At 48.8% G+C, this 141,439-nt stretch overlaps 1 protein-coding gene across 5 annotated transcripts; it reads right to left on the reverse strand.

Annotated features, from left to right (window-relative positions):
• Positions 1 to 32,968: 32,968 nt before the first annotated feature.
• COL6A3 (collagen type VI alpha 3 chain) lies at positions 32,969 to 107,497 on the reverse strand. 5 transcript variants are annotated; one of them, XM_059703643.1, is made up of 44 exons: positions 107,290 to 107,497; positions 94,952 to 95,069; positions 92,886 to 93,503; positions 87,535 to 88,137; positions 82,791 to 83,375; positions 80,395 to 80,994; positions 78,095 to 78,655; positions 75,759 to 76,367; positions 73,245 to 73,850; positions 71,251 to 71,865; positions 69,752 to 70,351; positions 68,808 to 69,145; positions 68,115 to 68,193; positions 67,033 to 67,178; positions 65,601 to 65,693; positions 65,131 to 65,184; positions 64,207 to 64,278; positions 63,400 to 63,426; positions 63,248 to 63,292; positions 63,078 to 63,131; positions 62,577 to 62,639; positions 61,918 to 61,983; positions 61,453 to 61,506; positions 58,903 to 58,938; positions 58,399 to 58,461; positions 57,605 to 57,667; positions 56,292 to 56,354; positions 55,345 to 55,407; positions 53,669 to 53,719; positions 53,452 to 53,487; positions 52,944 to 53,006; positions 51,845 to 51,907; positions 50,637 to 50,669; positions 50,517 to 50,553; positions 50,405 to 50,416; positions 49,817 to 50,310; positions 48,231 to 48,327; positions 46,758 to 47,456; positions 44,858 to 44,960; positions 41,782 to 42,308; positions 40,068 to 40,331; positions 38,992 to 39,090; positions 34,505 to 34,669; positions 32,969 to 33,760 (listed from the first exon to the last, which is right to left on the reverse strand). In XM_059703643.1, exons 2-44 carry the CDS (start codon positions 95,037 to 95,039, stop codon positions 33,720 to 33,722), a joined length of 9,648 nt encoding a protein of 3,215 aa, XP_059559626.1. In that variant the 5' UTR covers positions 95,040 to 95,069; positions 107,290 to 107,497; the 3' UTR covers positions 32,969 to 33,719. The 5 variants fall into 5 exon arrangements, with proteins under 5 accessions (XP_059559626.1, XP_059559627.1, XP_059559628.1 ...); XM_059703644.1 differs by lacking the exon at positions 80,395 to 80,994 and having other exon boundaries at positions 107,290 to 107,496; XM_059703645.1 differs by lacking the exon at positions 92,886 to 93,503 and having other exon boundaries at positions 107,290 to 107,495.
• Between the last annotated feature and the right edge of the window lie 33,942 nt (positions 107,498 to 141,439).

Consider the following 141,439-nt stretch of genomic DNA (forward strand, 5'->3'; position numbering starts at 1 on the left):
ATTTAGGTAAGGGGACCCTAGAGCTCATGCTGCGGATGGAATGATGGGAAGAACATGCTGATGGTGTAGGAGAGAGAGACACCTGTAGGATCCAGGTTCGCAGAAGGAAGAGAGGAAATGACTCAGAACTCTGATGGGAGGGAAGCCGCTGCCAGGTAAGGGTGGGCACAGGTCTGCCAGGGTGCGGGCAGGGGGACCATGAGGGCGTGAGTCCTGAGGCGGCACCGTAAGAAGGGCCTCTCACTTCAGGTGCCGGCTTTAGTCAGAGATGGCTGTAGACTCATTCATGTGATCTGAGCCAGAAACCTAACCTCACATGAAGTGAGAACAGGAAGTGCTTTTGTCACTGAGATGTCATTGTCCTCGCTCACTGGTGGCTCCAGAGCAGTGGTTCTCAACCTTCTGGCCCTTTAAATACAGTTCCTCATGTTGTGACCCAACCATAAAATTATTTTCTTTGCTACGTCATAACTGTAATGTTGCTTCTGTTATGAATCGTCATGTAAATATCTGATATGCAGGATGGTCTTAGGCGACCCCTGTGAAAGGGTCGTTGGACCGCCAGAGGGGTTGCGACCCACAGGTTGAGAACCGCTGCTCCAGAGGAAGCTCTTCACGAGGTCCCGTCCGCATTTCTCCTGGCCTCTCACATCGAAGCTGGGCATGTGGCAGCACCAGCAGCCCAGCACTGGGGAGAGTTAGTGCAGGCTTCCGGACGCCACTCCAGTCCACTCACTGTATGGAGTAGGAGAGAGAAAAGTGAGCCCAAACAGACTAGAATATGTAAATGTCTGCCCTTGAGTTAAAACCTGACATGGGTTTCCGTACATGTTCGCCATCAGAGGACACTGGACAACTAGCATTGGTCATGTGGGGGCTGAGCTAGCTGGGAAGACCCAGTACACCCTCCTCCCTCCCTGTGTCTGGTTAAAGTGTCCCATGAACAGAGGGAAATGTCTTCAGCAGCACCGATACGAACCATGAGAATTGCCCCCCAGCTGTGTCCCGCAGGAGATCCTGTGGTCACCCACACCAAGGGCTGAGATTAAAAATTGGTCCTAACGAGCCAGCTGACCCACAGCCTCTGGGTGAGGTCTCTCCCACAGGCCCAAGCCGGGAGGAACTCCCTCTGGACGAGCTACATTCTGTGCACTCGATGACCGAGATTTCTTATTTCGGCAACATAATCTAGGTCGTTCTTTCAATGATTTTTCATCTCAATTTCATTTTTAAACCCTCATAGCAGATAGAACAGGGTCTCCACACAAGACTACTCAAAGCTATGTGTCTACCCCACCATATAATAAGACCAATAATTCCTGTATTGCCGACCGGATCAGGTTACCAGAAGGCATGGGGGAAATTACTACCAAGAGGCTTAGCAAATGTGTTAGTCCTCCAGTATTTAGCCCTTTGTGATGGCCTGTGTAATGCCTCCATTAACTAGAATTCATTGTGATTGGGTTTCTGGTTCATTTAATTGGGGGGTTATTCAAATAATTTGTTTCTTTCAACCTATGCTTTAAAATATCCTATATAATAAAGATGAAATATGCAAATGGTCATTACGTAACGACTGACTGCATAACCACCAGATCACGGATTAGCAGGAGGGTGGGGCAAGGAGCTACAAGTGAGTGGCAGAGAGCTACGAGGGGGCAGGGCAGCAAGCTGGGGGAGGGCGCGGAGGGAGCTACAGGAGGGCGGGGCAGCAGGCAGAGAGCTACTGGAACACAGACGTACGCAGGGCTATTAGTCTATAGTGTTTGTGCACTTTCAATCATTGGCGACACCATCTTTGGGCAGCTCTCGCTGGGTGGAGGGACATGGGACACAGGGCCAGGTGTGAATGGTTGGAGGTGAGCTGGAAGGATGTTGGCATCATGGAGATGAGTGCCATGGAGACAGGAACCTTAGTGCAATGCGACTTCCCTTCAGTAGCCACACAAAATAAGTATCTGTTACATGAAGCCGCTCCTGATGTTAATCTTGTTTTTATTTTTTTTTTCCTTCTAAAATAGAGAATAATTAGTAATGTTGATATTCTAATAAGTTGAAATAATTTAGGTTCTTACCATCTTCAGGAATTAATACTTTTCAAATGGAAAATCAGAATATTCAGAAGATGATTACCATCGATTACCCTGTCCACAGAAATCAAAGGGTAAAGTGAATTAAGACCGTTTAAATCAATAAATCCTAATATCTGGCATTATGGCAGCAAAACCCAGAGGTTCTCCTGGGCCTGGGGCAGGAGTCAGGGTCTGAGTGGAAATGTGGGCATGAAGTTGGACATCAACAATGGGCCAGGTTAATGATGAAGATGAGAAAAGTCCAGGCAGAAAGAGTCCCCAGGAAAGCCATTCTAGAGGAAATTTGAGGGGCCTGAAGAAAATTGTCTGCATCTTCTAATATCATATAGTCAGCATCATAATGAAATTACCGTAACTTTGAAACAATGGAACCAAGCAACAAAAGCCTTGCCCTAAGTGTACATGAGAAAGGGCCTGCCTTGGCGTCAGGGTCACTGAAATGTCCGTTTACTAATAAGGGTTCAATGTAAAATGCAAGTCATTTTGCTTCCAGAATGGTCTCAGGCACCGAGAGCGTAAGCAAAGACAAATGGTAAGACTGTGGCTGGGTCCTTGGCACCTTCCCCGAGGAGCCCCCATGACCACAGCTCAGTCAGGAGCTCGGCCACTGCTGCAGGGTAGGGTTTCTCAAAGACAGGCAGGCTTGGAGGTGAGCCCAGGCAATTCATGTCCAAGTTCCTTGACCTCAATTTGGAAATCACTCATGTCTCATCTTACAGACAAAGAAGCCCACACACAGGGCACTGGATTATAGGATCTAGGCATCCAACCACCATTTAAATGCCAGAAAGCTCACTAGATTGGCAGTTTCAGATATGTCCACATGGGTAATAACATGCTAACTTGTGAGCCATGCACACAGTTTCGGCTATATCTACACGGGTAATAACATACTAACTCGTGAGCCGTGTGCACAGCTTCAGCTATGTCTACATGGGTAATAGCACATTAACTTGTGAGCAGTGCACACAGTTTAAGCTGTGCCTACACGGGTAATAGCACATTAATTTGTGAGCCGTGCGCGCAGTTTCGGCTATGTCTACACGGGTAATAGCACACTAACTCATGAGCCGTGCACGCAGTTTCAGCTATGTCTAGAATAAAATTATGGGACACCTCAATGCTTAGGGTTTTATTATTGTGGTTTTTTAAAGGAAAAGGGGGATAATATAGGGATCATAAAGATTTACTTTCAGTTCCTTTACACCCTGCACATTTACGTCCAACACTTCGCACTGAGCCTTTCTACATTAAGGAGCAATAAAGGCGATGGGCAAGAATCTGTTCCGAGACCACGGCTCTGCCTCTGAATGGCTAGTTGACTTTGGAAATGCTACTTTGCCTCTGAGTCTGTTCCCTCAGCCTCACAAGGTCATTATGAGCATTAACTGTGATAATTCAGGGGAAGTGCTTAGCTCAATGCCTAACACAATAAACACCCACCAATTTTAGTTGCGATTGGATAAATATTGTTTTTGTTTATTACACTATTATTCTCATCATTATTGCATCAGAATCACTTGCGTCTAAGCAAGCATATAATCAGGTAACTGCCTGTCTTTGTGTGCCTTATTCTTCGGTTCTGTCCAAAGCCCAAGGCACATTCCCTGGTGACGTTCAGGCCCCGTTGCTCATTGCCGTTTACGAGGATTGAGAGGTGAGAGCCAGCTCTGCACTTGGAGCCGGCACAGCTCTGCACAGATCTGGACAGTGTGTGCTTTCTCTGCGACCCCAGAGAGAACCTCTCCATCCTGCCTCTCAGCAGCCTGCGCTGCCTGTCAGCCTGGCCCAGCTTTGAGGACAAAGCACAGTGCATTAGCATGAGTGGCACAAATGAACTTTCACCCCACCGCGCTCTCTGGGTCTGTAAAAGGATTTCTAAGAACCGTTTCATTTGTAGCCGTCATTATCACGCTGGCCGATGACACATGCTAGCTTCCCTTGCCATGGCGCACATTCCAGACCCAGACCCAGGATGAGTCAACTTTCCTACAGAGGATGAGATAGTAACTATGTGGGGCTTTGCCGGCTACACACAGTCCTGTTTCACCATCTTCTTTGCTTTTTCCCCACAGCCCTTTAAAGATATACAACCGGTGGACTGCACGTCAACAGTCTCTGGGCCAAAACTGGCCCACAGGCGACAGTCCCCGACCCCGGTTCCCGATCCCGGTTTTCTTTGTATCAGACAGCTTGGCCCTGGAGGAGACGACACACTGAAGCTCTTCTCTTTGCCAGATCACACTGAAAGGCCGTCTCCTTGCAGCGGCAGGAAACGGGGCCTTTCAGAGATTTAATCAGAAGAAAAGAGGCATTTCGTTGCAGTGCATTCTGAAGCACACGGTGTATCTTCACACGCGCTCGCGCACATATGGTCTCCGTCTTCCACGTGAGTAGAAACATCTGACCTTTTCCAGCTCGTTTCCCTGGGAACAAACGTTAAAACACAATGTATATTCTCAACGAGCTCCAGGCTCCTGGCTGATGCAACGTTTTACGAGTGGACCCTGGAGGGTGTTTCATTTCCATTAGTGCCTGCCTGGCCGGCTGTCTCCCCCACCCCGTCCTCTCTCTGTGTGTCCCCTCGGTCACATGTGCTCTTCCTGTCTCCCCCCTCCATGTACTCCCTCCTCTCACCGCCTCTTTGTGCGGCTCACTCTGCGGCCTCAGAGCCGAAGGGCCCACATCTGGTTTCCATCCACCGCGCTGTTTCACTGAAGCCGGGCCGACCCAGGTTTCCTGTTCATAAATCATTACTCATCTGGAACGCACTCGGGACCACTTTGGGGACTGTTTACTCAGCGCAGCTCCTTTTTTAGAAGAAGTTTCCCTTCCCCAGCGTTTCAAGTTGGCTGCCATCTTCTCCGTTGATAATTTTCTCAATTTATAGTTTTGAAAAGTGAACAAAAGGGGAATTCACTTGGATAAGGCGTTTGAACAAATTGCATAAAAATTAGAGTTGGGTAAAACGTAGGAGTTTATAATACTAAAAGTGGTGAAAAAACTGGAAGTACACATACTATACTGAGGAGATGTGATATTTGATATTTTAAATAAACTTTTCGGAAGTGGAGGTCATTAACACAATCATAGCTTTGTGCCAGGTCATGCTTGAACTCATTGAATTCTTTCAAGAACCCTACCAAATAGGCACGATCAACCTTACTTTACAGATGAGGAAACTGAGGCACAGAAAAAGTAAGTAGCTTGCCCATGCCGCTGGCATGTGGTAGTCCTGTGGCAGGTCCCAGACAACCTGGCACCAGAGCCCATGATCTCAAGTGCCTGATGTGGTTTCTTCAACTATATGGCTCAAAATTCGGTATTGTCTCTATCCTGATCTTTATTTCTTCAGTCTCTCTCTTGCTCTGAAAATACCTTTTTTTTTTAATTGGTTTGATTTCTTTAATATAATTTTTGCCACTTTTACTGTGTTAAGTGGGGTGCATAAATCATGGTGAAGGATGTATACGTAGAATAAAAGAAGAAAATTATCTTCTATTTATTTTTACAGACAGTATCCAGATGGTATTTAGTCTCTAGTCTCATAAGCCAACTTAAGAATCATCAAAAATTCCTCTATTGCTTAGTGATTTCTGTTATTCATAAGCAAAATATTTATAACTAAGAAAAATCAGAAATTCGTTATCAGTAACTGATTCTAACATAGGGAATTGGCTCAATAGAGGTGGGGTGATAGTCCTGCAGGTCTCTCCATCCGGGAAGGAGAGCTGGCAGCTGCTGTGATCCCCCTAAGGCTCGGATGGCTTGCCTCCTGAGCCTGGGACTTCATAGTACATGATAGCAAATCGTGCTTTCCTGCTATCCATGCACTGGGTCATATTAGGAGCCGGTAAGTAAGTTCTTGACCCAAACCGGGCAGCTGGACCACTTCATCATTCCTCAGAAACTGGCGCGAGGGAGTCCCGTAGCCGTGGATCTGCATCCCAGTGGTGATTTTCGGATGCAGGTAAAACAAGCCATGTGTTAAGAGGTTCCACAAGATGGAGGAGGAGGACACTGATGACTATTGCGGGATTTTGTGATGGCTGGGGCAAACTCACCCATTGAGCCTGTTTTTCATAATAATGATTGATGGTGACTGTCTTTTTGCTGAACACACACAATGTGTCAAGTGGGGTACTAGATACTTCACTTGCAAGAATTCTAGAAATAGATATTACTATTTCCACTTTATACATGAAAAATAACTGACTCAGAGAGGCCACACTGACCCAAGTGGATTAATTTTATATCGATGCTGTAACAAGTACCACAGAGGTAGTGGCTTCAAGCAATGTATTATTTCACAGCCCAGGAGGTCAGAAATTCCAAATGGTCTCACGGTGAAGATTAAGGTGTGGCAGGAGCCGAGTCCCTTCCCGAGGGCCCCAGGAGAGATTCTGTTCCCTTGCCCTTTTCTTCTCTAGAGGCCGCCAGCATTCCTGGGCTCATGGCCACCTGCTCCCCCTTCAAAGCCATAGCACTCTCTGCCTGGCTCCCGTTATGATACCTCACTGACTGACTCAGTCTTCTGTCTCCTTCTGCCTCTTTGAAGGACCCTTGTGATTGCATTGTGTCCACCCGGATCATCCAAGATAATGTAGCGAACGTAACTCCCTTTTGCTATATAATGTAACATGCTCACGGGTTCTGGGGATTAGGACATGGACCTCTTTGGGAGGCCCTCATTCTATCTACAACTTCGAGGTTGCATAGCTAGCACCTGGCAGAGATTACAGTCAAACACGGAGCCTGACTACAAAACTCATATTCAAAACCATCCCGTTCTCCAGCCTCTCATCTGGTTTCCACGCTGCTCCTTCTGCCCCTTGAGTGACTTCCTGAGACCCTGGAGCATCCCTGCATCCACAGCCTCCTCACTCCTTAAAGTTCCAGGTGACTCTCATCTCTGCTGTGGAGCCTCTCCTGAGTAAACTCTCCCACAGAGCGTCCGAGTCCTGCAGTCAAACCCCCATCTGCAGTCTTCCAAGTGTTTGTAGACTCTGGAATAAAGGACTGGTTGGTCTCTGTGCTGCACACCTCATCTTCTGCCATCTAGTCATCTGGCTTTATGACTTAGAGATAAAGAGAACACAAGTAATCTTTCTTCTGCCAGAAAGCTTTTCACATCTATGAAGGTAATGACCAATGACCTCTCACCCCTCATCTTCTCATGGCCACGTGGAAAAGCTCTGGTTCTTTCAGCCGTCCGCAAGGCCAGGACACATTCCCCTGCACACACTACAGTTTACCAGTGGCCCCTTACAGAGCGACAATTCCTTAGGTCGGTATAATCAGACCTCCACTTAGATACCACATTTCTATAAGCCATGTGAGGGCAAACTATCATGGTCTATCGCGGTGTTTACTCAAATTTAACTGATACTAACATGAATTAGAAGCATTAAGATATTTGCAACATGCTACCACTACAATACTATTTTTTATCTTATATTGGGAGGTAGTTTATTTGTGGGATTTGGGTGTGCAGACCCAAATAAAAAGACCTTACATTTATGCCTAGTAAACTGTATTTTTACAGAGTCAGCCCCTTTCCACCAACATCTGATCGCTCCCCCTCCCAGTTTCACGCCATTTATAAATATGAAAATCATGACTTATGTGTTTCTGTCCATGAACAGTTTGGAATTGGGTCAGAGCTCTATAACAGAAAGATCAAAAACCTTTGGGTTACTGAGTCAACAATTCCATTGGACCATCAGCCAGTTAGTAATTCACCTCATTCTACCAGCCTCCACCTCATATTTCTCCAGCGTGTCCACAAGTAGATCATGAGAAGCTTGTCAAATGCCTTGATGAAGAACAGATGGTGCCCTGTGTCAACCACATTCCCAGCTAAACTTCTGTGAAAGAAGGAAATGAGATCTCTGGGTAGTGGCAGCTGGAATTAGAGGAGTTATTTCCCCCAAATCTTCCACAAAGTGAAATGCACTGATAGGAATGACTGCCAACCTTACACAAAATGACAATTATAACCTTTAATATTATGGAAACATATAGAATCAACGAGCAAAGTCATATAACCAGCTCTGCTTCCTATGCCTGTGGACATGTCCCAGAACATCTTCGGTGTCCTATCAATGAAATAAACACAGTCAGCTCTTCCTGTCTCTCTGGGTTGTGGCATCACTTTAGCTGAGATAATGAACATTCGCTATAAAAACCACAGACATGCCCTCCAGCTCTGTGTATTTGAAGCAATCTTGACATCATCCAAGCACACCTTCCCTATCATCAACCAGCTCAGGAATGCCACACATCTGGCTGCAAACCTCAAGGACGTTCTAGATGCAATAACTTTCTTCAAAATGCACTTACTACTTAGGGACAGTTTGGAGGTGAAGAACAAATCATATAGCTGCAAGAACAATTCATACAGCTGAAAACAAATAGAATAGCACTATTCCCAAGAGAAAGCTAATGTCACTTTATTTTAATAGAACAACTTTCACACTTCACAACCCAATTTGTATTTGTGACATAGCTCTGGCATCTTTGGAATGGTTCATCCAAAGAAAGACATTAGCCAGTCACATTGAAAGGACACTTCTCAGGTATGTTCTGTCACACCTGGTAGTTAGTGCCATTCAATAACCAAAGAGATGATAAGCACAGAGGATGAGAATGTGTTTTCTCCCCTTTCATTTGAACACACAGAGCAGTTAACTGGAGGCGTGTGAAATGTGGTGAAGCAAGGATCATAGGCAAAAGACCAGCATTCTTCACTCATCTCTTTACGCCTTTGAGATAAAGAGAACACCTGGCCACTCCAAGTCTCAAAACTTAATTTCCTCATCTGTAAAATGGGTTCTTTGTATCTTCTTTACCATGCCAGCTTCTTCTTCATAGTACCTTCTTCATCATTCCACATTCTTTACCTTTGTACTTCTTCGCCATCTGCCTTCTCTAACATCTTAAGGAAAGCATTTGTTGCTGTGTTAGTCATGGAAAGTCCTGTGGTCTAGCCTGGCTTTAATTCCCTTACCCCTCACAACACTACTGTACCTTCTCCAACTTATACCTTCTCCACCATCATACTTCTCAACACTACTGTACTTCTCCACCATTCTACATTCTCCACCATCGTACCTTCTCAACACTCTGTACCTTCTCCACAATTCTACCTTCTCCGTCATTCTACCTTTTCCCCCATTGTACCTTGTCCACTATTGTACCTTCTCTACCATTCTACCTTCTTCATCATTCTACCTTCTCAACACTACTGTACCTTCTCAAAACCATTCTACCTTCTCCACCGTTGTACCTTGTCCACTATTGTATCTTTTTCACTACTGCACTTCTTTATGGAACTGTTGTGAGGAGTAAGTGAAATAATGTATATAAAATTACCAACTCTAAAGCCAGGCTAGACCACAGGACTTTCCATGACTAACACAGACACAAATGTTTTCCTTAAGATGAATCATAGATAATTCATACAAGACCAGCTTCTGTGGATGAGTGAGTATTGCCTTTGATCCCAAGCTCACCATTTGTCAGGCTGTCTGAGCTTTCAGTCATTATATCACAATCCCAAGCACATTGACTTGCAGTTAAAATAGAACCTTCTATGATGTATAAGCACTGCAGAATAAACTGAGCATGTTTGTATTTCCAATAACAAAATTCCAAACTTAAGTAATTTGCAACAACATGGGTAGATCTGAAGGGTATTATGCTGAATGAAATAAGTCAGACAGAGATAGACAAATACCATATGATTTCACTTATATGCAGAAACTATAAAACAAAATAAACAAACAAGACAAAAATAAACTCACAGATACAGGAACAAATTGATGATCGCCAGATGGGAGGGTGGTTGGCAGGATGGGTGAAAAAGTGGAAAGGATTAAGAAATACATATTTCCAGTTATAAAATCAGTCATAGGGATATAAACTACAGTATAGGGAATTTAGTCAATAGTATTTCAATAACTATGTATAGTATCAGGGGTACTAAACTTATCAGGGAGTCACTTCATAAGTCATTTAAATGTCTAATCACTATGTTGTCCACCTGAAACTAATACAATGTTGACTGTCAACTGTAATTAAAAGATAAGAAATTATTTTTTAAAAAAAGTAGAGTGCAGTGAGACCATTCACTCTTACCTTACATTAACATACCTTAGTTATTGATAATGAGGAAAAAATAGTATTATATAATAGTAAAATATTTAAAGTGAAAATTATACCGAACTGTACAATATAAAGAACATTCCACAGACCTTAGCTCAATGAACAGCTTTTGCAGCTGGGAAGACTGAAGCTTAGAGAGGTTGGGAAGCTTCCTCGGGGCCACAGAGAACTTCAGAGCCAACCTGGGGATTCAAACCCAATCTGTCCTGCTCTGAAGCCCTGGCCTTTCTGCTCTGAGCCCGGACTCCTCCCAGTACAACAGCTGCCTCCAACTCTAACTCACCTCTCCCCTGTTCCTTAAATGCCTACCTGAATCCACACCGCTATTGTCTCCCTTTCTGGTTTTTACCAAGAGGACTCGGGCACCAGGCTAGCTGGAGGTTAGGATATTAGCTACATTGAGACATGGCTGGAGGAAGCCAAGAAGACCTTGCCCAGTGTCCAAATGGGAGAAGTGTTTTCAGACGTATCCAAGCAGATTACACCATCCAAGGATGAGCTGTCAGGTTGGTCCAGAAGTAGATGGGCCTCCTCCCCGAACAAGTGGAGTTGGTGCTCCTCACCCACCTGGCTCAGGTAATCTGCAGACAGAGACTGGAGCAGAGGAACCAAGGCCCCCATTGTCCTAGAGAGAGCAGGAGTCAGGCAGGAACTGGGACCAGGGCCAGGAGATGGTGGTTGGGGCTGAGCTCTGGAATCAGGTGAATGGCAGCCCCAGACAAGAAAATAAGAAAGTGCTGTCACACCACATAGTCTCACTAGAGGCTGGAGAAGCAGGAATTGGACATCAGTCAGAAGAATAATTCAGGAACCTGTGGTGATCGGCCAAGGATGCTAACATGTCGCCTGCCCTGGTCAAAACTGGCACAGGAAGAGTGAGAACTGGCCCACCCAAGGAAGGAGTCAAGGTGAGTACAGCTAGGACAGGTTGATAAAGGAGGGGCTCAGTGCTCATCCTGCCCCCGTGACCCTCTTCAGCTCTGCCCAATGAACACTGTTTTATTATTATTATATTGAATTATATGTTCGTTTATCAACCAAGAGCCATTGAGTTCCTACAATAGGCCAGGTGGGATTATACGATGTAGCTGAAGCAGACATGATCATGTGGTTTTTGGTTTTCTAATTAATAGACTTTATTTTTTAAATATATTTTTTATTGATTTTTTATAGAGGGAAAGAGAGAAAAACATCAATGATGAGAGAATATCATTGATTGGTTGCCTCCTACACATCTCCTACTGGATATTGAACCCACGACCCGGACATGTGCTTTTGACTGTAATCGATCCTGGGACCCTTCAGTCTGCAGGCCGATGCTCTATCCACTGAGCCAAACCAGCTAAGGCTAGACTTTATATTTTAGAGCAGCTTTAGTTTTGTGAGAAAACTGACCAGAAAGTATAGTTCCTGTGTATCTCCCTTACTCAGATTCCCTATGTTAACATCTTGCATCAGTGTGATACGTTTGTTACAGTTGATGAACTTGGTTGGTTGAAGTTCCTAGCAAAGGAGGAGCCTTTTCCTCCATCAGTGAGGAGTCTGAGCCCTTGGTGGTCCCACCTCCATGTAACTGTGCTCAATCCCTGCTCCTGGTGATCCAGGAGGCACCACGGGGAATCCTGAGGGCTGCATCCGCACTCCTCTGCACCCAGGTTGGGGAACATCTGGTTTGAGACTGGTACCCTAACTGACATGGCTACCTGTCACCCACTAGTATGACAGCAGCTGTTTCCAAAGGAGAGTCCTTATGTGCTCAACGGGGTGCGGATGGGCTCCCAAATCACGGGAACACTGCTGTGACTCATCAGTCCAGGCTTGTCACAGCTCCTCGAGGCTCGCTCACACCCACAGTTGAAGCAGAAAGCTGTGCTGGATCAAAGAGACCCAGCACGGCCTCCCAGCTGGTCCCCATCTGCCACCTCCATGTGTCTGTCGTATGATCAACCAAAAAGTCTTTAAAGAAAATAAGCTAATAGCTGTACAAATAAATTTAAAGAGACAAGCCCTGAAGTTCACAAAACGATTTTCAAAGAAATAAAAAGAAGTAAACAATGTAAAAAGTGTTTCAATTTAGAAAGGCAAAATGAAGTAGCATAGACTGAGGTTATGAACCTCCAAGACACCACTGGAAAGGGTGAAGAAGTTGCCCAGGTGATGCTTTGAAATGACTCAGAGGATAAAATAAGAGTAATGTGAAGGCTAAGGGTTATGGAACACTGCTTAAAGAACAAAGAGACAGTAGTCCAATAAGATGGCAGGTCTAACGCCAATGCTTTACTTGATAAAGTAACGGTCCCCATGACCCCTCTGACCTCTGGCTTAGTGAGGGGCCCAGGCACAACCCTCAAGTTTGGGTCAAATCAGATACTTGGCTTCCTGCCTCACCAAGGAAGGATTTGGAAGCCAACAGCCTTTGTAGTTGAGGCAAGTATGCCCTCAGAAGCACTGTGTCACACACCCCAAGTGTCCCCAGAGAGGTCCCTATGGCCTTCAGCACCTAGAAGCCAGCGTGCACTCATTCGCTCACCGTTCTGTGGCTGTGCGCTGAGCGTGAGGCTCTGTGGGTCTGTGAAGGACATGCACAGGGAGACTAATCCACGCCCTGGCTCCCAGAAAACCGGGAATAACAAGAAAAACCTCATATATGAAAACTACCGAAACCCAAGTGTTTTTACCCACTGGCCTTCAACCTGGATCTGTTCCCATCAGCAGCGTGTTACTTTGGTTCCGCACCAACTTCGAAGTAGTCAATGTTATCGAGTTACTTAATTTTACTCCAAACCCATGGGCTCATAGGGGGCGATCCATTCATTGGAGCATGTCACTGGCGCAGTCCACTCCTGACACCTTTGCACCAGAGCTCCCGGCCAGTGGGTGTGTCCTTACACCACAGGTCAGGCGCACAGACCCGCGATCTGAGATGGAATCTGCATCAGAAAGGCCCTGGGGTGTGCTGGGGGGAGCAGTGCTGCCATCTTCAAGGATGGTCACAGGTATTGGGGAGACTGCGGCGAGGGAAATAGCAAAGAGGTGGGCAAGTGACAGCCATCAAGTGGAAGAGAGTGGTTTCCATGAGGTTGGGGTAGGGCCGAGGCTCTGGGAGGTGGTGATGGGGAGAAGGTGGCAAGCCCCTCCTCCGGGCGGCGTAGCTGAGATTCTGCGGCTGGAAGAGGTACTCGGAAGGCACAGCAGAGAGGAAGGAGGAAGTGGGCGCAGAGGCTAATTAGGAGACTCGCCCGGTGATGGTTGATGCTCCTGGCCCCTAATAAAAGGGAAAGAAACCTAAGCTCTGGGGTGTGGGAATCAAGAAACAAAAGACACAAGTGGCACCAATGGCACCTTCCCATGTCCCCACCAAGGATGTGCTCTCGGTCTGGGCGTCCTGCCAGCGGGGCTGAGGCTGGGGCAGATGCTCTGCTGTGCCGTGTCTGCTTCCGACCCTGTTTTTCGGCACTAGCTGGCCATTGAGAGCTGAGGTTGGCATAGAGACTGTGGTGCCCCGGATGACCTGAGATGCTGAGACACCTGAGCCTCAGTTCACAGCACCAGGGATTTCCCTGGGACAGGACCTTGGGGAGCTGCCTCGCAGCTTCAGCTGTGGTACCCGTGGTGTCTGAGCCAGGGCCTGTGACCGCTGAGTCAGCCACACTACATACGCCCCAACTGCCTAATGTGACAACCAAAATTCACTTCGCTTCCGGTGATTAGCTGACCCTTTTGCCCTTTGTTGCTCTTTTGTCCCTGCTGTGGTTTCCTGAGTAAGACAGGCCCCCTGACACCGGGAGGTGGGGCCTCAGGTAGGTGTCAGAGAAAGGCCCTGGACAGGAGCAGATGTTCCAACAGCAACTACTGCACTGTTTTTGGGCAGGAGTGAGGGAGGGCATTTGTGAGCGTGGCAGCAGAGAGGAAGTGTGTAAGGGGAAGAGCAACAGTAGATATGAGTTCAGCAAAACGTAAAGCCACATAAATAAAAGGAAAATTGCTGCCCTGACCGGGTGGTTCGGTTCCTTGAAGTGTTGTCCCGTGCACCAAAGGGTTGCAAGTTTGATTCCCAGTCAGGGCGCATATGGGAGGCAACCAATCAATGATGTTTCTCTCTCACATGGATGTTTCTGTCTCTCTCTTCCTCTCTCTCTAAAAATAAATAGAAGCATATTATCAGGGAGGATTTTTAAAAAGAGAAAAAGAAAGTTAAGTATTTAAAAAATGTACATTATCTATGAAAGTCATTCAATAAGTACAGAAATCTTTAAAACAGAAAAATAAATACGTCCAAAAGAAAACTAGCACACTGGCAAGACAGACGCTCAGACTGTGTTGAGTTTGTCCATTTAGCAACTGTGACAGACTGCTCTGAGCCCCGCTGGCCTTTCTGCAACGCGAGCGGGAAGCAGCGTGCGGGGCGGGGGAGCGCCCCGTGGGCCAGGCCTGGAGAGCAGCCTCTGGCCTGGAAAAGCCAGCGCGTGTGTTCCTGTTAGACTTTTGCAGCTGTTTGGGACACATTCAGTTTGCTTCAAATTTGGACTTCACTGGCAATTTAAATAATTGAGAATAATGCAATATAAATCCTCATATATGTAATTTATGTATGCAGCAAAAATGTAATAAAATGAGCACATCCCTAGCAGACATTTCAAAGAGGAGACATTTCAAAGAATGTTGGTTGGAATGCAAATTGGTGTGACTTTTCTGGTAGGCAATTTGCTGACGCAGATCAGCAGAAGCTGTATCATTTTACCATATATCCTATTCTTCTCATTTGTGCTACAGTAACAGTTAACCGTGTTAACATCTGCACAAGAGGTTGCTTATCACTGTGTTCTTTCCAATAGCAGAAAAGTGGGAACAGAGTAGGTCTACTCGCCACCCAGGCCAGCCCTCAGTCCCTCACTCTGTCCCTCATGGCTCCCAGCCCTCACTCCTCCCGCTGCAGTGGCCCAGCCCAGATCAGGGCCTTTCCCTCCTCCTGCTACACTGTTCATAGCCTCCTCTCTGCCTCCCTGGCCCCATCTACATAAGCCTGACAGTTCATGACAACAGTCAGTGGGGAGTAGATTGCCCTGCTTTACCGAAATTAAATGTTTACTCAATATCCTCTGACTTTGTTGTCTTAAACATGAACCCTTTTGCGTGATGAGTGGGGCCCTTCAAGACCAACCTTGTCTCTGTCGTCTCAGGAAGGGCCCACAGTAACGAAGTTCGCATTCCCTGAATACTTCCTCCCCCAAAGCCTCAAGCAGTTGCCATGCTCAGTCCACACTGAGCAGGGACACCCCTTCCTTCAAGACCCCATCTGTCTCCCCTGAACCCCGGGGTGATTCAAATATGCTCTCCTCAACTCCCACTCTTCTTAGTCTCACCTCTGTAGGAACAAATGTTACCTCATGTTTGCTTGCCTGTTTATCTGCCTCTAAATGCTGGTTAAGAGCAAGGGCGAAGATGTTCCATGTAGTCATCCCTACCGGCTTTCCCAGGGCCTGGTGGTAGAGGGCCTCCCGGGGGTGCGCGTGCCTTTAGCAGAGCTCAGCCTGTTGCATTGGCCTGTGTACGAGGCTGGACAAAGACTATCATTCCGTCGTCGTCCACGCAGAGTCGGCAGAGCGACACCCTGGTGGAAGCACTCACACACACCAGCATAGTCTTAGACGTTAAAACTCACGTATGTCCCCGCCTTCTAGCGTGGCTGTTCTGCAATCTGCTTGGCTTATGGAATGGACAGATGTGCTGAAGGCCAGTTTGAGAAGGAGGACCTGGTCTGGACGTCACCCCCAGAAGCATCTTCCTCCAGGGGCTGCATCGATGACAACGCTGTGGGCACTGGGCCCACGTTTTAGGTCGGTCTCCTCTTCCCTTGTGGCCCTGGCTGCCCAGCACACCCGGGACGCTCGCTGCATTGCACCAGGTGCTGTTTGTTCTCTATTAAAACAGTGGTGCTGAGCACAGTGACTCCCCTACAGCGCGGGCAACTCTCACAGTCAGGCCTGTGTTCGCAGTGAGACCTCTAGACCTCGATCTGCTCCTCCTGAGGTAGGGTGAACGCGCCCCAAAAGACCACAGGCGGGGGGGAGTTGGAAGACGTTCCGCCCCCCCAGGAGGGATGGATATGCCCCTCAGAGGGATGGATATGCCCCTCGCGGAAAGCAGGTCGCTCCTGCTAGCTAGTTTGGTATAAGGCCATTGTCTAGCTTTCGGGTTTGGCTTCCATGGAATTGGAAGCCTGTATTTTCGGGCCCTGTTCAGTGTTCTGTGTTTGTACTGGATGGATGTTATGGGATGGACTCAGACTGCACCTTTGCGTATTGTGATTGATCATTTCAAGGAGACTGGGGGAGGCTTTAGAGCTCCCTCAGGGGTTGGGAAGTTGTTAGGAATTGAATGGATTGTTTGTCTGGTGAAGGTATGCGAGTGTGGAGGGAGGGGGACTGCCCTCCCCCCTCCTTTGTGTGGCAGTCAGCGGCTGCCTGAGTGAAGGTCTGTGGAAACAGGTCACCCCCTCCCCAGGTGTAAATGTGTCTGGGATTTCTGTGCACGTGTAGGGAGAAAAGCTGGCTTAAAACCAATGTGCGCACCGTCCGATTTTGGATAGGGTTTTGAGCTAGCGTCTCCCTTCAAAAGTGCAGGATAAATCCCAAGACTAATCCATAATAGAGAACAGTTTTTCCGGGGGGGGGGGGGGGGGGAAACTGGTCCTTTGTTAATTAAGAAAGCTTTTCTTAATGGAGGGAGGAGATAGTCGCCTCCTGCCTGCAGCAAAATCTTAAAGAATGTGGTCAATTTACATCTGAAAAGACCAGGGAGGCCAAAAACCTGTCTTGCAAGGCTCCAATGTGGTTCTCCAGAGCCACTTGAAAGTAAAAAAGTAATTTGCCTCATGAAAAATCTAGAAGACAGAATTAAATCTGTTGGTTAAGTATTGAGAAATGAAATCTAGAAAACACTGCTTTCCTTAAACTAAGGACAATTAAAGGTTATGTCAAAGTCTTTCAGGTAGAAACTGTGGTTTCACACTGATCTTAAAGGGCTCCAGTTACCTTGCCAACTCAGTATTTGGGAGACCCAGGATATGCCTAAGTTTAACCTAGGTTCTAGATAATGTGTTTACTTAAATATGTATCTTTGTTGTTTAAAATTGTTTAACTAGTGCTAATCACCTAAAAATTAAGGCTAAAAGTTCTAGCTACCTGGAAAGCATGGCCTTGGTGTGATAGGAGGAAAAAAAGAAATGTTAAATGGATGGTAGACCAGTGAGCTGGGACTGGTCACTAATGGTGGATTGTGAGAAGGGCTGGTCGTGGCCTAACTTCTCCTTCCTTGGTACCCCTGAAACGTCAGAGGGTACTTCTGGCCTTGGTTTTCCAATGTGTTTAATCTGTCAATTTTGTTGTTTCGCCGAAATCCTCTTGAGTGACATTGAATGATTCTTTCCTTCCTCTTTAACTTTTGGGGGACTGTGTAAATGGATTAATAGCTTCTAGATGGTATTCACCATCTCTGAGACTTCCAGAGAGAAGTCAAAACTCAGACTGGCTACACAACTGAAAGTGATTTGTTGGTATTTTGTGGTATAAATGTGGACCGTTTCTATCTGGATGAGACATAGGTCAAAAGTCCTGTCCTAGGATGTGAGAAAGGGAGGCCTCCACATCTGTTCCTGTCTGCTCAAGATCCCAAGACTGTAAAGGTAGACGGCGTCACAACCTGGATCCATCACACTCACGTGCGGTCAGCGGATCCATCCATGACCCGGAAAGACTTCATCACCAAATGGAGCATCGATCGAGATCAATGCAACCCGCTCAAGCTCAAGCTACGGTGTGCTCGACCTGCCTGATGCCGGTAACATGGCTCGCGATCACTCCTGTCACCAGGAGCCCCCACAATACTGTGTAATACACTTAGATAATGCCTGCATCTTCATGGACAAGGCTCCAAAGAGACAAGGACAATTTATGGGGTCACATGTTTTTCATTATATTGATATGTTATATTAACCATTGATTCTTTTGCAGGTTTTGAATGTATGTTGGCTGTCCTGGAAGGGAGCTGTGTGGGGTGACCCCCAAAAGTAAAGGGTGTCTAGCTGGCAAGGGGGCAGGTGCCCAACTAGGCAGGAAAGGGTGCCCATCAGGTTTTGGACTCTGTTGAGAGACAGCTAACAGTTGGCAGCTTGTATACTGCCTTGCAGGCCTGAGTCACCATGCCCATGTCAGGGGTAGTAAAGCTGGGGAAAAAAAGCCTGTTTAGAATAGAAGGTCTGGGGCATAGTTATGCCTTGGTAGAAGGTTTTATGCCAACAGTTACTGTTTTGTTTCAAATCCATGAAAAGGAAGTAGCAAGGAAAGTCAGAAAATCTTAGAGTAGATCAGTATGTTTTTCTCCTTATGTAATTCCTCCGAAATCTGGCAATGCTAAATAAGTACGTTTCTTTGCATAGATCCAATGAGATTGGTTCCTAATAATGGTTTTATTAACGGAAAACTTTGACTGGAGTATCATGTTTTAAAGAGCCCTGTCTGAGCTCTAAAGACTTGAAGCCACTAAGAATGCCACGAAGAAAGCCTGGTATCCTGCTTGGGAGCCCTGAAGATGGCTGGCGCTGGAGCGTCAGGCCCATGCCCTACCATCACTGGCGGTTGGTAAGAGTAGAAGGGGAGCAGTAAAGATGCCTCTGCATCCCTGCGGAACCCCCACACACTCTGGGCCGCAACGAGTAGGAGGGCTACTGAGATGGGCCTCAAAGCCTGGAGCGTGGGCTCAGGTGGAGTTGCTACAGGTGAGGGATTCACCTAACTCAGCAGATACTGCAGGCAGGCCTGATGGCATCTGGATGGCTTGGCTTCCTGGCCCTACGGGGCACATTAAGGTTCAACCATGAAATTCCAGCAAAGGTAATCAGTTACCATTCTTGTTGTGTTTATGCAAACATCAGGAATCTTGATTTGGTTTTTTATGATAACCATGGAGGAATTCTAAGAAGAAAGATCCTATTTCAATAGAAGTTATTAAATCTAAAATGGTTTCTTTCACTTCCACCGGACCATTTGTTAGCCTTATAGGGATAGTTCAGTTGATAGTTTTGGTGGAATAGAATTGCAGTCCGTCTCATGATTGAGCCGGAAGTTCCAAGACAAGGGGGGAATGAAAGGCGCACTGCCTCTCCGGGCGGTGCGGGGGGAGGAGTCTGACCGCCCGGCTCTGAGATCCCTCCGCGCCCGCAGTAGGGCCTGGCCTCCCCGGAGCGGGTCCGAGTCTCCGGACCGGCTGCGTGGTGGCCGGCGGGGGGCCGAGGGGTGGGGGCCTGGTGGCGACCGACCACGGGGGAGGTCATGGGAGCGGAAGGCCTCACCGCCTCGCTCTTCCCTCCCTTCCCCCGTGGTCGGCTTCCCGCTTGCCCGCGCTGGGGCCGAGCGTCCGTGCAGCCCTCGGGGCCCGGTCGGGGGGGGACCGGGGCCTGCGTGGGCCGGCTGCCGGGCCCCATGTGGGGGGCATTGGCTCCCCAGCCCACAGCGGGAGCCCAGCGTGGGCTGCCCCCACCCCCGGACCGGGCCCAGTGCAGCAGCGGCGGCAGCGGAGTGGGGCGCGTGCCCTGGCTCGGGGAGGCCGCCATGCTGCGGTGTGCCGGCTCCATGGGCCGGGCCTGCTCCGAGCAGATGCCGCTCCCCCAGAGCTGGGCCGCTCCACCGGCCGCACCCCGTTTGCTGGGCCTGTGCCGCCCAGATGCGCTGGAGTCCCGGTCTGCCCGCAGGCCAGCTGCGGGTGCTGTGCGGGAGGGCCATCCTGCCTTGTGGCGAGTTCGAGCGGCAGCAGCAGGAGCCGGACAAGGACTGCGCCCTCCATCTTGCCTTGGGTCCTCCATTTTGGGATGGGGCCATGTGCTTCCTCACGGGAAGAAGCCGCTGCTAGCCACACCCAGGATTTCTCTGGATTAACCAATGGTGATCAAGGGAAGTGCACGCCATCACTATGACCACATCCTGTACCGACTCGCGCCTGGCCAATCAGCCGGGCCCACAGTGCCCTCTCCTGCCCTCACTCCACCCCCCTTTAAAACCCCCTGTCCCATCAGGCCTCGCTCTCTCTGCCACTGGACTTTCCACTGTGTCGGTGGGTCTGGTGAACGGGGAGCGCAGGCCGGCTTGCATAATAAAGGACTCTTTGCTTTTGCATCGGACTGACTGGCTCCCTGGGGGTCTTGGGAACTTTGAAATCTGGGCACAACAAGGGGATTGGGGGGGGGGGGGGCGGTGTTTGGGGGAGGCCTACTTTCAAGCTAAAGCTTCAAGGTTTTGCACAGTTGTATACAGCCGACCAGACACTGCAACCATGGCTTTTAACCCCGTGCCTCTAAATCAGAGGTGGCAGACTGGTGCCCAAGGGCCAGATGGGCCTAGAGGACACATATTTGCATCAGTGTGTTATGTTGAAATCTTCAAACCTGAATGCCTGCAATGTGGACATTTCCCCTGTAAGCCTCAAGTCCCAGCAGTGCCCCCTCTGGCCTTACTTATCTATGAATCTGTGTGCCCTTGATGGCATTGTGTCTGTGTCCCCCTCTAAACCAAACCTCCTAACTAAGCTCCACTCACAAAGGGCTGAGCCCACGGTGGCCTCTGAGGTGTGGCCACAGTGGCTGATCCGGCTGCGGATCCCAGGTGCTCGGCGCTGTCCCATCCTGCCCTCTTCGGAAGCCGTAGTGAGGCAGGTGGGGGCCCGAGGCCCAGGAGCCTAAGGAAGCGTGAGCTTCACTTTTGGGGCCATAACAGTGGGGAGTGGCCTGGGGGCGCCCAGCTAGTGGAGCACCTCTCTGAAAACCAAAAATTAATTTGGGGTGGGGTTTGAGTAAGAAATTCTGCCCAACAAGGAAGGACAGCGTCCCAGTGAGACCCAGCCAACAGCTCCTATATTTTCTCAGCTGATGGAAACGGTGGCCACGGCAGAGCCTGGAGAACTCTGCCCACTATTTTTAGCTCCTCCCTGCCACGCTGGCAGAGGCTGCCTGTTCACTCGATGGCAGGCGATGGGTTCCATGTGTGCGAGCTGGAATGGGGCTGCTGCGCCCCACAGCCCAGCGTCTTCCTTAAAAGGCAGGAGAAAGTCCAGTGGGAGGCTACAGGGACCAACCAGCGCGTGGCCTGGGCGGAGGAGGCACTTCCATCCTCCAGAGCCCTCACTCCACACTGAACTCTCGGCGTGTGAGCATCTTCAAGTGCAAATGCATCTTTATTTTGAAACTCAAATAAGGACAGGGATCTGAGCTGACAGATATGTGCAGCCTGGTCCCCTGAGGAAAGACGATGCCTGCGTGAGTCATAGAACACTGTCTAAATTCCCTTCAGACATTTACATTACAAATCAAAGCTGCTGAGCCACTGGGTTGGAGTGTGAGGCTAAACAGACCTAGTACTCAGCTCGAGCCTTTCCCAGGGCAATCTCACAGAAGGAGACAGTTTTCTGAATGTAGTCCAAGATGGATAGAATACAATAGGAAGGACAGAATACAATAGAACAGAATCTATAATAACAAAAGCATAATATGCTAATTAGACTGGACCGCTGAACGTCCTTCCAGAGGTCCTTCCAGACAAAGCCGCGGCAGCTGCGAGGGCTGAGGGTAGGCAGCCACGGTGGCCAGCAGTGATGGGGTTATGGGGGCAGTGCCTTCCCCTGATCGGCCTGGTCGCCTCCCACAGAGGGAGGCCAGACTGCTCCCTGGGGGAGCGAGCCTAGGCCGTCAGTAGGACATCCCCTGAAGGTTCCTGGACTGTGAGAGGGGGCAGGCCGGGCTGAGGGACCGCCCCCCCCCCCACCCAGTGCACGAATTTTTGTGCACCAGGCCTCTAGTTAGTATATAGTCTAATTTGGGAGCTTAAGTCTGAATCGTGTAAAATGTGTGTAAGCTTTTATTTCTGGAAATGTTAATATTTACTTTTTGTTCTCTTGAAGCTGTGTCTTATCCTTAGTAGCCTCAAGCCCCTTGATGAGTTGGGAAGTCCAACAAACTCTTTATCGAGAGAAACTAAGGGCCACACACTCCATTGCCAGTTCCCTCTTTTGCCCACTGAAGTAAAGACCAACAATATGGAGACATTTTTGAAGTCTTCCCACACAGCCCTAAACACAAACTCAATCATTATACTGTTTTCCAAGACGTTGTCCTAGGTCACAGCATTAGCTCTGGCCCCGGGATTAGGGATGTCCATCAGAAAGTCAAGAGGGTGGGGAATGAAGTGTGGGCTGGAGTGTTGGGCACAGACCACTATTGTGAAAATCAAGAGCAGCAGAAAGAGGTGCCTCACGGAAATAGCTGAGTTGATGGTCACGTCAGGGCTGTATTCTTGGCCCACAGACCACACTAGGCTGGACATGTCAATAAGTCCCATTATTCCAAGGGCTCCTCTTTGGCAGAAGCTATCGAGTTTGCTCCTGTTGTTCTGGTTTTATTCTTTGGAAAATACCATGAGAGGTCATTGGTACGAAAAAAAGCTTACACCATCCAGTGGGCTACACACAGCTTGTTAAATGTCACGCACATACACACCGACACCCCCAGCCACAGACACGGTCAGCACACATCCTCCAGAGCAGACCCCACTGATCCTCAGAAGGGAGATGGGCTTGTTTGTCAGTCCTCTTGCCAGTGGTTGGCATAAGGAGGCCTGGGAGCTGAACCTGACCCATGGAGTGCTGGGGGCTGTGCTGGAGCCATTAGGAGACACTTTCTCGGTCCTGAGGCAGCCACAGACAGTGGTCTTCCTTCTCCATTAAATATTGCCGTGTCCACATGAGACCATCTTGTTACCATCCTGCGGATGGAGCCCACCCTGAAAATAGTAAAGAGAGATGGAAGGAATCTGAGTCCTTGACGACATCATTCTGCCATCTAACTCAGCGGTCACCAACCGGTGGTCCCTGAGGTCTGAAAGGTTGGCGACCGCTGATCTAACTGATCAATCCCACTGCCCACACTCCGGACGTCCTGAGAGCTGGGGATAAAAAATGTCCCTACCGGCCAGGCCAATTCCAGACTCCAGAGAGGGGTTCATTTCCTGGCCGCTGAGAGCATCTAATCCCCCGCCGACCCCACACGGATTCTCTCTAGACTCCCCTGCCCTGGTCTCGGCAGCTTTCAACACAGTGGAGCACTATTTTCTTGAGGCAGTTTCCTTTCCTGCCCTCGGTGACACCTTCTCTCCTGGTTGTCCCTATTGCTGCCGCTGCTCCGTCTCAGCCCCTGCTGCTGTCACTGAGACCAGAGCCCTCTCCCGACTCCCTTCCTCTTCTTCACCCACAAGAGACAAGGCTCCCATCTGCTCTCACAGCCTAAAATTGGATAAATTGCCAAACTGCCGAATTCCTACCCCCAACCCCTACCCTTCTCCTGACCTTCCACTGCCTTCCCATCTCACCAGGTGAAAGTTCACGGGCCACCCAAATCAAAAAGCACAGGAGAGATTCTTGATGACCCCACCCACCTCTAAAAATAAGCAAATGGCACGCCAAAATGCCATTCCTTCCCCATTTTTCCTCATCACACTGGAAATCATCAACCATTTAACTATATTGCTTACCCCCCTGTCCAATTCAGAAGCAAGGCTTATTGTCTTTACTTCCAAAGTAAGTTTAAGGTCATCCTCTTTTCTCCCTCCACATGGCCAGCACCTGGTCTAATCCCGCATCTTCTCTCATCAGTGTTGTATTTCCTAACCCCCGCCCCGTTTGCCTGGCCACACCAGTCATGCTGCCCTTTTGCCATTGTCCCAGACTCCACACAACAGGCTCAGAAAAGCCTTGGACCCTGTGCTTCTCTCAGCCTGGAGTCCCCTCCCTTCAGGTCATCCCATGGCTGGTTTCCCTGGCTTTTTGGGTTTGAGGATCTGGTGAGCATATTAACCACCCAGGAGCTCAAAAGATCCTCTCCGCCCCCCAAAGCGTCCTTGGTCATTGTGTGTTTGACACCCATCTCCCTTGCCACTGAGGTCCATGAGGTCAGGGAGTGTGCCCTGTTCACCCTGCAGACCAGCGCCTCATACCTCACTGGGAGCAGGTGAGGTGCTCAACAGATGTTTGTTGGGTGAGTGACTGAAAAACTTAATGTGTTCCAGTCAAGGTTCTAGGTTACAAATGATCAAAATGGCTCTGGTTAACAAGGACAGGATGTTATTTTATTGGAAGGATATTTAGTATCTTAGAGCAACAATGGGAAAACTAGAAAACCAGATTCAGTTCCAAAAATGGACAGGAACCAGGGAGCTGAGCAGTCAGAGCCACAGCCAAAATTCACACCACAGACACTATGGCTCTCTCTGCACCCTTGGACTGCTGGACATCAGGGGGTCCTTTACAAAAAGTTTGCTGAACTCCCCCCCGTCCCCCCCCCCCCCCCCCCCAGCTGATGGAGCGGTAGGCCTACAGCAGGCCATGGCAGAGCTCAGAATATCTTCTCAGTCCGTGAATCTCCATTTCTCCCCACCAGAGTAACGAGGAGTGTAGTGTCTATTATAGACTCCCCTCTCTCAGGATCTCAATCTTGTGTCTCTGCTTCAATTCTGTGGGTTCATGTCCAAAGGCTGGAAGGCAGTGCTGCCTGTGCCGTGCTCCTCAACCCACCTCAGAGTTCACCTGTGGCCACAGCGGAAGTTCCAGGTGTGCAACAGCTCTCTACCTCACGGGCCCATGTCTCCCTGCTTCTTGGCCTAAGGACCTTCTCTAGCAACAGTCTGGGCAGGGAGTCCGAAAGGGTGAGGACTTAACACCCCGGGAAACCCCCGCAAGAAGATCAGAGTCAAAAGGTAAGCACCCAGGGTCCCTCTCCTCGTCACACTACCTCCCATTCCACCCGTCCCCAGCAGGATGGGTTGGCCGCCACCACTGCTGTTCAACATTAATGATCTTCTGTTAGCTTCTCTCTGTCTTGCTTCTCAATTCCCTCTTTTGTGCTTCCCACATTTCTTCCTAAACAAACTATCTGCAACCAAAACTCAGTCGGCACCTGGTGTTAGGGAACCCACATGAAGGCGGGGTCAAAAATGACCGGGAACTCCTGGCACCAGATCCCTATCAGACACACTGGACTCATTTGAGTCTTTCAAAACAGAGATACTGTTTCTCAGGGATATACTAGTAGGCTCCACCAGTTTGTGTGTGTGTGTGTGTGTGTGTGTGTGTGTGTGTGTGTGTGTGGTGCTATTTCTGTTTCTAACATCTCCTGGAAAATGTGTGAACACTGCATTCAGCATTCCTCTGGAATGCAGACACTCACGGCTGCTGTCCTGTGCCAAAGCCCACGTCCCTTCCACTGGAGGACTTTTGCAACAGCGGCTTGAAGGTCTTCACAGACATCTCCAATGAAAGACAGGAAAACTGTACCTGTTGTCCAGGTTGAGTGTCACTTGGCAGGTGTTCCCACTATGCACAGAGGCCTTTTCTTTCTCGATGTCTCCCATCAGCCACAGCCAAACGTCTTTGGGCTCTAAGGACTGGATTTTAAAATACTCCTTCTTTGGAGTTTTACTTTTTGGCAATTTTATGCCTAGTGTGTGGGTCCCAGAATCAGGAATGATGTGGAAAGGGGTCCTCAAACTGGCTCCAGGCTGAGCCTCAGGGCCTCTGAAGCAGAGCCCAGCTCTGGAGTCCTGGTTCCCAACAAACAGGAAGACCTCCAGGGCCCCGATGGGGCTCAGAGCAGCTCACCACCAGCACTTTGACTCCAAGGGAAGGCGGGAGGCACAGGCAGAGGCAAGCTCAGACCAGGAACTAAAGTCAGAGAAGGAGAAGACCCTGGGGCAGACCCTGGGGCAGACCCTGGGCGTGGCCCAGCGGCCTGGCCCCACCAGCAGTGCCAGCGTCTCCGGAAGCTGCGCTCAGATGAGTGAACCAGAGAACCTGGCTCCTGAGGAGCAGCCAGGCTCAGCTGGAAAACCGACAGCAGGGAACTCTGAACTAATCCCTAAAAATGAGTCACTGTGGGGGAGGGAGTTTAAAACTGACCTTGAGGGATCAGGATATTGGCTTCCATCCACGTTCACTCTGACTTTTTATGTAGAAAGTTGTAAAGGGTGGTGGGGAGGGGAGGAGAGTAGAAGACCCTATGTTCACGAATCCAGCAAAGATGACAATGATAGGACTGAAATGTGCTAATGGTTGAGTCCTAACAGATGTCCCTATGACTTGACCCAAGCAGGCCGCCCTCTGCAAGCCCTACACATGAGCCAGGACATTGGCTTCTCCTTCAGATAAAGGCAAGGGGGCAAACTGGAAGGGGCAGGACAGAGGGACTCTCTGTCCCGAGAGGAACAGAAGGAGTTGGGTACATGCTGGGCAGGGCACCCTTTGTGCTGAGAGGAGACAGAGCCATAACTCACATCTGACTTCCAGGGAAACAGTGCGAGGGCCCTGGGAAATGTCAGTGAGGGTCCCGCAGGAGCTAACCCATGTTGGGAGCTCTGGGACAGCCTCTGGGTCATGGTGATTTGCCCAGATACAGCCTCCAGTAGGTCATAGCTGGATGAACTGGACACTCTGACCCTCTGTTTCATCATCTGTGAAGCTAGAATCATGACCGCTACCAGACAGCACTGCCTGACATGGAGCGTGTGAGTCACCTAATGCATCTCCTGACACACAACCACTATTGGACAAAGGTGAAGTGTGTTAACTGAGGTCACACTTGCTGCTACAACAGCCCAAAACCTCAGGGTCTTACCCCAGGAGAAGTTGAATACTTGTTCACAAAATCCAAAACGGGTGTTCTTTACTGGCAAGCCACCCTCCACACCAGCCAGGCTGGGAGTTCTCTGAGTCTTCCCCAGAAAGAACCGGGTGGACACTGGGGCCAGGGGCATGCCAGTGTTCGAGAAGGATTCGGATTCCCTGGCGTGGTCTGGCAAAGGCAGTTGGAGAGTTTTCAAGGCAGAAGTCCACGTTTCGCTGAACACAGAGTCAGGACAGCTGACTCGGGGTTTGCTTTTAGTTTCTTTGTGGGAGTAAATGTGGAAAGCTGAACAGGACACAAAAATGATATCAGTTCTTGCGTATTTTGGATCAAAACATACCCAGAGCACACACTTCATTCCTCTGCTATTGCTCCGGTCTTGGCCGCTGCCACCTCTCACCTAAATTTCTGCCACCGCCTCATCGCGGTGTCATCGCCTCGCTGCTCTGGCATCTGGCGCACGCACGGCAGCCAGGGATCCTTCCACACTCACAGAAGATCACGTCAGTCATCTGGAGCAAGCCGCTGAAGGATGGCTTGCCTACCCGGCCACCAACGACCCCTCTGGCCCCGCCCTCCATCTTTAGAGCTCCTCCTCCATTGGGGGCACACTCCTGCTCCCTGCTCTTGGGGTCCTGTCTGACCACAGCTCTCCCCTCAGCTCTCCACTTGGCTGCCTCCCTCACTGTCTTCATGTGTTTCTCCAAAGTTGCCTTCTCAACAACAAGGATGGTCATGCTATCAAAATTTGATGGCCGCTGACCACAGCACTGTCAGCCTCACCTTCCCTGTCCCACAGCCGTTGTCATCACCCAGAGCAACACGTCATTTGCTTCTTCATCACATTCCTTACCCTTCAGCTGCCTCCCACCATGAGAATGTAAGACCCTCTGGTTTACTCGCTAATTTACCCCAAAAGCCGAGTAGCACATACCATGTGCTCCGTATCTGTCAAGTGAATTAATATCGCCAACTGTGTCTATTGAACAAACAGACCCACGTGGAAATGGGACCTTCATGTAAAATTGGAAATCTGGGGTAGCTGAACCCATTGGTCACTCCTCCAGTCCATTGTGTAACCAACACTGGGGTGAAAGCAGCTTTATAAAGGTCTAGAAAGGGGGGTGAAAGCCCTGTAGCTGCCAGGGAAGCAGCGGTGGGCGTGTCCTTGTGGCTGAGTGGGGTTCTGACAACAGCCACCTTCCTTCCAGCAGTCCCCTGCCCTGCATATCCTGGGTGAGCGTGTGAGGTGCGGCCACAGGTGGCATGTGTGCCCCAGAGCTCTCCTGAAGTCCAGGCTTCCTCTTGCTTGGGAGCTCCACCTGCTCACTGTGTAAGGCAATGGGAAAGGCGGACATGCTACAGCTCCTCTCTCCTAACATTCACACATGTATTGGTGTTGTCCTGTTCCCCCACCTACCTCAGTTCCAGGAGGGCTGCATTTCCAGTGCCCAGACCTGTGTCTAGCACATTACATAGTCAACAAACATGCAGACAAAGGAATGAGTGAATGAATGAATGAGTGAACGAGTGGGTGAATTAATGGTTAAGTTCATTCATACAACACAGACTAAAACACAATTTTAGTTTATAAGTACTGCAATTCGTGTATGAAAATATTGTCACGTTTAAAATAACTGATAGAGGTAACATGTTTAGTTTTGAAAAAAATTAAGTGTGGGAACATTTAAAGAACATTTAAATCACCTCACCAGAAATAGTCACAGCTTGAATTTTGTTGTATTTCCTTGCGGTATTTGTCTTTGCAAAAGAGAAACATTATTTGTGTGTGCATGTACATACATATGAATGAAATTTTCATATTAAATATATAGATTTGTATTTTTTAACATTCTATCATAAACATTGACTGGTTATAGTAGTCTCTTGTTGTCCAGGATTTCCCTTTCCACAGTTTCAGTTATCTGTGGTCAACTGTGGTCCAAAAACATGACATGGAAAATTTTAGAAATAAACAGTTCTTGAGGTTTGAAGTTGCACATGGTTCTGAGTACCTCACTTCATCTCATCATCATGTAGGCACTGTATCATCTCACATCTCCACAAGAAGAGTGCTTTCAGCACAATAAGATATTTTCAAAAAGAAAGACCACATTTACATAACATTTTTACAGTTCTATCTTACAGTCATTGTTGTAAATCTCTTACTGTGCCCAATTTATAAATTAAACTTTGTCATAGGTATGCAGTAAAGGAAAAAACATTTAGTATATATAGGATTTGGTATTCTCCATGGTTTTAGGCATCTGCTGGGGATCTTGGAGTGTGTCTCTGTGGGTAGGGGACCACAGTAATTACATGAACCGTTTACCAACTTATGGGGTAAACAATGGCTACCCATCTTTTTCTTTTGTTGGTGAAGCATGATGTATTTAAAAATCCTCCTCTTGTTGGCCATTTTGATAATCTCTAATTCTCTTTGTCATTGCAACTAATGACAGATTAAATATCCTTGAACATAAATCTTCATACATCTCTGGTTATTTCTTTGAGATAAATTTCTACATGTAATGCACTGAGGAGAAAAGCTATGAAAACATTCAATGCTCTTTACACACATTGCCAGATGGGTTGTCAGAGATGTTTCACGTCATGAGTGGTGAGGGTTACAAGACATTCATTTGTCAAAATTTATCAAACAGTACACATAAGCAGATGCACTTTATTGTACGTAAAGCTAATTATGTTAATGGGGGTGGTGAATAGATTTTATGTGAACTGGGCAGGAAGCAAGACACCCACCGTGCTGCCATCTCCTGGGCTTTTGTTTTCCTGGTTGAAGCGCCCACGCCCGCCCAGGGATGGCCTGGGCAGCTGTGAGGATGGAGGGGATTTTAGGCAGCTGCTGTGGGGAAGAGGAGGAGGAGGAGATGTGAGCAGCTGTGGGGCTGAGACAGTTTGTTAAAGGGCATTTGTATGAAGTCAGTCCTTCCCTGCTGTCCCCTCAAGGACTCTTCAATAAGACACCCACTTCTCACTAATGTATGGTGAAGGCAGATTCACATGCACTATTGAGGTGCCTTGGGGATGCAGTTTTCCTTCTGGGAGAATTAGGGGCATGGAGTGCAGTGTTGAGCCCATCGATAGGGGATTGGGGCCCGGAGCTCTCTGATTATTAAGTTCCTGCACAAGGCTGGTTGTGGGTGCCTGCTGGGTCCTGTCTGCCCAGAGGTGATCACCGAGGGCCCTGCTCCAAGCACACTGCACTGAGCACACACAGTCACCACTGCAATAGAAGAGAATCAGAACAAGGTCACAGCGACCTTCAGAAGGCAACGCAGCATCTGTGAGGCGGCCACCCTCTTCTCTCCCCTCCCGTGGGGAAGGCAAGGAACTCACTGCCAGTGGCAGCAGCAAGGGGCACTCAACTGGCCCTTCCTTGAAGACAAAACCCTCAGAGAAGCACTCCAAGTTGGGGGAGTGGTCACCACCACCACCAAGGCAGTGGCTGAGACCAGCTGACCATGTGCCTGACCACTGGACCTGTGGGAGGAGCTCAATGGTTGAATGGGGAGACCAGTTGATGTGGCAAGGTCATGAGTTTCCTGTGGATTAAGTGATGCAAGAGGGTGGCTGGACTTGAGCCGACTTGATTACATTGTCCCCCAACAGGGTGATCTACTGGATAAAGACACCCAGCACCAAAAGCCTATGAGGAGGGATTCCCCCAACAGGGAGCTCCAAAGAGGGGAGGAGGAGGTTCACAAGCCAGATTGCCCAAGCGAGTCCCCACAGATGCGGCTAGGGAATCAATATATGCCTGAGAGAGGCAGCATGGGGCCCTGCTGCAGAAGGGAGCCCAGGGCAGGCAGGGTGAGAGAGCAGCACCCGCCAACAGAAGGTCAACCCCAGCTTTGCCCCAGGTGTCCAGTTAGGAGCTCCAATGCAGCACTCTACCAGCCTGGAGGACACAGAGGCCTGCAGGAGAGAAGCGCGGGCCTTCTCCACTCAAACCCCCTCCACAGCCACGAGGCCAGCCTGCGCTGCAGGCAAGGAAAAGGCTTTGTAGAATATTTAGGATTGAAGTTTGAAAATGAACAGGACCCCTCAAGGTCCAGTAGGGATGCTTTTAATAACAAGCATGACTGAGAAGTGACAGAATTCAGCTGAAGGGTCTTCACTGGAGCTGCTGTCAAGCTGTCAGCAGTGTGCCCACATACCAGAGTCGGGAGCAGGTACTGGAAATGCAGAGACTCTGCTGGGGGTTGAATTGTGTCCCCCAATAAAAACATGCGCTGAAGTTCTAGCCCCTAGCACCTCAAGATGTGACCTTATTTGGAAATACATGGCAGATAGAATTAGTTAAGGTGAGGTCACACTGGAATAGGGTGGGTCCCTCATCCAATGTAAGAAGACGGCCTTGTAAAGGCAAAGACACAGGAAGAAGCCACGTGAAGACACAGGCAGAGATGGGAGGCTTGTGGCGGCAACCCAAGAAATTACCAAAAGGTAGGAAGAGGCAAGGAGAAGTTCCCCTGCAGATTTTAGGGTAGCTCGGCCCTGCCAACACCTTGATTTTGGACTTCCAGCCTCCAGAACTGTGAGAGAGGAAATGTCTGTTGTTTGATGCTACCCAGTTTGTAGTAGTTGGTTGTGGAGCCCGAGCAAACAGATAGACTCTTTCCTGCTATGCCCCACCACCCCCCCACCCGCACCCCAGTGCACCAGGGACACTCCTTTCCCTAGCCCCTCTACAAGTGTGTCCTTGCTCCAACGGGATGGACTTGGGTGAGCCCGAGGGGAGGCGCACATGCACATTCAGGTGGAAGGGGCTGTTCCCATGGGGCTGGAGAATTTGGGTGGCTGTCGCTGAGAAGATCCCAGAACGCAGGCTTCCCACCCAGGGTCAGTATCCATCTGAAGGGAATTCATGACCCCACTGGGCTCTTTGTCGGTCTCATGCTACAAAGGAGGCCCTTCGAAGGTTAGGAGGGTTGGCCTTATCTAGAGGACAGAAGTGGTCCAGGCCCTCCTGACTGTGGGTGCTTCTAAGGAGTCCCCAGAACTTTGCATTTCCCCTGAAACTGCCCTGATGTCCAACCAGGCCATCTCAGTCGCCATGGGATGCTGGTAAAATCAAATCCCTGATGTCATGGACTGTGGACTCCTGAGTGCTCCCCCAGGTTCCTGCAATTCCCAGCAGAGGTGTCCTTCTTCCATTGGTCAATGCTCTTTGACTCTCTCCCACACGGACTGGGGCAGAGAGCTCCGCTTTCCACCAGTCCTGTGCAGGTGCGCTCACCTGGAGGGCACTGTGAGAACTTAGGAACCTGGGTGGCAATTGCAGGGAGTGGTGTCTGTGGTCCCCGGTCTTCTCTCCTGTCCCCAGCTTGACACACTCCTCCCAGCTCCCTTCTCAATAGAATAACTGACAGATTCACTCGGATCTCACATACAGCAGCTCTGCCCACACCCAGGTCCTGGGAGCTCTGTCTACCAGGGGAGACATGGTCTCAAACAAATCCCGTCTCCTTTCTCCTTGGAATACAGTGACCACCTAACAATGCATTTGTTTGCTTCTTGTGTTATGTCTGAAGACAGGAGGAGACAAAGGTCTCTAAGGAAGAAATTGAAAGACATTCTGCTTTCTCTTTGAGACTCCAGAAAAGGGATGGGGTGCCCTGGGCCACCTGCACATCACCTCTCAGCTACTCATGGGGGATTAAAAGGGGAGCAAACCAACCAAAAGAGGCCAAGAGGGGGGCCAAGGCTCTGGGGCCCCACCAGAAGTTAGAGGAGAGCATGAAAGCCAGCCTGATTCTTAAGACCAGAAAGACTGCAGGAGTCCTAAGCCAGGAATGTGGCCCAGGTGGTCGCGGGGTGCTGGAGCCCTGGGCCGGGCCCAGCTGGTCTCCTACACTGTCTCAGAGAGCTCTCTAGCCCCCTCCACTGGAAACAGAAGGGTGGTACTCAGGACCACCAGCCTGGCCTCGGGTGATTCTAGAAACAAGACAGCGAATAACACCAAACCCAAGACACTTTCCATATACTTTATTAAAAAGTTTCTTTGTATAAATTTCCTAAAAACTTTAAAATTAAAATTAGACCCCACCCACCCCTGCACCAAAAAATAAACAAAAAAACACAACATTAGAGGAATGCCAAAAATATTCTCTATTATGACTTTCTTTTCACTCTTTAATGAAGGCATTGGTCCCTTAGCAGTGCACAGAGATTAAGAGATTCTGCTTTCTTCCAACCAGATAGTTTGTTAGAGGCTTTAGAAAAAGAAAGTTCTCTTGGACTCTAATCCAGGATTTGGGGAGAAAAATGGAAACATTGGGTAGTTGTTTATTCGCCAGAACAGGCTATCCATCTAAAGTCATGCTTAACTGGGAGGGGAAGAGACGAACCAAGCGGAAGGATAGAGAGTAGCTGTGAAGTTGGGGGCTATTTTCTAGACCTTATGTCTGCCTGGAACAGGCAGAACATGAAACTGCAGAGGGGATTTGAATGTTTAGACATGTTCACATAGACACCAGCAGTGGCTATTACACACGTTCAAAGTATACGTGGTCACTGCCTGGGGACCAGAGCGTGGGCCCACAGGCACACTAGCACCATGTTGATAGGTCGTGCGGCAGACGGCTCCCCAAGTTCGAGTGTAAATCAAAGCATGAAATGGTACGGTGCCAGGGAATCAATACCCGGAGCTTCTATGAAGACGGCTTGGACATGGCTGACTCCTTCTTCTTCAAGAGGTACGTGTCCCTGGTCGGCCATGCTTAGGTCCCGATCACAGCCATGACTTTGGGGTTGACAAGCCCTGAGCATCGACAGAGGGGGCGGGCAGACAGAGAGGAGGAAAAGCCATATTACTGACATGAAATGATCTCACAGCCTCTGGTTTTCATCACCCACCGCTCACTGTCCTGCTCAAAGCCTTCCCTGGCTCCCCAGGGCTTCTAGGCCTGGGGGTGGGGGCTCTCCTTCAAGCCAAGCCTTCTCTTGCCTACACCCCTGGCCAAGCCTTCATGCAAACTGAACACCCACCCCTGCCAACTTTGGGACATGGGCCCAGGCTCTGGGTGAAGATGGCCTGTTTTATTACCAGTCGAATCACCCATCGTAATAGTGATTTCGGGGGGCCCCAAGATCAATATTGCTTAGAGGAAGCACAATTACTTAAAGATGAGTAGATGGGATTAGTTATCGTTGGTGTTATCTACAATTGTTCGTTATACTATTTCCCTAATAATCATGTTTATTACAATATTTTATGAATAACAGGGACTTCATAACATTTCCAGTAGTGTGGAGTAATTGGCCATGTGTTTCTTCATTGACAAAAATACGAGGATATGAGGAAGTATTTAAGAAATATTAATCATTCAGAAAGTTCCTTTCATGTGCTTTATTTTAATATCTCCCTCATCTAAAGATACAATCTATTTTTTGCTTCATATCCACCATAATTACTGCAATTCAAATATCTTTAATAAAGGTGAATTACTGCCCTGGGTCTCTTATCTTATTTAGAACACCACAAACACAGAAGGAAGTCACTTACCAGGAGAGCAAACCTTCTCGCATTCTTCCTGTGAATCGAATCTGTTCTCGTTTCCACCGCACCCTCTATACCAGAACCTCCCACAGGTCTTGGTCTGCGCGTTGTGGTACCATTTCAACACAAAATTTCTGCACGTTCCTTCTTCTTTGGGAAGCTTACAGATATCTTTAACAACGAGAGGAGAAAACACATCATTAGAGCCCGTGGGTGACTATCCCCAGTGCCAGGGGCTGAAGGTCTCATCACAAGGCTGCTGGAGGGAGAAAGAGAAGAGTGAGGGGGAAACTCCCCACAGCTTCCCAAGCCTCAGTTTCCCCTCTGTCAAATGAGCTTTGTAAACACTCAGAGCTTCGTAAGCAACAAATACAATCGTACCGGCTAAAGGACTCAATGAACTGCACTCAGAATCCTAATGTCAGCTCTCCTTCATTACTGGATAATTTAAGGCAGTGGTTCTCAACCTGGGCTGCACATTAGAATCACCTGGGAATCTTTTTAAAATCCTGATTTCTGGGCCTCATCCTCAGGAAATTCTGTTTCTTTGTTACTAATGTTGTGGCCTCACCCCATAACAAAAAAAAACAAACACAGAATTTCCGGAGGATGAGGCCCAGAAATTGGGATTTTAAAAAGATTTCCAGGTGATTCTAACGTGCAGCCAAGGTTGAGAACCACTGATTTAAGGTAAAATGAGCTGTGTTTCCCTTTCCAACCCTTGGGTCAGCCACTCTCCAATTCCCTCACCGCTGAATCCTCAGAGAAGAAACCGAGTTTTCCAACCTTGGAATGTTCCACTCCCTGGCAAAATAACAACTAATACTGTCAGAATATAGTTCAAAAATAAGGCTGTCCATTTCACTACAAGCCAACTAGATTGAAAATAAAAATTAAAGTGAAAAACTTATGAGTGTCTGTATGTACGTACATGAGAGTCTGTGTGTGTGTATGTATGTGTCTGTGTGTGTATGTATGCGTGTGTGCATGTGTGTATGTGTGTGTGTGCCTGTAGCCCAGTGCCTTTGTGACCGGCCAAATTAAACAAGTAAGGAAAAAGATGTGTTGACACTGATGTAAAATTCACAACAGCAAAAACGCCGCAGAGCCAAGCGGCTCTGAAGGCAGGGGCATTCTTTGTCCAGTTAAGGAAGCTGATTTTGAGTGCACACGCCTGATGCGGCCCAGCTGCCCGCTGAAGCCGCGCTCGCAGAGCCTGGGAGGACCTCCCGCTCACACTCAGGAAAACGTCTGTTTACAGACTTCCTGGCAAACTGCAGGTCCCTGCTGGGAAAGAGAGGCACTAATGTCAACTGTTATCTGAGAGTCTGGAAAACGTAAACCTTTCCACAAAGATCCCTGGCGTGGACGGTGCCACATGTTTCTGTGAGTGGCTAACTGCCTGACTCACCAGCCCTCCCCACGCAGGGCTTTTACCCACAGCTGCGCGGGCCGCCCCCAGCAGAGGTGGTCAGCATGCACAGTCCTGACAGATATTAAGAAAGAAAAATGGAGCCTTAGGGAGAGACCCAAAGCTGGGTCTACTGCATGATGGACCAGACTCCAAGGTACACAGGACTGAGGCTCAGAATCCCGTGAGGATCAGTCCCACGAGGCCCCGATCTGAAGCAAACCCAGGAACTTGTGTCTTCACGCTGGTGGGAATCACTTGGTGGGAAGCCCACCATGTGAGATGGTGAAGGGACATTCAGGTCCTGGGTTTGACCATTATGGCTCATCAGAACGCAGGACAGAGGTTTAGATTCATCCAAACAGACTCCTGGGAGCCTTGACAGCCACACAACCTGCAATTTCAAAAATTCTTTTCTCTCTATCACAGGGAGAGAGGAGACCTAAGGGACAAATGTCTGGATTGAAAACACCCTCTTATTTCTGAATCTGTGTCTCAGTCTTTTAAAAAAAAAAAAAGAAAGAAAGAAAGAAAAATGAAAATGACCAGCCCAGCCAGATTCTTGTTTAAAGATTGTGCTGTTTATATTAACTAAACACTGTTTATATATTCTTGGCCCTTCTAGACCACACATAAGAGAGCCAAAAACATCCCCCAAATTGCTGCGTAGTTTACACCCAGTCATTTTCTCTCACTGAAGCACAGAATTTGCTAGAAATTTTGCATTTCACATACTCTTTAAGGAGTAAACTTATCAATGGGTGAGAAACAATATACACAGATGTCGGTGACTCTGACGTTATCATCCCATCTGTCCTGACCCGTGTCTTTGGGGGATTTCTATAAGCTCTTTGTGGCATCTCTCAGCTCAAGCAGCTTGTGGGGAAGCCTCATGGAGGTCCCTCGGAAGGGGAGCTGGAGTGGCTAGCAGCTCAGGTGCCCAGTGCAGGGGACACAGGCTTCCCCAGGTCCCTTGATGCAGGACTCAGAAAACTGCTTATGAGCAGAAATCAAAGGGTTGAAACTTAAGTTTTCTTCTCCAACCCATCCTCAATTCCACATTCCTACTTCCACTATTTTCCATTTGAGTTGAAAATCATAACATTAAAAGTTTTTATAAAATCTGCCCTGAACTCCTGAATCATTCCCATACATTTGCATCCAGAGGATGCAATTTCTTGTTTTTCAATCCATTTTTCCATTAGAAAGATTTGAGGAGCTTGAAAAACGTGGCTGTCCCTAACACAGGCCAATTTCTAAACTTGTTTTCAGAGGCAAACTATTCTAAAAATTTTTTCAGTCCTCTAAGTAGTTCATTTATTTCCCTTATTATACATATATGTGCATAACAGTTTCACAGTTCCTGTACTGACTCAGTTACCTTCTTTCTTATAATGACTGAGGCTACATGTCATTATGGATTGTGGCTATATGAATCGATGATAGATGATGGAGAGAGAGAGAGAGAGAGAGAGAGAGAGAGAGAGAGAGAGAGAGAGGAACAATGTAGATGTATACATGTAAATGTAAATAGAGATATAGATTATAGATATAGACACATATCCACGGACATAGGGAAAGTCCATTGATGGAATAATGTATTCTAGCAACAGAGAAGGTTTTCACTAGAAAAAAAAGTAAAGAATCAAGAAGCCTCTACTCCCAAGTATGGAGTCAGAAACCACCCAATTTTATTTGAACACAGACGAGACAGGGTGCAGACCCTACAGAAATGGTAAAATGGAGAAACAAATAGCACCTTAAAAACTTACAGTGGAAAGAGTAAAATGAGGAATCCTGGTAGATAACTGAAAAAAATGATGTGCTGTTGCTGCTGACGATGCAAGACATATGGAGAAAGCACAGCTGCTTTCAAGTCCAGCACGGGACAGAGCAGCTGGGCCCCAGCAAACGCCCTTTATCATAGTCAGGTACAGAGATAAACACCAGAAAGAGCTATGCCTTCCTCCTCCTGACTGTGGCCAACACACTGAAAAATAATGAACTGTCCCCACTCTTAGGAAAACCTTGTGCTCTGGGGCCTATAAAAAATGGACTTTGGACTTTGGATATTAGTAGCAACATCTTTTAGGAGAACACTCGAAAGCAAGCATGTCGACTATGTCAGTCATCGGTTCCTCGAGGGTGAATGACTAGAGCTTGTGCTCTGCTCAGCGAGGGATTACAGGTCTGAGAGAGTCCCACTGGCCAGGAAATGAAGCAAGGAACAGTGGCCAGTCCAGGAACATGCCCAGCTGGTCCCTGGTTAAACGTCAAACGTGCACTCACTTGTCTCGGGCACACAGAGAGTGGTATGAGAGACCGAGCCAGGTATGTGCTTAGGAAATTGGGACCAGAACACAAATCCCATGGGACATTTCCAAACCCTGTCTGCCATGGGCCCTCATCTGCATGTCTTGTGTCTCTCTGAGCAGTTTGTTGTTGTTGTTGGTCCTCACCCAAGGATATTTTTCCATTGATTTTTAGGGAGAGTTGATTTTCACAAAAGAGAGGGAAAGATAGAGAGAAACATCGATGTGAGGGAAACACATCGGTTGGTTGCCTCCTGCATGAGCCCTGACCAGGACCCAGGCTGGGGAGGAGTCTGCAACCAAGGTGCATACCCTTGACCGGAATCAAACCTGGGACCCTATGGTCTGCAGGCCGACACTCTATTCACTGAGCCAAATTGGCTAGGGCCTGAGCACTTTTTATTAGATTGGATCACTGAATGGGTGACACTCTACTCATTGTAGCATCATAGACCACACAAATCCACACTAGTCCCAATATGATAAACAATACATGGATTCCTAGCTGCAGCGCCCAAAGCAACTCCCATCCAATTTTCTCCAAGAGCCTGGGGATGGGCAAGGTAAGTTTCCAGGGATCGCTTGGAATATGCAGAATGAGCCCATGCTGGGCCACGCCAAGGGGATATGGAACTTTCCCCGTAGAAGTCATCCTGCTCTGAGAGTTAGAACCTCAGCAGGTGACAGAGTATCCAAAATGCAAGGGCTGTAACTGTTTGGGAGAAGGCCACACTGGTGCTACTAATGGACCGAATGTTCTCACAACTCACCTATTTCATTCTCAGCCAGCGGCTCTGTGCTCACCATGAGATTGAAGGTTGAACTAGAGGCCGGCCTTGCTGGTTGTGGAGGTGGAGGCTGAGTTTCCCCTATAAAAGAAAAACACATGCAACTCATAGGTAACTCAGACACTGAAGGACCAGGGAATCCTTAGGGATGAGGCAAGCTTGCCTCTCTGGATTAAGATAAGGGTGGGCCGCTGAAACACAGGGACCCAAGAAATCCATACACAGAGTCCTGATGTCTGCTGTCTGCTAGTTCAATTCATCTCAACAAGCAAACAGAGCAAATCTCTGTTTGAACAAATCTTCTCATTTTCCAATGTAAACTCTTCTGTTTCTAGCCGAGAAAACAGATCCCTGGGGTGGAAGGGCCTTTGGACTCTTTATCTTCGTGGATTACATGATGGCTGGTGGGAATCCCCTTCCCTCGAGCACAGTTCTTTGATCTGAATAGCACTGGCCGGAAGAGGAAGAAGGTGAGCCTCCCCCTCCACACCCCAGAGAAGCCAGGGTCAGGAAGAAAGTGGGGGACAAGAAGAACTTAGAGAGGAGGTGGGGCATGAGTAATTTAGAGGCTGGAGAAGCTGCAGGGCCGGGCCTTGGGGCTGTGGAAGAGCCAGGGCAGAGCTGGAGTATGGGGGGTAGGGGAGGGAAACTCTGAGGTCCTTTCTGCGGTGGCCAAGGATGCCTGTGGCCCCCCAGCTGGTTACTCCCTAAGGAGCCAGGGACCTTTGGTGGTGTTTTCTGTTCACTGAACATGGAAATGTGCTTCTGAAACACAGAGGTGATGGGCATCGAGCCCAGCCAGGTTACATGGGCATATTTCTTTCTCGCAGGGGAAGGGCGGCACCCAGGCCAAATGGATCTGGTTTCTTCCAGGACCCTGAAGGCAGGGCAAGAGGTCACAAGGTACCCCATCTTCCATTCATTTGTTCATAAAGGATTTTGTTTTAACCTTGTTATTTCAGAACAGATTCAATGAATATGAACTGTTCCCTGTATGTCCTGTCGACATTCATGGACAAGTCAGGTACCAACTTTTCTTAAATGGACCCCGTACTCACTTGTACTGAAACTTCCACGGTAGACGGCCTTCACCTGAGACCTCAGGTAGCAGACCACCACCACATGGTACGTGTGCCCGGCGTGCAGGCCCCCAATGGCGCGGTCCGTGACCGTGAGGTTCTGCTTCAGAACCAGGGACTGGTCGTGGGCCGAGGTAACGGTGAGGTCGTAAAAGTAAGGGCTGGGGGGCTCCGGCCTCTCCCAGTGGAGTTTGGCGCTGTTCTCGGTGATCTCCAGCACCTGGACCTCTCGGGCAGCCTTGACTAGAAAAGACCAAACACAGTGTGGGGACAGATAAATAAAACCCCAGGTGACGGAGACAGGCAGGCAAGAGACGAAAGCTGAGAGATGTGTATCAGTAGACAGTTGACCAGAAAGCGAGATGAGGCAGGGAACCAGTTTCTCGTTCATGTTCCCGGGAAATATTGGTCTTCTACCATGTAGATGAGATGTGAAATGATTCATAGTAATTAAAACTTGCATTATCCATCAGCAAGGTACAAAACTCCCCCTTTTTCCTTCTGACAATCTCTCTTATTAAAGGATACTATGAAAATTCATGGTCCCGTGTGCTATCTGAAATGTGCTCACTATGGCGTGAACCCCAGGATTTTAAATATATTGAGTCATGAAACCTTAGGGCATGACATGAAATTCTTCTAAAGGAATCTCTGCTTTCTGTTCATAACATGAAGACTATGTCCATGACCTTGTTAGGAGCTCATGCATTCTGCCTTCACCTTTCTGTACAGCTTGTGATACTCTATAGCAGCACTTCTCAACCTGTGGGTCGCGAACAATGAAAATACATCCTGCATATCAGATATTTACATTATGATTCATAACAGTAGCAACACTACAGTTATGAAGTAGCAACGAAAATAATTTTATGGTTGGGTCACAACATGAGGAACTGTATTTAAAGGGCCAGAAGGTTGAGAACCACTGCTCTATAGTATCTTCTAACATCTTTTTTAAGGAAAAAATAAAATAACTCCCTCTGGGCCTCATGGCTCCCCTCCCCTCGATTTCTCCTTCAGGCTGGAGCCTGCTTTTCCCATGGACAGGCCTGGCACAAGGCTCAGCCTGTGGGGTGGCTGACTGTCCAGGTTGCTGAGCTAACCACCAGGCAGCGAGGGGCCTCTTTTCTATGGGTATGTGCTTCGCAGCAGGACAGAGTCCGCAATCACAAAACTCTTTGCAGATCTCCTGGAGTCGTATCATATGGGAGGCAGGCCTGGCTCCAGAATCCAAGCACAGCCCATGGCTCAAGAGCTGACAACAGGCTTTTTCTTTCACTCTCACTCCCTAAATGGGGCCCCAAACTCTACTTCTGCTTAGAACTCATCCCTTTTGCTTAAGATCTGGGTTTCCAGGAGAGAGGGGTCATGCCCGCCTGTGAACTTCCCAGAGAGAATGAACAGGTGTGGGCTCGGGTGGGAGTGGGGGAAGCCGGAGAGCCCTTTTGCCTGTTCTGCATGGAGCTCACCAGCCTCACATGTAGTGAGAGATCTCTTTCTAATATAGAAAACAGGCCATGTTTTGACAATTCCCTGCTCTGACCAGCACCTTTTAGATGTACAAATCACCTAGATGTATAAAACCCTGATCAGTGACTGTATTTCAATGGCTTTGTAAACAGGCTTTGAGGGACCTGCCTTGGACACAGTACAGGTGGGTGTCAGGGGGCAGCCCTCCCAGCAGCTTGCTTACCTGCGGGCTTCACAGTGGCTGGCTTGGTGGTGGCTGGCCTGGCTGCCTGGGACTTGGGGGCCTCAGGCTTTGCTGCCACTGGTTTGGTAACGGCAGGGGGTCTTGCAGCTGCTGGCTTTGCTGCTGCCACTGGCTTTGCTGCTGCCACCGGCTTTGCTGTTTCTGCTACCGGTTTTGCTGCTGCCACCGGCTTTGTTGTTTCTGCCACCGGTTTTGCTGCTGCCACCGGCTTTGCTGCTGCCACTGGCTTTGCTGTTGCTGCCACCGGCTTTGCTGCTGCCACTGGCTTTGCTGTTGCTGCCACCGGTTTTGCTCCTGCTACAGGTTTTGCTCCTGCCACTGGTTTTGCTGCTGCCACGGGCTTTGCAGCCACTGCAGGTCTGACTGTGGCCACCTTTGAGGCCTCAGGCTTGGCAGGCACAGGTCTTGCAGCTGCAGGTCTTGAGGCAGCCGGCTTTGAGGCCGGCAGGTTGACCACGGCCACTGGTTTGGATGTAGGACTTGAAGTAACATTATTCGGTGTGTTTCTGTTAAAACAAATTAAATTTTGCTTCAACCCATCTATAGTTTTGCCCGCTATCTAAAATGGACAGGGACATGCCTTAGTGAGCTATGCAAAGCATGCTGTTGTATTAAATGCATGCAGTCGTTTTATGTATTACATATAGGCCTGCATATCTCAAATCCCTTCTCTATAGAATCTGTGCCACAGAGAACATACTGAACAGCATGGAAAGTAATAATCACTAAAAATGAAGCATCTATTGTACTATAAATACATCTGACATCTCTTCAATTTATCAAATAAAAGCAGGGTGAGAATAAAGAAACAATAAATATTGAAAGGATGGTAATTATTCTTATTGCTAACAATAATAATCAGTTAATAGCTGCCCTCATTATAAAAAAGTGTCCACTCAGCAAAATGCTGTGTTGAGCTGGAAAATTATAAAGTCGGTGTATGCTTTCACCCCCAGGCTCATTGTGCATTTCAGTTTGTATTAAGTTTTGTATGTGTGATTTTGTTTTGATTTTTTTTTATAATTTTTTGTTCTATTTGAGTCACCAAAGAAAACAGCAACATAATTAAACACAATGGCACAGACCCACCCCTTGATCATTTCTTGCCCTGACATGAACATTTGTTATTTTATAGATATATCACACTACATGTCATATGCAGTATATTTTCAAATTGTTATCATACAAATTCAGATATTAGATTTGTTTATTTTGTTTTCCTGGATAAGGTTGATCCAACTTTTGGGAATGTTCTAGAGCAGTGGTTCTCAACCTGTGGGTCGCGACCCCTTTGGGGGTCAAACGACCCTTTCACAGGGGTTGCTTAAGACCATCGGAAAACACATATATAATTACATATTGTTTTTGTGATTCATCACTATGCTTTAATTATGTTCAATTTTTAACAATGAAATTGGGGGTCACCACAACATGAGGAACTGTATTAAAGGGTCGCAGCATTAGGAAGGTTGAGAACCACTGTTCTAGAGGAATTATAAAGGTAATTAAGGCTAGAAAAAGAGAACCTATGGACCAAGATCAACAGGGTAGTACCATAGCACCAGAAAAGGGCCATGGCTGCTTTAGTAATGATTCTCAACTAATGAGACTGAGATCTGAAGCATCCCCTCTGGGTACAAAAGCAAGAGCTGAGGGACGTAAGGGGTGATGGAGAGAAGGGCGTGTAGGAGGAAGAGGTGGGCTCTCTCTCCCCACCCTGGAGGTCAGCGGGAGTAAGACATTCCTATTTCAAACATAATCCGAATCCACACATCACCTGGATGCCATAGTCAGAACCCCCTCCTCCCCCAGAGCATGGCACACTGTTGCATTCTCTTTAAGGGTACCAATCGATGGCACATTGCTGCGCTCGGTCCTGCCACCACATTCCCCTCACCAGGCTCTCTGTCACACAGCCACACTGCTCTCCTGTCTGCTCCTGGAGTTGGCACCACAGATGGAGCTGGGCATACAGTCACTGAGCATGTGCCAGGTGGCCAGCATCACTGTGGGTACCACAGTCCCTCTCATCTCCCAACCTTCTCATTAGCCTTCGTGGTGGAGCATGCACGTTGCCTCCACTTGCTACCACCATCAGCTGTGTGATTACAGCATTAATCATTTTAAGAAGATCTGGAGTCCATTCTTTCCTGAAGGTATCCAATCCTTCCACGGGAAATCATTTCACACCCGAGATGGTTGATCGCTTGGACACAGGGCCTTAACTGCCCACCCTCTCTGTACCCAATGTGATGTGGCAGGCCCTCCCACCAAGTCCAGCTCCCACCCTCAAGTCTAGCAAGGCTGGCCTCTGGACATGCTTTGACCAAAAGAATGTGGCAGAGGTAACAGTGAGCCAATCTTAGCCCAAGCCCCAAGAGGTCTTGCACATTTCCGCCTTCTCTCATGACCCTTCCCTGTCACCTGTGGACAAATCCAGGCTTCCCCACAGAGAATGAGAGACCTTGTGGAGCAGAGATGAGCCATCCAGCTGAGACCACCCTAGACCACCAGTCCACAGCTGATGAGTAGCTGACCACAAGCATATAAGTGAGCCCCATAGATGCCAGAAGAGCTGCCCAGCTGATCCCAGGCAAAAATTGCTAACCCACAGAATTGCAAATTAGAAAATATTGTTGTTTTAAGCCACTAAGTTTGGGGTCATTTGTTATGCAGCAAAAGCTAACAGATACAACAGATTCTTCTAAAACGGGGGTGGGAAACCCTTTTTCTGCCAAGTGTCAGTTAGATATTTATAACATCATTCTTGAGCCATACAAAATTATCCACTTAAAAATCATGCCGCTATGACAAAAGCTCCGAGATGTGTTGAATTTCAAGTTCCACCTGCAATCTCCTTGGCAGGACCAGACCAAGTGATATGGCCCAAGGGCCGGACATTCCCAGCCCCTGTTCTAAAAGAATGTCATACGTGACCTTAGGGAAGTCACATTTTCTGAAGTTTTATGTCCTCCCCCCATAATGATAGTCCTTGGAGGACCTCGGCATTTCCCCTAGCACTGTAATTTGTGGGACAATTATTATAATCACTTACACTTGTTTGTGACCAAATTTCACAAGAGTCTTTGCCGGTTGGTCCCCTTGGAACCAACTGCACTGTTTTCTGATATCAGGGGACAAGTAAAAAGCATTTTCACCTAGAGAGAAATAGAAAAAAAAATATTTTAAGTGTATGCAAATACCTTGCAAATTAAAATTAATATGCTAATGAGTTCAATGAATCAGATAGTATTCAGTCCATAAATATTTGTGGACTTAATTAATTCTTCCAGACAAGTTAAGTCCAGTGATTTTTGAACATTAAGTATAATGGTACTTGATCCATAACACATATTAAGCCAATATCTTCTATTTAGCAATATTTGGGTGATTTGGTTAAAGATTATATTTACTCAATGTGATTAGGAAGACAGGAATAAGAGAAAACTCAAGTGCAGAACTTAACAGTTCCAAACCCTCAATCATCAAACTATAACCAAGTTACTTTGAATATTTTCTCAATGCTGTGTTTAACAAGATTTTTGTTTGTTTTTCCCGTCTTCTGAGGTTAGTGACAATGGCCTGGGTGAACTTGCTGCCTTACCTTTGTTTCAGATGTTCTCCCCTGAAACTTTTGGGGCACAGGCTTCACAAAAGTGAATGCTGTTTTCAGGGACTAGACTTTACCTTAAATAATAAACTCTCCGTATATGCATGTTTATTCATACTTTATACATCTCTCTCATATGTTAAATACAGTGTACCTTCCTGTGACAATTCTGGGCCCAGCACTGTGCCAGGCTCAAGGGAACACAGTGAATGAAACACTTTCTCACCCTAGCCTTTTGGTTCGGTGGGATAGAGCGTCTGCCTGAGGACTAAAGGGTCCCAGGTTCGATTCCGGTCAAGGGCAAATGCCCAGGTTGCGGGCTCAATCCCCAGTGGGGGGCATGCTGGAGGCAGTCGATTAATGATTCTCTCTCATCATTGATGTTTCTATATCTCTCTCCCTCTTCCTTCCTCTCTGAAATAAATAAAAATATATATTTTTTTAAAAGAAACACTTTCTCCAGGACCATGCAGTCCTCTGTGATCATAAACCCATCAATGGATGACCAATGGGCCATGCGATAGATGCAGTAAGTGTGGCATCCAGATTAACAACAAGTAAGCCTTGGGAGTGAGGTGCATCCATGGTGAGCAGGGGCAACTGGAGGTGAGTTTGGAAGATGAATGTGGAACTGCTGCTGAAGCAGAGGTGGAGAGCACTCTGGGGGAGCCACATCAGCAAAGACCCAGAGGTTTCCAAGGGCGGGGTTGGTGGCAAGTTCTTCTAGAAGCTTCCATGAGCCTGATCAAGATATACTTCTCACCCTGACCGGTTTGGCTCAGTGGATAGAGCGTCGGCCTGCGGACTGAAGGGTCCCAGGTTCGATTCCAGTCAAGGGCATGTACCTTGGTTGCAGGCACATCCCTGGTTGGGGGTGTGCCGGAGGCAGCTGATCGATGCTTCTCTCTCATCAATGTTTCTAACTCTCTATCCTTCTCCCTTCCTCTCTGTAAAAAAATCAATAAAATATATTTTTTTAAAAAAAAGATATACTTCTCTGTGACATGCCATGATATTACATCATGCATAATAAATGTGCACTTGACCCATCTGCCATCTAGACTATAAACTCTCAGGGACACTGTCTATGGTTGGGAGGTGCTCAATGGAACTTGGTTGAATAAACAAGTGAACAAGGACAGGGTCTCTGTCTGTGTGCTCACTGCCAACCCTGGCAAGTTAAAGTGTTTTGGGACTTGTGGGTGTTGATACCTACCTGTTGAACGAATGAAAAAGTAAACATCATTACACTAGTTGTCTTTCCCATGCCCGTGCCCCTCCCCCCCATTGCCCAAGGGTGTGGGCTGGCAGAAAGCTTGGCCCACGATGCTGACTCAGGACTTACTGCTGACAAAGGACGGCAACAGCCTCCCAAAGCGCATGAGAGGCTCCTCGTTGAGCTCAGTGGACTTGTCCACAAGCTTGAAGAAGACATCACTTGGCTCGCTGGCAAAGCTGTATACCTCCTTGACGTTGACCTTCCTGCCAATGCCCAGAATCACAAAGAAGTACCCCTTGCATTTGGCCTGCAGGATGGCTCTCTGGGCCTCCTCCAGCTGTTGCTTCTGTACCTCCCCTGTCAGCATCAGAACCACAATTTTCAGGTCCCGTGGGTTGGGTGCACTTTCAAAGACATGATCTACGGTATAGTCAATGGCACGGCCTAAGGCCCTGGTCCCCTGCAGCTGTGCCATCCTGCTGCCCAGGGCATCCATTAGCTTCTCCTTGGAGCCATAGTCCGTCAGGGAGAATTCCACCTTTACAGGTGGCACACTGGCATTGCCCATGGACTCATAGGGTGCATGCTGCACCACGGCCACTCGGGCAAAGTGTTGGGAAGCCTTGGGGTCAGGGCTCAGGTCCAGCTGTCTGACCAGGTATCCTATGTACTTCTTCATCTCATTGAATTGGAACAGGGTGGTGGACTCAGAGCTGTCTAAGATGAAAGCCATGTCGATGTCCACATCGCTGCCTGCTGCTCGCCGGTCCCTAAAAGAAGGCCTCCAGCTGCCGAATCCACAGGATGGGTCAATGTTGCAGATGTCTAGAAAGAAGCATGGCAGCCGTTATATTGGGACTCCGCAGCGAGATCTGACCAATCAATCTGCTGGGAGCCCGGACAGCTGAAACTGTCACAGGACGTAGAAATCTAGTTATATCTGGTCAATATTGTTGTGGTCAGATTCCCATTTTCATCATAGAATGCTTACTAAATAAAACAAGTTAAATTTTGTTGGTATTCTGTGGCATTGGCATTAAAAAGGAAGGGAGAGAGGGAGGGAGGAGGGAAAGGATGGGGAAAGGAGAGGAGAAGGGAGGGGAGGGGAGGGAAAGGAGAGGGGAGGGAAAGGAGAGGGGAGGAGAGGAAGGAGGAGGGGAGGGAAAGGAGAGGGGAGGGGAGGGGATGGGAAGGGATGGGGAGGGAGGGAAAGGAAAGGGAGGGAAAGTATAGGGAGGGGAGGGAAAGAAAGGAACCTTACTTTTTTTGCCACTGTTTGAAGAAATGTACTCTAGAAAGTCCCAAAGCCAGATAATTAAAATCTAGGCTCCAAGGTCAAAAATTGAAGTAGAACCCATGTTCTCCTTCATTACCTATAAAACGAATCATTTTCCATCTAAGGGAAGCTCTGTTTTGAGGCTCTACTTTAAACATGTAAACTACCATGTAGTGTCTACATGGTAAGTAACAGGCTCCATGAATCTTCACTTAACTCCAGCCCTTTACCCGGATGACAGTGATGTGCTCAAATGTCCCTCCATGGAGTGTATGTTCTGCAGTTGCAACTGGACAGATGTGCCCGTTGGAGAAGCACCTTACCCAAGCAAATGTGACAAGTCAAGACGTTCTTCAGGAAGTCCGTGAGGTCCCTCCTGGCGGGCAGGACCAGTGCGTGCCCCACAGCCGTGTTATTGATCTGGTAAAAAAAAAAAAAAAAAAAAAAAAGGAAACACTCAGTAGGAATGTTCAAAATCAGTAACTATTGCAAAATATAGCTGAACAATAAATTAGAGTCACATCAATAAAACAAACTTCCCAGAGGCTCAGTATCTTTTCACTGTTTTAGAGGGGAGGTTAGAAGAGTCACTGCGTTTAGTAGAAAAACACAGGTTTTCTTCTGCTGAAATGAGCTGGAGTTTGAATTCCACTCCTGCACTTTCTGCTGAACCTGAAGCAAGATTATTTAGCCTCTCCGGGGTTCAGTTTCCTTGGCTATAAAATGGGATGACAGTAAATTCTCAACAGAATTATTTGAGGGATTAAGTTTGGTAATGTGTGTAAAATGCCTGGTCTAGCCTCTATCGAATAGGGGGCCTTAAATCATATCATCACTTTCTGCAATAATAATAACTGGGAAGCACTAGCTTTGTTGCTTCATCTCTCTCCCAGGTCTCAAAAGGGATTTAATGACAAGGCAGTGATTAAATCATTTCCAGAGGATTCACAATTCCCGCCCACCACAGCACACCATCACTAGTTGTTTATTTAATGAATAATTAAGTTCAATTAATGAATAATTCATTTTTCGAACTTGCTGAAACTATGTTGTTAAACACATGTGTGGTTCTGGGTCCCTCGGCCCACACAGCACGCCCCTTACAAGAGCACATGGCTGGTGGCCCATGCAGGATCCCACGCCCAGTGCTCTGTGCCCCAACTGGCCTGCGGTTTGGAGAATAAACCTTGAGAAATGTTGGCAATGACCCAGCTGCCTCTCGCTGACACAGGCAATGAGAAAACCATAGACTGTCCAGGTTGAAAGTACAAATCTTGGAGCCCGTCTCAACGTGCCTCAGCTTCTACAGGTAAGTAATCTAAGCCATGGAGAGGTGAAATGACGTGACCACGTTACTGTAAGAGACCTAAAGCGAGGTGCTGAGTAGACTGATAACAGAGCCAGGGCCTCCTCACTCCTGGTCCAGCTCTCCCTTCGTGCCCGCCATCCACCCCCTTGAACAAGAAGCCCAGAATTTACAATGAGAAAATAATCATTGATTAAGTGTAACAAACAAGTTATTGAAGCAAATGACAAGGTTGCCCGTTTCCATGTCACAAGCGGATCCTTGGGTGCCAGCCCAGCTGAAGAATGGTTTGAGCAGCGGTACACCCTGGGGAGCTGGACTCACCAATGTCTGGGGACCTCACTAGGAAATGGAAGACCTCCAGGGTCACCCTGGGAGATTTCCCTCCAACACATGAGGAGGGAGCCTAGGACCTGGTGACGGAGCCAGATGCTGTCCTGGAAACCCGACTAGAGAAGTTCTCAGCATATCAGTGTCCTCCAGGACCTTCTAGAAACTGTGGGTCATGGATACACCATTGGGGGGGGGGGAGGCCATGCCTGAGAACCTTCCCAGAACCCAAGAAGGACACCAGGAGGTGTCACAGAGCAGCCGGGCACAGACCTGCAGGGCGTTGATCAGCTGCCGGTCCTCCTGGCTGGTGAGGAACAAGGGCGTGATCCCGGCATCCGACAGCTTCAGCACAGCCTCCCTGAGCTGTGGGGATGCCCTCGTGGGCTTATTGCTGAAGAAAACAGCCACTTTCCTCATCAGGAATCCATTCCTCACTCGCTTGAACGTGTTTCTGGCCACAAAGGACATGGCAGTCTCCAGGCTCTGCTGCTTGGACGTCAGAGCCACCTGAAGGTTCTTGATCCTGTCCAGGAGGACGGACTTCTTCTTGGAGTCGGCAAACCGGATCTCCGTGGTCACCTCGTTGTTATAGGTGACCACCGCCACGCGGGCCCCCCTTGGGCAGTTGCTCTCGGCAATGGTCAAGTCGCCCACGATTTTCAAGAGCACGTCCCTCATTCGGCTAAAGGTATCTTGGGTGACCCCCTCAGAGGTGTCCAAAGCAAAGGCCAGTTCCGTGGGGAACACGGGGCACTCCAGGGGCCCTGGAAAGGGGGAGGGGTTTCAAAGACAAACTTTACTTACTGGAAGAGGGGTCTTCTTTCCTCGAAGGAAGTCACACCACTGAAATGAACTTACCATAGCAGCAAGCTACAAAGGAACAGAGAGAGGGAAAGTCACTCCACCGTATGAGAACTTCATTATGTCAAAATAAAAGCGTGCCCCTGACAGCCGGAAACCATGTACTTACGACATTTATCTTTGATGCTCTGAACGAGGGCACATTGCTTTAAAAGGAAGAAAAGAAGGTGTAAGGACAGCAGACAAAAGACTTACAGACAATGACTTGTGCTGCATGCATGCAACTTACATCGATCGAGTCGCCTCTGTTGCCTTTGTGACCCTGAAAAACAAGGAAGGACAGGCTGACATGGGGGACGTAGGATGAAGGGAACAGTCTTCGATTCACAGAAACATGACAGAGGAAGCAGAGGTGGGACCTGGCTCATTCTCAGACTCCCTGTACACTAGACTTCACGGCTCAAAGGACAAAGGGGAGAAGACTAGGCGGACAAAGAGTGTCCCCCTGGTGAAGGGAGTAGCTCCACAAATTCACATAGACAACACATATGAGCTTGAGTCCACCATCTCTCTGAGAGAAGGGCTTCTTTCCACCTGCTAGCCCAGTCCACCCTGTCCATAGGAGGACAGTGGGGAGCCTCCTACCTGCCCATCACTCCAGGTCTAAAGCACCTGCTGATTCCACTCAGGCAGGGACCCTCTGCTGCCCTCGTCATCACGTCCCAGCATGTGTCCCCCTGATGGCCAAGCAGTCGCCTCGTGGGCCACTTGGGCATCTCTCCAAGAGGCTGTTCCTACCGGCTCGTCCCCACAGTAACTGGCATATTGATCTCCCATTGAATGCTTTATTCACTGAACACCCAACTCAACCTTCTTCTCCTGGGTTCACCCAGGGTAATCCCTTAACCTTCTTCTAGGAGTGACTTTCCATTCCTGAGTTATTGGTTCATTCTTCTTTGAACTTCATCAATGTCAATGTAAGGAGACAGGAGAGGGGGAATTCAAGGAAGGAAACAAGGAGATTGGTAATGAAGAGATTTTATGGAGGGGCCACAGAGGGACACCTCCTGGCTCCAGGCGGCCAGGTGACAAACGGGTTCCAACTGCTGAATCGGTAGCTCACTTGGGGGTTTTACAGACCAAAGGAAGTATTCCCTAAATCAAGGTCTGACATAATTATGTCCTCCCACAAGCTGCAATCAAGAGCTAAAATGGTGTGTTCTTTCTTTTGTTCCCTACACAAGCCTCAGACAAGGAAACTACACCAGGGAATCGTAGAGGCAAACCGCAAGTAGGCCCTGGATTGCAGAGTGCCACGTGCTCAAGAGCTCTTTTCCTCATTGTGGTGTCAGATGGGAAGTGGTTAAAAGGAAACAACAATAACAACAAAGATGCAGCACATCGTCTTTGTGAGAAGGAGATAGTGGAAAGTTTTCAGGGACCACACACAAGGCATCCACCCCACGGGCAGCTTCATGGGAACCGGCAGGTACTTACAGATGGTCCCGGGTAGCCAGGGTCTCCCTTCTGTCCCACTGTCCCTGGAGGCCCTGAATTTCCCTGCAAGGGGCAGACAAGCACCATTCAGCTGTGGCAAAGGAAGGAACATTCGCAGCTCCCACCGTTGGAAAGGGGGGTGAAGATGATCTAACCCGACGCCCCCCATCACCACAGGGAAGCTCTCATTTTCAGGATTCCTGTGTCTCCAAGATTCAAATGTAAGGACAAGAGACTCTCACAAAACTCATGTGCATCTCTCACAACTGTGCACTCTGGGAGGTTAGGGAAGGCAGGTGCTTCCCTATGAACCATGAATGAGGCTGCCCAGGAATGCACAAGAAATCAGTAGCTGATAATTAATTAGGTCGCTGTTGGTGCAGACAACCAATTTAATGTTTACAAACCCCACCTTCATTTAAGCAGTAACTGATCTAATTTGACTGTATTCACTGAGCAAATGAACAGGACAATTATGGTGAGTTTAATTACATTTTAGGCTAAAAATAACTATTAGAAACTTTTACCTGTATCTAGGCCACAATTTGTTCATTCAAGACACAGTGCAATTTTAAGGGGGTGAGTAAACATCCCCTGAAGAGAGGAATGCCGAACCAAACGCAGCTTAAGGAAGAGGAGTTCTATCATGATGGGAGGCGGGAGCACAGGGTCCTAGCCTGGCTTGCCTCTGAGCCTGGGGCCCGCATAAACACAGCACGCACCCCCTGACACCCTGTTGCTTCCCCATCTGGTGGATAAGACCAAATGTGGGCACATGGACTCTGACATTACTCGTTTTGACACCTGAGTCCCCCTGGTGCCATGCAGGGAGAGAACCATGGACTTGTGACCCTTGAAATGTGTTACAAGAAGGGGCTCTCGGGGTCTCCCCAGAAGGGGGAAAACACAGCCATAGCCACAGGTGGTCCTGAAAACATGGGCCTTTGGCTTAGGATTCCTTTGCTCCCACCCCATGCTATCACTGGCCAGGTTGCAGGTGACAAAGGAGAACTTTCTCAGAAGTGGTGGAGGCGTCAGGTTTGGGCCAGCCTCCCACACATTCTCATTCCTGTGGCAGCCACGGTCCAGGCAAACTTACCCTTCGACCTCTGATGCCTTTGGGTCCTGGTGCTCCCCCTGTTCCTGGGTCGCCGGGGGTACCCTGAGAAGAGAGCCAGGAGGCGGTACATTAGCTCTAGAATGGAAGGTGTAGCCGAGGGTTCCTGGGGCATCTGGACCACACTTCCCGGAGCAGCCAAATGGCTGACTTTGGTTACTTTCCCACTGGGTTACTAGTGCATGTGTGTCTTGCAGGTTTAGCCTTAGCTTGTTGAATCAGTAATAATAACATCATGAAGATACATCATTTTAAGGTCTACAAAGTATTTTATTGCATTTTCATTTAATCCTCAGGAGTACCATGACAAGTGCATACTGTCATCTCCATTGGACAGATGAGGGACTTAGAGAGTGGTCCTTCCCAAGGTCACTCAGTCCGTAAGTGGCTGACCCAAGACTAGAACCAAGATGTTCTGCTTTGCCGCCCATGGACACACTAGACGCATCCTAAAACCATGGCAATGTGTAACCACCAGGGGAATATTTACCTTTGGACCTGGGTAGCCAGGAAATCCTCTTTCTCCCTATAAAAGATAAATAAACGACTCAATATTTGGTCTCAATTTAAATTTATCTAAAATAAATTATTCCTGAGAAGAAAAAAATACATATATTTATAGAGTCATCAAGAGAAAAAATTCACTATATCACAATAAAATTTTGAGAAAGGGTTCTGTAAAAATACAATATGTCGGACGTATATACCTTTTTGCCTTTGCGTCCTTCACTGCCAATCCCATCTCGACCATCATCTCCCTAATTGTGGAAAGACAGCATTACTGCAGGTTACCATGTTGGGCATGCCATACCCACCTCTGTCTAAAGCCCTGAGCAGGGTCCTTGAGTCCCTGAAAAGTTCCCAGATTGAGGTATAGCTTAAGGCATTGTTCCTGTTCCTACACCATCTTCCAGGTGTGAACAAGGCCTTATCTGTAAGAGGGTGGGCTTAAAGCACTCCTGTGGCAAATGGTACTGGTGGGCCCACCTATTTACAGATCCACTATGGTTGTTGGTAAAGATACTGCTTGCAGGTGGAATCAAAGACTCATTGAACCTAGGAATCTTAGAGTTAAAAGGACTCTTGAAGGTCACCTTGACTCTGTGTATCTATGAATCTTTAATTCGACTTCAAAGCAAAAACACGGGACTGACTCTCCCATACCCTCCTGAGTGGTCTGTGCTCAGACCTTTTCCCCCCGCCCTGTGTCCCTCCCCTGCATAGATCATCCCACTAGACCAGTGGTCGGCAAACTGCGGCTGGGCAAACCACGGCTCGCAAGACACATGTGGCTCTTTGGCCCCTTCAGTGTGGCTCTTCCACAAAATACCTACTTCCGCGCATGGGCCATGAAGTTTCAATCGCACTGTCCGTGTGCGCCCGCACATGGTATTTTGTGGAAGAGCCACACTGAAGGGGCCAAAGAGCCGCATGTGGCTCACGAGCCGCAGTTTGCCGACCACGGCACTAGACTATCTTCTTTCCGAACACCTCCTCCCGGACTCTCACATCTGTCCCTGTCACCTTCTCATAGTGGCTTTTAGGACTGCACACAATTACTTCAATCAGAAGTTATATGAAACATGCATCAATATCTCTAAAACATGCGTGGAACTTGCTAATTAATTTACAGTTTCAAATGGACATCAACAGTGGAAGAGCCATTGCCCTCAAATTTATAGAAACAGAATCAGAAAGAGATTTTCTTTGATAGTTTGAATGGATTTTAAGTTTGACTTTTTTCCCTCTGCTTCTGAAACTAAGAGTAATGGAAATGGATTTTTTTAAACTTCAGTTCACTGTAGAGAAGTTACATTCACAAGGAAAATATTTTAAAGCTTTAGGGATCATAAGACAGATCAACCTGGTCAGTTCCTCTGGTTTTTATGTATACTGGCTTATTTTAGGAAAAATTACCAACATTCTGCAGATTTCTTTTTCTTGCATAGAAATATATCCTACAAGATCATTTTAAATAACAATTTTTAAATGCGTTATCAAGGTAGCGATTTCTATTCCTGGGATGTCTCATTCAAAGGGAACTGTTTCAAGCTGGCTTGAGACCTTATCAAACCCAATTCCATTTGAACCCAAGGACGTGTATTTCTTTGCAGAAAAGCTCCATGTGGAAGTGCTCACAAAGCATTCATAAGCCCGAAGATGAGGCGGTCAAACCTTATTTGACATTTATTTGCTGGTTATAAGCAGCAGGTTTCACTATTTTCAATCACATCCCCAATGACAAGAGAAGCAACTACTGAGTTACCTCTGTTTGGAAAGAAACTAATTTGCATTGGCAAAGGCTAGCCTGGCACAAGCCCCACCTCCCGCTTCCTGGGCATTTCAGCAAAGAGTTAGCGACAACAGCGTATATTGATCTTACCGTCTCCCCACGGGGACCCCGGTTCCCGATTCCTCCCTTTGGTCCTGGATCTCCGGGCTCGCCCTGCACACAAGAGAGAAAGCTGAGACACCTGAGGGCCCAGGCCCATTTGAAATGAGAGTCCAGCCCTATCGTTCTAGGTGATGCTACTGCCAACTTCAACTTTTGAATTTTGATAAAAATGATCTCTTCAGTGACAACGTTCATGAGTCGACTCCTGGAGAAGAATCGGGGAGGTAGGTGTGTGGCCTCTTCATAAACATGGCATGGGGACATGCTGACAGGGAGAGAGAGAGAGAGAGAGAGAGAGAGAGAGAGAAAGAAGAAGAAGGAGGAGGAGGAGGAGGAGAAGATGATACAGGGAAACCCAACACCAACAAGAGGCAGAAAAAAATAATTCTGGACTCCCAGGAACACATTTCTTTTGCTGAGAAAATGCTGTCCTTTCAGACTGGTTATGTTAAATTGTGGTTTTTCTCAAGGTTTGTAGAAAGGAGGTTCTCAGATAGTCAGGGCTCTTAGATAAGCTCAACGTGGTCAGCAGAGCAGCAGTGTGGACCACTAATATTCAAACAAAGTGTGTTCAGCAAGTCTGGTGCTGTGCTATGTGCCGCAACCCCCCCCCCTGCCCTGCCCCCCAACACACACACACCCGTTTTGATTGCCCCGAGATGCTGAACTGTGGCCATGGTTCATAGGAGCAGATCAGACAACTACAGCTGTTGGCAAGTCCCGGCTACTAGAAAGCCAACCCACTGAACATGAGCCATGTGTTCCCTGGTGGTCAAGCGGCTCTCAACAGGGAGGCTGGGTGGGAAAGACCAGAGGGGAGGCGAAGGGATGTGCAAATGAAGCAGGTAGACAGGCTGGCAAACGAGGGAGAGGCTGCCTGGGGGGCTGGCTGGGCCTGACCTCCAGAAACCAGCTCCACCTTTGTCCAGACAAACCTTTCTTCCCAGCGGCCCGGTTCTGCCACGTTCTCCCGGAGGGCCTGCGGTCCCTCCGCTCCCCTGCAGTGGGAGAAGAGGAGTGTCAGTGAAAATTCGCCTTCCAAGCCTAAGGGTCTGAATCCCGCCTCTCCCCCAGTCCCCGGGGGTCAGAGCCCCAGTACTTAGTGCCACCCACGGTGCTGGAGACACAACTGCAAACACACATGGCTTGTGCAACTCACAGTGTTAGTGTGACCCTAGGCCAGTTTGCACAACGGTGCAGTTTCCCACGTACATCCATATCCCATGTCCCTGACGGGAGGACAAGCACCCAGATTTGATGTGTCTTTTGTCCTGCCTGTGGTTATACAGGTGTGGAGACCTGTGCGCCCTTATCCGTTGAGTGAAGGAATGAATCGGTGTCCTGCATGTGGCAAGCCTAGTGAGCACAGGAATGACCCCACGAATATGGCAGAAACCAGCTCTCCGTTATCAGTAATTATTGCAAGAGCTCTGCCTCATCCATATTCCGTCTCAGATTCTTGATTAATAAGAGCTAAAATAAATATTGGCAAAAAAAACTAACGGCTTTAAAAATAGGTAAATATCAGGTTTCGAAGTTGGGAGGCGTAAGGACACAACGGCTCTCGCCGAGTTCCTGCTTCCACGGGGAGGCAAAGCACATCTGTGCCCTTAGGGAGCAGCAGGCCGGTGCGTTGCCAGCTTTCAGTCACTGCTCTTTTCTGCAACAGATGGGAGGGTGGCTCCCACAGTATCCTATCGCACACCAGGGACAGCAGGTGTGTAGGACACCTGGTCCCAGCTCGGCTGTAGCCACATGTCCGCCCATCATCACTAACAGCTGAGATGTTGAATTCTGCAGTCACAGCAGATTTAAGGAACATCTTCTGTGCTGAACTGGAGGATGGAGAATTCCATCCACAAAAGAGCGAACCTCAGAGCCAATCTCCAGAGGCGATTATGAAACCATTTGTCATAATCTGAGCATTTCGGTGGACTGGGTTACATTTATGCCGTTTCACGCTGAGACCTCGGGGACAGGCACATCCTGCCGCGCTGAGCCCAGCTGGCCCATGTTGGGAAGGAGCAGCATTGGGGCCTAGACGCGCCTGGGGCACCAAGGAAACAGGGTTCTTCCTTCCGCACATACACTGGCTGTGAGGACTGAGGTCAACCCAGGGTCAGTGTCACCAAAGAGTCAGACAAAAAGGAAGGTCTGCCCTCAGCAATACCCCCCACGCAACCCCAGCCTGCGCGGGCCCCGCGTGGTCCACTTAGCCACACAGAGGGGTGAGCTGAGATGCACTTACCCGAGGGCCAGGAATGCCTTGTTCTCCGATCAGGCCTGGAGGGCCGGTGGGACCAGCTGGACCCTGAAAGAGGAAAGGGCCAAGGTCAGTGCTGTGTTGAGGAGACACTCCAGGAGGAAGCTCAGATGACCTCTGCACTTTCCACAGAGCCCAGAGCCTCACTCCCACTGCCAGCGAGGTCCCCAGAGATTACACTTTATCTCCACTGGAGGAATAGCAGCCCCAGCCCAGAACAAGAATGGGGAAGCTAGTTTTAAAAAACACAAATGTGTACACGATGTTCACGGCAGCAATATTCACAGTCTCCAAAAGGTGGAAACTACCCATGTCCATCAACCAATGCACAGAGAAGTAAGCTGTGGTCTATCCATGCAGTGGAATATTACTCGGCCATGAAAAGGAGTGAAGCCCTGTCCCATTCTATAACATGGAGAACCTAAAAAACATTATGCTCAGTGAGAGAAGCTGATTCCATGTACATGAGATGTCAAGAATAGGCAAATTCATAGAGACAGAAAAGAAACCTGAGCTGGGGATGGGGAGATGAGGGGAGACGAGGGGTGACTACGTAACGGGTACTATGAGGGTCTCCTTTGGGGGTGATGAAAATGCTTTGAAACTAGACCAGAGGTGATGCTTGTACAACATTGTGAATGTACTAAACCCCCCTGAATTGTTCACTGTAAATGATGAATTTTGTGTTCAATTTTGTAAAATTTTCACCTTGATTTTTAAAAAAATACAAGAGCATCTGGGGAAATAGCAAAGGGCATGCAATCTCCCTGGGTACCAACCTGTGCACCTCTGGTCCCCTGCTCTCCTGCAGAGCCCGGCTGGCCTGGACCACCCCTGTTGCCCTTGAAAGAAGAAAGAGAAGTTGCAGGGTGGGGTCAGGATAGTTTATACCAATGTCAGCTCTCTGTTCCAAAGTCCCATCTGGGTGAGGGAACAGGGCCATAATCCCAACTCTACGAGCGACTTCAAAGCTAATGACTGGATAAGTGGGCATGTTGTGAACGAGATGCCCAGGAACTTCCTCCTCCATCTGTCTTTTTCCCTTCATCGCCCCCCCCCCGACCGTGCCCCCACTGTCAATCATTGTCACAAGTTCATTAGAAGAGGCCAAATTTAAGGAGCTAGGAAAAGGTGGTAGCTGCTGATTGAGCTACAAGCCTTGATGGCGAAGGACAGAGGAAGTTTTAGCTGGTGGGTGGGAGGTGGACAGGAGGACAGTCCATTAGAGCACATGGTGAGTTACGTTGTGCTGACAGAGAAGAGGCGCCAGCTCCGAGGCTTACCTTAGCTCCTGCCGGTCCCCTTCGGCCATAGCCGCCCTGCAGGAGAAGTCACACACACCATTAGGGGAGACGGGACCAAGCCCAGACTTTGCCCGACTTAACCCACACATTCATCTGCCACCCACTGTGTGCCAGGCCCTGTCAGCCCCAAGGAAACTCCTTCCTGCCTCATCTCAGTCAAGCTTTGCCTCCACGCTGCCCTGTTAGTCACCCAAGTGGAAGTTTTGAGAATTACTTCAGACCTGCCAAGCAAAATAATGACTCCTGGCTGCGTAGTCTCAGCCAATTTCAAATAAGGAATGTGAAAGGGGAATGTCAAGCTGTCTATTTTTCTACCATTTTTTCTGACTGTCGGGAGAAGTCATCATAATACGTTAATTATCATGGAAGGGAGTCCCAGACTCTCCACGCCCTGCTGGCCAAGTATAACAGATCCTCTGGTAGGTGAGCAGCCAAGGGCACATGCGTGAACCTGTGAGCCCAGGGGTGCTTAGTTTGGGCTCATGTCTTGGCAACATCTGCATCTATGCTCTAGGGGTGACCCTCAGTCCAAATAGATGTGGGCTCGCTGAGTAAGTTATCTGCTAATTCCCCCATTGTGATTACTTCCTCTGTGGTGGGGAGGTTTGGGATGGGAACATGGGAACGTCCTGGATAAATCTTTGCAAGGTTAGGAGTTGTGTTCTGGAGACTGTAACAACCAGCGGTTACTGGGCTTGACCGATTGCTGTATCACCCAAAGACCACAGTCTCCACTCCCAACAGACCAGCCTGGGATCTTCTGGGACAACAGCTTTTGCTATTAATCACTGTTGTGGCAGCTTCTTTAATGGAAGACTTGGGCCTCTTTCCATGGACAACATATGGACAAGTCGGGGAGGGGTGGGACCAGGTCAATCCTCCAGGATAGCAATCTGGCTGGCCCCTCCCAAAGGGGACAGCCTAGAGTATGTCCAGAGGCCACTAGTGCTCAATGACTCATTGCTCAGGCCAGAGGCAGCCTGTAGAAGCCCTAAGGGGCCGTGTGAGGAGCGAGGTAGCCCCACAGAAGGATGCGCTTTGTCTGGACCTGGGCCTGACACAGTGAGGTCCCAGGGAAGGACGAGGCCACACCTCTGGGCCTCATCCTGATGCTAAGGAGGCAACTGAGTCCACAAGAGCCCTTGACTGTATTGAATCCAAACCCAAGTGTCACCTGTGCACAGAATGAAAACGAATTGCATGCATGACTGTCTGTCACGAAAACCAGATTTGGCCCTCCTCACAAACAGGTACATGGCACATTATAACAATTGGGTGGCTCCCCGTTGCTTTTTCATTATATAGCTCAGCAGCATTATTCAAAAATAATACTCAGAACTATTAAGAAAGCATTTTCAAATATTAAGTCTTCTTCTGAATTTTAAAAACGAAATTATGCCCACAGCATGTCATCTGACTATGGATGTAGAGTCATTTCTTCTGAAAGCCCTCATGTCACATGCTCTCCCCAATCGTCCCACGGTTCAGCCCTTAAAACATCGTTACCACCGGGAACCAGCTGCATAGCCCCAGCCAGTCTCTGAGCAGAGACATGGCTGGGCATCCACCAGCGTCCTGAACTGGCCCCTGAGGATTACAAATTCGAAGCACTCTTCCGCATACAGGGACCATCTCCTCCCACCTCAGGCTCTGAGTACCTCTGGGCCCTAGAAGTTTCCAACTACTTTGTGTCCCTTTGGCTTTAGGTATGAACTCATCAACAAGAACAAAGATTAGGCATGCGGTGAGCTGCTGCAGCTCATATTTCTGATGTGTCTTAAGAAGCCACTGAGAGCCTGGCCAGTGTGGTTCAGTGATTGAGCATCAACCTACGAACCAGGAGGTCACACAGTTCAATTCCCAATCAGGCACATGCCCAGGTTTCAGGCTCCCTCCCCAATGTGGTGCATGCAGGAGGTAGCTGATCAATGATTCTCTCTCATTATTGACGTTTCTATTTCTCCCTCTCCCTTCCTCTCTGAAATCAATAAAATATATGTATTTTTAAAAGCCACTGTGAGATGCAATTCTCTAGAAAACAGAGTCTAATTTCATTGCTTGGGTTCCAGCAGAACACACAAACACACACACACACCATCACACACACCATCATACACACCATCACACACAAACAGTTATAAAACCAACAAGCATATGACTCCGTCAGCCTTCCTGCCCTCATTCCCTCACTCCTCCCAGATTCATGCTTCATTTGGATCTTTTAAATATTTAGTGGGATAAAATCTGGCCAAATTTCCTAGAGCAGTAAAGATAATATTTTTAAAGCGTCTGTTCAGTGTGTTTTCTGGGATGGGAAGGAAGCAGGTCTGGGGGAGGGAGAAGAGACGGAGCATAGAACAAAAGATAAGAATGGGAGATTTCTCTAAGCAGCACGATTTGGGTGACAATAGTTTCAGAAATTTCTTAATAAGAAGTAGCTGAGTAGCTCTGCCCCAGGCAGGGTTTGGGGGTTTAGGATCTAGGTGGCACCCTAATATCAGGGAGCCCACAGCCCTCAGAGGCACTCACGTCCTTGCCGGGATCGCCAGGCCTTCCAGGCACGCCGTCTCTCCCAGGGAGGCCCTGGTGTGGGAGAGAAAACGTGTGAGATTCTCCTCTGCAGAGAAGAGCATCTAATGCGGCAATATTGCCCAAGACACCACGGGAGATGGGACTGATACACAGAGGGGGTCACCCAAATAACCTTGTGGGTGCATCATGCTCAGGCGCATTCCCACAGCACAAGCCTCTGGCTTGACAAGCGCTTTCTGTGAACACCCGGGGGTTGGAGGGCCCCTTGGAAGGGTTGCTCCATTCCCCGGCGGAGACTTCCTTCACAGGGATGCACATGGGCTTCGGGGACCCTCTGTTCCCGACCTCTTAGGTCTACAGCCTGAAAGGCCACTTCCATGGCCTCTAGGCTGGGGACGGGCCCACGTGGGTTTTGTGTCTTGGCCCTCAGCACAGGGAGGCGAGGAACGTAGAGCATCGTACCATGGGCCCAATGTCTCCGGTTTCTCCTTTGGGTCCTCTCTGCTGGCTGTCCCGTCCTGAGTCACCCTGAAAACAACACAGGTCAGGGAATGAGCCTCATGGGCAGGAAAAGACACCCTAAGTTTGCTTTAGGAAAAGAAAGGTGTTTGTAGCTTTTCTCGTCTTTGATTCTGTAAGTGCAAGCAAATGACCATCCCTGAGCCAGGCTTCTATCCTCCTAGACAGGACAAGGCAAGAGGGCCCGGGGCACCGTCCTCCCTGGGGCTAAGAATGATTGGCCGACGCACAGTCAGGGCCAGGGAGGGTGGGATAGATGCTGTCTGAATGGGATCTGTCCAGTGGGACTGGTACAGAGCCTTGTATTCATGTCCTCACTCATGTTTTTCCTGACCACCCGGTCCAGCTGGATTAAGAGTCCTGAGACCGCATTTTAGGGAAATCCTCATGTCTTCCCAGGACAGGCCTTGCAAACACTTCTCTCCACAGCCACACAGCAAACACGTCCCCAGCAACCCCAAAGTTAGGGGAAAGGACAAACCACATCTTTTATCAACAAGTTTTAAAGCAGAATCAAAAGTAAAATTCCCCCTTTCAGCCCTCTGTTCCCACAGCCCTCTTCCCCAGACTCGGGTCTCAAATTGTCCATGAGGAATTCTTACCGGGTCCCCTCGAATTCCAGCGTCTCCTCGTTCTCCTCTGTCCCCTTTAGGTCCTTTGTCACCCTAACAAAAAACACATGTGGAGCCTAACCATTAAATAGAACTACACATTTTTGTCTCATTCTTAAAATCCCATTCTTCAACTCACAAATCTAAATAGACCAATGTCAAGCATTTTCTCATTGGCCATGAAGGTAAAATGACTTCCAAATATTTACAATTTGTTCAGGTAATCCGCAAATATTTATTAGGGATCCTCTCTGTGCAGACACTGGGATTTATTTACAACAAAACAAACTCAGTCCCTGCCCTGTGAGATAGTCTCCAAACAAGACAATATAATGTAATCTGTCACAGCTGCCAGGGACAGAGGGATGCAGCCCAGAGGAGGTCAGGGGAGGTCTCAGAGGAAGTGGTCTTAACATACATCAGTGAGAGACCTAGTCCCTCAGTGACATGTTGACAGTTCCTCCGTCCCAGCAGCAGTGGAAATGCACCTACCCTTCTCCCGGGATTCCCTTTCTCTCCGGAAGAACCAGGCACGCCTTTGTCTCCCTGCCAAAGACAACGACAACACGTCATTCCTGGCACAGCGGCTCCCAGAGGCTGAGTACAGTCCCTGGAATCTTCAGGACCAAAGCTGCTAGGACTTAGAGCACAAAGTCACTTACATCTTCCCCGTTGAGACCATCCAGTCCAATTTCCCCCAATTCACCCTGCGAGGGGACAAGACACACAGGTGAGTGTAGATGGCTTTCAGACAAAGAAGAAATGAGAAACGCTGGGAAAGTTTTCAATAGAAAAAGGAAAACAAGCTGAGTACCTTCTCTCCTGGGAATCCTCGAGAGCCCTGGAAAGTAAGGGAAAGAGGACACATTAGCTCCTTTTGGAGGCTGGTCCCTGAGCCACAGGATAGCGCTGCCCCAACCCCAGTGAAGGCCATCTTGGCTGAAAATTTAATATTGGAGATTGATTTGTTTGGGTTGTCCTCTCACCATCGCATGGAGGTCATAAAACTAATTTTCCTGGACCTGGGCACTGGGTAGTTTGGCTCCCTGGCCAGGAGGGTGGTCCCTGAGAGCCAGGGACCGGGCCCCAAGGCCCCTCTGTGACTTTGCAGTCTGGTGGCCTTCCCTTCACCACCGGCTCTCAAACTTCAGCAAATGAAGGAGAAAGTTCATCAGCCCTTGAATCCAAGTATTTCATGCAAAGGACCGGCAAGTGCAGTGGTCTCTCCCTTTCTTTTGCTGCCCTATCTCCTTGGCTTCTACTGGGGCTGAAGCCACGGGCACTGGCCTTCTCCCCGCCCTGGCCCACGTCCTGTCTGTCCTCGTGATGGTTTCCTGGCGGCTGCCTGTTTCCATAGGAAACTATTTCTGCATTCCCAGGCTCCCTTCCCAGTGCAGCCTGCGCTCTGAACCCACCAGACTATGGGCTGCCTTCCCAGGACAGGCCCCAGCAGCTGGATGCTGAGAGCAGAGAGACCCAAGCCCCATCCTCCCCCAGGCACTTGGAGAAACTGTCCACTTCTGCACATGCTGCTGACCCTTCCCTTCCCAGATGGGCTGATGCTGTGGTCCCCACACGTGTCCCCCCGCCCACTATACACACACATACACACACACTGTACCTTTATTCCTCTCTGGCCGGGGCAGCCCTGGAAACCTTGAGTGCCATTCACACCAGGAGGCCCACGTTCGCCCTGTCAGGGGAGACATAGGTTTCTGGTCATTACGTCTCCACTGGATCCACAGCACGGTGAAAGCTCTGCCTTCGAAGCAGATTTGCTGCCAGGAATGCTGCCTGAGCTGAGGGACCCCAGCATCCCTGTCCCCCAGGCCCGGTGCACAGCTTCCCTGGAGGAAGGGGGCCGCCAGGCACCAGTTCTGGGTGGGACCTGGGCCCCCTTAGAAATGCTTGGTCCAACCACCCTTCTGTGTGGCCCTGGCTCCTGGCTCTCCAATGAGGCTGTTCCCAGCCCTGACGCTGGCACTGGGATCTGAGACCCCATGACCTCACCTGCTCCCTGTGGGGCCCTTTACTTCCAGGGCTGGGCCTTCTTCCAGGGTCTCAAAGCCTCTCAGACCATGTCTGTCCCTGGTACCGTTTCCCAAAGGCTCTGTAGATCCTCAACTGGGCCCTGAGACTATGGACCATCCAAACCTTCTCTGGAAGACTTCCCCTAAAGGGCATCACCCCAATTATAGCCTGATCAGGGTTCTCCTGTCCCCCGCTCCCACCCATTCCCATCTCTGCTTGAGTATCGGAGCTTAGCAGACACTGAATATGCCGGAAACAGTGGCCCTCTGCCTCCGAGGCACTAACCCTGCCCTGAGGAACGGAAGGAGTGGAAGCCGCATTCCGTAGCCACTCCTGTCACACTTGGGGCATCACACTATTTCCATCACGTAGAAATCTGTGTAAAGATGCTGAGGAAGTCATAAATTAATGTCTTCTCAGTGGGATAACCAAACAGATTGTGAACACTGAAATCCAACCCCAACAAAGGACAAGGAGGGAATAACAATTTCAGGAATAAAACAACTTCACTTACGGGTCCACCCTCGTCACCAGGATAACCTCGGTAGCCATCTTCTCCAGAAATACCCTACAACAAAATAAATCGGTTCCTGGGTTAAATCCATGGGTTTTGAAAGGGTCTGTTCTATATGTAAGCATCTCCCTGATCCCCCCCTCTCCCTCCCCGCAGTAGAGTAGTGTTAAAATTCAGCATGACTTTAGGTGCTCCACTGAACTTAACAGTTTTCTATGCATTATTTCAATGAAATTATTCTTTCTAGCAGGATCTTTAAGGCTCCTGATCTACCCAGAAATCCTGTCCATTTCCTGTAACTGAGGCAGATGCTGAGCATCCCAGCTGACCATCCACAGTGAGTCTGCTCATCGGATCTTCTGTCCTATAACCTGGGGCCCACCCCCCTCCCCTTCCCCATCTCTAGCCAAGGTCAGGACGGACTTCTGAAATCCAGCCTCAGGTATAAGAAAAGGACAAAGCTGCCACACCTTTGGCCCGATGCTGCCGATGGGTCCTCGGTCTCCCCTTTGTCCAGAGCATTTGCAGGGTACCCCACAGCAAGCTTTCTCAGCGATGTTGTCCTGCCAAAAAGTAACGAAAAAGTTCAAGTCTTAATAAGCCTCCAAAAAAACATATATGTGCCCTAAAGGTCAAGATCTAATGTGGATTCCATGGTGAAATGCAGGCACCTCCACACAACATTCACTCACAGACCAGCTTAGTGGCTTAACCATCAAGATGGGGGAGGGAAGTTACTAGTAGGAGACAAAAGAGCAACCAAAGTAGAATAAACCTTATTCACAATGTCACCTCAGGCTGGGCCTTATTTCTAGAAGATTCCAACTTACATAGTCAAGTTTCAAATGGCAAGTATAACTTGTGTATTTTTAAGCTCCAAGGAGCAAAACAAAGGAATTGCAGATGGTCAGGTCAGAAGGTGGTTCCAAAATGAAGATCCATATGCTCTACCTCAGAACCACGGTCAGAGTCATGGACTATGGCGCCAGCCTGGAGGAGGCCTGGGGGCAGTCTGGTGTGGGCAGACACAGGCAGTCCTGCCTCTAGCCACAAGCACGCGACTCTGGGTCACCAGTGCCTCTATGGCCCATCACACACCCTGGATGCCCCTTCCCACCCCAAGCCTGGACTTCGCATGGTGAAGCGCAGACCCAAAATCCATGCCCATCTACTAAACCCATGGAGGTCAAATGTGCTTCTGACAATGAGCTTCCTAGTTTTCACTGTCTCCCACATCCCAGACTCATCCCCTAACTCAACGTCCTCCCACCAGTTTTCAAAAATCCTAATTCCTGTGCTGGGAAGAAGACAGAGAGAGGGAGGGCAGAGTCCATTCGTCCCACGCCCCACTGCTGCCACCCCCAAAGGACCTCAGGGTCAACCACTCAGCCCACATCTCCCAGGGGCCCCACCCACACTCCCAAATCTCCAGCTGAGAGAGGCTGAGGAGCCCCAATGGCGCCTTCATTTGCTCCACAGGAAATTGGAAGGGACGACAATCAAAGCACTTCTCTGCCCAAAAGTGATCCTCCTTTCCTGCACATTCTTGTTTCATCGTGCAAGCTTCCTGAGGACACTCTCTGTTTGGGAACAGGCAATCTCAACCCTTTGCCTTCTCAACAATTAGGCATGAAAACATTCAGGAAAGGGAGCCGAGGAAATGCCAAGGCGGCAACATCGCACGCCTGGGCAACCGGGGCCCAGCTCGTGGCCGCTCCAGCTCCCAAGTATCTCCAGTTCGAGGACTCATACTTGTTATGGCAACAAGGCAGGTCCCAAGCGTATTTAATGGGTTAAATCACCCACCCAGAAGCCCCTCTCCCATCTCCCTGACTTCATTGTCTTGAGAAGCCAAACGCTGTGGCATCTGCACTGATGTGTGTGTGGAGACGTAAACCTCACCAGCTGCTCCGCAAGCTCGTAGTCCAGGTCCAGCAAGTTGAGCCTCAGAGGCCTGTTGTACGTGAACCCTCGCCCAAACTCCAGCTGCATCAGCTGCTCCAGGTTGGCCACGCGCTCCAGTCCCACCAAGATCAGGGCTCGGACACCTGCAAGGATGGGCGTGTTTCCAAGGGCTTCCTTAGGCCCTGAGAGCCACAACGTCTTTTGGGGTGTTTTGGTGTTTTTTTAAGAAAACTTTAGTATATAATTTGCCCTGTAACTGAACCATGTTTAATCAAGCTAGTCAACTACTCTGAAGTGCTTGGAACTCCTCAGAGCAATGGTCTCAGATGTGTCAGTAAGTCAACTGGTTAATAAAAATACAGGAAGCGACACCATGAAGTGTATGCATAAACTCTCAAACTCTGGTCCTACCTCACACAGATATAATGTGGAAAAAATTAAAAGTACCACATCCCCCAAATCAGTTCGGAGCGTTCTTATCTCCATGGCTCAGGGAAAAAACGAGCAATACACAGAATGTTCTTATGATAATGTATGCTTTATAAGTCCTTCTTAACCCCCTGGTGTGGACATCTACTTTTTGGTAGTCAGAGCTACCAAATTCCAAAGTCATGGACAGACAAATATTACATCCGGTAATAGGCACCGCAGCTTAACCAGTCACCCTAATTTGGAAAGTATGCTGTTATTTACTTTCTATTAAAGTATGTGTTTACTTCATGCTGTAGTCTTGTTGAGCTGTGATAACTGCAAACTGCTACAAAATTAATCCCTAGTTTATGGGATGTGGCTAAATGAAGCAAATCTTCATGTTCTTTTGCAATAGCACCATGCTTTCTAGATGTTGCACCACCTGAATGAGTCTAAGAACCTGCGGGGCCCGTGCTAGGACTTAGTCTGTGGTATGTATGGCATCCTTGGTAGCCCCTTCCCATAGCCCCAGGCAGGCAACTGAGAGCCAAGATGCCAAGGAGGAGCTCGCCCCAAGGACTCGGTAAGCAATTCCTGTCTCCCCAGCAGAATAGTGTGTCTGCCTCCCCCACGTCTCCACTTCCCATTTAGAAAGCCCCGGAATCTACCTTCTTGTCGAAGTTCCTCCGACGCCTTTTGTAAATCAGCCAGATCTCCGTCCACCCCATCAGTAAAATGAATGACCACCTGAAATTAAAGGGTGGGGGTGTCAAACTCCAGCCGAAATTAAAAAGAAGCATCACAGAGCCTGGTAAGGGAACTTAGCCAGTTCAAACCCCTCATCTTACAGTTGAGAAAACTGAGGGCCAACCACCCCATGTTCGTAGCTCTCTGCTCTTGTGCAGTTAGTCAGGTGGAAAGTGAAGGGATTGCAGTGGTTGATTTATTCAAAAATACAAGCAGCGATGAAAATAAGAACAGTTATCTCATTCTCCTAGTTATGTGATGTCATTTCTAGAAATCGTGTGTATGTGTGTATGTGCACATAATAAATACATATGTATATACACACAGGGAGAGAAATATGTATAGAGAACAGAACTATTTAATGGGTAGGACTATAAATATAAATTAATCACAAATTAAAGTTATTCAAACTTAATTTCTGATTATGAGGATTTTTTTAGAGCTTAAGTAAAATTATAAAAACAAGGGAGAAATTACACTTCGAAATGTCATGAGTTGAATACAGGCATGAGCAACCCATCAAATGTGAAGAGTGTTTAGGGGACAACAAGGTGTTCCTCCTGACGAGGCAAGTCCAAATATGGCACAAGAACCTGAACATGGGCCCTGCTCACCTTCACACTGTCGGGCGAGGACTGCCTGAACTTGCTCTGATAGGCCTTCAGCGTGTCCGCAGTGAGGACGTAGGGGTGCTGGCTGCGCATGTTCCGGAACTTCTCAAACAGCTCTGGCTGGTACTCGGCAAAGTCGAAGGCCTCCACAGGGCCCGAGGGCGTGTTGGCCACCACAGACACCCGCACGGTGGGCATCTGGCCGCCGCTGCAGCTGAGTCTTTGCATCTGGCTGATTCTATTCAGGATGATGTCCACCTTAGACTCAAGGCCTTTCTGAGTCACAAAGACATTCTGATCTCTTGAACCATCAAACCCCAGAATCACATCCAGATTACAGGCTATAAAGGGAGAAAGCAGGCAATGAGCTCTGAGAGGGGCTGCACAGGTGAGTTCAAAGTACAGGCACAACCCCAGGACATGAGCCAGATGTCATGCTCAAGGGCAAAATGAGATCTTCTATGGATGAGCTTTGAGAAGAAATTAGACCAGCCTCTCTCACAGGGAACACCGGTGCTGACTGTTAGGAACCAGAACAGTAGGCCATTTTAATCTGTTGCTCTTTTCATGATATTAATCAATTTTGGCATGACATATAGATGCTGTTTACATGCCTCCCAAGTTCCTGAACATGAGAACTCAAATACTCTGGTCTCACATAATTCATATAATAAGGCTACAAACAGAAACAAGGACCATCTGAATTATTTGGGGGATTAGAGAATAGGGAGAAAGGTAAATCTTATAAGGGCATGAAAGGCAAGCTTCCACTCTTTGAAGAACATCCGAGACCTGGCGAGGTGCCCACTAGGACCCCACCCTCAGTGAGATGAGGAAATGCCTGAAGTGAGCAATGCTTAAGGAAGCCACAGGCCAGCGCCAGGGACCTAGGTCACTAAGTCACATCAACAAGACTGGATGGGAAACGTGCTCAGGAAAAGGATTACCTTTGGAAACATCCGTCACCCCCGGACACAAGATCTCATTCATGGCATCGTCCAGAGTTTCCAACACCTGCTCCTTCAACTCCGACAGCTCCTGTATGTTCCCCACACGGAAGGCCGTGGCGCTGTTGGACGCAATCTTCCCGACCTCCACGGAGTCGATGTTTCCCAGGCCCACCGCAAACACTTTGACACCTCTCTGGGTGAGTGCCAGGCTCGCCTCCTGAGCGTCCTCCATGGACTTCCCACCGGTGATCACAAACGCGATCTGAGGGACCCGCTGATCCAGGCGGCTGCCTGCCTCCGGCACGAAGTGATTCAGCCGCAGGTGCTCGATGCCCACCTTGGTGTTCGCGTGCCTCCCCCCTTTGTAGACCACCTTGTTGATGGCGTCGATAATCTGCTGCTTGGTGGAGAAGTCCTTCAGGAAGAACTCGTCGGTGGGGTCAGAGTTGTACTGGACCAGCCCCACCTGGATGGAGTCGCCCTGTCCATAAACCGTGTCCACGATCTCAGACACGAAGTGGAGCACCTCCTGGAAGTTGCTCCTCTGGAAGTTGATGGAGCCATCCAATAGGAACACAATGTCTGCTTTCTTTTTATCTAAGAGGGGCCAGAATGAAAAGGAGGAGAACTTTGGTTTCCATAGTCACGCATTAATAAGCAAACTATAAATTAAAATAATTGGCATAAGACATTCCTGTAACTCATTCACATTGAACACCTTAGCTCAATCCCATGCCTCTACGGCTTCTGAATTCACAGCCCTCAACATGTTATGCTAAAGACAAGAAGATAAAATGATAAATCACTGAAACAAAAAGGAAAGGACTCAAGAACTCATGAAACTGAGTCCCCATTATCCCTTACCAAATGGTACTCTACTATGGATTCAGTGGTCCATGGCCTCAGGTGTTTTAGGAAATACCATCGAACACTTTCCTCTGGTCAAAAACAAAAGATGATGTCTGACAGGAGTCAGGGGACATGTGCTAGAGGCAGAGCAAGGAAAGGCTTCAGATACAAATTGGAAAATGGGAAGCAGACCCCATGCCTTTGGAGGATGGCCTGCCAGTATGCTGAGAGCTTCGTGGGACCCTGCTGAAAATCAGTGGCATTTGGGGTAATTTCCCAATTATATCAAGTGGTCAAGATCAGAGTAGAGAAGGTCATAGATTGGCCAATTTCAATGATGTTGTCCTATTCTGAGAGCCAACAAGCCTGTGGTTACCCCTCAATGCACCTTCATAGAACCTTTCAGTGGGGCTACATTAGCCTCACGGAAGCTCATGGAAATCTCATGGAAGAATCAGTGACCATATGCTTTCTGGGATGTTTCCTTCTACAATTTCAACTGTTTATTATTCTGGTATTTACTTTCTAATACTATCTGCAGCAACAACCCTATGAGATGAAAATTATTCAAATAAATGCTATTTACATTTCTCAGTTGAAAAACAATTGATGTCATACTCTACAGTCATGGGTTCCACAGTTCATACCTGTCCGAGGGGGGGAGGGTATGTCCACTCCCGGTGGTGCAGGTGTGACCCCCGAGGGTCCAAATGAGTTCATGATCCTCTCTTCTACACTGGGGAGATCTCTGAACTCTCGCACTGTGAAGACCAGTCTGGGGTTGCCGGTGATAGCCTGCAGCTCCGATCTGTCAATTTTTCGGTCTCCGACCCCTAAACTCACAATCCCTGAGTTGCGTATCACACTTGAAAACTCAGAAACATCATCCTGGGATTTTCCACCCAGAAACAGAACCAGGTGTTGGGGCACCCCGTCTTCTATCCGGCTCCCAGCAGACTTGATAAAGAGATTTTTTGCCACGTATTCCAGAGCTCTGCCGGTGTTCAGTGGAGACCCGCCTTTGAACCTCAGGCGGCGGAGGGCATCGAGCACAGTGGCCTGGGACTTATGGGTCTTCAGTTGGAATTCCGGGAAGACATCATTGCTGAACTGCACAACCCCAATTCTCACTTTATTGGGGCCAACGTTGAGCCTTCGGACAATCCTGATGATAAAGTCTCGGATGTGTGCAATGCCTTCAGACGTCACACCGTCGGAGCTGTCAATGAGGAAGACAATGTCGGCAGCATCGCTCTCGGCAGCTGGGGAGAAAAGAAGAGGAAAACTCAGTGTGTGGCTGGCACCCATCTGTCTTGATTTCTGCCTTTGTTTCTGAGGTTTGTATTGTATTCTGGACTTGGCGTGGTGTTGCACCATAATATTAACATTAAAACTATCACCCGAGTCATCAGTGTTTATTTCTTGGACTTCTTTAAATTAATCATTAAAACTGGGCCTTTTTCACCTAAACAATATCCACTTCTTGATATATTTTATGTCTCCAAGACTTTCTGAGTTTATTTGATTTTAATCTTGGCTTTGGGGTCTGGGTTACAACTAATTTCTAAAATAAAAGCAATATTTAGAAACAAATTCTGGAAGCCATAATCTACAGAGTCATGAACTGTTACCACCATAAGGAACTGAGATCATCCAGACCAACATTCTTGTTGTACAAGAAGAGAGAGGCAGCTGAGGTCAAAGGTCCTCTCCTCATCCATGGTCTCCACTCAGCTGCTGACCACCCAGGTAACCCCAACTGTTCCCCAGAGGGCCACTACAGCTCCCCAGGTGTTACAGTCATAGTATTTCTTTTTGTTCACATTTCTCTAAGGTTTATAGAAAATTTTTATTTTCAATATTACTGTTCCCACTTCTTTACATGAGTCCATATTTAACTATAAAACCAATCAGAAAAACGCTGTTTTCCTCTTAGTTAGAATTCTAGGTACTTCATGGATGTTATGTATTAAACTACTCATATGTTTCCACTCTACAAATTCAACCTGTCTTTTGCTTCATAAATCACTGGGCTACTTATAGTGGAAACAGCACAGCAAAAGGTGAGCAAGTCATGGAATTGAAACGTTTATACTAAAAAAGAGGAAATCTCTCCTGGCACACACAGCCAGGCCACATCAACACCAGGGAAAGCCACACTGTGGCCACCATGGAGCAAGATAAAAATGAGGTCATGCTGGAATCCTATGTGAACACTGACAAAAAAGAAGACAAAAATAACCAAACACCCCTCTATCCTGGCTCATAGGAATGACCACTGCTTCTTTACCGATTACAACTTTAGCCATAAGATTTAGCAAGACACCCAATCACAGAAGTACTTTAATTTCTTGACAACATCTGATCCTGGAAAAGTCCCACTTCCTTAAGCTTTCCACAGACTCACCTACCATAAGCCTGAGACCTATCATAAGTCCTTTCTAACACTGAGCTATCCCGTGGTTCACCATCCTGTGCATCTTTCCTTCTGGCCACAAGCAATAGGCCCAAGTGGCTCAATCACAGGTGTGCCTTTATTTTAATTTAACTCGTCCTGAGGACCATGGATCTTTGAGCCTGTTATTGTTGTTATATATTGAAAACACTCAGAGAGAAGCAACAACAATACTTTCAAACCCACCGGGAGGAGGGTAGGGAGTGCGGGCCAGCATCTGCTGAATCTGCTCTAAGGTCAGGGTCGTGATGGGCGTCAGCAGCCTCTGCTCCAGGCTGGGCAGCTCCCGGAAGGTGCTCACTGAGAACACGTACTCAGGGCTCAGGGAAATCTTAACCAGCTCCTCCTGGTCCACACTCTTGGTGATGGTAAATGGTGCCACGCCATTCCTCTTGAGCTCTGCTGCCGCGTCGTCCACCTCATCCCCGGATTTTCCAGACGAAATGAGGACCAGGAACTGAGGAACGCCCTCTTCAATCCGGCTCCCCAGTGGCCTCTTGAAGATATTTTTTGACACATACTCCAGGGCATTCCCAACGTTGATCTGCCGCCCGCCCTTGGGCCGCAGCCGCCTCACCGCGTTCTGCACCTCCTCCTTGCTGGAGTATTCATTGAGCAAGAACTCCACATTGGTGTCCTCACTGAACTGGATGACTGCCACCCGGGTCGTGTCAAAGCCCACGTCCAGCGAGTCCACCAGCCTTTCAATGAGGGTGCGGATGTACTGAAACTCAGGGCTAGCACGTAGGGACCCATCAATGAGAAAGACCACATCCTTCTTGCTGCCTGCACCTGCGAATCAAACCGAATCAAACCATGGGTTTCACCTTCGTTGGCACCTAATTCTCAGAATTAACAAACCACCTCCCAGGTTGTCATGGAATCACCACAGGCAAAATACCCTAATTCTGAGTCCTAGCACAGCAATGACAAGTCAAGGAGGAGAAGAGGAACCAGCAAAGGATAAGGAAGGGTAACTGAGGGAGGCAGAGACTAGGCACACAAGACACATGTGTAGACGAAGTGGGGATGGTGTTTTGGGAAGGAGGGGGCCTCAGCAGTGACAGCAAAATGTCACTTGTGAATTGCCCATGGGTGGAGAGGCCTTGAGAAGAACGCTCTGGGTGAAGTGGCGAGAGTGAGGGGCAGAGAGGTGGGTTCAGAGCGGAGTTGTAGGGAGTATAGGAACTCACCTAAGAGGAGACTAAGGCGCTGCTGGAGGGGATGCAGGGCACCGGGAGAGAGTGTTTGACAGAGAGAAAGCAACAGGTTTGAGCATGAAGGAAACCACCCTTCCCATCCTCAGTGGAGACCTGGTGATGCAGGAGAGAGAAGAAGCAGATGAGCAGGCGACAGGAGAGCCAGGGAGCAGAGGTGGGTCACCACAGCACAGGAGGGAAGCTGAGATGGGGATACGGTGCTGGGATGACCACATGGTGCTTCTGGAAGTTCTTTCCAATTTACTTATATTTCTCAGTGAAATTGGATTTCAGCCACCATCTCAGACTAAGCTGAGGGAGAAGAGCATAGAAGAAGTGGGTGGGGAGAAAAGAGGAGGAAGGATATAGTCACTTGAAAGAGAGGGAATGTGGGTGGGCAGGAATCCTGTTATTATAGAAATATGGGCTGCGCTTCTGGTAAAGGAGCCACATGTTCCCAGTGCTGACATTTCCAAAGGGCGCTCTCAGGAACACTGGTACTGCAGCCGCGCTGTGCCAAAGGCTCTGGCCCCACTGCGCTGGAGGCACCACGCACATCGGTTAGGGGGGGGAGCTCTTTCCCTTTGTTTACCTCACTGATGCCTACATTCATCTGGTGTCAAACCCTTTAGACGCCAGCAAGGAGAAGCTGACACCCACTCCCTCGCACTGTGTCCATCACCCTCGCCTCCCTCGTCCACCCAAAGGCATGTATCCTGCATCCCACTTTTCTCACTGGCTTTTTCTCCTCCCTTCCTTCCCCCTTTCTATGCCATGAGGCCATGGATGGTGTCCTGTAGAACAGGAGCCACAGGGAGAAGCCATGGCTGTCTCTCTACCGCTGTGACCAGCCCCGCCTAGGGGCCCAGGGAGGACAGGCCCCTGCTGGGTATTTTTGGAGGGGGTGGCCACATCTCAGTCCCCTTCCTCCTTAGCAGCCAGGCTCCCATCGTTTCTAGTTTATTTAACCAGGCCTAGGAAAACAGATAGGAAGGAGGGTATAGGGCAAATGCCGTCACGCAGCCCGGTGGCCTTCCTGCCAGCTAAGACACTTCTCAGTACCAAGCAAATTCAAAAGCAATCCTCACACTTCGGCTCTAGAAACACCAACATCTCAGAGGCTGTGTTCCAGCTTGACGAAGAGCCTGTGGTCTAACCCCCTCCCTGGTCATGGAAGGCTGGACCTCCTCTGGTCAGTTCAGAACCACACTGAACTGCTGTTGTCAGTGAGGTGGCTCCACCCTTTGGATACCTACACAACAGCCTTCATGCAGAGTCAGAGCACCTGCACTGTCAGCGAGGCACATGCCCTTCCTCAGACTTTGGCCAAAAACATGAATCTTAGCATCTCCCCAAGTCTCTACCATGTCTGAGACCAAACAAGGTTCCTAATTCTTCATGGAATTAGGTATAAATAGAGGAAACAAAATGTGCAGGCCACAGTCCAAACAAGTAGCCCCAGATGTTTCAAGGAACGATGATCCAAGAGTCCCCTCCTTACCTGGCCTCGATGGAAGAATCAACTCTGGCTTCAACGTGCTCAGCTCCTGGCTGGTGAGCTGGGTCACCCTCTGGGAGATGTCCTGCTGGACGTTCTCCAGCTGCCCAAAGGTGGGAACGGCCACGGCGAAGCCTGGGATGTAGGAGATGGTCTGCATCTCCGTGATGTCGGCGTTTCCGATGCCGATGCCGATGGGCACAGCCCCGCCCCTCTTCAGGACCACCGAGGGGCCTCTCACGTCATCCCCGGACCTGTCTGCTGTGAGGACGATCAGGAGCTGGGGGACGCCGTCTGCTATCCTGCTTCCGGCAGAGCTAATCAGGATATTCCTCAGGACAAAGTCCAGGGCGGCCCCGGTGTTGGGGGTCGGCCCTCCCAGCAGTGCCAGCCTTCGAATGGCATTGACCACACTCTGTTGATCCATGTATGAATTCAGGTAGAACTCGGGCCTGGTCCGGTCACTGTACTGCACCACGGCCACACGGACTCGGTCTGGGCCCACATCCAGGCTCTCCACAACTCTCTGGACAAAATCCTTCAACAGAGAGAAGCCGCTCCTGACACCGTCAGAGCCGTCGAGCAGAAACACCACATCCTTTTCAGCTGAAACTGGAAGGAAGACAGCCCCAATGACTCACACAGGACATGAGAGGGACAGTTTCCTACTGATGGTGGTGGGCTGAAGAATGTCTGATTCAGAATCCCCAGAACTTGACTTTGGGGATGTCCTTATAGGTGAGAGACAAGAGGATCAGGCTTAGAGGAAACAGAGGTCAGAGAAGAGAGAAGGTACTATGCTATGGTTTTGAAGCTGGAGGAAGGAACCGCAAGCCAAGGAATGCAAGCTGCCTCTAGGAGCAGGAAAAGGCCAGGGACCTCCAAGAGGGACACACTCTTGCTGACACCTTGATTTCAGCCCAGTGGAACTGGTTTTGCATTTCTGACCTCTAAAACTGTCAGAGGATTAATTCCTTTTGTTTTAAGCCACTCCAATTGTTACAGGAGGAAACAAACTCACCAGTTTATATAGATAGCCCTTTCATTTTAGAATTGTCCAAGGCTTGAGCAATAAACTTTCAAAGGTGTACTCAAGAAAAACACTGAGGGCTAGAGAGATCTGGCTGGAAGAGCCTGCATAACCAATAACATTTTATACATGGACAGTTTCAAATAAATTGCTGCAAGTCACAGTGGATCAATAGGGAAAAAATGTAATCCAGATGTCCAGGTTATAATCCAAAACCAACAGTGTGTGGGAGCAATAGTCAATGTAGAAACTCTAGATTCTCAGCTTTTAATCAAAAGGATTGTAGATGAAATTAATTACTCTTTTCATTGCATTTGTATCAGCAAATGGAAAGTGGTTATAAACACAAAGGCATGGTACTGTAGATGAAACAGTTTCATGCAGTGTATGTAGTGGGAATGTATCTGTCTCTCATCATGCCTTATGTCCTTAGTGTAGGGAATGAATTCTAACACAGGGACACCCACTTAAAATATGATGGGGGGGAAGGAGCAGGATATGAAGATGAAGACTGGCTTAACTACATTATAACAAAGTCATGTGGCTTTTATTATGCATATAGTAAATAAAAATCCTTGAAAGGATTTTTAACCACTAATATGTCTAAATTTTTATCATGTATCTTATTGTGAAACTAGAGGCCCAATACATGAAAATTTGTGTACTCAAGGGGCGGAGGAAGAGGTTCCCCTCAGTCCAGCCTGCGCCCTCTCGCAGTCCGGAACCCCTTGGGGGATGTCCACCTGCCGGCTTAGGCCTGCTCCCCAGGGGATTGAACCTAAGCTGGCAGTCAGACATCCCTCTGGCAGCCCAGGAGTCCTCAGGGGATGTGTCGGACATCCTTAGCACTGCCGAGGAGGTGGGAGAGGCTCCTGCCACCATCGCTGTGCTCACAGCCATCAGCTCAGCTTGTCGCTGAGCGGAGCTCCCCCTGTGGAAGCACACTGACCACCAGGGGGCAGCTCCTGCATTAAGCGTCTGCCCCCGGTTGGTCAGTGCACGTCATAGTGACTGATCATTCTGCCGTTAGGGTAAATTTGCATATTACCCTTTTATTATATAGGATACTCTCATGTCCTTCAAAATAATCACCCTGATTCTCCTGTTTTGCCCTAAACAGCAGTTACAGAGTCCAAGTGAGGAAGAAAAAGTCATATTTCATTGTTCCTACAGAAATCATCGTTAGTCTTCCACCTTCCCTGGAAACCCAAGGACAGCTTCGATCTCAGGACCTGGAGCCAGCAGCCCACCATCAACCCACACCCTGGAGAGCTAAGCTGCAGGCCCAACCAGAATTCCTATGCCATACCTGGTGAAGGCACTGTTTTCAAGAGATTCACAATCTGTGGTTGAAGTTCTCCAATCTTGGGAAGTGACTCTGCAGCCAAGATAAAGGCGGGGGATGGTACTACCAGCTCTAACTGGGCAGGGTCTGCATTCTTGGCCTGTAACACGAAAGGCACCACCCCCCTCTCCTTCAGCAGGCGTGCCGGCCCTTCCATACTATCAAACGAGCGTCCCGCCACCAGCAGCACCAGGAACTGGGGTACTCCATCCTCCATCCGGCTCCCGGCAGACTTCACATAAATGGATCTGAGTGCATAGTCCAGGGCATAGCCCACATTGAGGGTTTTGCCAGTCTTGATTTTCATTCTCTTCACGAGATTCAGGATTTCAGGCTTGTTCTGGTGCTGATTAAAATGAGACTCAACCCTGACATTGTCGCTGTACTGAGCCACTGCAATTCTGGTCCCATCTGGCTTCACATCAAGCTCATCGATCACCTTGTAGAGAAAGTCACGGACGACATGGAACTGGCCCACAAGATTGGCTGAGCCATCAAAGAGGAATAGAATGTCTCGCTTGCTTTCTACAAGAAAAAGGAGGTTAGGACACCATGAGGTTCAAGAATTTAACAGGCACCAAACTGACGTCAGCCCAGCACCACCAGCATTTGGTAACAGGAGTTCACGCAATTCATCAGACGATCACTGTACCAACAAGGGAGGCAGAACCCTCACCGACTGTCAGTAAAATGTCTGTTTCGGCCTGGCTGGTGTGGCTCAGCATCGACCCTTGAACCAAGAGGTCATGGTTTGATTCCGTTTGGGGCACACGCCCGGGTTGCAGGCTCTATCTACAGTAGGGGCGTGCAGGAGGCAGCTGATCAGTGATTCTCTCTCATCATTGATGTTTCTATCTCTCTCTCTCTCCCTCTCCCTTCCTCCCTGAAATCAATAAAAAACATTTTTAAATGTCCGTTTCAAAGCAGTGCATACTTGCAAAGGACCAGAACAATAAGCCGGTCCACCCAATCGGAAAGCTTCTCAACAGAGCGAGACAAGGACAAGCCCATGGGGTTCTATTCTTGCACCAGGGGGCCATCACTCTAGGACAGTGATGGAGAACCTTTTGAGCTCAGTGTGTCAGCATTTTGAAAAACCCTAACTTAACTCTGGTGCCGTGTCACATATAGAAATTTTTTGATATTTGCAACCATAGTAAAACAAAGATTTATAGTTTTGATATTTATTTTATATATTTAAATGCCATTTAACAAAGAAAAATCAACCAAAAAAATGAGTTCGTGTGTCACCTGACACGCGTGTCATAGGTTCGCCATCACTGCTCTAGGAGAACAGACAGTGTTTTAAAACTATAAACTAAACTATCAAACATGTGATCCTTATTGTCCTTTTGCCTAAAAATTGACCTATCTCTAGTGACAAAGGCTGATGTGGGTTAATTACACAAGGATAACTGAGTTGACACATTATCAGCTGAGTCGGTGATCAGCTCTAACTGGATTATCTTTTCATTAAATTGGAGGTTATGGATGAGGACCAAAATGGCGTCTGTCATTGCTCTGTGGTCAGGCAGGCTGTCTGTCACTGCTTTCCAAGCTGCTGTATTTAGACAAGAAAGGATGACCGCCCATATGGGGCTACAATGGGTAACATGAACATGATTTTCAGTTCACACAATGGGAATTCATTTGATTAGGTTTCGGTTGTCTCAGTCTTGCTACCTGTCCGTGTGATGTCAGCTGCAAGATCCAGTACTCCATATCTCACCACCAAATTAATTTGCAATAAGAACAACTATCCAGACTTCCTCTGGAAATCATGTTACCATCACATAAAGTGGCAGGCTTTGTTGGGTTTACAACAAATAATTGTCTAGATACAGCAGATTTTGAACATAACCAAAAAAAGTCATATAAAGAAAAGAACTGTGATTTCTAACTGACGCCAAGGCACCTTCATGGGTGACAGGAAACCCACCTCTATCTATCTATACCCCCTCACTTCCACCTGGATTTGCACCCCAGAATCTTCACAGGCATTGGGGGTGAAGGAGACAGCTTTTGAATAAACGGTGGGATAAGATACAAGGAATGTAAGCTGAATTTCCTAGACTCGCTTTCATCAATGAACACCCTTTAGATAGAGAATGTAAACTTGCCGGTACAGTGTCTCAGACCCCCCCAATCAAAATATTCCAACCAAAGGGAGTCAGTCGAGTTTCTAGGGTTCACCATGCTCTTGAGTTCGGGTTGGGCCACCTGCCTGCCAGGGGAGGGAGCCCCGTGCAGTGGGGGAGTTTTACCTGGCTGGGTGAGTTGCACCTCCTCCACACCTCCACTAACATATGTGGTTAGGGGCTGAATCAGCTGCTGCGGCAAAGCTGACAGGGAGCTGAAATCATCCATGAGATACACCAGGCTCGGGTTAAAAGCAATCTGCTCAAGCTCGGCCTTATCCGCCTGGTTGGCTCCCACACAAAAGGTCAGGACGCCCTCTCGGGCTAGTGCATTGGCGGCTTGCAAATAGGAGTCCTCAGACCGCCCTGCCGTGAGCAGGAGCAGGAGCTGTGGGACGTGTTCGCGGATCCTGCTGCCGCCAGCTTCGATGAAGTGGTTGGCATGGACATAGCGCAGGGCCGAGCCCGTGTTCAGGCCTGACCCACCCTGGAGCTGCAGCTGTCTCAGGTGAGCAAGCAAATCTGACTTTGTCTGGTACGTGTTTAGGGAGAACTCCGTGACCGGAGTGTCACTAAATTGCACTAAACCCACACGAATACTGTCGCTTCCAACATCAAGGCTGTTAACTACGTTCATTACAAAGTCCCGCACATAGGGGAAGTTGGTCTTTCCAACGTTGAGCGATCCATCCAAAAGAAAGATGATATCCCTTGGGTTTACGTGAACTGCAGTGAAGCACAGAAAACAAAGTGAGACACACACACTCATGTGTGCCCGCAACTGGTGCACACATGCCAACACATAAGACACAAGACATCAGTGAGGCAAAGCGCATCCATCTGGTAAAATATGGCAGAGGGGCACATATTTTTCTCCATGGTGACTGGTGCTGCGAGGTATGTCCATAGCCAAGTTTATGAGACCAAGTTGGCTCACAGAGAAACACAGCGCCAGAGGCAGACTGCTTTCAAACAACAAAAAGGATTGAATCCTTGAACCAGAACATCCTTCCTAGGGAATGAATTCTGCAAGAGTGCTGTCAAATTCTATCTCACTCATGTCTCTGAACCAGGTTCACAGCCAAGTTCACCTGGGTCCTTGGGGGTTCACCTCTACACATTCACAGAGATTTCCCTTACAGATAGGTTAGAAGCCTTAACCCAAGTTAACCTGAGAACATGAGTTCCTTATGACTAATAATCTCAATACTGTTAGTCTGTTCTCATCATGAAGGATTCCTAGGGGCACCCATTTGTCATTTCCTACTGTTCTCTTTTCCTAACAGGGCATCACAGGATTGCCAGATGTTAATCCAAAAGGGTACCTATGGGAATCCCTCTGGGTGAGATCACAGAATCCTGGAAACATGTGAAAATACAGAGTCTACTTGCTATGCTTGGCTGAGGCTGTACACATGAAGAATCAAAAGTATAATTCTCAAATTAGAGTTTTTTTCCAACACATTTAGTACATGTCCTTTGAAAAAATTAATTCCCATCTCTTCCCTGGTGTCTCACTGAAATTTAAAAATAACAACTAATTTTATCCTACGTTCTATCAAATTCTACTTTGGCTATGAGAGGGTGGGTTAGAATTTTTAAGAAAATAAAAGAGAGGGAGAGAGACAGGCAGGCAGGCAAAGACAGAGAGAGAGAGAGAGAGAGAGAGAGAGGCTTTTAGAAGACCAGAGAGCATGAAGAGAAAGCATGCACTCATGCAACATGGGTCATGCAACATGGGTCATACAACATGCAACATGGGTCAGGCAAGATGGGTTGTGCACCGAACACCCTTCCAGTGGTAAAGCTTGTGAGGTGGAAAAGCTTGTTTCCATAATATTAATCGTCATTGAGGACGGCGAATTATACTTATTCAATTCATGAGGTCATAGACTGCTAGAATGTGTTTTAAAATAACTTCCCACTGACAATCATATTAAATGAGAGATTGAAACAACCACTGGGTTTTTCTCTTCATGCCCATTCCTTCACTATATTTTGCACTTAAGGAAATCCCTTAAAGAGAGAGGAGAGAGGGTTAATGTTCTACGCTGGTCGGGTTCGAATCACTTAGAAGTGGACTGTCAGCTCAGGAGAGGAAGATCCAGGCTACATGTTGGTGGTGGGAAAAGGAGGCCAGACAGGTGTCACCAGGAGAAACTGAACACTGAGACCTCACGAGGGACAGGAACTGAGAAGTGACCTCCTCAACTAGAAGCTTCAAAGACAGGTGGCCCTGATCTTATAATTCGAGTCAGATGGTTCTTATGACATTTGAAGGCGTACAATTCTCGTGTGACATCTTAAGACATGCAGTTGTGTCATAGTGCATCCAAGTCCTACAATTCCCTGCTCAGGGTAAACGGAAACCTGAAATAAAACTCATGCGTGGCTCTTGCTTCCGCCATTTCAGAGTTGTCTCCTAACTGAACACAAGCAAAACTTCCTTTTGTTTTGTTTCTCAAAGGCTCCGCCTGGAGGCCACCCTGTGGTGTGTCTGACACCTCCCACCCCAGCCGTACCTTCCGTGGTTCCGGTGAGGGTCCTGAGAGGCGCCAGCAAGCTGGGCAGCATGCCCTGCAAAGGGGCAGCTTGGAACTCAGCCGGGGTGAACACCAGCGACGAATCAAAGGCCATGTCCGCCAACTCCGCCTGGTCGGCAGCCTTGCTCCCAACCGCAAAGCACAGGATGCTGCTCCTCCTCAGCTCCTGGGCCGGCTGGCTGACTTCATCCAGGGCCTTACCGCCTGTAATCAGCACCAGGAGCCTGGGGACCCCCTCGGCCGCCCGGTGCCCTGCCGCACTAGTGAACAGGTTGTTCCGAACGAAGTCCAGAGCGGCGCCCGTGTTCAGGGCCGAGCCTCCCATGGGCTTCATTCTCCGCACGGCGGTAATGACCTCCTTCTTGCTGGGGTAGCTACTGAAATAAAACTCTGGCCTCACAGTGTTTGCGTACTGAGCCACTGCCACCTGGATGAGATCCTGTCCAATTTCCAGCCTCTGGATGACCTTGATAATGAAATCACGGATGGCATTGAAGTTGGACAGGTCCAGTGCTGATGAGCCATCCACCAGGAAAAGTATGTCCCGCTTGTTGACTTCAATGACTGTAGGTAGCAATATGAGAAGGTGAGTGGCGCAGTCTTTCCGACCACGTTCAACTATGACTCTACACAGTTCATTCTGTTCAAAGAACTTCCCCATTAGCTCTGGCTAAGGTGACGTCGGGGGCGGGCAGGATCTTGTCATTACACACACAGGAGAGTGAGAGCAGTGTCCTTCCCTATGGGGTAGCACATCCCCCACGCACTCGGCACTTCTGTACAAAATTATAGCCCAAAAACAGATTTCGTTTCAGGAGCCACCTGATTAACATGTTGTCACTAAAAAAGTCAGGAAGCTCTTTCCTGCCACAAATCTAAGGCTTGGGTTTGCGAGGCCAGAATGAGGCCAGAGCCCGGGTGATGGAGGAAGTGATCAGTGGGGCTCAGAGGCCACCGTGGCATGATCGGGAGTTCATGAGCACCTACTGCCAAGTGCAAATGCTGAGAGCGCAAATGCCCGTTCCTTCCGCTCTAGTCTCCATGCCTTGGTTTTCCAGGCAGAGGGGGAAGTAACATACCAATTACTTGGCATCATAAAACTTACAAAAAGGAAACTGGTGTCAAAACCAGTCAATGGCACAGAGCATTTTCTGTCGGAGCCCTGTGCTGTGAAGGCACTAAGTCTCATGGTCACTGTGTGATTACTTCAAGACAAACCACGAAGCAAGGACACCCGGACAAGGCCTCTGTGCCCTGCGTGTCACCGCGTGGGCAGTGCCTGAGCCACAGGACCGAAGACTTGAACAGCCCACCACACCACACCCAGAAACCGGCAGGGTGTCCGGACTTACAGGAACACCAGTGCTGACAGATGAGGCTGGAGGCCTCCACTAATTCAGTCATTATCTGGCCGCAAGGAGCCCCTGTCACTCGAGTGGTCAGATCAATAATATGAAGCACTCTCACCTACTTGACATGTGACTACACTGACAGTTATCAGCCCACACTCTCCTCTTTCAGAGAAAACACGGAAATGCACACCGACACCAAGCATTAGGGGCAGGCACACGGAGACCATGGCTTTGGGGCCAAGTTGTGGCATAAACAATACATTTCAAGTCCCTAGCTCTCCTGGAGACCTTGCAGATGCCTGGGGTTCTCATGGTACCTGCTGCTGAAACACAGGAGTATCCCATGCCCGCCTTCTCCTTCTCCCCCTCCATTACTCTGTGGAGGACATGTATGAGCCATACAAACAGCCGTGTGCCTGCTTTCACACACAGATAAGGACAGCGAGCACACCTGGGTCCATATGCACTCACACACGCCCGCCCCCTTATAACCACAGACAGAGGAGCCAATGCTGATACCCTGTGAGCAGTTTCCTGTGCTCAGCGAGAGGTGTGCACTGTATGTGATGGGTGATTAGAAAGACCAATCAGCATCCCCCCCACCCCGTCCCAGCCCACTCCCGGCATCTGCTGGAGTGGCAGCCCCTTCCTCATGAGATGCCTACCCAAGCGGAGCCTCTTGCTCTTGCACCCGGTTCTGCTGGGGCTGGGTTTGCAGTACCCTCGCTGGGAGGTGAGCCTGAGGTTCCACTAATCTGTTGGCTTCAGCCCTCACCTCCCTGTTGACCGACACCAGCACGTCCCCCAAAACGCGGCTTCCCGGCAGCCCTGACAGCCCAGGACGGGCGACTGTCCCCGCACTGTTTCCAAGCAAATTCTCTTCAACTGTCCAGACCCCCGCCCCCTTTCTCAGGGCTGTCTCCTCTCCACCCTACTATTAGAATGACTTAGGGCTACTCTTAGGCTGCTCTTCTCAGTGACTCGGGGACCCTGACTTCTAATAAAGCACGTCCTCCTGTCCCCAGTGCCGTGTCCAGGGCCACAGGTGGTCAAGTCTTCAGGAATGGCTCTGAAATCTCTCACTCACCGCCCCCTCCTGGCCTCATCCCTCCAGCTCCCTCAGGCTCCACCCTCCAGCCACACCTGAAGCCCCAAATCTGCTCACCCTGACTCCCAGTTGGCCCCTTGCTCACTCACTTCCCTCTCTCCATCTTCAGAGCCTTGGCCCCAACTCCCTGGCCCTTCCCTCAGTCAGACACTCCCGGCAAGCTTGGCACTCTGCTCAAAGCTGTCCCGCCAGCACTGCCACACAGCAAACTCACAGGTGGGGGGAGGCCCCCAGCTCCCATTGCACCCACCACAACCTCCCCTCCCTCCCCCACACCAATGACTCCATGTCTTCATCCTAATCAGCTTCTTGGCAGTTCGGGCCCCAGGTGATCTCTGCCTCCCTGGATTCACACTGCCCTCGCCCGGCTTCCAGCACCCTCCCTCTCATCTCCCTTTATCACTGACTGCTCCCCCAGGCTCCTTTCCAGAGCATTCCTTTCCTCACCAGCTGTACAAGCACAGTGCCTGCAGCCTGGTCCCCAGCCTGTCTCTCCCCATCCACTCCCAGACCTCTCCTCTCAGCCCACGAGCATGTCAGCCCCAGCGCCATGCCCCTCTCACTCACTCTCCGCGTGCCCACAGTAAAGCTGTTCTCCCACTTGTCAATTATCGCCAGCCCCGCTGGGAGAGCCAGGCTCCTGGGCGCTGCAGGCAGCCACCTGGGACGCTCTCCCCTCTGCTCCTCACCTGCTTGCCTCCTTTCTTCATACCCCTCTCAGGCCAGCCTTCCCCAACAACCCCATCTGAAGCTGTTGGCCCCATTGCTCCTACTCACCGCCCCCTCCTGGCCTCATCCCTCCAGCTCCCTCAGGCTCCACCCTCTAGCCACACCTGAAGACCCAAATCTGCCCACCCTGACTCCCCTGTAGTGTCCTCATCCAACTCTTCACTTGGGGAATATTTGATGTGGTCGCTGGTTTATAGTTTTGTCAACTATTTCCCCGTTATACTCTGATGCACCAGCAGCCACATTCATCTCGGTCACCAGTTCTGTAACTCCAGGGCCTAGCATACTGTTGGGCTCATACCAGAGAGCCAAGAATATTAATTGAATATTTACAAACTAATAGCAAAGATTAAAGATGATGTGTAAACGAGGAATTCACACTTAATCAGCTAGTTAGCTTGGGAAAACTGAAATGAGGGCAGCATGCTGGCCAAAATAAAAATGTTTGAAACTTTGCCTGGAACAGAACTATACCCTCACCAGGGGTGATCCCTGTGCCCTAGCCCAGCATCACGCAGCTGGTGAGGGTGGGATTTGGGCTCAGAAGCCAGTTCACCATGGCGCTCCTGCAGTGTTTACAAAACCTGTGGAAATCGGGTGTTTGTTTCCAAAAGTGTGCAAGCCCGGAGAAACCTTAGTGGGTTGTATTCCCATCAGAGGGACGTCTGTAAATATCAAGAGGCTCTTCAGAATGTAATGTCGCATCAATTCTAATTTACCTGCCCAACTACATGCCTGGAGACATTGTAACAAGATCTGATGGACAGAGGGCATCCACAGATCATATCACTTGGTACACCTGTGTCTGCCGGTTCTTTCACTGCCTTGCACCAAGCACCATTGCATTCTTATTTCAATTCTGAAATCCACTTCCCACCTCCAACAGTTGTTGCACATGTATTTATGGGACCTGGTTAGTTCTATATTTTTTAAATGGCTCCCATTGGACTTTCTGCCAAAGACCCTCATTTGAGTGTATGTCATCATCTCTCCATTCAGAAGACCTATTCCTAAACTTGACAGGCGCAGGGAAAAGTTTCTCCTAAATATTGCACCAGGTGAGGGCTCTGTTATGCCTTACCTGCGGAAGCACACCTCTCAATACTCAGCACACAGAGGACTTAGGGGAGACAGCCCTCAGGGATCTGTGAGCACACCTCCCACATGCTGGCTCTCAGAGGCCAACGCCATTTCCCTGGAGTCATTTTCTCAGGACCCCTGGGGTCCACCGCTAGCATGACTGCATTATGAGGAGATGACACAATGATGTCTGACGTCTCAAAGGAGCAGGTCTGTTGAATTGACCTCACAGTCTGACAAGAGCTTTCCACTCACTCGTATATCTTCAGCTTTTAAGAGACCCCACCATCCCAGACACGAGTTCCAAGAGCCAGCTCACCTCCAGAGGGCTCGGCTGTGGTACTTACAGGTCCTCCTCAGGCGATTCATTCTGTGAGGTGCCTGCCTTCCTTCCACAAACACCAACACACAAAACACCCCGCAACCCCTCGGATGGTGAGAAGATCATACGTACCTTGTGTGACAATGGTTGGCGGTTGCAAGACAATGAGCCTTTGGGCCACGCCAACAATGTACGACAGTAATTGCTCCTGGAGGTCCCCAAAGCTACGGAATTCCGGGACAGTAAACACCAAGTTGTCATTGGTAGCTATGTACTGAAGCTCTGCCCTGGGGGCGGCCTGGGCTCCGAGGGCGAAAGAGAACACGCTAGCCTGCTTCAGCGCCACCACCCCGTCGTGGATCTCGTCACTAGAAGGCCCGGCACTTATGAGCACCAGCACCTGGGGAACCCCTTCGTCCACACGGCTGCCCCCTGCCCGGGTGAAGTGATTCTCCACCACGAAATCAAGGGCAAAGCCGATATTGGCCAACTCCCCACCAATGAACCCAAGGGCTTTGACCGCATCCAGAACCTGAGCCTTGGTGGGGTAGGTGTCCAAGGAGAACATGGTTCTGGGCTCATCGCTATACTGGACCACCCCCACTCGGATCTGCTGAGCTCCGACTGACAGTCTCTCAAGGAGATTGACAAGGAAGTCGCGAATGACTGTGAAATTGACACTTCCGGTGTTGTTTGATCCATCAATAAGGAAAATAATGTCAGCAGAGTCTTGTGCTTTAAAAGAAAGAAATGCAAAAAATGTGAAAGCGTTAGAACAAGTGACCACATGCATTGTTCAGTGTTCTGACATGTTTCTTTGGAAACCAATAAGAAACACGAAATAAGACAAACAAAACACATGTTGATTAGGGAACGTGGAATTCTCTTTTCGTTCTGCATTCGGAATGAATAAGAGGCAACTTCTTAGAAATGATGATGTGAAATAGGGACCTTTACCTCACATTTTTATCTGTGCCGTCTGTGTAGGGATCACATTCACTTTTCTGTGGGTGAAAATCATGGGTGCATATTCTAAAATTTTCTACTAAATTTGGAGGGAAATGCAGTTTCATGGAATTGTGCACAACCCACAGGAGAAAATGAAGGAGGACATTAACAAAGGCTCAAAGTTGAATTCTAATTTGGGGGTATTTCTCTTATTATCCTCAAGTGATTGTAAGAATTTTTTATCCAAATCCACAGCTTCCAAATGGAATGTCAGATTCAGGGGCTGGTCATTCTTCACCCCAGTATGTTAAACTCTTGATTCTTGAGCAACTGTTGGTTCTTCTTTTTTTTTTTTTTTTCTTTAAAAACCAAGATGGCTGCATACATGCAACTTTGTTAATTTGAAAGGTAGACCTCAAACGGCACTTCAAGTTTTAATTTTAAAAACACTCTGATAAAATTTTGATTTGAATTTATTTTTCTCAAAAAATAATTAGTTGCGTAAAACTCCAGTGCAGGTCTGGGATTAGGCTAAATGTTGTGTTCATGTAGTTCTGCTAGTGCCTCTATATTCAGTCGCGTAATGCAGAACAATGTTAAGCAGAGTGATATGAAACCAGTCATGACATAATTATCCAACTTTGTTTTCATGACATCCTAAATTGCTTGCCTAGTGGGACCAGGTTCATCTAATGAACCCTTAATCAGAATTAGCTCTGCGGTTATATTAATGGACAAAAAAAAAAATGGCCAATATGAAACTTCCATTCCGATACTAAGAATTGGAATCTCATAGAAGCACTGAGCAATCAATAAATCTACAAACCTGAGTAGAATATTTCAAAGGCTCAGCTAGAATATTGAAATTACACTGATTTAAACTACAGGAAAAGCAAAGTTATTCTGGTAAGAGTTTGTTTGATAACTTAAGTGCATGACAGAATAGGAAGAGATTCATATGAATATATATGACATTTACATTCCGAGATTTTAGGAACCTATATTTTGGGTATAATTATAATACTATAAATAAGACCATTTATTCTGATCTTCTTAATGACAGTGAATATTTTATATTTAAAACTATTTTTGTACCAACAAAATTGCTTTTATTTTCACTGCAGAAATTGGATATAAATCTTGTCTCAGGAAATTGAAAAGTTTTGCTACAGTGAAATTATATTCTCACCCAAGCTCTCTCACTATATAGGCTGAGCCTGTGACTGCTCAAATCAGAACGTCTCTCACATTTTTCTCAAATACACAAAATCCCTGTCAACATCTTTGCAGATGAATTCCTGGCATAGGGAAAAATACTAACTTGGAAATATCTTATAAGATCTTTTAAGATTAACTGGAAATATAAGGTCTAATGAGCATAATTTTTCACTAGAGTAATTAAGATCTTGCATTTTTGATCATGGCATACAGAATAATTAAGACCAGGCCTTTGCTAAGAATGCAAAAACATTCAGCACTCTTTAGCCAAAACCTGGGATTCCTTAAGGATCTGTGGGAAGGTGGTACTAGCAGTATGACTGCAGAGCAGGCCAATGAGATATCTCACATCATCACATGACTTGAGGTTCTGCCAATCACATGGCAGAATTCCTCAACATTTCTCAGGCCTAAACCAATGACCCTGAGGGACCAAGGAAGGTTTGCCACATAGGGAGACATTTAAAAGAAGAATTAATGATGATCCCAGAGTCAATAATAGAAAATATCATAGGATGAGGTATTTCTTACTAATTTATTACTTACTTTTATTGCCATTTGCAATGGTATAAATAAAAGCAATGAACCCTGAGGTAAAACCCTTGAATATTTCTCTTCTCAAAGGCTGAACAGCTGCAGGTCATAGAAAAATGTTGGATAATTTGTCATCACTGAAAAAACAACCTTGTCCTCTTATGCACACATGATGGGACACACACGGGCATGCTGTGTTATCCAGGAGAGCCGAAGCCTCAGGAAGACACAAGAGCCGGGTTCTTGTGTACGACAGGCACACCAGTGATCCATGGGAACGCGAAGGGTAATCAGCCCTACCTAGAAGTAAAACTGTGAACCTCTCTGGTTTTCTGCCTCTATGGCTCACAGCTCACACCCTCCGTGGCATTTTCTACAGGAAAGTTTCACAATGTCCATGGAAAAATCAGGGGCTCCTTCAACACTGCTTTCCTGAGCACGTGAGCATGGGCACAGTGCCTTCCTTACTCACGGGTTGCTTCCTTTTTTTTTTTTATTGCTTAAAGTATTACAAAGAGTATTACATATGTCTCCTTCTTTTAAGGTAAATTTAAAAGAGCACCTTTGCATTTCCTATGCAAATGCAAAATGGTTGATAGGTTCCATGAGTTCTTGAGATCTTTATATTTTTCAGAGAAAAGAAAGCTGGAATCCTCACTGAATATAGATCACGTTTAGCTTTCGCTTCAGTTTAAAGTTTTTGTGTCCTATATCCACTTAAAAACACAACTTTTAGAGCTTCATTGAGTAGAGTTCATTTAGAACAGTGGCAATCATTAACATTTTATACACACACACTCACACACACACACACACACACACATATATTTCTGGGGAAAAGTTACCTGGTGGACACATAATGGGAAGAAATTGCCCCACCTCATTAGACATCTCTGGAATGCCTTCCTATCTGATTACCTTTCCCCAAATGATAAGCAGAGAATTATTATTATTATTATTATTATTATTATTATTATTATTATTATCTTACTGTGGAGCATGCAGTGGGACATGGTTCTGGAGAAATTGCAAAGTGAAGTTAATTAGAAAAGACAACATAAATGGATTAATAGTCCACCCTGGTGCTGCTAGTGGCTTGGACACTAGAAGACAGAGATGCTTTCTCGGCATAAAAACAAAGGTTTATCATCAGTGTGGAAACATGCTGTGCTGATAGCTCACTTAGCATTCAGCCTTTAATTATCTGCTCATTTATATAATGATTGAACATAAAGGCAAACACATCCACTCTTTTTCCTGATTTGGCCATCGATAAAGGTGCCCCATTTCTCTACTGATCTCCTTTATTATTTTTGACATAAATTAGTTATTTTACCTATATTCAGAAATGCAATGATCAGTGAATTATTGATTCTGAGGATAATGTATCGAATGGAGTAGGTTATTTTCTTGCAACCTGGACTGTTTGGTTTGGGGTGCTCCTAGGGTCCCATGTTCTTTTTCTGTAATCTGGCAGGATCAACACTAGCACAGAAACGAAGCATGTCTTTCAAAGGAGAAGAGCATTTTAGTGTTAAATAGAAATAATCCAGACTGTCACTCACTCCTCGCTATTAGAAGTAGGCCCACTGGTAGGGCATTAGCCCTCTCATGCCATCAAATCTGAAATCATTGGGAGCCATTGGGGCAACCATTCTATGAACAACCTAATGAAACACCTTGGGCTTGGTCAGTTCTGAAACCCTTCTCGTAACCAAGCTCTGCCTGTCCAAGACAGCTGGCTCCGTCCTCCTGACACCAAGTCTCCCTGCTTCCCTTTCTCTTCCCTGCCCTCCATCTCAGAAGACATGCGTCTCTCTCTCTCTCTCTGGAACTCGTCTCTCCCCTGAGGCCCTGGATTCCCCCTTAACTCCCTGCCCATGCTACTAAAATCCTCTGTTCTCCATTGTCACTTGGCTTCATGGACTAGTTCCCTACACCCTTCCCATCACTGATGAGGAAGCCTTGCCACGGGTACTGGTCAAAATTGCCATGTACCGTACACTTGACATTTTACTTGTCAAATCCCTTCCCTATTGGTCTTTTAGACACTCAGCGCTGCAGAGAGAGCTCACGGGCTTGGCTGGTTAAATAACTTGCCAGCCAGTTCATTCTGCACATGCCCCTGTGTGATAACCCGCCAGTGTCGTGTCAGCGTTATCAGTACTTGCAAGTGGCACTGACAGGGCTTTTGAGACAGGAGAACTTCTGCGGGCACAGCATGGTTGTAGCACGGACATGTGAGAAACCAGACCCAGAGCCAAGGCCTAAGGGCCTCAGCTGGACTCTAACTATAGGTCACTTACCTTCTAGGACTCAGTTTCCTCCAAATAGACTCGGACTGGGTCATTTCTAAGGTTTCTTACAATTCTAACTCCATCAATTCTCCGGAATAAATTTCATGGAGCAAAAGAGAGGAGCTCTCTTGTTACCCTGCTAGATACTAAAGCAGATACCCTTCCTCTCTCCATCCTCACTCTTTCCCACACGGAGCGTTCTTTAAGGAGATGGTCCCTCTATTCCCGTCACAAGTGGCCACACTGATGCTTTCTTTTGTGGGATGTGGTTTTTTGAATTAAAGTGTAATTGTTTGATGTGGGTGAGTGCTTTGTCTCCGAAGGCGACTAAGAGACTATTCAAACCTTTGTTTTTAAACCTGCGAATGCTCATCTCCCTGATCCACCCGCCGTGGTTTAGCCATAGTGGTGCTTTAAGGCCAGCAGGAGCCAAGCTTATCTCAAGGAACAGCAAGGCGGGCAGCAGCGTGGCGGCGTTGCCATTACCTGTGATGTCTTTAAGGGTCTCTGTGCCTCCAGCCCTTTCTAGAGCCACGGATGAACGCACACCGGACACTAAGCTTCCTACTATGTCATGAAGGGAGGTGAAATTCTCTAGGTTGAAAACATGCATATTGAACGGTGCGCTTGCTATTTCTTTTAAGGCTCCTTCATCTGCATCCTCAACTCCAATTGCAAACACGTTAACGTCAGCAGACTTAAGTTCCGCTGGGGGCAGAGCGAGGCGGTGGTCCGAGTGTCCAACGGTTAACACTACGATAACCTGAGGGACTCCATCCCTGGCCCGGCTTCCAGCAGCCTCAGTGAGGTGGTTCTGTGTTACGTATTCTAATCCTGTTCCGGTCTGATTGCTTCCCTCAATGTAAGACAGGTTGGAAATATGAGAGAGAACCTCTTGTTTGGAATGATACGTATTTAACAGGAACTCGGTATGTGGGTTGCCGTTGAACTTGACCAGAGCAAAACGGAAATCATTTTCTCCCACAGCTAAAGATTTTATAACATCATATAGAAACTCTCGAACAAGTTGGAAATGTTCCTTTCCAATGCTCCAAGAGGAATCCACTAGAAATATTATATCGGCAGCGGCACCATTTCTGACATCTTTAAAAAAAGACATTGGTTTAGATTTTTCTCCTGTTCAAGCAGTTACTTCCTATCAGTGCAAAGCCTTCCTAAACTACGTCAGTTTGCTCTATGCTCTCACTAAACAATCCACACCTCACCGGCAATGCAGACAGGCAGGCTGACTTACCTGAGGACTGGGGACCTGGACCTCGGGCTCAAAGGCTACGGTGCACAGTCATTGGCCTGAGTTCTCTACACAATCACTGATTGCATACTGCTCTGGGGCAGGTCCAGGGTGTCTTTTATCTCAAGCACGATTTTTGTGGTACTTTGAGCCCCAACACCTACTTGACCAGATTGGAAGGATAGCCTATCACAAATGAGCAACCATCATTTTATGAATTCAGTCTTCACTTTGGGGATCTGAAGCGGAGCCCTGATGAGAAGGAATGGTGAAAACGACTGCTTTCTTACAGTAACTAGCCTCCAATGCTTTGGGTAATTGCAAGAAAAATACACGTAGTAAATAAGTCTTCCTTCAGTGAAGATAACTTGTGTTACTGTAGAGAAAGGCAACGCCTCATGTTTCTCAGATGGTTTAGTGTGAAGAAAGGGACCTTAACATATTTGTTAGGGCCAGAAAAGCCTTCATGGGTGTTGGAGATAATCTCTCTCTCTCAAAGATGAATCCAGTGGGCCCTCATCAGTGGGAGCTGGAGTTGAGGGTGTGGGGACTGCCCTTCCGCAGCCGTGGCCAGGCTGGCTGATCACAGCTGGCTCCTGGTCGCTACTTACCTCGGGCTGATCTGATGCCCAACCAATGGTCCCCTTCCACTGAGGTGGCACCCGTTGCACTCCATCTAACCACTAGTGGGCCGGGCTCCCTCAGCAAAGGAGAGGAGACCCAGTCATCCTCCGAGCTCGCAATGCATGAAGCATTTCTCTGTTTTCTCAAACTCTGCAAGCAAATTCTTAACTGGGTTCATTCGAATGGATTTTTTTAAATAGTTTGGGGAAACTGGCTTTTAAAAGTTTAGGTGATTGTAAATGACAAATGTTTCTGAGTCCAGAACTGCAGAGACAGGGTACTACTCTCTGTGTTTTGTTTCCAAGGAAAACGATGTTTACTCTCAATGGTTGTCTTCTGGTTTTAAGCACTCAGAGACCAACAGGTGCCAGAAACATGGAAAAGCTGTTCCGATGGTAAAGTATTTGCGCTACAAACTTTCTGCTCATGCTCTGTGTAAGAACCAACCACTGTTGAGCCAACTTCAATATATCAAACCCAAGTTCTAGTAAAAGCAAGCCGTCTCTCACTGGGTAGAGTGTCTGAGGTCTGTAAACTAGAACATTCTGCAGTGATCAACCTAGGTGGCTCCTAGAGGAATCTCTAAGCTCTACAGCAAGCGCCTGAGGGCTAAGGTCTGAAATCAGAGAAACCTGCTCCTTTTATAATGGCTTTAAGAGACAGTTCTGGATCTTACCTGCTTGTTGCTGCGCACGAGTTAATGAGAAGCCTGAGAGAAAAAGGCAAAAGATGGCCACCAAGGGCAAATGTCGGTGTTTCCTCATTTTGAGTTTGTCTAAGCACCACGTGTGAACCTGAAAGAGAAAATAGGGCAGAAGAGAATGAGCAGCGTTTGACTCTCAGATTACTACCCAGTGAATTAAGGACTTGTCACTCTTAAGAAAAATAGTTTTGAGTGAATATGTAAATGAGACTCTTTGAATCTAGTGGTTGCATTACTTTGGTCATAGCTAAAAACTGTGCTACTTAAACACTTTTCCTCTCAAACAGAGGCAGGCAGCAACAACGTGTCAGAGTAGGAGAGTCAGGGGTAAGGTGCCCACGGGCTCAGAAATGGCGGTTTGGGGACACCCAGCTTAACTTTGTGTTTCACATTTAGAGCAAACACCACTCCACCCCCAACTCCACTCCCCACCCACCCACCCCCACCCCCGCCAACACACACACACACACACACACACACACACACACAGAGCTTCAGTTAATGGAGGGAACAGATTTCACCCAGATCATGGCGTATGCAAACACAACCACAGCAGCTGGGACCACTTTGAATCTTCCCCTTATTCTCTATTAATATTTATACAAAATCTTAGCTATGGGCATCTCTCCCTGCCCAGGTCTCTATTGGACCCATGTCAGCAGTTTATGGGGGTCTATCCCCTTGGAGTCCACTAACTACAAATGAGGATCCATGTCCCTTGATGGAGAAGCTCACCATTTCCCTGGAACGAGTGGAAAGATGGAATGTGTAGCTGACCAGGATTTCTTCAAAGAGGCTCTGTGAGAGGCCAGAACCAATTCCATCATCATCATGAACTTTCAGGGGCTAGTTCATATCATTGGCTATTCTTTCTGAGCATTAGGAAGTACTTTGGGGTATTGAAAACTGTATAGAGTAGACTACAGTTAGGTGGGAAAAGCCCATTTGGTTGAAGAAACTTAAATACATTTAATCTAGAGAGATTGGGTTACCACCATAATTGATCTTTCATTGTTAAGGCTTGACGACTAAAAAGAAGGTCTTGTGAATGAAAAGCAATCAGCTTCAATGTGAATGAAAAACCAAAAACATCTCTCTCAGTTTTCAAGTATATGTCAGATTTTTAAATGTGATTCTTTTTCCATTACCTAATCCTAACAGTCCAAATCCTTCTAAATTGCTTTTATATCCCCCTGCCTTAGGAATGGTTTGACTCTTCCTGGGAGAGCTAAGGGGAAACAAGAGCAAATGAGACATGTAGAACAGCTTCTGAAATGTCATCGCTATTGACAAAGGGAGGACGCTGACGAGACTCCACAAGCCTGGGAGAAGTGAGGACAGAATACATCACAAATTGAATGACCTAGACGAAGTGGGTAGATGTCTAGAAACACACAACCTACCCAGACTGAATTACAAAGAAACAGAAAATCTGAATAGACTTAAAATGAGTTAAGAGATTATTTCAGTAATCAAAAATCTCTCAACACTTAAAATGAGTTAAGAGATTATTTCAGTAATCAAAAATCTCTCAACGAAGAAAAGTTCAGGACCAAATGGCTTCACTGGAGAATTTCCCAAACATTTAAAGAAGAATTAATAATGATCCTTCTCAAACACTTCCAAAAAAAATGAAGAGCAGAAAACACTGTCAAACTCATCCTATGAGGCCAACATTACTCCAACACCAACATCAAACAAAGATATTACAAGAAAAGGAAGCTATAGACCAACATCCCTGTAGAGATGTAAAAATTCTCAACAGAGCACTATCAAACTGAATTCAACAACATATTAAAAGGGTGATGCATGACCAAGAACTCCTGGAAAGCAAAGATGGTTCAATACATGAAAATTAATCAATGTAATACACAACATTAACAGAATGAAAGACAAAAAAATACAGAAATATCACATTATAAATTCAACACCCTTTCATGATTTAAAAAAAAAAAAAACACTTAAACTAGGAACAGAAGGAAATTACCCTAACATAATAAAGGCCCTATATGAAAAGCCTACTGCTAATATAATACTCAACAGTGAAAAAATATGAAAGCTTTCCTTCTAAGATCAGGAATAAAGCAAGTATGCCCTCTCTCACCACATCTATTAACATAGTATTTGAATTCCTAACCAGAGCAACTAGGCAAGAAATACAAACAGCATGCAAAATAGAAAAGATGAAGTTGAATTGTTTCTATTTGAAGATGAAATGACCTCATATGTAGAAAACTAAAGATTACACACAAAAAAATAATAGTTATTGGAACTAATCAACAAATTTAGCAAAGTTGCAGCACACAAAATCAACACACAAAAGTTGGTTGCATTTTTATACACTAACAGTGAAGAATCTGAAAAAGAAATTAAGGTGCAAAAATCTCATTTGCAATAGCACTAAAAGGAAGAAAACACTTGGGAATAAACTTAACCAAGAAGGTAATAAACTTGAACACTGAAAACTACTAAACATTGCTTTAAAAAAGGAAACACAAATAAGTGGAAAGATATCCTGTGTGTATTGGGAGGCAATATTGGTTAAATGACCATACTATTCAAACCAACATACAGATTCAATGTAATCCCTATCAGGATCCCAATGGCATTTTTTGTAGAAATAAAAAAATGCTAAAATTCATGCACATTTTCAAAAAAAAAAAAAAAAAACAGAGAACCATAGCAATTTTGAAAAAAAGAAAAGAAAAATAAAGTTGGCAGCCTCACATTTCCTGATTTCAAAATATATTTAAAAACTACAGTAATCAACACAATATGGTACTGGAATAAAGACAGGCAATAGTCTCAATGGAATAAAATAGAGATCCCAGAAATAAATTCTCACATATACAGTCAAACGATCGTTTATAAGGGTGCCAATGCTACACATGGGCAAAGGATAGTCTCTTTAAGAAATGGTGCTTGAAAACTGTATAGCCACTTGCAAAAGAATGTAGTGAGACCCTTACCTCACACCATTTACAAAAACTAACTCAAAATGAATCAAAAATCTAAATCCAAGACCTGAAAATATCAAACTCCTAGAAGAAAATCTTCAAAACATTAAATTTGGCAATGATTTTTTAGTTATGACACCAAAGGTCCAGGCAACAAAAGCAAGGATAGACAAATGGGACTCAGATCAAACTTTAAAACTTCTGTGCAGAAAAGGAAACAATCAACAGAGTGAAACCCACTGCCTGGCTGGTTAGTATAGTCCCCTGTCTCCATGTAGAGTGACCCAACACTGTATTGTTCACTCTCCAGAAATCCCTCAAAAAAAGGAAAGCAAATGCGGTCTCCAATTTGTGTGTGTGTTCCAGTAATTGAGGACATATGCTTCAGACCAAGGTAAAAGGACATTGTACATGTGCTTTTCTTGATTCTTTGTGTTGAAATTAAATGTTGGGATTTTTATTCGCAATAAGCATCCTACTGGGAAATGATTTTATGGGGAAATTGTCCACATGGTTTAAATTTTACTGGATCCTTTTGGAAATATAGTCTGTCCTTTGCAAAACAACCTATAATATTATAATTGGTCAACAACATTTTAACAGGGAACCCACAGATTTCAAAGGATCTGACAGCTCCCCACAAATGTATGCAAAACTGTATGTGTGACAGAGGGTTTCCTGGGGATAAAGTCTAGGTTACATGTGACTCTCCCACTCAAGTTCAAAAACCACTGTGTCAATGAAAGTTTCCGTGCTCATCTTCCAGGGAATTCTAGCTCAATTGCTTTAAATATCCGATCCAGACACAAGATGCAGGACTCTAAGTAGGATTCCAAAGTAATTCTGTAGTCTGCACTAGAGCTCAGTAAAATCAAAGTCATCCTAGGATGAAAGCTGGAATGCCTTTCTGAGACATTACGTACTTCAACTATCTTCTAAGGAAAATGAGAATTTTAAATTGGTTGAAAATTATATGTAAAGATTTTTATTTCTGAGATGTTAATCTTTAAAACAGCAATCCCTGAAATTAATTGCTTCCTATTGGGACACAGAGTAATGGAATAAATATACAGTGCACAGGATCTGTCTTTTCCAAAATCTATACAGATATTGAAGAGAGGGGAGGGGAGAGGGAGAAGAGAGGAGGGAAGAGGACAAGGAAATTGAGGGGAGGGGAGTGGTGGGGAGGGGAGGGAGCGGGGAGGGAGGAGAGGGGAGAGAAGGGAAGAGAGGGGAGAGAGGGGAGAGAGGGGAGAAGCTCTTCCAACTCTGAAAATGAAGGGCAGGAGAGAAGTTTGTGAGCTAATGAGTTATCCAGGCTCCACTGATGACTAATAAACTCACATGATTTGGTGGAGCTGAATTCCCAGGTGGGAAAAACGCCTTCGGCTCCACACACTTTTCCTGCCATCCACTTAGGAGCAGCCTGTGGCTCAGGCTTCCTAGCCCAGAGGATGAATATTTGTTAATGCTTCTGTTTGCAGTTAAATCTACTCTATTGTTCACCATGTCATGGAGTCCCAATTTTTTTAAACTGAAGTTCCTCCCAATAAATCTTAGAGAATTTTTTTTTTTTTCATTTAGGTGATTGAAAGATGTCCACATCATCACCCCAAATCACCTGGCTTTCCCATTTTAATAAGGGGAATGAGGCAGTCCCCGCCCCCTGTTATCCTCCTCCAACCCTCCTCCCGCCACACCAGGAAATAGAGACCAGTGAGCCCCAGGACTATTTACTGGTCTCGCAGTGGGACTTCATGCCAACAACCCAATCGCTGCTTACTCTCCGCCTTTCATAGCTGGGGAACTAAAATCAGGTGAGACAAAGTGACTCCCCCACGGCCAGGTAGAGCAAACAGGACCAGCACCCTCACCAGAATGAGAACAGAAGAAGCCTGTGTGTCCCAAGCCCCCCAGGAGCCCAGGAAGCCCTAAGAGGCTGTGCCCGACTTGGCCCAGATCGAGGGAACTCCCCACATCTCTTGGGGGAAATAGACTTTTTTGGTGGTGACAGACCACGGAGTCTGTGTCAACAGAACCCGTTTGTTCACTGTTGTCCTTTCAAATACAGAACAAGCCGGCTGCTCGAGACCCTTGGGTTGGGTGGGGCGATGTGCCGCTTTGTGTCAGAGGCTCTGTCCTAAGGCAACAAATTTAATCATAGAACTTCAATGCAGTTTCATTCTTTCTGGCTCGCATTAGTAATTCCTCTTTTTTTAATCTGTCTCGTTCTCAAAGGCATCTTTTTGCTTTTAGTAGCTGTCCACTCGCAACTTTAAAAGATGCCTTGTATCACAAAGGTGGTTTTGCACGGCCGTTGGACTTGACTTTGTGGTCAGTCATAGTCCAGAGACTTTCCCAGGCTATTTTGCAATTCCGTGGGTTTAGTTTTCATGAAGTTTACTCAAAAGCTTCTCCATTTTCCACGTCTGGAAATCTTTTTTAAGAAAGACACACACATGCACACAAGGAAACAATTTTGAAACCAAGGCTTAAACACATCCAGAGCTCCCATGTGAAGTCATTTATTCGGTCTCCTCCAAGCACTGCCTTTGAAACTAGGCTGGACCTCCTATCAAGTGCTAGGGCTTCGGTTAACTCCTAGCTGTCCGGCTGAAATGCGAGCTGCAGAAATAGTCGGAGACCGCGGCGAGAGAGGGGCCATCTGCCGCGAAATGAACAATCGCGTTTCGGTAAACCCAAGGGTCCCGAGCTGGCAGCCCCCCCCCTCCTCTCTCCTTTGCTCACTCTGCTTCCCTGTCTGCCTGAATCCTGCAAAAGGAGTCCCCATTCCTAGCCCCAGAGAGGAAGCTAAGAGGGGTTTATTGGGTCCATCTGTTAGGAGAAGGGTGGACATGATATATTACTGTCATTTGGAAGAGCTTTGGAGGATCCTCAAAAGCAAATGATTGGGAACAGCCCCTAGGAATCCCCTTCAAAGAAATACATCAGAACCTGCACTTGCATCCTATAAAAATTCCCTGGATAAGAACTATCAGTGACAAGTTCATATCTGTAAACCGGGATCTACGTGACCCAGGCTCTGACTGTGTTTCCTGGGACAGCAACGTCTTAAGGCTTCCAATCCCCTGTGTGTTGACCCAGCCTCACTGCCCCTGATTGGGGTCCTCGTTAGACACGGAGTGGCTGACTCAGGTCTCCATCTCTTCCTGGCAAAACCAAGTCAAACAGTTCTGATCGTCAGCTCATGCACTGGAAGAGAGCGGCACAAAACATGCAGGTTGGGATGTCCCCTCGGAAGCAGCCTCCTCCTGAAGGAGGCCACGTGAGGGTGTGCTGAGCACACGGGGGTTCGCTTCCTTCCCCAGAAAGGCAACTTAGAGACCCTCCGGGGGAACTGCCCACAGAGTTGGAAATTCCTTTGAAGACATAATCCCAGGGTCTGAGGCAGTGACCAGCAAGCAGAAAGCTCCATCTCCGCTGTAGTTGGAAAAGCCTGGTGCCCAATGCAGGTGTCAAAACATTTACCCTCTGAAACAGAAGGCCCTGGACAAGGCTTCCCCCACTTACACTGCTAATTACGAACATTGGGCGGAAACTGGCTCAGATTAACGGTAAGGTAGAGGATGCTGTGGGAAATGGTGCAAAAACGGCACAAACACCCGTGGCATCCCAGCCCCGTGACACAGGCCGCTGGTGGCCCCCGGTTAGGGCTCGGCGCGTGTCCCCCTCGCTTTCCTGGCCACGGCCTTCGGGGCTGCAGGCCTCTCCGAACCACAGTGCCCCTTTGTAGAATCATTCAAGGTGGCTAAAATGTTCTCATATTCTAAGGAAAATTAAATATTTTGGTTTGTTTTCTGGTCTGATTCATGATCAAGTCTAAAAGAGAAACTTATTTAAAGTAGAGGCTCTTAAAAATTAAGTGGAAACATCTGATAAGATATCAACTCTGGACTGAGCGTACTGGCTGGAAAAACACCCCTTCATTGCTCTCTCCCCCAGTAAAGGTCAGTGATCCTCTCCGAGCCTCGCGTAGGTGGAGTGTGAAACAAGGTGAACTGCCCGATGCTCACGTCCTTCCATCTGCCCAGTGATGGGCTTCCTGCCGCCCCCACCAGCAACAGAGACACCATCCCCCCTCCACCTCAGGACCATCAAGGGCTCAGCTGAGCTGGCTCCAGCCCCAGTGCCGGCACTGGGCTGCCGGATCAACTGATGGAGATTCCAGAAGAGACAAACCAGTTTCCTGGAATGGCTCCCCCAGAGGCCTGAGTCATCTCCAGCTGCCGTGCAGTTTTTAATTTTGAAATGAAACCAGTCCTTCCTTCCAGTAGCCAGTTTTCATGCTCTTGATCCTTGAGAACTGGATGTATAGCACACACGAGGAGGGGGACCACAGAAGCATTTCCCGTGGCACTCTTCCCTGGCCCCTCCTCACTCAAAATGTCTCTCTGCATTTCCCGAGCCTTAGCTTTCAGGAGAACAGCAGGATCGCATTATGCTAGATGCAGCCAGACCCCTTCAAAAGACTAACAATTTGCCTTTGGGAGAGGGTTTGGCAGAACTTTGCGTATTTGTCTTATTATTCTTCTCTCCTTTTTCCTTTCCAGATTTTTTAACAACAATTACTTCTTTGCTAAGTAAACTTAAAATATGCTACTCCACAGAAAGCAGTGCCTTTCTTCACAGGATGCTCAAGACTATACCCCTGGGGACTGTGCTCCCTCGCTAGTCCTGGCCCAGCTGTCTGTCCGTGGAACACACCGACGGGTGGGAGCACCCAGGAAACGGTGACTTGGCTTTGCTACCGGATCTGTGACCTCAGGCCACGAAGTCACCATTTCTTCATCTGAAGTGTCAAGGGTATGAAGAAAGCATCCACCAAGTGGGCAATTTTCTGATTTTTTTAAAGATGTTTTATTGATTTTAGAGAAAGAGGAAGGGAGAGGAAGAAAGAAAGACAACGATGGAAGAGAGAAACATCGATGTGCTGCCTCCTGCACGCCCCTACTAGGGATGGAGCCTGAAACCCAGGCATGTGCCCTGACTGGGAATCTAACCAGCGACCTCTCAGTGCATGGGATGAAGCTCAACCCACTAAGCCACACCAGGCAGGGTTAATGCCGGGAGCCGGTCCATCCTTGCTGTTTCAAAGGACCTGGTATATATCGCATACTGTTCTTAATGTGTTTGCTCACCTTCTTGGCACTATGTGTTTTAACCAAGGTCTCCTCTCTGAGAAAGGTTGTTTCCCCAGGCATGGCTAATTTCCTGATGTTTTAAATAACCAAATGGAAGTCAAACTTACCAAGCAGAGAGAAGGGCCTATGTCTTAGTCATGTTTGTCCCCTCCCTGTACCCCAAAGTTCCCCTATGGAGGGCAACAGGGCTTATTAAACATCAATGAATATGAGCACACAGAAGCCAGATAGAGGGTTAGATTTCTTCTCTCTGAGCCAAATTCTGTAACTCAGGACCCACACAGTGGATGTCTCAGGCTAACAACCAACCCTAAGTCTGAGCATAAGTAATCTATTTTTTATTAACAAACATTTTAAATGGGACATTCATCATCATAGTTTGTGTGCATTGTTCAAACAAGTTGCCTATCAGGGGAGACTAGCAAAACGCAGGTAATGGGAAATTTGAGTTACTGGATCAGTTCATCTTAACATCCCATCCAGTTCTAAATTTCAAAAACCCTACCCAGATACAGCGAGGCATGAATATGCAAACTTCCTTTGGCTCTGAAACACCTTACTGTTAATTCAAACTTTTCTTAGTAGGTTTGGGAAAACGTTTCCTTAAAAGTTCTTCTTTGGTGAATGCTCTTGTAATGGAATCATCTTAGAGTGAAGAATACCCCATTTCAAGGCATAATTTCACCTCATACCTGAGTTAGAAAAAAAGAAAATCTAAATTCACTTCTACTTCAGATACTGCAGTCACATCTTTTAATTATGTATTGAAACCATCTCTCCGTGGTTCCATAAGTTACCCCCCCCCCCCCAGCCCTGTTGAGATATCTACCAACTCTCCCTGCAGACCCAGAAACCCCACCCTAAGGACTCTATCACCACTGGGAGGTTTTTCTGGAGCTCTGAGGGTTATACCGCCCTCTAGAGGAAAGAAAGCCAAACTGCACTTTCAAGAACAGCTCTAACTCAAAATTTCATCTCCTTCCCAAAATAGACCTGTGAGACCAGAAGGTATTAAAAGTCATGTTTTCGAGAATTAACCTAAGTAATTTCCGAGGGGAAGCTCTTTTTGTAAATCAGGATGGCGTGTGTGCTCCCTGAGTGTGTTTAGGGGACAAGCAGCATCTTTCCTGTGAAGGCAAGGATTATCCCTGGAATTTTTACATCGGAAAGAGAGAAACCATATCTAGAAGCATCTCATTCAAAGCTGTCTGAATTAGCAGGAATTTTTCAAGCTTCCTTGCTTTAAAATTTGAAGCACTTAGGGTTTTCATTAGCTTAGCTAGAGCTACTAATAAAAAATGTTTTAAATGTCAGGTCGTGCCTCAAATCGCCCACTATCTCTGTAGGCAGGGGTGTGTTTTTACTGCCCACTTTCCACAGCGAAGGCACCATGAGAAGTCTGCTCCCACAGGTCACGATGGGAAAGCTGCCTGGGACACAGTCCCCTTTGGGCGGCTGGGGACATCCTAGTCAACGCCTGCTTCTCCTCCAAGAGATAACAAATCCTCAGGTTCCTCCAAAGAGAACAGTGACAGAAACCAGTTTTCAAATAAAACTTTCGGCTGAAGTCATTAACATGCCTACAAGACAGTCTCACGCTACAGACGTGACGTGCCAGTGAATTTTAAATCCTAAATGTGGAATTTCACATAAAAGTGGGGGTGGCGCACACTGCTGTTAAGGGCCACGCTTTATCCCATTGTCTGAACACTGAGCGAGAAGACATAAAGCCCCGATGGGAAAAACTATCCCAACTTTCACAGGGGAAGGAGACCTGATCTAAAGCTGGCTTCAGGCGGTGGCGCCTGTGGCCTCCTAACCCAAAACTCAGGTCAAAGGGGGAGCCTCATATGAGCCACAAATTGATCATGGATTGGTTAGAGGGGTTTCCTGCTACTTTACCATCAGTGATGTGTTAGGTTCTACGCTACGAGATCACAGAAGACACTATGATGGGAGAAAGAGGTACAGTGAATCCTGAACACTTTGGAAATAAAGGGAGGTGCAGAAAACAGACAGTTCCTACCCAGAAAAATACGTTTCTTCTATCAAAAATGTCCTTAAGACCCAAGTTTGAACATTCACCATGTCTCTGATCACCTGAGAGCTGCAGGCATGGTGGGGTGGGGTGGGCCGGGAGAGCTGGGGCCCAGGACTAATATTCCAGAGGCTTCTCCAGCCACCTCCCAAGAAGGTGGGGTGGCCACACCCTCCAGGTCCCGACTGGAAAAGGGCAGGACAGGCACACTCCTCCACCCTGCTATGGCATCCTTTCCAAAGTCCTCCCTTTACCCCACGTCCTCCCAGTGGTTTTCTCACCGCCGTGAGCAGGCAATGAGACCAGTAAACCCATAATGAAACACCCTCCTCTTAACAAAGAGCATATCCAGACCACGTGACCATTCTTAGATCTTGAATTCCCACAAAAGCCCCTCAGCTCCCCACCCCTATGCCTTCACCCTCAGCAACAAGCCTACACAAGGATGAAGCAAAACGTCGGTCCCATCTTTCTGGGCCCCCACCCCCCAGAGCTGGCCTGAATGAGGGAAGCCATTCAGGTGATCTGATCACAGAGCCAGTGTCCATCCCTGCGGCCAGCTCACTTGCCCAGCACTTGGTTCTCCATTCATTGGAAGAGCCGTGGGAAACTTCAACTTCTTTCCCTTTAGTTTTAACAGAAAAGGAGAGGAGGACATTATCTCCTGGGGGAACGAAGCAGATAACGCATTTCCAATCTAGACGTAAATTAGCTCGGGTCCCCCGTGGTAGGCCGTCTGCTTTTCTGAAACGTTCAAGATTTTACTGCCTTCTCAGCCACCTACTGGCTCTGTGGCCTCAGCAAGGGATTCAGCATCTCGGAGCGCCCCACTTTTCATCTTTGAAACTGGGGGACCACGCCCCAGAGGATCTCACCAAGAACCTCTCCCATTCTCTGTGGCCCAGCAGAGAATTTCAATGACATCCAACAGCCACTGGGTCTCAGTCTAATGCTGGTTAGAAACACAAAATACCTGATTTTAAAGCCATCTCTGTTCAAGGTTTCACAATGGGTAGGCCCTGGGAGGTTGGGGGATCCCAGGCCGAGAATAACTATCCACGTGCGCTCTGAGCACCCTTGCAGCCCTAAGATCCCACAGCTCTCGAGGCTCTGCCTGGCATGGGGCAACACCCCTGCACTCAGAACAGTTTCTTCTTGGTGTTCAGAGCAGCCTCTAAGTCTGCTCCTTGGGTGGCTGGGAAGTGCTGATTTTTATTACTTTTTATTTTTTCGCATTCCCCAATACTCCATGAGGCCCTTCCCAGGGCCCCACCCCCGCCTCACTCCACACTGATTTCCTAACACAGTGAGCCCTTGAAACAGGTCCCCAAAGCAGGCTGGCAACTGTCAGGGAACACTTTCCATCCTGGGCGAGAGGACCGAGCCCCACCCTCCGGCCAGGGAACAGGCCTGGGCCTCCAGCTTGGCACCCGCCCCCCATCTGGGCAGCACAGGCCGGCCCGTGGCCCCGGGGGCCCTGCCTTATCCACTGGGCATGCCGCCCGAACACCCAATGCCTTCTCCCCGCCTGACCCTGCAGCTCCTTTGAGCAACCGCAGAGGACAAAGGCTTCACCAGAGGCTCCTGAAAAGATGAAGCCCCGGTGATAAGGGCTGACTCTTGACTTGGCCCTGATCCTGGACTCCAACGTCTCCAGAGTCCCCCCAGAGGACACAGCTGTGCTCCACCAGCCCAGCCCCTGTGAGGACCGGGCAGAACCCGGCCTGAGGCACCTGGGAGGGCCCAGAGAGGCCTCCCCAAGGAGCAGCCCAGCAGGTAGCTCCTGAGTTCTCCCAAAGAAGACACTCCTGCTAACAACAGATTCCACCGAGTTTCAGGAGAAGACCACGGCCAATAAAGGCCTGTGAGCCCAGACACACGGGTGCTGGAGGGCACGGGCTGAGACAGAGACCCCAGGGCCCCGCAGCCCAGCCCAGGGACCCCCACTGGCAGCCCACGCCTCCACTGAGTTAGAGAAACCCAGTGGCCACAAACCGAGAAAGAAAAATCAGCTGAATCCTCCAGAAACCTACAACTTAAAAAGAAATCACGACGCTAAGGAGCGACCCTGAGACCACCTGGACATGGTCACCAGCTCCTAAGAGATCCCTTCTTCCCACAGACTCGCGGCCACAGAGGGGAGGTGGCACTTACCCTGAGAACCCTGGAGAGGTGATGTCCCTGGGCTCCTGTGCTCAGCTCTGTTGGGTCTGGCGCATGTTCTGCCCACTCCCGGAGGCTCCCTTCCTTTCTGCAGAAGGAGCACTCGCCGCGGTCCCTGCAGGAGGCTGGAGCACAGAGGACTGAGCGCCTTTGGTGGAAGATCGAGCTGCAACTGGCCCGGGTCCAGGGGTACAGTCAGGGCTTCCTCCAGCTCCTCCCCTCCTCCTCCCTTCCCCACCCCTCTCTCCCCCTCCCCACCGCAGGCCTGCCCCACACTGTAAATGAAAACCAGACTCCCTCTGTTGCTCCTGGCCCACTGCGGGCTGATGTCACCCTCTGAATACCGTCTTCACCCTACAGCGTTCAGCTGGGCTCCTGCGAACCCTGACTCTTGAAAGAGAAATTCACCACTTCGACTGGTCACCTTTTGGGCCCGGCCCCCAGTGGCAAAGAGAATGAATTTTAGAATTTTTTTTCTTGGGTATCCATGGTTTTCCTGCAATGTTTTCCAACACCATCGGAAAGGAAAACAGGAAATACAGTCGCCCCCTCCACCCTCACCAGGCCCGCCCGCTTCTTCTTGAAGTTTCTGAATTGAGACTTCTCCTAATAACCTCCCCTTTCAAAGGGTACGACCAGCAATGAGAATCACCCGGTTTTCCGGTTTTCTGCTAACCGGAGCTCTGTCTGCCAGTGAAAAGGCAAGAAAAGGAGGCTGCATCTTTCTTTGCAGCTCAGTACATAATGGTTCTGATTGTGCGGGTCAGGACCCCATGCTCCTCTTGCTCAGAGTCTCCAGAAGGTTCTTGAGGAAGAACTCGCGTTTCCACGGGGCTTTGCCCAGTTCACAACACTTTGATATAGAGCCTTTCTTTTACCTCAAACATCAGCACCCCAAGCCCCTTGCAATGGATGGATACGTGCCACTGTTTGCTTGGTGAGACTATGGTCCCATTTTACAGATGAGCAAAAGCCTGGGTTAAGTAGCAGAGCTCAGAATTGAATTCTGGCCTCGGACGGTCCAAACTTTCTCACTGCTCTCCTGTCATGTGACACTGTGACAAGTCAGTTAACGTGAAGGATAAGAGACACCTGAAGGATATGTTGGCTTTGAGATCCCTCCAACGCCAAGTTTGAGGAGTAAGGACATGGGGAACTTCTTTTCGAGGATTATCTCCTTCAGGTCCAGGGAGCAAGGGGAGACAGTACCAGTGAGACCACGCCCACTCCCCCCTGCAGCCCCAGGGCACCCTACGGTTCAGCTCAAAGAATGTTGGGCTAAGGCACAGGGATGGACACCTGGATTGTGGCGATTCCCTGCTCATCATCTGTAGATGAAAAGAAAATGAGCAGAGAGTCTGAGTAGGAACCACACTGCCTGTGTGATGTGAGGAAAGACAACATTCAAAATAACTGAGAGCCCACCCAAGCCAGTGTTGTTCAGTGGATAGAGCATTGGCCTGCAGATCAAGTGTCCTGGGTTCTGTTCCAGTGAAGGGCATGTACCTCGGTTGCAGGCTCCTCCCCGGCCCAGGCCCTGGTCAGGATATGTGCAGGAGGCAACCAATCGATGTGTTTCTCTCACATCAATATTTCTCTCTGTCTTTCCCTCTCTCTTTCACTCTCTAAAAATCAATGGAAAAATATCCCCGGGTGAGGATTAAAAAATTAAAATAAAATAAAATAACTGAGAGCCGTGGCCAGATACTACGCTGAGTGAAATAAGTCATGCAGAGAGCCCTGGCTGTATCCTGTGCACCAAGAGGTTGCTGGTTCGATTCCCAATCAGGGCACATGCCCAGGTTTCGGGCTTGATCGGGTAGGGGGCATGCAGGAGGCAGCCGATCGATGTTTCTCTTTCTGTCTCCCTCTCCCTTCCTCTCTCTCTAAAAATCAATTAAAATATTGTTTTTAATAGTGGAGAATATGCCTCCCTTGGTATTGGGAGAACAAGATTTAAAGAAGCCGGACTCTAACATTTAACTGTAACTAGTCGTTGATGACGTAGGCCCTCTCCAGCACTGCCCCTGGCGCCAGGAACCTCAGAGGCTGGTGGCAGTGGGTGGCAAGCCTCCAGCATCCTCCCGGGTGCTCACTGAAGAGAGCGTTTTGGTTGCTATGGTTTTCCCTCTCGTGACTGAGATTTGGGATCCTCACTGGACTGTCCCTTCCTCTCTGCCATCTGGTCCCAGGGGAAGCCATCTCAAATGTCAGCGCAGGGTCTGCTTGGCCACCTGGGGGCCTCGTCAGGGGGCCACCGACCTCTCCCTCAGTCTACCCCTCGGTGTTGGGTTGAACAGGTCCTGATGCCCCTCTCGTTTCCTTCTGCACCATTGGCAAGTTCCACTCCCGTCTCCCAAGCTCCCCGGTGCAGGCCCGGGAAGAGGGGTTGGCGGGGGGGTCCCTTAGACACACTGCTGGGACATGGGGAAGGCGAACAGGGGTGCTGGCGATTTTTCTGCTACTCTGGCTGGTCTTTTTGCTGCTGGCAAACTCAATGAGAACCCCTCCCAGACCCACTCCGGGCTGGGAGCACCCACTACTCTAGCAGCCACTGTGGGTGCCGGCAGCTAAGGGCTCACAACGGCACCCTTTGGGGAAAATTCCCGTTGGCCCTGGGAGCTGCCTCTCCTAGGGAGGTTGGGATGAATGTGGAAGGCGGAATTCTAAGGGAGGCTCCAGCTTTCCCAGTGCTGAAGGGCGTGGAGAGGGGCAGCTGGGCTCAGAACCCAGGGCCCCTGCCCTGGCTCCCGGGAGCTGAAGGGAAGCTGTGAACGGAGGAGCAGCAGCCAGACTCCACACTCCAGCTGAGGACACCACCCCTATCCTGGATCCCGGCCCCCACCCCCCTGGATTGCGGCCCTGCGAACAGGCCCTGGCACAGGCTCTCCAGTGCAGCCCCTGGGAGGCGGGGAGGGCTGGCCTGGAGAGCGCCCACCCCAGAGCCCACGGCCAGAGCCTGCCTCTGCCGTCATGGTCATAGACATCTTGTTGTGAGGCTGGAGGATCATCTTACTGGAGGGGGTTTGTGAGATTCCAAAGTCAGCTTAAAGTGGCACGCTCCAAGGAGGCAGCCCTGCTATTTCAAGAGATGGAGTGTGAGCACAACCAAGGAGGAGCCGAGCTTCCCACTGACCCCGCAGCTGCAGGGCAGCTGGGACTCGTCCATCCATCCCTGGGCCCGTTCTCAGCCTCCTAAAGTGGCACAGGCCACAGTGGAAACCAGGCCCTCGTGCCTTCTTGCCGCTGGTGAACCATAGGTCTTGGGCAAATCTGCTTCCGGGGCTCAGTTTCCTCATCGGCAGAACCCGTGGTAGCCGTCACGACAATGTCAGGACCTGTCCAGCACTGACCCCGGGGGTCAGGCCGTATCAGTTATATGTGCCTCTGCCTGACCTCCAGCCCCAGGCTGCACGCTCTGAATGTCCACCCAGCCGGGCCCCAGGGCTGAGGATGGGAGCCTGTGGTGGGCTCGCTGCCCTGCCCTGCACCTACACGGCGTCCATGCATTCTGCTGCGCTCCTTCCGCTGGGCTCCTTCCGCTGGGCTCTCTACTGCTCAAATAATGCTGCTGCAGCAATTTTCTGAGAGTCTGCAGCTCAATGACATTTCCCCTCCAATCACCAAAGCACAGCCAGCTATGAAGGGAAATACAGTGCCCGTGGGGGACATCTGCTATGGCATTTGTCTAGACGGCACTTCCCTTGGTTTGGGAAAAGCCCTTCCCCTAATTTCATCATGCGCTTCAAAAAGGAGCTGCCAGCTTCCTGCAGAGCCTCCGGCACCACCCCCACTGCTGGATCCGGGATAGGCACGGGACACGGGACACGCGTGATGCAGCCGACCCCTGCCCCAACGTCTCCAGCTCGCGCCCACAGCCCGCTGATGCTGGGACTCCCTGATATGACCCCAGGAGCTTCCATATTTGCAGCCACGTGAGGGAAACCAGAGGAGAGAAGGTGACCGCGTACCATGGATCCTGCTTCCAGACGGCTAAGACCCAGCCCACCCACAGTCTGTCCCACACACCCATCTCAACTCTCCCTTTGATTACACGAGCCAACAATTGTTCTTTTTTTACACTAATTTGAATGAGGCTCCCCAGACTTGCCACCAAAGCAGCCCTGCCTGGTGCCTTCATAACAACTGTGTCCGGGGCAGCTGGCCACCTTCGGCCAGCAGATCGTCAGGCTGTGGCGATAATCACCGCTGCGACTCCATGGTCATTCCCGCTGTTGTGAACATCTTCATCTGGATTTTCTTTTATTTTTCTTAAACTATTTTTCTAATCAAACAGACGGGAAGTGAGGTCCTTGTCACTGAGTGGCACGTGAACACAGACTGAAATGGAAACAGACATTCAATGGCTTGGCTGAGGCTTCCACCAGCGAGATGTGGGGAGAGGTTTCGCACTGATGCTTTGACTCTAAGAGCTTCGGAGACACCCGTGTAACAGTATACATCCTCGCCAAGGAATGCCAAACCCGGGATTTTGTAATTACCTTGAATCAGTAACTTGTGGGGAACACGCGAGCCCCTTCACTTGGGGAAATGAGAAGATTGCTTTCAGTAGAAGTATTATGCCAGCTCTGAGCTGGCTCTCGGAAAATTTGTGTAAAAGTGCCCAGTTAAAAATATAGCATACTTCCCAGAATTTTGTGAGCTATAAAGCATGCTCAGCTGATTAATTTTAAGGGTGGCAAACCCAAATGTGAGACGGTCCAAGAAACTGTTTGCAGTTGATTGGAATTCAAAAATTTTAGCAAGGAGATATTTGGTTTTACAATTACCAGGCTACACCAAAGTTCCAATTTGACTCATTTTCTTTTTGATACATAAATTCCATTTGTAAAGGATGGGTGGATTGGTTCTTTCTTGAACAACCTTAGCCTCAGGATTGATTTTTCTCTCCGGCATAAAATCAAAAACGTCTACTCCTTTTAGCTTCACTGTCACCCTCTGCTCCTTCGTTTATTTAGCCAACGTGTACTGAGGGGCTATTGTGTGAAAAAGCTGCTCTTGGAGGTGGAGGTGACGCCCAGAGGAATCGGAGTGGAGACTTCCCTCCCTCCAGGGTGGGACCTCCCATTGCAGCCAAGACCTAGGGGCAAAGAAAAGGCCTGGGGACGCATGCACGGAGTAAATGCTGGAGGAGGCCAGGAGAGGGCGCCCTCACTTCCACCTGGGAGAACCCAGGGGTTCTGGGAGCTGTGACCTTTGGCTGAGGGACTTGAAAACTAGACATTTAGGATGCAGAGGCAGGTCACTCAGGAACAGGAGGTTCCCTTTAATTTTCAAGAGTGAGCTGAGGCAGACGCACAAGGATGCATTGGGAATCTGAGTCGGGAGGACGCAGGCCCCTAGATCCTGCCCCATGCACATCACGCCTCCTCACCCCAAGAGGCATCAGGAGGTTAGTTGTGAGAGCAGGAAGGATGGAGAGCTTGTGGTGGGCTAGCTCTCCACTTTAGGGACTCACCCTTGCCCTATCAGAATAAAGGAAGGGTGAGTCCCTAAAGTGACAACTGAAGGAGTGGACATGTTAGTAAAGTCTCTACATGTCCCCGGCAAGCCCCTTGGCCCGTCAGCCTCCGTGGCAAGCCGCGGTCACCACACGCTCTCCGGCTCAGTGTCCTAGAGCTGCTATACCAAAGTGCCACAGTGGGAAGACTCCAACAACAGAGGCTCCATCTCAGTTTTAGAGGCTGGAAGTCCAAAATCAAGATGTTGACAAGGACACCCTCCCTCCAAAGCTTTTAGGAAAGGGCCTTCCTTCCTTCGTCCAGCTCAGGTGGCTCCGGGTGTCCCGTGGTTTGTGGCAGAGTCACTCCACTCTCTGTCTCTGAGTCACATGGCATTCTCCCTGTGTGTCTCTGTCTTCTTTTAAATGTGTATTTTTATTGATTTCAGAAAGGAAGGAAGAGGGAGATAGAAACATCTATGATGAGAGAGAATCATTGATCGGCTGCTTCCTGCACGCTCCCTACTGGGGATCGAGCCTGCCCTGGCATGTGCCCTGACTGAGAATCGCACTGTGACCTCCTGCTTCATAGGTCGATGCTCAACCACTGAGCCACGCCAGCCAGGCTCTGTCTTTTTTCAAGACAGCAGTCATATTGAATAAGGGTTCATGCTACCCCTGTGTGACCTCCTCTGAACTAATTACATCTGACACAACCCTATTTCCAAATAAGGTCACCGTCAGAGTATGGACAGAAAAGGGCCACATACTAACCCTGACAAGCTCAGGGAAGGCCTGTGTGGCGGACTTCCTGAAGTCACCACACAGGAAATTAAAATTGCTAAAAGAGGGTCGTGGCAAGTAGTCATGTCCTAGGCCAGTGGTCGGCAAACTCATTAGTCAACAGAGCCAAATATCAACAGACAACGATTGAAACGTCTTTTGAGAGCCAAATTTTTTAAACTTAAACTATATAGGTAGGTACATTGTTATTAACTTAATTAGGGTACTCCTAAGGCTTAGGAAGAGCCACACTCAAGGGGCCAAAGAGCCGCATGTGGCTCGCGAGCCGCAGTTTGTCGACCACGGTCCTAGGCTGTAGCTTCCCTGACAAAGGTCAGTCTTTACCTTAACTGAGCCTGTCTGTTGTCTTTTGCATCTAAGACAACATGCCTCAGAGTAACCCCCTTTTCCAGACCATCTCAGGGAATACCCACCGCAACAGAGGACAAGACCACAGAACCCCTCCTTGTATCTTGTCCCCGCATGCCATCTCCACGTGCGTAAATGTTCATTGTTAGCTATCCTGTACCCTCCAATGTAAAAGCAGTGTGTGTCTCCGCTCTGGCTGGGTGGCTCAGCTGGTTGGAACGTCGTCCAGTACACCAAAACGTTGCGGGTTCAATACGCAGTCAGGGGTCATACCTAGGTTTTGGGTTCCATCCCCAGTTGAGGCGCTTATGGGAAGCAACTGATCAATGTTTCTCACATCAATGTTCCTCTCTCTCTCATTCTTTCTCTCTCTCTTATTCTCTCTCTCTCTCTCTCTCTCTCTCTCTCTCTCTCTCTCTCATGAGGATTTTAAAAAAGGATGTATTTCTCCATTTTACTCTTTATCCAAACCCAGAGATTTCCCCAATTTACTTTCTCTTGTCCCCTTAATCTACTACCACCAGTGAGACGCCAATGTATAAAATAAGCTGCAAAACTGCCTTTCTCTTGAGCATTTTCTCAATCCACTGAGATTTTTCCTTCCCAGCAATTGTCTTCAGTTTGGCTCAAATAAACTTATAAAAACTCTCTACAAGTTTGAATGTTTCTCAAGTTGGCATGAGGTACTGGGGGTTAGGACTTGGACATACTGTTTGGGGAGTCACAATTGAACCCATAATACTCTTTCAGCAGAAAACTGGAAAGTTCCTCCATGGAAAAACTCACTGGACCAAAAGAAAAGATGTTCCGATGCTACATAGAGGTCCCACAGAACAACAGGGAGGTCCTCGCCCCATCCTTGAACACAGAGCTTCAACTGGGTTTTTGTGTCCCATTCTTAAATACTAGAGGCCCAATGCACCAATTTGTGCACAGGTGGGGTCCCTCGGCCTGGCCAGCAAGGGGCCGATCAGGGCCATCTCGCCCAGTCCCAATTGGCACTATGGGGGCTAGCCAGCCAGGGAGGGATCATGGGAGGTTGGCCAGCCGGGGAGAGACTGCAGGAGGGCTCCAGGGCATATCTGGCCCATCTCCCCAGTCCCAATCAGCCAGACCCCAGCAGCAAACTAACCTACTGGTCAGAGCATCTGCCCCCTAGTGGTCAGTGCACATCATAGCAACTGGTTGAGCAGTGGACCAAAGGGTTGACACTTAGCATATTAGGCTTTTATATAGAGAGATGAGCAATGAGGGGAGCCCTTTAGGGAAACCCTTAAATAAGAAACAGAAACTTGCCTTGACCAGTTTGGCTCAGTGGATAGACCGTCAGCCTGCGGATGCAAAGGTCCCAGGTGTGAGTCCGGTCAAGGGCATGTACCTTGGTTGCAGACACATACCCAGTGGGGCGTGTGCAGGAGGCAGCTGATCAATGTTTCTCTCTCATTGATGTCTCTAACTCTCTATCCCTCTCCCTTCCTCTCTGGAAAAAAATCAATAAAATATATATTTTTTAAAAAGAAAACAAAGAAACAGAAACTTAAGCAAACATATATTGATTAGTTAATTAAAGAACTCAGAGGAGACAGAGATGATGCAGGGAGCAGGGAACTGTTTCTACAGGGCAATCATGAATATTCATAGGAATCCAAGAAGAAATTTTGCAGCCATGAAACAAGAAACGAATTCTATTTTCTAACTGGGAATATTTGCTGAATAAGAAATCTATTTAGAAGTGAAAAATACCAGAGCAAATCTCACTTATATATGGATTCTAAACATGTCAACCTCATGGAAACAGAGAGTGGAATTAGCAGTGGGAGGTGGAAAAAATGGGGAGATGTTTGTTGGTCAAAGATGTTGGGGAGGTGCTAGTACAAACTCAGTTATAAGTTAAGTAAGTTCTGGAGACCTAAGGTACAGCATGGTGATGAGATTTAATAAATATGCACTGGAACCTTGAAATTAGATGGGAGAGTAGACCTTAAGTGTTCTCATCACACAAAACTGTAATTATGTGAGGTGACAGATGTTTTCATCATAGTGGTGATCATTCCCCAGTTGGACATATATCAAAACATCACATTGTACACCATAAGTATACCCAATTTTTATTTTTCAATTTTACCTCCATAAATCTGGTGGGAGGGAGGGGGAGGAAGAGGAATACCATAACAAAACTAAAACATTCAGTAGAAGTTTTGGAAGACAAACTTGAGGTAATCCCTCAGAAAGTATGACAAAATGTCAGAGATAAAATAAAACAAAAAGACAAGAAAATTGCAGGCCTACCCAGGAGGTCCTATATCTAAGAAATAAAAGTAACAGAAAGGAAGAAGAGAAAACAATAGAGAGAAAATTATCCTAATAATAAAAGCCTAATATACAAATCGACCAGTCGCTATGACGCGCACTGACCATCAGGGGCCAGACGCTCAATGCAGGAGCTGCCCCCTAGTGGTCAGTGCACTCCCACAGGGGGAGCGCTGCTCAGCCAAAAGCCGGGCTCATGGCTGGCGAGCACAGCGGCAGTGGCAGGAGCCTCTCCTGTCTCTGCTACAGGTGGGTGTTAAGGAGCAAAGGGTCCCAGACTGTGAGAGCCCCAGACTGCAAGAGGGATGTCTAACTGCTAGCTGTCTAAGCAGGCAGGTGGACATCCCCTGAGGGGTCCCAGACTGTGAGAGGGCACAGGCCAGACTGAGGGACCACAACCCCCCTGCAGTGCATGGATCTCCTGCACCAGGCCTCTAGTTAGATAAATAATATGGGGGGGGGGGGGTGGGAAACAGAATGGAATGAAATAGAATAGAAGAGAACAAAATGGAAGTAGAGTTAGAATTAGAATGGGACCCCCCCTGCCACAGGGCCGCCTTGGGTTTGTGCTTGACTCCCCATGTCACCACTGGTGGGCACCCAAAACCCTGCCCTGGGGCGAATGGGACAGGAGGGGAGCATGAGGCCTAAGGAAAAGAGGACCAGACCCTTTGGGGGGAGAGATGAGAGACCACAGGGAGGAGGTGGCTGCACCAGACTGGAGAGGATCGCAGGTGGGTGGGGACGCGCCTGAAGATGACACGGCAGTGAGTAAGGCTGGAAGCAAGCAAAGGCGAGCCAGTCACCAGCTGCCCACCCACTGCAGCCATGGGGCGGGAGGGGCTGAGACACGAGCGGAGCAGACAGACTGCAGGGCAGCCGTTCACAGCGGCTGGACAGGCACACCCGTTTCAATGCCCCCTCAGCCCTCCCTCCGGGGGCAAAGTGAATGGGACACTCACAGAGCAAGCCGTCAGCAAGGGCGGCTACTGATTCACGGTTTATAAGCAACGGTGAGGCCCTTTTTCCACTGGCTGCACCGGCCTGGATGCTGTAAACAGTAACGGTGGCCATGCCAGTGGGTCCCCACCACACCCTCTCCTCGTTGCCTCGTCTCACCTCTCCAGCTCTGAGCTGGGGATGCGAAAGCTGCCCCATCACTTACCCACACGGCTGCTGCTGCTGCTGCTGTTGCTGCTAAGGAAGCACGGTGACACTTAAAAAGACACACAGACTTTCGTGGCATCTGCCAGCCCAATTCTGAGAGGGGTGGGGGAGGGGACTGCCACCCTGTTTCCTAGAGAGACTGAGACATGGAGGCCTTGGTCTTTCCCAGCAGAGTTCCAGCAGCAGCATGCCTGGGTGGGTGGTGGCAACAGGATGCCTCATTGCTTCATTCATTTGTTCATTCATTCATTCATTCATTCATACAACCAAGCCATCCCTGAGAGCTTTCATATGCCAGGACCTGCGCCAGGCTAGAGACACAGAACACAGACAGACACATGTGGCTCTCGGCTCCTTTTTAAGTTAGCAATGCCTAAAATGATTGAAATCGGCCGCATGACAGTGTGCTATGGGCACGTCATAGTGTTGTTTCAATGAAAGTACTAGAGCAGCCTAGGGGGAGAGAGGAAAGGAGCCAGGGGTGCCAGCAGTCCCCTCTGGGGCTGTCCCTGCCCGCGGTCAGCGAGCAGATGAGCAGAACAGTGAGAGAACTTCCTAACTTCACCATCGCTCTCAGCCCGGTTGTGGGCTGCTCGGCTGATGTAAACGTTCTTCCCACTCTCAGTCCCGTGACTCCTACTGGAGAGCTCGCAGCGCTTCCTGTGCGGAACATCCTCCCGACGGTCCTAATAAGGAGAGGGAAAGATTTTAACAAGTCGTTTTGCCAAAATGCTTCAGAAAGAGGCATGGAACCAAAACGGAATGAGGTCTACAGTGAAACCTTAACATTTGTTACTCCACGAACTCTGCCGTGAGTTATGACACCATGTGACGAAAGGCATGGGTTTTTTAAATGTGTTGGCATCTGAGCAAAGATGCCATCTTTTTTTTTTTAATATATTTTATTGATTTTTTACAGAGAGGAAGAGAGAGAGAGAGAGTCAGAAACATCGATCAGCTGCCTCCTGCACACTCCCCACTGGGGATGTGCCCGCAACCCAGGTACATGCCTTTGACCGGAATCGAACCTGGGACCTTTCAGTCCACAGGCCGGTGCTCTATCCACTGAGCCAAACGGGTTTTGGCAAGGCATGGGTTTTTAAAACCCCTGTCACTACCACAAACCAATAAAAGGAATTTACAATGTCACGATTAGCTATTTCCGCTTAGGATTCTTCAGGCATTCTGAGACCCGGTGATATCAGAGGCACCCTCTAGGGCAGTGGTTCTCAACCTTCCTAATGCCGTGACCTTTAATACAGTTCCTCATGTTGTGGTGACCCCCAACCATAAAATTATTTTTGTTGCTACTTCATAACTGTAATTTTGCTACTGTTATGAATTGTAATGTAAATATCTGATATGCAGAATGTATTTTCAGGGGTCGTAACCCACAGGTTGAGAACTGCTGCTCTAGGGAGTGATGGACACAGGGGGCTCTGCAGCCTCCAAGCTCATCTTCACCTCAAAGAGAGCCCCAGAAAGTTACCCCCTTGGGCTCCACGAACCTGAACCCACAAAATGCCTTCTTAGGGAATTCTCAGCATCTTCAGGGCTAAGCTACAAGAATACATCACTAAGACCTTTTTCTACAGAAGATACCTCAAGATGAGAACTTTGTCTCAGAAGCCATATGATTGGTTCCTTCTATGACCAGCTTTCTTGATCTTGACCAGGGAACCCCTTTTCCAGATGACCTTTTCTTTCCTCTTATTTTAATTACTTTTTATAAAAGGGTAAGTGTTACCCTGTCGACATGGCTCGGGTCATTGAGCATCAACCTATGAACCAGAAGGTCACGGTTCAATTCCTGGTCGGGGCATATGCTTGGGTTTGAACTCGATCCCCAGTGTGGGGCGTGCAGGAGGCAGCCAATCAATGATTCTCTCTCACCATTGACATTTCTATCTCTTCCTCTCCCTTCCTCTCTGAAATCAATAAAAATATATTTTTTAAAAGGGTGTGTGTGTGTAGAGTAGGAATCTCAATTACTTTAGGACAGAAATTTAGTGTAAAAATTATCAAGTATTATATTTTACATAATTATATATATTTTGTTATATTAACTAATATATCATTTTTAAATGGTGTTATATATAAAGTATATATATATATATACTTTAAAAAGAGATAAACACTAACACCATTTTAAAAGGGTGTGTGTGTGTGTAGAGTAGGAATCTCAATTACTTTAGGACAGAAATTTAGTGTAGAAATTATCAAGTATTATATTTTACATAATTATATATATTTTGTTATATTAACTAATATATCATTTTTAAATGGTGTTATATATAAAGTATATATATATATATACTTTAAAAAGAGATAAACTCTAACACCATTTAAAAATTATATATTAGTTAATATAACAAAATATATATAATTATGTAAAATATAATACTTGATAATTGACTGTCACACCCTCAAAGATGGCGGTGCCCATAGCCAATAAGGAGGTAATATGCTAATTGACTGCCCTGCCCTCAAAGATGGCAGTGCCCACAGACAATAAGGAGGGAATATGCTAACTGACTGCCATACCATCAAAGATGGCATTGCCCACAGCCACAAGATGGCTAGCAGGGGAGGGCAGTTGTGGGCAATCAGGCCAGCAGGGCAGAGCAGTTAGGGGCAACCAGGCTTGCAGGGGAGGGCAGTTGAGGGGGACCAGGCCAGCAAGGGAGGGCAATTAGGGGTGACAAAGCTGGCAGGGGAGGGTAGTTAGGGGAGACTGGGCTGGCAGGGGAGGGCAGTTCGGGGGGACCAGGCCGACAGGGGAGGGCAGTTAGGGGTGACCAGGCCGGCAGGGGAGGGCAGTTGGGGGTGATCGGGCAGGTAGGGCAGCAGTTAGGCGTCAATCAGACTGGCAGGGGAGTGGTTAGGGGGTGATTAGGCTGGCAGGCAGAAGTGGTTAGGGGCAATCAGGCAGGCGAGCAGTTGGGAGCCAGCACTCCCGGATTGTCAGAGGGGGCATTTGGGCCGGCAGTCAGACATCCCCTAAGGGGTCCCAGATTGGAGAAGGTGTAGGCTGGGCTGAGGGACACTGCCCCCCCCCCCAGTGCATGAATTTCGTTTACCGGGCCTCTAATATATATATATACACCTTCTATATAGATATAGACAGTCAATTAGCATATTCCTTCCTTATTGGCTGTGGGCACCACCATCTTTGCAATAGCATGAGGGTCAATTAGCATATTCCCTCTTTATTAGATAGGATATCTATACTAATAAAAGGGTAATATGCTAATTAGACCAGACGTCTTCCGGACATCCTTCCTGACAAAGCTGGGCCCAGGTGAAGCTGGCCCGAGTCCCAGGTGCCTGTGGCTGGCCAGAGGGAGGGGAGCCTGGGTCTCAGGTGCCTGTGGCTTGCCGGAGGAGGGAAGCCTGGGTCCTGGTTGCGGGGGTTGAGACAGAGGCAGTTAGGGGTGATCAGGCCAGCAGGGGAGCAGTTGGGGGCAATCAGGCAGGCAGGTAGAGGTGATTAGGGGCAATCAGGTAGGCAGGCAGAGGGGTTAGGGGTGATCAGGCAGGCAGGAAGGTGAGTGGTTAGAAGCCAGCAGTTCTGGATTGCGAGAGGGATGTCCGATGGTGCCCGGATTGGAGAAGGTGCAGGCTGGGCTGAAGGACCTCCCCCCACCCTCGTGCATGAATTTCATGCACCAGGCCCCTAGCATATATATATATATATATATATATATATATATATATATATATGTATTATTGATTTTTTACAGAGAGGAAGGGAGAGGGATAGAGAGCTAGAAACATCGATGAGAAACATCGATCAGCTGCCTCCTGCACACCTCCTACTGGGGATGTGCCCACAACCAAGGTACATGCCCTTGACCGGAATCGAACCTGGGACCCTTGAGTCCGCAGGCTGATGCTCTATCCACTGAGCCAAACTGGCTAGGGCTAATGTACCATTGAACTAATGATTCTCAGAAACCAGTTCTAAACAGTCATTACTGCGATGTTTTCTCTCTGGAGGTGCTGACAGATATTTGCAGCTTTCTGGAACCCTATAGGATTTCAGGCCAAGGCCCAGCTGCTCAGGGCTGGCCATGTACTTCTCTCCCCACAGGTCTAAGGTGGCATGCCAGCGGGTAGGGAGGTCAGCTTCTGCTCTTCTCACCCCAACTGACTCCATACATCTCACCCTAGACTCCCAGGACAGCTTCAGTTATATCATTTATACTAGTTCTAGATAGAGAGAGAGAGAGAGGGATGGATGGATGAATGATAGCTAGATACTAGATAGTTATGTGCGTGTTTGTATGTACGTATGCATGTAAATACTTTCCAGAGACAAGTCTGGGGTTTCTGGTTTCTAGCCTCCCCCTCTCTGGCCCTGGCCCTCCTCAGAACCCTCTCCCACACCCTGTTTCCACAGTTCCGTGTGGTTAAGATGTGGTGAAAACCATGGGACCCAAGGAGAACCTCCCCACTTCCCTGCACAGGTACCGGCCCAGGGCCCCCAGAGCTTCCAGCATTTCAAGAGAAGCTGCAGATATTACTTTTTGTGCAAAATATTAATTTTTAGATGTCAGAGCAAATTTTCTTTGAAATGAAATACATCCTGCATGCCTTCTGTCATGACCTCTGTCCCAGAAGGGGGACCACTGGGGTTGCAGATCTGAGGACAGATCTCAGTCCTGTCTGGGCTCCTCCCCGCAAGGTAGGGTGCGTGGGTGGTTGGGTGGGTGGTCTTCCAGCTCCCTCTCAGCTCCACATTTCTGATTCCTCCACCCCTCCCACCCACCTCCCAAAAAATCCTAACTTAAAGGTTCTAGCCTCCCCTCGGTGTAACTTATTAGAGCATTAACTAAATTATGGCCACTGAAAGTTTAACCAACTACCAGATTTCCAACTGTTTTCCATTGACCCATATATTAAAATAGTAGAAGCCGTTGGTCTCCGGAGGTTTCTGGACAACCCTGGATCCAGCAGAATGACGCACCGTTGTGGAATGTCACCAGGGCAACAGGCCCCAAACAGAAAATGTCAGCACTTCTGAGGAATAAGGCAGCATTTCTGGTACACATCCCTCCACCCCTTTTTTACCCAGCTCCTCCTCTTTTCTACCACTGCTTTTAAGTGTTCATGTGTTTTCATTACTGCAATTTAAGGAGAACTTAACTCCCTGAAATGGCCCTTTCTGACTCACCGCATTGCCTACCATGATTGTGCTGGCCCCTTCTCTGGAGAAAGGCTCTGTTTGAAGTGCCCACCTTGGAAAGGAAAGGAATTTGTGCCTCACCCCTGGGGCCTGGTGCTGAAGGAGTTGTTCATGAGGATATCAGGGCTTTGCTCGACAGCCAGACTACTAGTCAGCCCCAGAGGAAAGCCAGCCCAGGAGGGAGCAAGGCCAGTGTCAAGGTCCAGCCAAGGGTCTGTGAGCAGGAAGACAGATTCAGGCACCAGCATCATCCAAAGGAAGGCTTCTTCCCAGGAAAAGCCAGCCTACCCCCTCGCTGCCATGCAAGCATGTAAACATCTGCTAAATGAATACAGATTAGGAGATGCCTCTCCTTCATATAGTGTATAGTCCCTCTTTGTAGGGTCATGGAGCAGAGTGGCCCCCGGAGGTCCAACAAGGTGGCTGTGTGCCCTGGTCTTCATCTGTCAGACTCCGCAGAGAGCTCCTTCTACAACAAGCATGTCAAACTCACAGCCAGTGGGCCACATGCCTCGCCCACCGATCATGAGTTTGACATGCTTGTTCTACGGGAACTGAGGCCAGAAAAGGGGGTGTGTCTGCAGTTCAGGAAGAGTGGTGTTTGAATGGTGCCCCCCCCCCTCACCCCGCAAAAAAATATGTCCATGATTTCACCTCCAGAATCTCAGAATGTGGTCTTATTTGGAAAAAGGTCTTTGCAGATGTAATTAAGGTAAGGATTTTGAGAACATCCTGAGTTACCAGGATGAGTACTGCCTGCATAGGGACAAGAGAGGACCTGGGGGTGGGGGGAGGAAATGGAGACACTGGAGTGATGTGCCCACAAATCGAGGTGCACAGAGCCACCAGATGCTGGCAGAGACGAGGACTGAGGGCTTCCTAGAGCTTCTGGAGGAAGCACGCTCTGCCGCCACCTTGATTCAGGACTTCAGCCTCCAGGTCTGCAAGACAACACATTTCAATTGTTCTAAGCCAGCCGTGGGCAAACTACGCCCGGGCCAGATCCCTTTTGAAACGAATAAAACTAAAAAAAAAAAGACCGTACCCTTTTATGTAATGATGTTTACTTTGAATTTATATTAGTTCACACAAACACTCCATCCGTGCTTTTGTTCCGGCCCTCCGGTCCAGTTTAAGAACCCATTGTGGCCCTCGAGTCAAAAAGTTTGCCCGCCCCTGGCTAAGCCACGGTGGTTGGTTACTGGTCCCAGGACACTATCAGAGGAGAGGCCCTGGAAGAGGGCTTGTGGGGCCCTCGCCCAGGAAGAATGTGAGCTCATCTGGGGGGTGGGAAGGTCAGTGTGGACACTGACAGTGGGGGTCCCTAACCAACAGTCACCCCCACACGGGAACCTTCCAGCAGATCCTGTGACTCCAAATGCAAGTATGTGCCCGACCGAGTCGAACACAAAGAAAAATTGACAAGTGTAGAGAAGAAGGGAACTCTGAATTAAAATGAGCAATACAGAGGGCGAATCAACTTCTGAGACCTCAGAGAAATAGATAAAATAACGCATTCTTAAAACAAGTACACTGTGTATCCAAAGAACATACATTCAGAGCCTGTGGACACAGACACAGTGTAGTGACGGCCAGAGGCGGGGGGGGGGGGGGGGGGGGGGCTAGGTGGAGGTGTGTAAAGTCGGGGGCCAGGGGAATGGGGACATCTGTAATAGTGTCAGCAATAAATAAAAATAAAAAAGTAAATTGATTAATAATGACCACTTGACAGACATATGAGGATGAGAACAGGGAAAAAATGGTGACAGGAAACAAAACTGAAGAACTCTCCAAGAAAGCAGAAGAAAAGTAAATGTACAGTGAAGGAAGGAAGCTACGTCTATTAAAGAATCAGTCAAACCCAGAAGTCGTGGATGGAGAAGGGAAATTATGAAGGAAATAACACAAGAAAACATCCCAGAATTGAAAGACTTGAGTCAACAGCTTGAGGAGCCTGACAGCAACCCTTAGCCGTGGGGGGGACTCTTAAACCCCATGTTGTGAGAGGACGAGATGTGCTAGCTCCCCTCCTGTCATTGGCTGGGGGCTGCCGGGGAAACACAGCCTGGGCCTGAGAGCAGGGCAGAGCCACGGAGGCCCTGAAGCCCGCCAGGGCTGTCGGAGAGCAGAGAGCACAGTTTTCCTGGGAGGGAGCGCAGACGGCACACCTAACACAGGGCTGCCAGGCCCGTCCCTGAATGCTCTTTTCTTCTGCTGTTTTTCCTGCATGCTTTTCTTTGCTCCTCTCCTCCATCTTGCCAGCTTTCCTTAAATGTCTGGCAGGTACTCTCTGGGATCACTATGGGGCGTGGCAATGGACGCTGCTTGGGGAAGGGACTGGCAGCTGGCAGACCTCACACTGGGTGATCTGCTGGGACACACAGTAACTCGGGACCACGGGAGCAGTGTCCGGGGAAGGCGTCAGTCCCTGTCAAACTGCCAGCTTGGCTCTGGGGTACCCAGTGCAGGCCATGCCAACTTCAAGCCTCCCAAAAGAACTCAGTGAATTTCTTAGAGCAGAACCTTCAGTGGCCTGGTTGGTCCGTTGATTGGTTGGTTGGTTGAATTTTCAGGTGGAGGTGAGATGCTCTGGGAGCGACAGCAATGTTTAAATGTCAGGTGTTCTGGGGAGGGGAAGTCAAGAGGTGTGCTTCCACTTGACTCCCATCCCAGGGCCGCAGCCTCCTCCACACCCAGCACCCTGAGTCTGGGCATCTCTGGGCTCTGTGAATTGACCACCCCCTTCGGCCTCTCCACCTCTGCAGGTGTCCACACCAGGATCCTCCACCTCTTCCCCAAATGTGTTGAAATCTCTCATCCTCTGAAGGATCCCCTTCCATCTCATTATGTGTGTGAGTTTATACCTTTCAGCAATCCCCACACTATCCTTTAATGGGCTACAGGCTGGGGACTGAGACAAAGCAACAGGGTCCATCCCCCATCCTGACCTGGGAGCCTTGAGCTCACATTGTTCAAGCATGGTCATCATAAGCCTTCTCAGATCCTATTTAATAAAGAGGGAATATACTAATTGGCCCTCACGCTGTCTCAAAGATGGTGGCACCCATAGCCCACAGCCAATAAGGAGGAATATGCTAATTGACTGCCATGCCCTCAAAGATGGCGGCGCCCAGTCCTCAGTTTGCGCCGCTGGCAGTGGCAGCAGCAGAGGTGTGATGGGGCACCGCCTTCCCCTGATTGCCAGGTTGTCTCCTGCCCCTGAGAGCTCCCAGACTGTGAGAGGGGGCAGGCCAGGCTGAGGGATCCCCCCACCCCCGCATCCAGTGCATGAATTTTTATGCATCAGGCCTCTAGTATAACTTATATTTCTAAAACTGCAATTTTTCTCTCTTTTGATTGCTTCCTACCACCTTCCTCCTGGTCCTGCTCTGGGCTTCACCCTTAGCTCCTGTCCTCAGCACAGGCGCCCCCTTCTGATGGGACGGGGAGCCTTGTGAGCCCCACCCCACACATAGTCCCATCCAAAGAAAGGCTCCAGTGGCCCAGATGTTCCCGGAAGCAGCTGTGTCTCTCAGAATTGCTCAGAACAAGAAAACTCCCAAGAAAGTTACTCAGCCTGGTCCCTTTGCAGTTCTGTCCTATGGGTCTCCTGCCCCACAGCCTGTCCCTGCAGGCCCCTCAGCGATGCCCCTCCTCCCTCCTCCAGACTTGCCTCTGGGACCACCCCGCAGCTCAGCAACTCAGCAGCCAGCTGTTCGGCCAGCAAAGCCGGTGTCATCCCACCTGTCCCAGAGGGCAGCTTGGCTGGGACGCCTTGGGTACGCCAGAGATGGGACCATTCTGACCCACACAAGTCTCTAGTCAGGAGCGACCAAGGAAGTCACCATGACCAGTGAAGGCACAATAAGGTGGAGGTGAGATGCTCTGGGAGTGACCAGTGTCCACAAGAGAGGGCTGTGCCAGGGGAGGCAGGGATGGCATCCAGTGGAGGCCTTGGTCCCCACCTGGAGGCAGGACCTGGGAGAATAGACCAAGGGGGCCAGGCACACGACCCTTAGCACTGCCCCATGCCACACAGCCTCCCCTCATGGGCCCCGGTCAGTCCCGGCAGAGATTAGAGTCACACACATAAAAGTCCAACGCATTAGACTTTGTACGCCCACACTGAAAGGGGTGGCATCCTGATACTTTTGTAAATCCCCAGATCTGCTTATAATTGTACAGCACACAATTCATTCCGTCACACAAAATATGACTTGAGTGAACATGTGAGTGGTGCCATCAGATCTATCATGAATGCATTCAAGATGAAAGTGATTCAAAAACACATCTGGCTCATTTCTGGACCATCAGTTGCAACTGAGAAAAATCTGTGCTACTGCTCGGGAGTGGCTGTGACCCCTGGGAGGGGGCGGTTTCTCAGCCCAGGGGCAGGCAGGTGTGGCAAGGTGGGAACTGGGTGGGGCTTGCCCTGAGTCCTGCCCCTCCCCAACCCTTCCACCCTCACTGCTGCAACCCTCCTGGCCCCAGCCTGCCTAAAGCAGGAGGAGCTAGTGTCTTCTTGGGAACCCACAGCTGGGAAGAGTCCAGTGGGCAGGATGAGCAGAGTGCCCAACCCCGCTGATGGACTGACCACCATGTGGATCGTGTTCTTTGGAGAAGGAAACACTGCATTTTTTCCACATATTAAGCAACACCCAGTCCTTATTCTCCAGCAAAAATTTCCACAGATGTTCCTTTGGGCTTGGTTGTTACTATGTTGGGAAGGCAGCTGAAATGGAGCAAAGGTATTCAGGAGCATGGGTAGAGCTGGTGGCTCCGCAGAGAAAATACCTGGGCAGAGCCAAACGGTGAATCGCAGTGAGACAAGCTTAGCCAGGGAGGAGAGGGAGATGGGGGAGAGGAGATGGGGGGGGCGGGGAGAAGGGGAAGGGGAGCAAGGGAGGGAAGGGGCAGGGAGGGGAACTTCAGGGTGTCAGCCTGAGAATAAGATGCAACATGGCAGCAGCATTGAGCAACCTCCGTGAGTGAACTTTGGAACCGGAGAGGGGTCAGATGTTCTCCAGCCAAGGGTGGTTTTTATGTCCCTGCCACAAGACACTTTTCAAATATTCCTGTTTTATTCCAGCAGGCTCTGTTGGTTCGGTCCTTTGGAGAAGCTGAGTCCAAGGAGACCGGGAGGCTGGGCTGACATCCCTGGAAGGAGAAGGGGAGGAAGAGCCTCAGACTCCAGCACGGTTCTGAGAAAGTTTCAGCCAGGCTGGGAAGTCCTGGAGACAAAGCCTGTGCTGGAGGGGCCCTCAGCTCTCAGAAGCGGCCTGCATCAGGACTCCAGGGGCTGGGAGCAACCCTGGAAGTGTGGTCTTAGGACGTGAGAGCCCCCATGGGAAGGAACCCCATCCCAACTGCTAGCTCAGCCCCTGGAGCATTTATCGGGAGCATCCATCGCTTGATGCAGCTCGCTTCCTATCCATCAGCGTTCCTTCCACGGGAATGCCAGCTCCCTGAGGGCGCGGCTTCATCTTCAGCTGAACCTTCAGCCCTTAACCCTAGGCCAGACACTTAGTAGGTCCTCAGATATGTGTGGAATGAAGGGATGCGTGGAGGGAGACCTTGGCTTGACAAATTACTATATTGAAACAGGAGTTTTGAAACCAAAGAAGCTTAACTCATCAAATTAGTGTCACTGTTCAGATTTTTTTCTTAATTGATATCATGTAAAAAAAAATTATGTATTTGTATTAAAAATAAAATCGCCTGTGTACTCGTGGTGAGGGTAGCCCTCAACACCATCGGGCTGAGGACGCTTGCAATTTTATTCTTTTCAGCAGAGGCTTTGTGATAGCGACGCTACACATGGTGTTATTGTTATGCCTCTGTTAGGCTTTCCAAATAAAAACATTCCTCAGTCAAGGAGGGGGAAAGAGATTGGCTATCAAGGCACGCAGCCTAATGTTCGGCCAAGGATACGGAGGTAGAGGAAAGCTTGGTATCAATGCGCATGAACAGCCTCAGGCCTCCAGGGCTGCTCCAACCTAAACACACAGCTGCCTTCACAATGTGCAAACAGAGCCCTCCCCCGCCAGGGCGAACACTACGCATTTAGAGCAGAATCTTCAGGCAAACCTGAAAGCTAATCAGAACCAGCCTGGAGAGGGCTTCCTGTGAGACAGGGCTACATTACGAGTTTCACAAATAGGCTCTACTTTTTCAAGGGGGGGGGGGGGGGGGACAAAAGCATCTGTCCCTGACTCTAACGAAGTTTAAAGAAAGTTTAAAGACGTTTTCATGACACTTCAGTCCTGAATGGGACATGGAGTCCTTGAAATGCAAATGACCTGCAGGCGTCCGGATTGCTCTGCTTGAACTTGAATGGCTGGTTACTTGTATGACTTTTCATTTCAAATAGAAGGCGGAGCAGAGGGAGGGCAGCCTCCTCCTCCAGGTCCCTGTCCCTCTGCTCTTCCTCCCTGGCTTCAGGCCGGCTTGGCGGACCCTCCCAGATACTCCCTTGAGGTGCCCTGGGCTCCCTCAGCAGCAGTGACTGGGCGATGTGCCCCCCTGAGACACCCCTGCCACAGCTTCCAAATAACCGTGTTTCTCTACCGGCCTGTGGGCACTTTCCTCTGGTCCCTCTGCAGACTCCCCTCAGCAGCGTGTGTGCCATCGCCCATTGTTGCCCCAGGTTCCCAGCGGGGAGATTGAGGCTCAAAGGCCAAGAGAGAGGCCCAGAACCAAGGACTAGGAGGCAGTGCGGGAATCCGGCCCATGCAGGGAGGTTCCAAAGGATTTTCCTCTCATGCACACGTCTTCCTTTCAGTCTGGACTTGCTTCGGAGCTGGGGGTGCTCAACCCTGAGGGGTCAGAGGCAAACAAAATGGGAATACGCCCCCCGCCTCCCCCCGCCCCCCCCCCCCCCCGCCCCACACACACACAGACCTTGAGGAGCTCTGGATGCTGGTCCAGCACAGGGAGGGTGAGGAGGGTGTCCCTGTCCTCCCCTGCACCTCCACTTCTCCAGGGGCCACTGACCCCTCCCCTGAGAGTCACCCCTTGTCCAGGTTTGCAGCGCATTGGAGCCTCACTGTCCCCTGACCAGCATCTGGGTGGGTGATGAAGCTGACGTAGGGCTTTCAAGGCCTGCGAGCCCCCGGCCACCTGGACAGGACAGCCCCCTCCGGATGGCCAGGCAGGCTGGGCCCAGCGCACCCCTGACCACAGGAAGGACAGTTCCCTGCCGCTCCCGACCAGGCACTCATCCACTACCTCCTGGGCAGGAGCCACATGGCTGAGACCTTTAGGGTGTCCTCTCCTGCGGAAATGGCTGGATAAGGGGCTCAGAACACTCACTGCCCTCCAGGAAGGGTCCCCAAGACAGGGGCTTCTCTGGGCTGGCGAGGGGGCCATTTCAGGCCTGCCTGTGGCAGCAGCTGCTTGAGAAAATGGGGGGGGGGGGGGGGCAGGGCACAGAGGTACAGGTACAGGGTGCTCAGGGCCCAGGTCATGGCTCCATCAGTCACCAGAAACGGTTACTCTCCCTGTGACATTAGAGTGACAAGTGAAGACCCAGACTCAGGGCCACATTGGTTATACCCCCTCACAAGCCAGAGGGCCCCACAGCGTTGGCATGGCTTGGGCAGATGGCGGGTGCCCAGCAGTGCTCCGGAGCCACCCTGGCCTTGGCCCAGGACAGTGACAGGGAGGCCCGGGCACAGGTGAGGCAGGAGAAGAAAGAGGCAGCCAGGCCCCATCCTGAGTCTAGAAGGCTCTGCAGTCATGTGGTCCTTCTTGTCCAGCTGGAAGAGAGCACCCAGAAGAGAAGGGAAATAAAACACACCTTTGGAATGCCAGGGCGGGAGGTTTATCAGTATTTATTTAAAACAAAACAAAACTGGAATAGCATGAAGGTCTGAGGCCCATTGTTGAGTGGGGAACTGTATTTACTCAACTGCACCTGCGTCTTCCTTCCCACAGGGCAAGTCTGTCTGCGGGACCCCTGGAGCCCCGGGAGGGGGAGCAGGGCAGGGCCATGGCCTTGACCTGCCTGCAGCCCCTCTCAAAGCGGCTCTTCCCCTCCCCCACCCTCCCCCTCACACCCAGGAGACTGGTTGAATGTTGGTTCCATCCCCCCTGTGTAGACCTCAGCTGAAGAACATACCATCACCTGGCATACAGGAACCTGGAAAAAGACCGGGAGTGCGAGTGCGGTTGCTTCCATGGAATCCTTGCCATCTCACCCCCTTTCCCCAGCTCCCACATAGCATCCTCGAGGTGCACTGTAATCCGAGATTGTAAAAGCATTTTCAGGAACCCTGAGTGTTTCCTGTCTGGCACAGGCCATGCTGAAATGTCCCCCCGGAGCAGACTCAGCGGAAGTATTTGGAGAGTCGGCGGGATGTTCCTGTTAGGGCGTCGGAGCCAGGGCCACACACCACCACCAGCTTCCTTTCTGACACCTGTCAAGTCAACTTTCCTCAGCGGCCATGTGGGGTCCCGTGTGGGGCCTTCAGCCCCAGCTCTGCGGTGCCCTGGGACATGGGGTGCCAGGTTCTGCTCCAGGCCACCATAAGGACTATGAGGAGTCCAGCGGCCCTGACTGCAGTAATGTCATGGAAAGTTCCAGAAGGTGGGGCTGGGAAAGGGAGCCTGCTCTCGGGGTCTCATGAAGGCCCTGCCATCCCAATGCCCTCCAACCCAGCCCACATGCTCAGAGACAGACTTGCTAACTCGTCATGGCCCCTCGAGCATCCTGACCACTTAGCCATGTCTGCCTCCCAGAGAAGAAGTGGGGGAGTGGGAAGTGCCTTGGCATTTACCATTCCTGCTCCAGCCCATTGGCTTGCAGACCCCACAGAGCCAATCAAAACCTGTCACTGTCATAATTTCACCAGTTTCTGAAATGGCTAATTTTCCTTTCTCTAGGGCCAGCCTTGGGAAGAGTCACATGCACAGAAATGTCTGCTGGAAAATGCGAGTCCCCGGCTGTCCAGCCATTCCACAAAGGAAACAGGGATGCCCATAAGGGGAGCCGTCAGCTGACACCTGGCCCACCTGCATGAGCAGGCTGCTAAAAAAAGGCATGACTCACAGTTGGCTGGGAGGGCCCAACCTTAGTCCAGCAAGCCCTCTCCCGCCTTAAACGCCACCTAAGGCGTCCAGAGGAGCAGACCATGTGTCTGCTGTGGTGTAGAGCTCAGCATGTGCACACCAGGCAGTCGCAGGTCTGCCCAGACCCCCTCTCACTTAGTCACGAGGCTGGGAGAGGGCCTGAGAGCTCAGCACTCCTGCTGCACAGCGCACAGCCCGCACCATCTGGCCAGGCCAAGTCCATTCGGAATCCCTGCGTAAACACATCCATCACTTAGGAAAACAGAATTACATTTTCCATAGCAATGAAATACCTCTCTAGGGGGTATTTCCAGAAATATACGCTCTGCACAGGGACAGTGCGGTTTTTGCCAATCCTCTAGAACAGGAAGTCTTTGCACAGTGTCATGAAAAGAAGAAAGTGAGTAAGAGACGGAACTGGAGCAAGGAAAGTCCAGGGAGGTTCATGTTCAAAATAAACAATGTTTACAGACAGTCCCTGATTTATACTCAGGCTGAGTTCCAGGATTGTATTTCCAAGTCCGTCGTTCGGACTGAGATGCACTTTCCCATAGAAACTGGGTTCAATGGTCATGAAGTTAACCCAGAGCTGTCTCTTCTCTGACAACGTATGGCATTACCAGTCAAACTTTCCCGGTTCCCTCAATATCATCGCCGGTGTTGCTTCTGTGAGAAAGTAAGTTCTGATGTACAGAGCAGGACAAAGGAGCCCCTCTCCCCTGGGGGTGCAGAGATGGGGAAGGGTTCCAGGAACATGAGTGGGGCAGTGAGACTTGGTGGGTGGTCATGGCTTTGGTTCTGGCAAGATCCATGACCTCACCTAGCCTCTGTCACCTCACCTCAGAATACTTCCCACCTTGTATTTTTGTTGGCAGGATTAAGTGGCAGAAAGCATGCAGAGCACATGTTACAGGGCTTGGCCCCAAAAAGAGCTTAACAAACAGTGGCCGCTGCCGTTACTGTTACCTTTTGTGTGCAGGAGAGAACTTGAGCATCTCAGGGCTTGAAGGGGTTCAGTAACTATTTCCAACAAAAGGCAGGACCACAACTGTTTTACCTGATATGATCCTGGCCCATGGTAGGCTCTAAGAAGGATTGGATGGATGGACGGGTGGATGGATGGATGGATAGATAGATAGATAGATAGATAGATAGATAGATGGATGGATGGATGGATTTTATTTTCACCCATTTTATTATCACCCATGATTCTGGAGTTTGACTGGGTTTACCCGGGCAATGAACCCAATATCTGCTCCGCCTGATGTTGGCTGGGGAAGCTGTCATCTACAGCCTCAACTGGGCTGGAGCATCCAGCATGGCTCCCTCAGATGTCTGGCCCCTGAGGTGGGATGGCCAGGACACTAGGCAACTTACTCTCTGAGCAGGGCTCACCTCTCCCTCTCCACTTGGTGAGCTCAGCAGGGCAGCTGGGCTTCTTACATGGTATCATGGGGCTCCCCAAGTGGGACAGCACTGGCTTCCAGGCCTCCTAGGGCCTCAGTCCATGACCACCACAGAATCCCTTCTGCCACATTTTGCTGGTGCAAGGGAGTCGGGGCCAGCACAGGAGGGCATCGCGCAGGATGGTGCTGTGGACAGGATGTCTAATCCCCATGTGGTGGTATTTGGTGGGGATACCACTGAGCAGTGATTGATCCATGGGGACAGAGCCCTCGTGAATGGGATTGGTGCCCTTATGAAAGAGCCCCTTGCCCCTCCGACACGGGAGGACACCGCAAAAAAACAGGAAGCTCTCACCAAACAAGGACTCTGCCAGAGCCTTGATCTTGGACTTGCCAGCCTAGACTGTGAGGAAGAAATGCCTATTGTTCCTGAGCCCCCAGTCTTTGGCATTTCTCTAGAGCAACTGAACGGACCAGGACAGGTGGGAGTATTAGCAGGTGTGGATCCTTGGGCTGTCCTTGAAGAGGAGCTACCACCTTCGCTGAAGTCACGGTCCTCAGAGGTCAGTGGCTCTTCTCCACCCTGGGGCTAGCTAACATCGTTTGCAATGTGTGGTCTCCAGGTCATCACGGCAGAGGAGAGGAGCGGACAGGTGGAAGAAGCAACTCTAATGCTGCTGCCACATGACTTCTGCCCACACTTCACTGGCTGGGGCTGCTCCCAAGACCCCCAACTTTACTACAGGGAGGCTTGGAAATGTCGGGACTGGGCATCTGTTCAGTTAGTCTTCATCATCTCTGCCACACCATTGAGTTCCTCTAATGGATGTTGGTGGGCACGAGCAGGGGCTCGCATTTGCTGCTGGCGGGCGTGTAAACCGGAACAGCCTGTGCCCAGCTCCTTGCTTGCTCCTGCCTGGGTGTGGAGACCACGCTGTGTACTGGGGCCTCGGCTCCGAGACTCAGTGGGCACTACTGACCCACAGAAGCTGAGGGCTGGGTGACAGCAGGACCAGCCTCCCGTCCTCCTTCCAGAGTGTTAGGTGGTGCTGGCCGGGGCAGAGAGGAGCTCATTCCTCTGGAGGGTGGAGGCTGCTTGGGCGACTGCTGGTTCCCACCTAGTTACGCAGGAGAACACACAGTGTCCCTGTGGGAGGGAGGCAAACTTGGCCGCCCTGAGCAAGGGGACTTGTGTAGCCTTTTCACAACACTGGGCTCTGTTCAGGTCCCATGTTAGCACAAGGATGGAAAACCAGAGAGAAACCCAAGAACAACAAAACTGCTCAACCTATAAATGAAGGTGCAAGGAACTGGGATTAATTCACCAAAAGAACAAGAAACAACTCAGCAGCAAATATCTGTGGGTGTCAAACAGACCCGGATTCGAGCACCGGCTCCGTCGCTTCATGCTATGGGGCATTTAGTCATGGTGCTTCGCCTCTCTGAACGTCACTCTCCTCCCCCGTAACATGGCCCGAGTCCCAGTAGCTCCCTTGCAGTGCTCATGTGACCGTTACGCTGGATCGTGCGTGTGCCCGGCCCGTGGGAAGTGCTCAGGAGATGTGGGTGGCGTTCTTGCTGTTGTTATTCCTATTCTCGGCCTTGTTGGACTAACACGATGCCCTCCCCAAGGTATTAGGTTAATTCAGAGGGGAAATGGCTAGTAGTTGGTTGGTGACAGTGACAGATCCCGAGTGTGGCAGGGCAGGATGTCCGGAACCCCCGTCTCTCTCTCCAGCGTGACGCTGCCTCACGCCACACACCACGTTCCTGATGAAGGGCCTGCAGTTTGAACTGGTTAGGGTTCTTCTGGGTGAACCTGAATGAACATAAGCAAACAGGGCATGTACTGAAATCCAAAAAGGCACCAAAGCAGGGGGACCAGAAAGGGCAGGATCCAGCCTCTGGGAGGGGAGAGGACGCCAAGGCCATTCTCCGAGTTTCAGGGTCACGTGAGAGACAGCCTGGACGCACAGAGAATAAGTGTCTGGAATCATCACGCGTAACTCAGGAAAGGCATCGCTGGGGCCCGGGAGGACCTAACCAACGAGGCAGCGTTGGGCTTTCTAGAAACCCGCCTGGGCACAGTCCCATCAGTGTTGCCTGGAAGGGGCGCGTGTGCCATTGGTGACAAGGTTTCAGGCACAGGAAGGTTGTGGAGTGATTGTGATAAATACCAGTGTCCCCATGAATCCAGGGTCCTAAGTACAACTGTGTTCAGGGAGGAGAGAGGAAACCAAAGTGAGCAGAGCAGGCCCGCTGGGGGGCAGTAAGGAGCAGTGGAGCTTGTGGTGAACTAGGCAGGGCGTGACCCAGCGGGCTCAGCCCTATTCCACTGTCGCCCTGGGGGAATGCAGGCAGAGCACTGCCGGGCCTTCTGGTTTCAAAGAAAAGTTGGCCATTTGGACTTTTAAGTGTGAGTAGCTAACACAAAAGCTGTAAAGCCCTGGGGGACCGCAGGTGGCATGTTGTGGGCTGAGGGGTGCCCAGGAGCACGCCGCCCCTGCCCGCCCCCGCCCTGACCCAGGGCTGAACGAGGCACCCAGAACGCTGCAGACCTGGGGTCACATGGCTCCTCGCTGTCGTCCGGCAGGAGGAAGAGGGCTCCAGGCAGAGTCGGTTATGCCAGAAATTTACCCTCCTCTCCCCCCTGAAAGATGAAAATTTTACTTAAAGAGGGTATATTTTTACAATATTATATTATGAGAATGTGCAAACACACAGCAAAGTTGGAAGAATTTTACAGTGAAAATCTGTATCTCCACCATCGAGCTCCTGCCGTTAATATCTTCCTGGGTTTGCCTGATCCCATACAGATCCATCCATCGCCTCTCCAGCGCCCACCTACACACACTAGCAATGACCTTTCCGGAGAATCGTGGGAGGAGGTTTTGGAAGGTGTCCTGGCCGTTTCCTGTCTTCTTTCAGCTTCGGATCCTGACTGTCCCTCATCTGCTCTGTCCTGAAGGGAAATAGAAACAGGCCCCATTGGCTTCTAGCTTCTGAGTGGGTTTAGACAAGAGCAGACACTGGTGGAGGGGACAGGAGGAGAGAAATCAGGGTATCTTCCTCTCTCTCTCTCTCTCTCTCTCTCTCTCTCCTCCCCAACTTGACTACAAGGGACCCACCAGCCCATCCCTCTGGGGTCCCAGCTCCCACCAGACATGACTCCAGCATCCTCCAGGTGACAGGGATCTGGGCTCCAGCAACACCTCCTCCTCTCTTTGTCTCTTGAGGCCTAGACAAGAGAGTGACTTCCTGCTCTTGCTAATGTCTTCATTGCCTTATTCCGTATTTAGCTTCTCACCTCTTTCCAGGACCTGTGGAAACACTCCCTGCATTGTGCTTCTATTTGAAATGAGCAGCGTGGATTCTGTTGTCTTGGTTGGATGTGGCTGGAACGAGAGGTTAGCAAGTATGTGGCATCCAGTCTCCTGGTAGGCACAGGCCGGGCTAGAGTTACAGGTGCAAGGTGTTTGCAGGGGGCAATGCCTGTGAGAGCGGGAGGAGAGGGAGAGGCAATGCTGTGGGAGGAGGAAGCCTGGGGCTGAGGTGTAGGAGGTCTGACACTATCGAGGAAGGAAAAGGAGGGTGGGGCTGTGCTGAAAACATCGGCCAGCTCTTAGAGGGCCCCACACTGGGTAGAAACAGTCAGAGTCCAACCCTCCATCATGCCCAGAACTTGTCCAGAGCTGCCAACAAGAACCAGCCTCGGCTCAGACCCCGGAATGGATCCTGCAGGTGCTGAGGCCGGAGGCTGCTGTGAGCGCTCCTCCAGCTTTCTAGCAAGTTCTTTCTTGAAGGGAAATCCCAGTGGCCACTCCCATAGCCACAACAGCAAGCTACCCTTTTGTAAAAATTGTCTAAATAACATCTTGATTTCATCCTGCAGGAGCTCTCCTTGAGCTGAGAAGCTACAAGAATGAGGTCCAACCGCAAACACTGATGTATGCCGTCCCAGGGCCAAACACTCCTCTCCAGGGACACTTCTAAATGGGTAATGACTCATAGGAGTCACGGGGGATGGGGGATTAGGCCCAGCTGGGATGCGTTCAACTATCTACAAAGCACAGAGAAATCTTTAACGAGCTAAATCTCATCCAGTCGTCCATCGGAACATGGGAAACTATGCTGGAAACTGCCATCTGTAACCAGCTCCAGACACTGGGCCAAAACCCACTCCGCTTCAGCAAAAGCTATTCTTTTGACTCACATATAATTTACACACAACAGAATGAACTCATTTTAAGAGTACATTTCGATGGGTTTTTGTAGATGTGTACACCCGTGGATATTAAAGAACACATTTTGACGAGTTTCAACAAGTGCATACAACCACGTAGCCACCACCTAAACAAAGACAGAACCTGCCCATCACCAAAGGGGGCTCCTCATGCCCCCTCTTACTCAAAGCCCACCCTCAGGCCCAGTAAGTACTCACCTAAACTGAATTCGATGTGTCTTCTCCGGAGTTTGGCATAAACGGAACCACATTCTATGTTCTCTTTGATGTCGGACGTCTCACTCAGCATGAGGTCTGTGAGAGGCACTCAGGCTGCTCTCTGTATCGTCAAGTTCGTCCCTTTTTACTGAGGGGTAGTCACAGTCCATTGTACAGATACCACATTTTGCTTACTCATCCACCTGTTGACAGACGTTTGCCTTGTTTCCAGCTGTGGGTGATTGCGCTATGAACATGTGTGCAGTTTTTACTTCTCTTGTAACCCATTCATTCTTTCCGCTTTTCACTTTGAGATCATTGTAGATTCACGTGTGGTTGCAATAATGCAGAGAGACCCTAAATGCCCTTCACCTAGTTTCCATCAGTGGCAACACCTTGCACAACTATCGTACAATATCACAGCCAAGAAATTGACCTTGACACAATCCATCGACCTTGTTCAGATTTTAACCAGTTATTTGCACTCATATGTATGTGTTTAGCTCTGTGTGATTTTATCGTATGTGTAGATTCATGTGGCCACCACCCCAGAGAAGGCATGGACCAGATCCATCACAAGGATGCCTTCATAGCCACGGCCACTTCCCTCTCTGCCCCGTCCCCAGCCCCTAGCAACCACTAACCTACTCACCTCTATAAACGTGTCACTTCCAGAAGGCTATTGAAATGGACTCATGGTAATTGATAACCTTTGGAGTAACCTTTTTCAGGCAGCAAAATTCCTTTGAGATCCACCCAAGTTATTGCTGGTACCAAGTGTGTTCCTCTTTATTCCTGAGAAGTACTTCAAGAGATAGATGAACCATAGTGTGTGTCACCTTTCACCCGCTGAAGGACTCAGAGTTGTTTCCAGTTTAAGGTTGACACAAGTAAAGTTTCTATGAATATGTATGTGCAGATTATTTTGTGAACATAAGTTTTCAAATTTTTTGATATAAAACACCGAGTGGTGCAATCACAGAGCCAGATATTGAGGGCATGTTGAGTTTTGTAGGAAACTGCCATGCTCTTTTCCAGAGGGACTATCCCTTCTGTATTTCTACCAGCAAATGCTTTCCCTCATTTTTGCCATTCTTATAAGCAATATCTCATTGTGGTTTTGTTTGCATTTACCTAATGACTGATGATGTTGAACATCTTTCCAGGTGCTTTTTACCATGTGTGTGTCCTCTTTAGGGGGAAAAAAAAAAGCCTGTTCATCATGTCTTTAGCCCATTTTCTAATTTGATGTTTGGGGGATGTTTTACTGTTGAGTTTAAGAGTTCATTATGTATCTTAGATACTAACCCCTTGTTGGATGTGTAGTTTGCAAATATGTTCTCCTGTTTGTAGCTTTTCTTTTCACCCTCTTAATCTTTCACAGAGCAAGAGATTTTAGCTTTCATGCAGTCCAATTTATCCATATTTTTGCTTTTATGAACGGTGCTTTTGGTCAAATCAGGCAACTAACTCCTTGGTCCAAAATATTTTCTCTCCTATTTTCCTAGAAATTTAGTGGTTTTATATTTAAAGTCTACGATACGTTTTGAGTTGGTTTTAGTTTAATGTGTAAAGTTTAAGTCAAGGTTCATTTCTTTGTCCACAGATGTCCAAGGGCTCCAACACTATTTGTAGAAAAGGCTCTGTTTCCCTCATTGGGCTGCTCTTACACCTTTGTCAAGTATCAGTTGGGCATTTTTGTGTTCTATTTCTGATTTCTCTATTTTCTTCCATTGATTTTTGTGTCTACCTATCTGTCAATATGATACAGTCTTGATTATGGTAGATATATCATAACCCATTCTTTTTTAAGAAAACAAAATAAATTGAACTAAATGCCTATGTAACTCTCCTCATATCCTTTGAAGATCCCACCAGAGCTGGGACATAAGTTGGAGACAAGAGAGTGGCAAGTATAGTCCTGAGCCCAGTCACACCTGGAGAACAAAGGGTGGGTGCAATCCTTGGGCAGGGGCATGGGAAAGGCTCGCGAGCCACATGCGGCTCTTTGGCCCCTTGAGTGTGGCTCTTCCTAAGCCTTAGGAGTACCCTAATTAAGTGGGTGGGAGTGGGGTAGGGCTCTAGTCACAGGGAACTGGAGCTCTGGCAACCAGGGCAGGACATTTCAGCAGAGGCCCTGGCCAGTGGGCCTCAGGGACACAGAGCACAGGAGGAACTATAGGGGAGGGATGTCATCAGTGCCATCCCTCTAGCATTTCTCTCTGGCAATGCTACTTACTGGTAACCCAAGACTTTATACCTGAGGCATCTTCCCTGCTGGTAGGAGCCTCCTCCCTGATGGACAGGGAGTTGGTGGGTAAAATCCCAGCTCCCTCAACTCAGGCTGGGATAACTCCCAGGCAGGGCTCAAGTTGCCCACGGTGGTAACTGGCTTCATAATACTACACTTTATCAACTCAGTTCCCTGGGCTAATTCCCCTGTCCCTCATAGGGGTTCCCCTGGGGTCTCCTCCAAAAATAAAGTATTTGCACCAAATGTGCTCAGGGACACAAACCAAGACAGGGCCCCAGAGCTGACGTGGGGCTGGTTGCCCTTGACCTGAAGTCCACTTGACACCTGGAGCCTTCACTGCTAGCCTGGATTCTTGCACACCAGGTGCTCCCAGCAGGTCAGACTCTCGCCTGGGGAAACCGCCTGTCTCGGCCAACAGCTTTGGCATGTTTACCTGGAGGGTGGGGAAGGGCTATTATTAGAACGCTGTGTTTTATTCTTATCTTATAACAGATGAGTAGTGTTGATAACTGAATGCTGCATGTGTGTCCCCAAAATTCACGTTGAACCCTAACCCTCAGAGGGACTGTATTTGGAGACAGGACTTATAAGGATGTACATAAAGTTTAATGAGGCCTCAAGTGAGGGGCCCTGATCCGATAAGAGGAGGGAGAGGGACCACAGATCCTTCTGCAGGCAGACTCCCCGAGGAGAGGCCATGTGAGGGCACAGCGGGAAGGCGGCCATCTCCGCCAGGAATAAAGTGGTGGGAACCTTGACCTTGGATATCTAACCTCTAAAACTGAGAAAATGAAGTTCTGTTGTTTAAGCCACCCAGTCTGCAGCCCAAGTGACTAATACAAGTAGTAATAGAAAAGAAGAAAGTGGGGGGAGGAAGGAAGGAAGGAAGTTAGTTCATACTAGTGATAAGTCTTTTTAACTCGATGCAGCTGAGCCCATGATGGCAATCTTTAGAAAGACCAACAGCCGGAGTCCTTAGCTTTGATAACACTCATAGGACCGAAAGAAAAGAACCAAATTAAACAACAGGGTGGGATACTAGACCTACTTCAGTTAAGATGGAATTGTAGAAAGGCACGGCCATCATCTTCCCTAGGTCTTTTGCAATAAACTCTCAACAAGTGAGCTGCTCAACTTGGAAACAAGAGCCTTGTCTGAGAGAGGGAGAGAGTGAGGCGTGGGAGCGAGGCTGAGCGCCCGGGAACAGCTGGCCGGACGCAGGGACACCCACGCACCTGGCGGGCATTGACACCTGCCTTGAGAAGCCCTGGGAGGAGTGCTTTCCAGCCCAACAATCGTCCATTCCCGATTTGACACGAGGGACGTTTTGGCAGAAGTGCTGACTCCAGCATCCAGACATCTGAGGTCACTCTGCCTGTGAAATCAACCATAGACCATCAAACTGAAACCAGACACCTAGAGACGTGGCAAGCCCTCCAGCATAAGCATAGGAATAAAAACATTAAAGCGCTCAGGCCACCATATAGGTCTGCTCAATGACAGAGGCATCTGCCATTGTAGGTGCTGCAGACACTAATGGAGATCAGATGGCGCTGCCTCCTGACAGCCACCCAAGCACCTCACGGTGGGCACGGGCAGGGCTGCGTGGGCTCAATGCGGGCTCCAGGTCAGGGTGGGCGGACAAGTCAGTAGAGTAGACACAAGTCTGTGGTGGCTGCTCTTCCTGAGTGCG

The sequence above is a fragment of the Myotis daubentonii genome, chromosome 7, assembly GCF_963259705.1.
Source record: "Myotis daubentonii chromosome 7, mMyoDau2.1, whole genome shotgun sequence".
NCBI classification, from domain to species: domain Eukaryota; kingdom Metazoa; phylum Chordata; class Mammalia; order Chiroptera; family Vespertilionidae; genus Myotis; species Myotis daubentonii.

Excerpts from the sequence above, each read along its gene's own strand:
- COL6A3 (XM_059703643.1), bottom strand. The coding sequence starts at position 95,039 with ATGAGGAAACACCGACATTTGCCCTTGGTGGCCATCTTTTGCCTTTTT. Across the intron at positions 53,488-53,668 it reads AAGGACGCAAAGGCAAAAAG|GGAGAAAGAGGATTTCCTGG; the intron begins GTATATACGTCC and ends TATCTTTTATAG. Across the intron at positions 50,670-51,844 it reads CTGGCTACCCGGGACCATCT|GGTCACAAAGGCAACAGAGG; the intron begins GTAAGTACCTGC and ends CTTGTTTTTCAG.